This window comes from Grampus griseus (genome assembly GCF_964374135.1).
Source record: "Grampus griseus genome assembly, chromosome: 19".
Classification (NCBI taxonomy): Eukaryota; Metazoa; Chordata; class Mammalia; order Artiodactyla; family Delphinidae; genus Grampus; species Grampus griseus.
In genome coordinates, this window is record NC_139013.1 from 2,706,256 (window position 1) to 2,849,925 (window position 143,670).

Genomic DNA, 143,670 nt, shown 5'->3' on the forward strand with positions numbered 1-143,670 from the left:
GCTTCGTGCCTTGGCACTGGGAGGTGGGGCCCCTCAGAGGTAATTAGGTCATGAGGGTGGTGCCCTCAGATGTGGGGATCAGTGCTTTTATAAAAGCGACCCCAGAGAGCTTGCTAGCCCCTTACACCGTGTGAGGCCACATCGAGAAGGTGCTGGCTATAAACCAGGAAGAGCGGGGCCCTCACCAAGAGGCAATCATGCTGCGGCCTTGATCTTGGACTTGTAGCTTTCAGAACTGTGAACAATAAATTTCTGTTGTTGATAAGCCACCCAGTCTGCTGTGTTCTGTGATAGCAGGCGGAATGTACTGAAACAAGAGTGATACATTTATGTGTGGGTCCATATCTCTGTTTATCTTCCACGTCTAGCACCCGCTTCGTGGGATTATTGTGAGGATTAGTTGAGATCACGTAAGTGAAGAGCACACCAGTGTCCCCCTGGATAAATTTTAGTTGATGTTGTCAACTCCTTGTGTTACCAACCAGGGTTCTAGGCCTACTTAATCAATAGAAACTGATCAGAGGCCAGACAAGAAATTCAGGCAAGGCTTTATTGGGGCCCCTGCTGCAGCAAGGGGGAGCGACAACAAACAACAGGTTCCCTTGCTGGCTGGCTTGCTGGGGGGGGAATGGTGGAAGCTTGTTCCTTATCTGGGGTGAGGGTACGGGCGTGTCCAGGGGTCAGGCCAGAGGAGTGACTTAGGTGGTTTGCCCACCCCTCTGGTAGTGTTGTGTACAGGGGGCATGCTCAATACCTGCTTTGGGTCCCAACACCCTGTTTTTGCTCCTGGCTCTTCAGAAATTGCAGTTGGGTTTTTCGGTCTCTGTATCTTTTGTCCATAATTCTATCCCAACTGCACTTTCTTGCAGTTATTTTTAGTCCCATACAGTTTGATGTTTGTCCAGGTGTAAGCATTGCAGCACTGCAGCAAAGGGTCCCGGGTCCCAGCCTGTCTCACTTGCACAGTGATGAAGGTAACACGAGGAAATGCCTGTAAAGTACCCAGCACGCCCACCTGTTGCCAGCCCGGACCCTTCCTTGAGACCATCTTTATTCTCCTGGTACCCACTCCGTTGTCTCTGATAACTGCACCCAGTTTTCCTGGGGAGTCGAGTGGGCCATTTCTCCCCCACTCCCCTTCCCCCTGGTTTTGGGGAAGCTGGCTCCATTACCAGCTCTAGGAGTGATCATGTGACTCACCCCCTCCCCGGCCACTGTGATTGGTTCAGGCCACCCAGTCAGATTCAACAAAACAGAATGGAACGTTTGCCAGAACAAGTGAGAGAAAGGCAGGCACCAACTTTCCCACCTAACTTTTAGGGAAGTAAGTGTAGCTTGGAAACTGCTGGAGGCTACCTTGCCACCATGTGGATGCCTAGAGTGAAACAAAAGGGAGGGTAGCAGAGCCAAAAGTTAGATGGCAAGAGACTAGGCCTTGGTGACACTCTTTGAGCTCCTGGATCAAACCATACCTGAAGGTGTCTATATATATGGTTTGTTTTTTTTTTTTTTGTGGTTCACGGGACTCTCACTGTTGTGGCCTCTCCCATTGCGGAGCACAGGCTCTGGACGCGCAGGCTCAGTGGCCATGGCTCACGGGCCCAGCCGCTCCACGTCATGTGGGATCTTCCCAGACCGGGGCACGAACCCGTGTCCCCTGCATCGGCAGGCGGACTCTCAACCACTGCGCCACCAGGGAAGCCCCTATATGGGTTTTTTTTGATGTTATACAAGCCAACACAATTTTCTCCTTTTTTTTGCCTTAAATCTGTTTGAACTGTGTTTCAATTTCATGCAACCTGAGCCCTAACTGTCATAGTCCTCCTAGTTTATGATCCGATTCCTGGGGATTGGAATCCTTGAGATCTGTGCAGATTGCATGGAGCAGCCACACATCTGGATCATAGAATTCTAAAGTGTTAGGGCCACAAGGGGCCTTCAAGGAAACCCCAAGCAATGACCAGAGTTTCAGAGCCTGATGGGTGTGGGATCGAATCTCAGTTCTGCCCTTGCTCACTGTGGGTTCTGGACAAAAAGGGGTCATTGTAATAATGGGGATGGCACAGGGAGGTGGTGGCGGGTGGCACAGGGGAGGTACCTAACCTGGTTGAGTCGTGAAGGACAAGAAGGAATCATCGAGACAAAATGAGGGAGGGCAACAGAGGTAGAGGGAACAGCTAGAACAAACATGTAGAAGTGGAGAGATGGCAGCACAGCTGGGAAATTTTCCAGTAGCTCTCTGTGGCTATAGTTTACTGTTCCCTTGGGGGTTGGGGGCGGCTGTCAGATGTGACTCTGGACGAGTGGGCCAGAGCCACACAATGAAGGGTCTTGGAGCTCAGCCAGCTCTGACTTCCTCCGGAGGGCGTTGGGGAGCTGTAGGAGGGCTTCAGACAGGGAAGAAATCGTCATTTCGGGGTGATAGAAAGCTGTTTCTGAGGCTGATATGGGGAGAGGCCGGAGGCAGGGAGGACAGGACAGAGCCAGGGGTGGGATTGTCCCCTCCCTCCCATGCACCCCTCAGCACCTGGGATGCACGGAGTAGGTGTGGAAATCTGGGGACGGCAGTGAAGCAAAGAGGGTAGATGGATGTTGTAGGAGCACCCACCGTGTCCCCTACATGGGGCTGTCAGATTTAGCAAATAAAATTAAAGCATGCACAGTTCCATTTGCATTTCAAATAAATGACAAATAATTTTTTAGAAGTATCAAGACATTTTCTACTAAAACATTTCTCATCCAAATCTGACCGGGCACCCTGTAGTTTATGTGGCACTGGCCCGTTTCAGATTTTCACGTGGGTGAGAATCACTTGAGGATCAGGTTAAAAGGCTGATTCTGCCTCGGTAGGTCAGAGTGGGGCCTGGGATCCTGCACTTCTCAAAGGCTCCCGGGTGGGGCCGATGCTGCAGGTTGGAGACCCGCACTTTGAGGAAGTGTCCACACTACCTTGTGGGGGTGGAGAAGAGGATGACAATGTTAATCGAAACAAAGCCCTCAGCACTGTGTCCAGCCCATGACGAAACCCCAAGAGATGGTTCTCCTCAGCATGATAATTTGAATAGTGTGTGTGTGTCTCTGTGTGTGGTCTTTCTCTGTATCTCAGGGGACTTCTCAGCAGCTGTGCTGCAAACTCTCCACCTCCGGTCTGCCCAGGGCAGCTGCTCCTGTCACTTGGAGGAGAAGATATAATCAGGAGGACGTAGGAAGGGGGTTTGTAAAGGGCTCCAGCATGGGAGTGTTCCTTGAGCCCCTGCACCCAGGAATCCCTCTGGGTACAGCCCTGGGGGTTTACGTATCACTTCATTCAACACTGACCGATGCTTGCAATGCACAGAGTGCTGTGGGGGACTCGGGGCTCTTTTGGTTACAGTGACAGACACTCGAGTGGAATTTGCGAAGGTGACAAAGGGGATTTCCTGGGAGAAACTCACTGGAGGGAAGGCAGAGCTGAACAAACCAACCTCAGGAAGGTTAGGGGGTGTTGGGGGGGCACCTGAACTCAGCTGAGTCATCCTCTCTCTCCCCTCTTGCTTCTCCGTGCAGCTTCATTTTCTCCTCCTGCAGCCTGGCTTCCTGCACACGATGACAAGGCTGCCATCAGCTCCCAAGTCTCCCATACCCCACAGAGATAGACAAAAGCTTTTCTCAATTCCAAAGGGGAAAAATCCCAGGGAAGGCTGCTGATTGGCTGGCCTTGGGTCAGGTGACCACTGCTTGCTTCTTTCTTCGATCTCAGACTCCATTCTCTTCCCAGCCCCCGTGATCTTATCTGGTCCCACGGCTTTCATTTCCATCTAGATGCTGACGAATCCCTGAAGGGGAGCATTGGAACTGTTTTTTGAGCCTAGCATCCAAAAACCCTGAATTAGTTAGGGTACGGGAAGCTTCCATAACTAGGAAACCCACACTTCTTAATCCATTAGGGCTGCTATACTAAAATACCACAGACTGGGAGGTTTATGAACAACAGAAGTTTATTTCTCACGGTTCCGGAAGCTGGAAGTCCAAGATTAAGGTGCCAGCATGGTTGTGTTCTGGTGAATGCAGTCTTCAGGGGTGTAAATGGTGGGCTTCTTGCTGTGTCCTCACATGGTGGAAGGGGCAAGGGAGCTCTCTGGGTCTCTTTTATAAGGGCACTAGTTACAATTATGAGGGCTCCACCCTCTTGACCAAAGACCCTCACCTTGTCTTGTTCCAAAGACCCTCACCTTCTAATACTATCACCTTAGGGGCTAGGTTTCAACACATGAATTTTGTGGGGACACATATGCAGACCACAACACCATACATTATAATGGTAAATCACAAGCTTTTTTCTCTTAAAACTTTTAATGATTGTAAATACACATAACATAAAACTTACCACCTTAACCATTTTAAAGTGTGCAGTTCAGTAGCATTAAGTACATTCACATTGTTGTGTGACCATCACCACCATCCATCTCCAGAGCTGTTTTCATCTTGCAAAACTGAAACTCTGTCCCCATTAAACTTTAACTCTCCATTCCCCCTCCCCTAACTCCTGGAAATCTCCATTCTACTTGACCTGTGAACTTGTCTCTGTGAATGTGACTACTCTAAGTACCTCATATAAGTGGAATCATACAGTATTTGTCTTTTTGTGGCTTATTTCACTGAGTATAATATCCTCAAGGCTCATCCATGCCATAGCATGTGTCAGAATAGTCTTCCTTTTTTTAAGGCTGAATAGGGACTTCCCTGGTGGTCCAGCGGTTAAGACTCCTCGCTTTCAGTGCAGGGGGCGTGGATTTGATCCCTGGTCAGGGAACGAAGGTCCCACATGCCACGTGGCAAAAAAAAAAAGGCTGAATAATATTTCATTATATGTATATACCACATTTTGTTTATTCATTCATCAATGGACACTTAAGTGGTTTCCATCTTTTGGACTAATGCTGCTGTAACATGGGTGTACAAATTAGAGATTTATTTATTGATTGATCATGTAACAATTTGGATGGATATTGGGTATTGGGTGATGGAGATTGTCTCCATGAGATGGTTGTTAAAGGACCCTGAGTTTTGGGGCTACACCATTGCCTAGGGTTTTGTTATCCTCTCTATCCAGCTAACAAGAGGGGAAAGAATATGGAGCAGGCATGCTTGTTTTTTTTTTTTTTGTCTTGTTTTGTTTTTGCCGTACGCGGGCCTCTCACTGTTGGGGCCCCTCCCGTTGCGGAGCACAGGCTCCGGACGCGCAGGCTCAGCGGCCATGGCTCACGGGCCCAGCCAGCCGCTCCGCGGCATGTGGGATCTTCCCGAACCGGGGCACGAAGTCGTGTCCCCTGCATCAACAGGCGGATTCTCAACCACTGCGCCACCAGGGAAGCCCGGGATGCTTGTTTTTAAGCACCTTGGTGTGCAAATGGCCACTGTCACTTCCATTCCAGTCCTATTGGTGGTAACCGCTCACAAGTCCACACTTAGATGCCAAGAGGACTAGTAAATATAGTCCCTGTATGGGAAGGCATTCCAGGAATAATTCCATACATTGGAAGGGAAGAGCAGGTTTTGTGGTGAATTAGCCATCTCTACTGCAACTCCATCCTGTGTTTGGGAAATAGCTCAATACTATTGCTTTGGCTGTCTTAAGAGAGACTCATAATTACCAATAGTTTAAATCAGATAGAAAGCAATTTCTCTCCTGTAACATCTCAGCCAGCACAGAGCTTCTTTTCCACAAAGCCATCAAGTGTCTATCTTACCCGTTCTAGATTGTTGCTCCACTATCCTCCATTTATGGCTTCCATCTGGTGATGCAAAAGAGCTGCTCTGGATCTTGCCATTGGGTCCTTAATTTAGTCAGCTGTTTCCCCCACCAACCAGAGAAGTTCCGAATGATCTGATTCAGAGGAGCACAAACGTGTGACCTGTCTTATACACAGGTATCGTGGGGGTGAAGTTCATACCCATATAAATAATTTGTATTATTGTTAATGTCATAGCCCTTTCCCTCCATTCTAAGATGCATTCAAAATTTTACCTATGTAGTATTTCTGAAGGTGAGACACAGGCATACCTTACTATTTACACTTAATACAGGACTTTTTTTTGTTTTTTCCTGAAAGGATATTATTAAATCAACAATGCACATTTTATGATTGATGCTGGCTGAGCCTTGAAGGCATACAGCAACCACAGTAGTAGAAATAATACTACTAGTAAGTAATATTAATCACTACCATTTCCATTGAGAGCTTACTATGAGCCAGGTATTGAATTAAGCAAATGTACACAGATCATCTCGTTAAATTGAGGCTGTGAAAGGTGTTATTCAACAAGCTAATGACTTCCAAGCTTATGACTGTTTTGGTGATGACGATAAGAAAATAATTATAAATAACATCGATAAATCATCTGTTGCTTAGGTGACAGCCAGCCAACTACAGACCCGGGAAAGGACGAGAGGGTCCCAGCCTGCAAGGACACTGTGGTGTAAAGAGGAATTTAAAAAGCATATATTTACTAACAGAAACAGCTAACTAAGCTTACAAAGCACCCTCCTCACAAGAGGGGAGGTGGATCCCTACCTGCTATGATCAATATTCTGTGACAGATACACTATTGATACTATGTATAAAATAGATAACTAATGAGAACCTACTGTATAGCTCAGGGAACTCTACTCAATGCTCTGTGGTGACCTAAATGGGAAGGAAATCCAAAAAAGAGGGGATATATCTATACGTATAGCTGATTTACTTTGCGGTACAGCAGAAACTAACACAACATTGTAAAGCAACTATACTCCAGCAAAAATTAATTAAAAAAAAATTGTTACAGGAGGTAGTTTGCACAGGCACGGGTCAATGCAAGAATTTGGAGCCAGACTCCACGGGTTCGAGCCCAGGCTCTGCATTCTCGGTTGTGTGACTTTCGCCAAGAGCCTTAATCTCTCTGTTCCTCGTATCTGCAAAACTGGACTGGGTACTCAATAGGACTTAATGTATCTAAAAGCCCTTGGAGGCAGGCGTGCAATGTTACTTTAGAAAGGAGGACACAGGCTCAAGAGATGGACGTCGACGCCGGGCGGCGCCTGAAGTGCTCAGTCCAGTAAAGAAAGGACCAGCGTGGCAGACGAGGGACCGCTCCGGGCACGCGGGCTCCAACCGCTGAGAGCGGCGTCGGCAGGGAAAGGGTTACAACGATAGAGACGACAGGAGGACCATGGGTGGCATGTGCCGCCCTAGCTGCCGTCCGCACGAACGCCTCCCGTCCCGGGCTAGCGCCGGGAGCCGAATGCGCAGGCGCGAGAGCCCGGCGTGGGGGCGGGGGGCACCTCCCTAGACACCCGGAAGTCTCCGCCTAACGGGCCGAGCCCGGGCCTCCTGTCCTGGAAGGGGGCGGGGCCCGAAGCCCCTCAGAGCGCGGCGCCATAGAGCGTGGACGGAGGACCCTTGTCCTAGACGCATCCGGAAGTGGCTCCCTGGGGCGCCCGCTTCGCACCATTTAGCTGGGGGGGGGGTCGGCAGCTAGGGGTTGCCGGGCTCGCCTTCCTAGAGCGGCGAGGACGGGGTGGAGGCTGGAGGTGGGGTGGGAAGGGGAGGGGGGAGCGGCGCGGGCGGAAGCGGCCAGGAAGGTCACTTCCGGCCTGGGCGCCCGTCCCCCTGACCCCAGGGTCTGAGTCGCCGCTGCCGCCGCTGCCACCATCCGCGAGGGAGGAGAGAGGAGGAGGAGTGCGGCGCGGCGGCCCCGGGACCGAGGAGGTGAGGGGAGGGCGCGGGGGCGGGGGGCATGCGCCGGGGGCCGGGTGGGCGCGCGCCTCAGGGCGCCGGGCTGCGGCCGGGGGGGCGGGCGGGGAGGCGGGAGGCGAGCGCGACTGGGCGGGCGAGTGCGCGTGCGCGCCGCTGGGGGGGCGTGAGTGGGCGCGCGGCCGGTGACGCGGGGCGGGGCGGGGGCACCGGGAGGGGCTGCGGGGAACGCGCTTGGGGAGTGCGCGTGCGCCGCTCCCAGGAGCGCGCCCGAGGCGGGAGCGCGCGCCGGGCCGGAGGCTCGGGCGAACGCGTCCTCCCTGGCTTCCCTGGCCGGTCGTGGCCGGAAGCGGTGGCGACTCCCGGGGGAAGTTGAGGCCCCGGTGGGGGAGGAGGCCGCGCGGGCCCAGCCTGCCTGACCGGAAACGGCGGCCCCGGGGGGCCCGTCGTGGCCCCGGGCCTGCCCCCATTCCTTCCCCCTTTCAAAGGAACTCGGTCCCGCTGTCGTCCCGGGCGGGCTGCGTGCGGCCTTTGATCCGGCCGATAATTACGGATTTTCCGGCCGGCGGGAGGCTCATTCATTCGCCCCTGCGCGGGCGGCGGGCAGGAAGCGCGTGCGCCAGAGGGGAAGTGATGGGCCAAGGTCAGGCACCGCGTGGCCCGCGGGGCAGGGCAAGGACGGTGGCCAGGCCCGATGGCCATCCCGAGGCCTCCCGGGCGCCGAACCGCGCCCCTGAACCCCAGCTCCCAGTCTCCGCCGTAAAGGGGGACACCCCAGTTCGTGGAAATGAGTGCCCTTCGGTCCCGCGGGGTCGGGCAAGCTTGGGATGGCGTGATCAGTCGGAAAAGTGAGCCACAGCGAGTGTGGACAGAGGCTGTTACAGAGCCGTTACCAATGCTTGGTACCAAGGACAGGGAGATGAACAAGGTCCCTGAGGGAGCGGGTAGAGACCTGGACAGAGGTCCGTGCCCCTCTCCCCTCTCCACCCCCGTCCTCATCCAGGGGGCCGAGGGAGCCAGGGAAGACACCCCACCCAGCCCAATCCAGAGGGGCAGTCAGCGTTTTAGGAAAGGACTGACTTGGTTTGGGTTTTACGTGTGGTTCCTGGTGCCCGGCCCTGCGTTGGGCAATGCTGAGGATCCAGCTAGGAGCTGGGTCTGGCCTCGCTTCTGGGGAAGCACAGTTGCTGTTGATCCTGGCTTATCTCCTAAGACTGTAAGCCTCTTTGGCTAAATGCAGCTGGCATTCACCTACCTGTCTCTGCTGTAGTCTCCTTTGTCCTCCTGCCTCAGCCACAGAGAACATTGAGATCAGATTCCTTCTAATGTTATCTCTTGTATTAGCCCTTTTCCTCCTGGAAGTCATCCAGGTCTGACCACCACCCAGCAGAGCTAGAGAACTGGGAGGGCTTAGCACCATGCTGGGCCCAGGAGCAGCACTGTAGTGTGTTAGCCCGGGGCTCTGGGGTCAGACTGACTTGCTTTCAAGTCCTAACTTCACCGTTCATCACCTTTGTGACCTTGCGGCACAAGTAATTTCTCAGTTTCTACTTGAGTGAAACAGGGATAATAATAATAGTATTGATCTTGGCAGGAAGATTCTTAACGCTTTCCTCTTAGAGCCAAAGCAAATCTCATAAAAGTGGGTGTAAAGCATGTGGACAGGCCTCTGGGGCCAGGCATTCCTAGGCCAGGCTCTGGCTCCGTCTCTTCCAGCCCTGTGACCTTGGACATGCCACTTCCCCTTTCCCAGGCTCAGTTTCCTCCTCAGTCCCTTAAGATGGAGAGCACAGTCGACCGTTCGCTGGATAAGACTGGTCCATCAAAGCTGCTGCCCAGGCCCCGCCCTGTGCTGGGCCCTTGGACACAGCGGTGGTCCTGGTGCAGTGCTCTGCGGTGGGGTGGGAGAGGAGGGTCACTCGGCTGGGCAGCACTTCCTGTCCTGGAGCAGCTCAGAGCCCTGGCGGGGAGGCACGTGCATGGAAGCCCAAGGCTCGGGAATTTGCCAGGATGGCCCTGGGAGCTAGAGGAACCCAGAGGGAGGGCATTCTGGTCAGGGAAGGATGTCTGGGGAGATGGCGTGTTCCGAGTCTTGAAAGACAGAGGAATTGGCCAAGAGGACTCTGGGACTCCGGGGAGGAGGATGGTGAGTTCTGGGCAGGCAGAGGTAATCTTGCTCCATGGCCTCCAGCGACTGCCTGGCTGCCCTGTGCTCTTTGGTGGTCACTCCTGGGCACACAGATCTCTGGGCACCTGTGCTCAGATGAGGCCCATAGCCCCCTAACCCTGGCTGGCTGTCCCACAGTGCTGCTTGAGATCTCCTGCCTGCCGAGGCACGTGCCGGGCACTGCCCCCAGGGACTCAGCTCTGGCGCTGGCCTCCTGGTGGAGACAGACTGCAGATCTGACGACACTCTGGCTGAGCCCTAGGCAGGCGGCTGGCCCTGTGCCCGGTACTCAGTGTCCTGAGCCCTCGGAGGCCCTGGGATGGGGTGGTCACCCCACTCTGGGGGGGACTGAGTCCCAGGCGCCACGGCAGCACCGGAGCATGGGTCTGTGTGAATCCAGAGCCTGGCCCTTTCCCATGATGCCACCGCCTGCGTCAGCTTCTTTTGGCCAGGCTTGGGGCCTGGGGGAGACAAAGGCTGTTCTGAAGGAGGTCTCTTAGGTGTCATTAGTTGGTTTGGGGACTCGGGGATCCCCTTCCGGTGGGGCAGCTATCGTGAAGATTCGTACAGGCGGGGCCGCTGGCTCAGGGGATTCTGAGACTCAGCCCCTCATTTCAGGTGTGCCTTTCACAGGTGGTGAGGACACGGGCAGTGTGTGCTGAGATGCAGGTGTCAGGAGGCCTCACTAACCTATGAGGCAGGTAGGGGAGTTCTGTTGTCACGCTAGTAGGGTCAGCAGCCCTGTCGTAGGAGCAGAGAGAGCCGTTGCCTCACCCCACTGTACAGCCAGCCAGCAGAGCTTGGGGTGAGGGGCTGGCGGGGAGGGCCCTGGGCTGCTCCTGGGCCTGCCTTGGCGGACTTTCCCTGGCTCCGTCTGCCTGGTCTCTGGGCTCTCTCATGCCGAATGAGGAGTCCCGTGTGGGCAGCCTGGTAATGAATGTTTCTGGGGACCTAAAGACGCATCAGACGTGGCCCCAGCCTTGAGGCTCAGGGTCAGGCCGGCCAGAAAGTTGTGGCCCCGTGGGGCTCTGTGTGCAGGGTCTGCTGGGAGGTTGCAGTCCCCCAGGGCTGCGTAGGGGACACGCAGGGGTGAGTAAGCCGGGGAGATCCTCCCAGGGACATAGGCTGCATCTGTACTCGTGGAAATAAGGGGAGCAGGTGCCCCTGTCCTCGGTGGAAGGGGAAGAAGTGCCTTGGAGTCTGGCCCACTGGTTTCACCTTGGCCCTTCTGCCCTGTGGCTCTGTGGCGTTGGGTCAGCCAGTGAACTTGTCTGAACTGGGCTTTAGACTCCTGGTTCACACTTACTAGGCAGTACCGGGCACCTGGCTCCTTGTGGAGCGCGTCATCTCGTCTGATCTTGACGCCAAGCCCACGAAGAGGAGACACGGGGTGAAGCAGCTGCCCTAGGCGGTGGGTGGTGAGGCCGATCCCAACCCCGGCAGCCTGCCCTCCTGCCCGGAGAGGACGGCCTCTCGTCTCTTGGTGGTGGTGGGGGATCAAGATTATGTACCTGCTGCACCCTGTGCGCGGTCTGCAGTGTGTAGCCTGTGCTTGATGAGTGCGAGCTGGCCATTTTTTTGAAAAAATTAATTATTTATTTTTGGCTGCATTGGGTCTTTGTTGCTGCGCGCGGGCCTTCTCTAGTTGCGGTGAGCGGAGGTTACTCTTCGTTGTGGTGCGCGGGCTTCTCATTGTGGTGGCTTCTCTTGTTGCAGAGCACAGGCTCTAGGCACACGGGCTTCAGTAGTTGTGCCACGTGGGCTCAATAGTTGTGGCTCACGGGCTCTAGAGTGCAGGCTCAGTAGTTATCGCGCACGGGCTTAGTTGCTCCGCGGCATGTGGGATCTTCCCGGACCAGGGCTTGAACCTGTGTCCCCTGCACTGGCAGGCAGATTCTTAACCACCGCACCACCAGGGAAGTCCTGCGAATGGGTCTTATTTGATAAGAGGGGACAGTTGAGCTGAGGGAAGGGAGAAGTCTGGGAAGGATTTCCGGAGGAGGTGCTGTTTTTGCTGGGCTCTGGTAGCAGATCTACAGGGGGAAGGCGGGTGGGCAAGGTGGAAGGAAGCACCGTGCAGATCGCACAGATTGCCAGGTTGGGAGAGTCCATGCTCACCTGGAGGATGGGGAGTCTGGCCCGTTGGCCTGATTGAGGGGTGACAGAACATGAGATGCCCCATAGGTGCAGTTCTGGTTTTTGTTTTTTGTTTTTTGTTTTTGTCCTGAAGAGTATTTTGTTTGTTTAAACAATTTTCAGTTGCTCACCAACATTTAAGAATCAGGAGTGGTCACAAATGTTTCGGAAGCTCTAGAAGCACTAGGTGGTGGCTGGTGGCTGGGACGGGGCAGAGGCTGCAGTGCTCCCCTCTACTCCTGGGTGGGCCTGCGGCCGTAACAGTAGGTCAGGGTTCTAGGAGTTCCAGAAACTTCTGTCTCTCGTGGAGCAGATGGGGAGTGGTGACTGGGGCTGTGCGTGTCTACCCTGAGCTCACTCTTTTCTGAGCCAGCCCGGCCCTGCTGGGCCCCTGGGAAGGGCTTCAAAGGACCTGAGAGAGGCCAGGTGTGGGAAATAAAGCAGTGTAATAGACTTAGCAGGAGGCAGCCTAATTGAAGGAAAGGGGGAGGAAGCAGAGAGACAGAAGGAAACTGGAGGGGGAGCCTCAGGACCTCGCTCAACCCTGTGTGTCTAAGCATGCTGGAATCCTTCTAGGGAAGAGTGGTCTGCCCAGCTGGCCCCAGACCAGACAGAAAACATCTAAATGGTCAATCCATGGAGGAAACACGGACAGTTGCCACCCAAAAAGGGGTGCAAGATCCTGATGGCATCACAGAGACATTCCCCCAACATTCAAACCACAGGTCTGACGTGGGGAGGGCTCCCGGATCACCTTGGGGGCCCGGGGGGCCCAGACAGATGCAGAGGAGGGAACAGACTGGGTCTTCAGGCCTGGAGTGAGGGGTGAAGAAGCCTACAGAACAGGGAAGTGAGGAAGGAGCTGGATGGGAGATGTAGGGGTGTGCCTGCAGCCCTGGGGGTACTGGGGGGCACCTACCATCCAGGGAGGGCTGAAGAGGGGCTGAGGGTCCGAGGCGGCCCTGTTGAGTCGGTGGTCTGAGAGCTCCAGCCCACTCACCTGCAGGGAGCTGGCGTGCACAGGAGCGGATGCTGGAGATGAGGAGGGCCATCCCAAACAGTGGTGGGTGGTGGCAGCCTTGGAGGGAAGTAGGCCCTGCGCTGGGATGTCGGCGGGGCTTGTTGGGCTAGGGATTTGACATTTGAGCAGACCCTTGAAAGGTGAGAAGGGGCCAGGCAGGTGGAGGACGGGGCCAGGCTCTCTGGCGGGAAAGAGGAGGCCTGGGCGGGAGGTGGGAGTGAGGGGCTGGAGGAGGAAGTGAGTTTGCAAGGGTGACTGGGGCCGATGGGGCCCTGCAGGACCTGCAGAGGAGTCTGGATTTTGGACTGAGTGCAGTGGACACATGTTGGAGGTGGTTCAGGCAGGGGAGTGATGTGAACTGAGCTACCTGAAAAAAAAAAAGTAACAGTTTCATTGTGATGTAATTCCCATGTTGTACAGTTCACTTACTTAAAGTATACAGTTAACGTATTCACAGGGATGTGCAACCATCACCACGCTGATTTTAGGACTTTCTCATCATCCCCTAAAAGGCTGTGTACCCACTCGTGTCCCCCGGCCCGGAGCCTCTGAGAACCACTGGTCTGTGTTCTGACTGGATTTGCCTGTCCTGGACTTTTCACGTGAGTGGAATCACACACCACGTGGTCTGTGTCTGCCGAGGTCCATCTGTGACGCAGCACTGGTCAGTGCTTCCTTTTCCTGGCTGAGTAATACTCAAGCTACAGATGGACCATGTTTGTGCGTCCATTCACCCGGTGATGGGGGTTTGGGTTGTCTCCACTTTCTGGCTGTTGTGATTTATGCTTCTGTGAACACGTGTGTATAAATTTGGGGGCGGACATGTTTTCATTTCTCTTGGGTACGTGGCCAGAAGTGGAGTTGCTGGATTATACTGTAATTCTGTGTTTAACCTTTTGAGGAGCTGCTAATCTCTTTTCCACAGTGGCTGCACCATTTCACAGTCTCAGCAGCAATGCACGAGGGTTCCAACTTCTCCACACCCTCTCCAACACTTGTGTTTTCTGTTTTTATTATGTCCGTCCCAGTGGGTGTACAGTGGGGTCCCTCTGTGGTTTTGATGAGCGTTTCCCTGAGGGCTGATGATGTTGAGCATCTTTTCATGTACTTAACAGCATGCTGTCTTTGGAGAAACCTCTCTTCTGATCCTTTGCCCGTTTTTAGTTGCTTATTTGAACTGAGTGCCTTGAAAAGATGAATTGGTCCGTGGTGTGGGGAATGGACTCTGGAGGGGTGTTTGGCAGGAGTGCGGGGGGTGGGGTGGGGTGGGGGGGTGGGAGTTGGGAGTTGGGAGAGGAGGGTGGTGAGGATGGCAGGCAGGGGAGAGGGAGCGGGGAGGGAGCTCCGGGAAGGGAGGGAGCGTGTGTGCACACGATGGTGCTGCCTACTGCCCCCGGGGTCAAGGCTGAGAAGTAGCCACTGGATTTGGTGACCAGAAGGTTGTGGGAGTGGCGGTTGGAGGATGGCGGGGGAGGAGGTGGGGGTCACAGCTCAGCCCGACAGTGGAGGGAAAGCAGCTGGAGAGGAGAGAGAGGCACGCGGGGTGAGGGGACAAGTGAGTGGGCCCTCGGGAGGGTCTGGGGCGGAGAGCGAGGACAGGGGGAGCAGGGAGCCGCCGGCAAGCAGAGCTGGGGGAGGAGGACAAGGTGAGATTGGCAGCAGAAGAAAGAGCTGGGTAATTGGTGGGCAGGCATCCAGAGGAGGTGGGCGGGATCTAATAACAACAATAATAACGATAATTTGTCTTACACTTAATAGCCAGCGCTAATTGAATCGCTCAAGGCCCCAGCAGCGGCATGCCTTCGTCTCTGCAGAGCGGGGGTCCGAGCAGGGTGAGGCTGGGCCGGTACTGTTGAGCGTTTGGGGGGCCAGGGGAGAGTAGGACCCTCTGCTTTTGGCCTCCGGGGCTATCAGAGTCCACAGTCAGGCTGGCTGCGGGAATTGCCCCTTCTCCCCCAGAGAGCCGCCCGGGTCCTGAGAGCAGCTAGCTTAGGGGCTGCCTGAGGCCCTCAGCTCTGGCCGCTCCCCTCTGAGGTCCTGGGGCAGGACCCCAAGCCCCCCGGATCAGGACAAGAGGGCCCAACAGCTGCGTGAGTGGATGAGCGCATGAGTGACTGGCTGGACGGGGGAGGGAGGGACCTGGGTAGGATGGTTTAGTGAACGCCCTCGGCTCTTCACCAGGATTGCGGTTGGCCCCCCAGCACGCGCTTCCTGACCTCTCACTCAGCTCCAGGGGTACCTGCTGGTCCCTGTTGCACGGGGGCGGCAGCCGAGGCCCAGAGAGGCTGAGCCGCATGTGCAGGGTCACAGAGTGGAGTGGCCGAGGCACCAGGCTCCAGCCTTCGTGCCAGAAGCCAGGGCAGCACCGCCACCGGGGCCTTTTCCGTGGAGACAGAGGAGATGCCGGGGTGTTCTCACCTCGTGGCTGGTTTTCAGTCTCCCTGGTGGGTGGTGTAACCTCCCTCTGCTCAGGGCTGAAACCGAAATGCAGAGCGGACTGTCCCCGAGTCCCCAGGTGTGCCCTGCGCCAGGCACCCCTGACCAGCAGCGCCAGTGGGTGCCCCTGCCGAACCCCCAGAAGTCAGCGAGAGAAGCTGCCTCTTTCTAGGGCCTCGTAGTAGCGTTCTGCCTAGTCAGGGCTTCCTGCCGTGTCTGGAGTACCATGCAGACGCCTGGCTGGGCCTGCACGGCCCTGCTCTGGCCCCTCTGCCTCTAGTGCCTCATCTACTACCCCAGGGCAGGGCTGGCTCCGTCGTTTTCAGGGCCTGGCATGAAATGAAGAGGTGAGCCCCTTGGGCAAAAAGCAAGAAAAAAGCTTTTCCCTTTCTTCCGAGGTCTCTCAGCCTGTCAGGGTGTTTTTAACTTGGTATTTCGTGTCGCACTCCCCCAGGTACAGGGTTGCCCTCGGGCAGGCCTGGCTCCTGCCCGGGCCCCCGTAGGACCTCCTGTGCAAAACGCGGATCCCGAGATAAGATTAGCAGTAGTCTCAGGGCGGCGACCACAGAGTATGGACCCCCATGCGCTGGGCTCCCTCACCACTGGTGGCCCTGCTGTGGCCCCTGCAGGCACCCCACCTGCCCCTTCCCGCCCTCCATTCCACCATCCAGGACTCAGCCTCCCTCAGGCCCACCTATCCTGTCCCCGCCAGGCCTTTCCTGTGTGTCTGCTTGGCCTGGGACGCTTTCCCCTAAATCCTGGCATCCGTCATTCCTTCGCATCTGGGTCGGCAAACTCTCCTTAATGAGCCAGAGAGTAAACGTTTGAGGGCTTACAGACCAAGAGGCCATGGTGAGGGTGTATGTTGACACCTACATACCAGTTAACATGTGACCATTTAAACCCCGTGAGAACCGTTCTTGGTTGGAGGGCAGCTCCCAGGAGGGTCATTGTGTACAGACCCTCCCTTACGTTATCCTGTCTTGGCTCCAGTCTGGCCCATGGAGGGGCCTTTGGCAGTCTGTAGGGGGTGTAGGATTTTCCTCTGCCCTCCTAGGGCTTCCGGCTGGACTGACTAAGGCGGATTAACAGGAGAAAAGCATACGAATTTTATTTCCGTGAGCTTGGGAGCCCTCAGGAGAAAATCGCCGGAGTGCTCCTTATACACCAGGGTGAGCAGGTGCCATGGTGGGGAGTAACCGCGGGACCCGGGGGGATGCAGGAAGGAAGGTCATTTTAGCAGGTCTCTCTCGGGATGTTTCTTCTTCCTGGAGCCGGGAGGGCACTTTCACGTGCCCCCTGCTTTCAGGGGAGAAGGTGCGTTCAGAGCGTCCTTGTTGCACCTGCTGTTTTCCGACTGCCCTGAATTCGGGGTCATCAGTGTGGTAAAGCAGCCTATCAAGGTGGAAGTTCTGCATCTCACGTCCTGGTTCAAGAGCAGCCCCTTCCCCTCCATGCCCAGCCTCACTTGCCTGCTGGCTCTTCCCACCATGGAAATCGGGGTGTTGGTTCCCTCACTGCCTTGTTCTGGGCAGCGTGGCTCCCGGTGCTCAGTAAGCACCTCTGGGTGCAGGGAAATCTCTGGTGCAGGGCTGGCCGCTGTCACCTCCCTGTCCTCCGTCCCTTCCCCCAGAGCCTGTGGGTTCCCTGGAAGGAGGATGGAGGCCAGCCCAGGCCTTGTCGCTGCAGGAAGCTGGCCTGAGGTGGACGCTCGAGGCCGGGAAGTCCCTGCTTTATTGACTTATATGTGATTGTTCCAGTGGCAGCACATGATAACCGCCTGGCAAACGAGTTTCAACCCAGAAGCCACAGAGGAGCGGCCTCTGTCCGTCCCACCTCCTCAGCCCCCGAGCCCTTGGCCTCTCTTCCTTTTCTTTCTCTTGTGTGTTTCTGTTGTTGCTGGGGTTTGAATAAGAGGGCCCCGTACGAATTCTTAGGTCTTTTTACTTTTTAATTGAGATATAAGTCACACATTGCAAAGTTCGCCCTCGTAAAGTGTACAGTCTAGTGGTTTTTTAATATAGTCACAGAGTTGTGCAACCATCACCACTGATTCCAGAACATTTTCATCGCTCCAAAAAACCCCGTGCCAGTGCGCGATCCCTCCCCATCCCACCCCCAGGCTGGCAGCTGCTTATCTCGGCCTGGACGGTTCACATCCCGGAGCCGCGCTCTGAGTGGCCTTGTGTGCTGGCGGCTTCCCGGGGCGTTGGAGTTGTCACCCCGTGTTGGCTGTCACGCACAGCACTGCTGTGAATAGCACTTAGGAGTGGGGTCCTGGGGTCACACAGTGACTTCGTCATTATCAGGACGTGCCAGGCTCTCTTCACAGCGGCTGCCCTACTGGCACACCCGCCCGCCGTGCAGTTTTCACGTTTACCTGTGATCTGAGGGCCCGCACAGTTCTCTCTCCCCAACACCCCGATTTCCCTGTTGTGATACATAGGCCTTGTCACCAGAAAGAAGCCAACCTTTAGTCTTTTCCCCTCGTTACACAAGTAATTATCCATTAATGTAAAAAAAATTGAGAAGGTGAAGGTAAAGGAGAAGAAAACGTTAAGATGGCTCTTCCTGTTATTGGCTGGGGGGGTGGGGGCGGGGCGGCCACTTTACAGCGTTGTTTCAGAGGCTGTGAGATGTCCGTAGACCCGCTTCCCATGGTCTGTGATCTTATTACACTTTCTCCCACCACGGGGCTGGCGGGTTCTTTCCGGTTCTTACCCTGTTCTAAATCTTGCTGTGGCAGACCCTGCAGGAAGCATTTTCCGAGGTTTGGGTTTTCCCCGCAGATTAGCTTATGAAGTGGGCTTCCCCGGGCAGGGGCCGTGAGCTCCACAGCGGCGTTACCTGACTGGGCCCTCGTCACCCGATGGGTCCAAGGGCCGGTCTGTCCTTCCGGTATGGGTCTCACCACTTCCTGCAGTGGGTCCTAGAAGGGGGGTGGTCATGGGGGTCGGATTTGGGGTGCACTGCGTTCCGTCCCTCGAGCCTCTGCTCTGTTAGTTGGCCTGTCACCCACCCGTTGGCAGCACATGTCTGTGCCTGGCGCTGTCGTGGGGCCCCCGGAGGGTCTCGGCAGGGCCCTGGAGGCCGGGTACATCCCCTGCCCCGTGACCTTCAGCGAGGCCGTGGGCCCGGGAGGGAGGCAGGGCAGCGTCCTCCTTTGTCCCCTGGCTGCCAGGGTCCTGGGAGTCGTCTCAGCCCTGAGTCCCGCACCACCAGCGATGAGTAACTCCTGGCTGCTGTCCAGGTGCTCCCTGCTGTTGCTGCAGGGGACCCGGGATCTGGCCCCGCTGCGTCCCAGATACAGTGACGGGAAGCTGCCTTGGTTTTGTCATCAACCCTGCCGTGGCCTCCAACCAGAGCTTGTCCGCCTCACCACCGGCCTCACTTCTCGCCACTGGCTCCATTCCCGTGAGCTGCCTGGTTCAGGCTCCCACCTTCTCGTCAGATTTCGGCAATTCTTGCGTGCTTGGTGGGGGTGTCTCCCTCTTCGTGTCCCGACGGTCTGCTCACTGCCGGGTCCAGGGGGTGCTTGGGCAGCTCCGCCCGGAGGTGGCCCAGGCCCCGACAGGCCTCTTTGAGGGGCGTCTCCCTCCCTGGCCTCCTGGCTTGTCTTGCCCTTGGATTGTGCCCCTGCTCTTAGAGTCCTTGTGACCATTTGTTGAGCGTCAGGATGGTGGAGCGGGTGAGCCACGCGGCCTGTGTCCCTCCTCTGCTCCTGGGCGCTTCCACCTCTGTGCCCTGACCCGGGGGGTGGTGGTGGTGGTCACGTGGGGCACTTGGGCGCAGGTTAATGTAGGGCTGCGTCTGACTGTGGGACCTGGGCCCGCCTTCCCTCCTGGCCCGCGAGCTCTGCGGCAGGCCTGGCCTCTCCGGTTACTGCCCGTCTGCTGGTCTCAGGACTCCGTGAGTGAGCGCTCGGGAGAGCCAGGCCCAGACCCTGAGCGGCAGCTCTGCTGGTTCTGGGCACAGACTTGGAGCCGGGACGGTCTGCCTTCACGTCCCGGCTCTGCCGCCCCTGCCTCAGAATCCTCACGGCTGGGGGTGAGGGTCGCATCTGCCCAGAGGGTTGCATCAACCACTGAGAACAGTACCTGGGGGCTTGTGAGCGACTTGCTCGGCACAGCCGCGTGTGTTTATTACTTAACTAAACAGGCCGGTTAAACAGGCCAGTTCTCTGAGCTTCTGGCAGATGTCAGCAGAGGTTACTGAGGGGCGGGCCATGGAACGGGCTCCTTTCCGTGCCTGGATGGTGGTGAGCCCCTTGTTACTGGGGGATTCAAGAGAAATGGGTCAGGCTTGTTGTGCCAGGGTGTGTGATGCTTGGGGCTGGATGGCCTCGTTCCCAGATGCCAGTTCCCCCAACTGGAGTGGGGGACAGAAGGACTGTGTGGGGAGAGGTTCTCTGAGCTGTGTGCATGCAGACAGACGGGCCTTGGTTTGCACCTGAAGGGGCCTGAACACGAGAGGAGGAACCGAGGCGCCGCCCCGGGTCCCAGTCGGTGTGCCCCTTCTTGTCAGAAGGCCTGCCTGCCTGCCAGCGTCCTGCTGGAGAGGGATGTCACACCAAGGAGCAGGGCCCAGAGGGGACCAGAATGCCGTGGCCCCAGTACCAGGCTCCGCTGCCGGGGCTGGGTGCCTGCCCACACCTCCCCGCCCTGCACACTGAGTCCAAGACGCAGGCAGACCCCTGCCGGCTCCGCACCTCTGCGCAGCCAGGAGCCCAGGCCTGGCAGCTCCTGCCCTGCCCACCCTGCAGGGGCCAGAGCGTGAAGGGGAGGAAGGCTGAGCTGTGCACTCCAAGGGCCAGATTCTGCTGTGGCGTTGCCCCGGGCAGCGGCGGGGAGTGGAAGTGTGGGCTCTGGAGGCAGGCCACACAGTATGTGAGGGACGTGCACGCCAATGTCCACAGCAGCCGTGCTCACTTTAGCCAAAGGGGAAACACCCAGGCTCTGTCTGTCACCCAAAGAACAGAGAAACAAACAACACGTGGTCTGTCCCTGCAGGGGAGCATTACTCAGCCATGAAAAGGAAGGAAATCTTGACACGCTGCTCCGTGGGTGAGCCTTGAGAGCGTGCCACTCAGCGAGAGAAGCCAGACGCCAGAGGCCACGTGCTGTGTGATGCCATTCATAAGAAACGTCCAGGGTTAGGGCGAGTGGTGGCCAGGGGCTGGGACCAGAGCAGCCGGCGCTCCTCCCGTGCAGGTCCCCGGAGGGTCCATCGTCGCTGTGTCCAGGCCTGGTGTGGAGTTTTGCTTGGCTGGCCCATGTCTGGAAGCAGACCTCAGACTGTGAGCTGCTCAGACGCTCAGTGCCCGCGTCACCTGTCTCCCTGTCACACACTGTCACGTCTCAGTGGGGTTTGCCTCATCCTGGTCCAGGGAGAGGCCTTAGGACGGGCCTGGCAGGGGAGCCCTTCTGGCCTTGATTGGTGGGATGAGTCCTGGCCTGGAGTGGATTTAGGGTTCCCTTGCTTGGGGTGAGAGCACCGTCTGTACTTGTCTCGCGTAGACTTCACGACCCATGTGTCGGGCTGCCCTCCATCTTCCTGGTGAGGAAACCGAGTGGGGGGGTGGAGGGGGTCTCTTGCCCCGGCCCCAGCTGGGCAGCAGTGGAGCTGGGATGCTAGCCCCGGCCAGGTGGCCGCAGCCGGAGCACTTCCTCCTCGCCCAGGTTGCGTGTGGCCTCGGGCTGGACCCCTGTCCAGTGGGGGAGCAGAGGGCCATCTCTCCCTTGGCCCTTAAGTCCCCGCTGCCATGCACCTCCTGTCTGCTGGGCCTGAGCCGGGCGCCTGGAGCCCACATAGCACCTGTCCCCCCACCCCGGGGCCCTCCGTCCAGTCTGGCGTCCTGTAAACTCTGTCCTCTGTCTCGTCCCCTTCTAACAGGGACCCAGACATGGAGCTGCGGGAAGAGGCGTGGTCTCCGGGGCCGTTGGATTCTGAGGACCAGCAGATGGCCAGCCATGAGAACCCAGGTGAGGCGGCCTTGAGGAGTTCTTCCCAGCTGGTCCCTCACCCTTCCCTGGACCCTCGCTTCCTTTGTCTCCCCTTCCCCTCCCGTGGCTCGGGGCTCACCATCCTTCCTCTGGGGGCTCAGCCAGGCTGCCTCCCGGGCCTGTGTGGAGTCTCTGAGTTCCCTCCCAGCTGGGAGCCCCTGGGGGCTGCCCCCTCCCCTCGCTGGGTGCTCGGCACCGTTTCTAGGTGGCCCCTTGGACCTCCTGGGCGGGATGCTCTTTAGACCAGGGTGGCAGGCCCACATACCAGTGGGCCAGGACGTGGAGAGCTGGGGACAGACTGTGATGTGTGGGGAGCGGCAGGCTCACAGAGCAGGGCCAGTGACCATCCTGAGGGACAGCTGGGTGTCTGGGCTTTTATGGGGCTTGTATCTTTCTGGGGTTTAATCTGTCACTCTTTAAATATTGGCCACATGTTTTGTTTGACAAAGTGTTATTTGGGTTGAATAAAACTCATCTTTGAGCCCTTGGGGACTAGGCTTTGCTTGCTGAGACCCCATCTGGCCCCGCTGGTCCCTTCACGGCCTCACCCCTTGCCCTCTTGTGAAGATGTGCTCCCCGTTTCCGGGGGTTTTCATGCAGGGCACCTGAGAAATAAAGTATGAGCTCTTTTTCATGCTGCTTTTGATGCGTCTTCGTGCGGGCATCCCGTCCTCGTGCGTTTTGGACGGGGTCAGCCAGCATTTCTTGCTGTGAGGGGGCAGAGGGGAGGTGTTTTCGGCATTGTAGGCCTTGTGCCCCTGCAGCGTGGAAGTGAGTGGGCGCGACCACCTTATTTATAGAACAGGCTCTGAGGTCGTGATCCCGGTGCCAGCGTGTCATAGTCGTCCAAGAGAGGTTACGAGGGCCTGGGCGGGCTGGGGATAGATTGCATAAAGCACTCGAGCCCCTTCGCCTGATCTAGTTCTAAGATCCACTGAGGGGGTGAGGGAAGCTCCTTGCGCTGGCTCCGGGCAGCCGTGGTTACACAGGAGGAAACAGATTTCAGGGCACATGGCACGTGGGGCACAGACCCTCCACCACCCAGCAGGAGGGCGCACGGCCCATCCTTCCCCATTTCATGCTGCCGGGCCTGCCCCTTCCTGCTTTCCCTGTCTTTTAGCCTTTTTAAAATTAATTTTACAGTCTGTTTCATGCTGGAAATTGCAAACATCGATAGTGTGGTGATTGCACTTCCCACTGCCTAGCCTTAGCGGTGAGCAGTACTTTGCGGTCTTTTCCCTGGTTGTGCCTGCTTTTTCTTCTGGAGAATTTTAAAGAAAATCCCAGATATTGTATCATTTCACCTACAGATTCTCCAGCAATAACAAACGCTCATCTCACCTGACGAAGCGTTGCCCAGTGTGTGAAGGTGTCCCCAGCTGTCTCCAAAATGCATGTTTGCCTTGAAGTAAGGTGGTTTTAATTTTACACTCCGTCCACTAACTCATTCTCTTGAGGAAACCTCTACAAAGCACAAGTGGGTTCTCATATCCCCTTTGTCCGGCCTGCTGTCCCCAACCCAACCCCCCACCGGAGTCTGTTGCAAGTCTGCTCCGGCCCCTCCCTGCGTGGTACCCCCAACCGCGTGACACCCCTTCGCTCAGCTTGTAAGCCGTGTGGCCCAGATGCCTCCAAGCTGCCGTGTGTCCCCTGGTTCTGGGCCTGCCCTGTTGGGTCCTACCTCTGTGGCAGCCTCCTGTGATGGCACAGGGCCGGACCCCTGCCCTGAGACACCCCCCCCCCCCCCGGCTGATGCCTGGACGCAGGAGCAGGAGGCTTGGGCTGGCGGTAGCCCCTGTAGGCTGTTTCCCTGTTGGGTCGGGACGAGGGGTCCGTGAGCAGGGCTGTGAGCGCTTCCTGTGTGCCCCGAGCTTGAGGCCAGGCGCCTCGGGCAGGCCCTCTCATGGAATCCTCACACCCTTCGAGCTCGGGGTGCTGATCAGAGGGTGCTGGGCAGAGAGAGGCCAGGCCACCGCCCAGGGTGAGGCAGCCGGGAGCCAGTGGAAGGGGCCTGGGGCCTGGACGGTCCGTAGGCTGCAGCCAGAGTCTGTTGCGCTGCCTCACTGGCGCACTGACCCCAGCCCACCGCCCGCAGGTGCGAGAGCTGTCCAGGCTCGGCCTGGGGCCTTAGCTACAGGGTGTTCAGAAAGAGAAGCCATCCAAAAATGAATAATAAAGAGACATCCCAATTCTGAGGTGGGAAAGAGTCTTCAGCTGGTGTGTTGGAAATCACCCACCAGGGACAGGGTCCCGGCCTCCCGCTCTCACGCCCGCCTCTCACGTCTCAGTGCCCTCCAGAATGACCCCGCAGAGTTCACCGCAAATGGCACGTCTGAGCCGGATGACAGCAGACCCACGTAAAAACACAGCAACTGCCTGTGGGCAAAACCCATGTTCCCGGGTCACACTGGCAGCACACCTTAGGTGCAAAGCCCCAAAATACAGCTGGATGAGGACAAGCCAGCAGCCGGGGCAGTGTGGTGTTAGCAGGGGCAGGAGGGGAGGACGCCCCAGGTAGCCCTCGGGGGTTCACCGGAGGACTTGGGGCTGGTCACGCTGCGGCCAGCAACTGAAGCTGGAGGGGTTCTGTCCAGACCAGGAGCAGGGAGCGCGGGGCTGCTGGGGCCCATGGCTTCCTTTACCCAGGTAAAGTGCCCTGCCCTGGCAGGACCCACGCAGAGCAGAGCCCGTCAGGAGGGGGTTCAGGATCGAGTGGGACCCCTGTCATTGGCCACAAGGGAGAAGGGAAGGTCCAGATAAAATCAGGGGTGGCCGCAGAGCAGGCAGCCCTGCACTCGGAAGAGGGAGCCCTGAGGAGCCAGAAACGCTGTCCAGAGTGTAGCCTCCCAGAAGTTCAGGGAGACTGACCACAGAAATGAGCGAAACTGGAAAATGGTGAGTTCAGTCCTCTTGCTTCCACCCCCCAGGAAGCTATTAGAATAAAAAAGAAGAGGGGCAAATAGTATCTCCACAGACGGGGAGGGTGGTCAGAGATACACCTGCAGACAGGTCAGGATTGTTCAGAGTGGCCAGGAGATGACGGCCCCTGGAAGTGCAAGATCAGAACAGCTCAGCCCAGGGGGCAGAACTCAGCAGAGAATTAGAAACAGAGTCAAATTAATTTCAAAGTGAAGTAGGAGGAATTCGAGACTGAATAAAAATAACACATTGTTCCTTAAGAAAAATCGAAGGTGAAAAAGAGGGCCATTTTAAAATCAAAAAGAAATGAGTAAAGATTAAGGCAGAGTAAAAAAAAAAAAACAGGTACTGAAGTTAGGTAAAGAAAGCCCTTTGAAGAAGAAATCCAAAGGAATATAATGGTAAAAACTACGAGTCCAGAAAACATTCCTGAAATGTCAGAGTTAGGTATTGAAGGAGCAAATCACAGATCTGAGAATATCAGCTCGGATGAACAAGACATATTCTATTCAAGTCACGGGGCTTTAAAGGAAGAAGCAAATCCTTTGGGGCATCTAGGCAAAAAGAGCAGATGACTTACAAGGCAAAGTAGATGGGATTGCTGTCAGACTTTGCCAGCAATGCTTTATGCCAGGAGAAAATGGAGTCATATTTATGATTCTCAGGGGAAGAAAAGGTAGAGCTAAGGATCGTATTCAGGAAGACTGCCTTCCACGTTGGAAGGGCGCAGATGACCTCAGCCAGCAGGAGCTGAGCAAACAGCGTTGTCGTGGGGCCTTCCCGAGGAGTCTGCAGGCAAGTGAGCCTTGCGCAGCCCCCGTGGCCAGAGAGATGGGCGCTGAGCCGGGGCAGGCTCCACGAGGGCTCAGGCGGTGGAGGTCTGGCAGTGAAATCAGTGAGGGGAACAGGAATAGTTCACCTGATTTCTCAGGAATGGTACTTGGCAGTGGTGGGGGTGATTCTAACCGTTCAAGTTAGAATGCTTATCGTGAAGCTGTGTGATGTGGGTTCAGCAAATAAGCAGTTATGGGCTAGTCAAGTCCTCTCCTCCCCTAGTGAGGAACAGAGATGCAGATGTCCTAGAAAAGACCGCATAAAAGCCTTTTGGCCTGAATTTGTATGGGAAGTATCAGAAGTCACAGGAATTTTATCTTTTAAAAAAAAAAAAGTGAAGATCATTTCCACATTTTGGTTTTGAAATTGTTTCCCACGAAAAGAAACCAGAGTCCCTTGGAGAAACGGCCAGTTGCAGGTTTGGGGTGGGAAGTATGGATGAACCTGTAGCCCCTTGTTAGGCGGGATGGCAGAGAATCTGTCAAAGACCACCTGGGTCCCGTCCAGAGGACTCGGAGCTCACTTGAGGCTCCCACGCGCTGAAGATGGCAGGCAGTGCAGCCTACCGGATATATTTAAATCCGTGATCTCCTAATGATGTTAAGAAAGGAAAGACTATGTGGTTACCTTGGAGGGTGGTAGGGAACCAGTTCGTAACCTGGAAAACTGGGCAGGTAAGGGGAAATGAGATTCATCCTGCCATAACCACATGAAATTTACCACTGGATACCAACCAACAGATGATGTAGAGTCTCTAAAAGCTATTCCAGCTCCTAAACGCAGGAGAAACCACAGAGCAGCCCCATTTTGCACCCCTCGACGAATCAGCAGACCTAAGCGTTGAGCATCGGTGGCCCTTGATATCACAAAAAGAGAAACACGAGATATCGGGTGCCTTCAGTGAAAGAACAGGATTGCACCTTCAGAATGACTTCAGGGGCCGGCGGGGCTGGGTGAGCCAGCTGCTAACCGGCAGCAGATGCAGGGCACCAGGAGCATGCAGTCAGCAAGGGTCCAACTGGCCTTAGGGCTCCGCTTCTTAAAAGGAAAATCGTAAGGAAAAGCAAGAGATGGAGGAAGTCGTGTCTTACAGGAGACTTAAAGACATACTGAAGTAGGGCTTCCCTGGTGGCGCAGTGGTTGAGAGTCCGCCTGCCGATGCAGGGGACATGGGTTCATGCCCCGGTCCGGGAGGATCCCACATGCCGCGGAGCGGCTGGGCCCGTGAGCCATGGCCGCTGAGCCTGCGCGTCCGGAGCCTGTGCTCCGCGCAACGAGAGAGGCCGCGGCGGTGAGAGGCCCGCATACCGCAAAAAAAAAAAAAAAAAAAAAGACATACTGAAAAAGTAACGGACCGAACTGTAATGTCTGGGATGTTGCACTTGGGTGACAACCGTACAGAGATGCAAGGGAACGATTACTGCACAGGTCAGGATGGTGGTTATATTTGGGGTTGAGAGGGGGTGAGCTTGGGAAGGGCACGGAGGGACTCCCGGTGGGTGGCCAAGACCTGTATCTTGACGGGGCATTTGTCTTTCTGCATTGATTGTGGTCAGCTCTGCATTCCGGGCTCTCTGCATGTCGTGTGTTTTAGGGGAAAAAGGTTAACATCCGGTAAAGCCGCAGGTCCTGCCCTTCCCCAGAAGTCTGCTTGGGAGGATCCACCCTGGGGCGGGAAGCTGCGTGGGCGGCAGGACCCTGCCTGGGCCCAGAGCGCAGGAGCCGGAGCTGAGCCCTCCTTCAGCGAGAGAAGGACAATGACAGTTGCTGTGGGATGAGGGGACCTGGAGCCTGGGACACCCCTCCCCTTGCCTTCGGGAATGGCGATCACTCGTCATTTCTGTGCTTTTGATTGAGTGAGCCCATTGTGCTGGTCGCTGTCCTCTCCGCTTTCCGGGAATTCTTGCATCCTTTTAAAGATGACGTTTGTGCGGCAGTGAAGTTGCCCCCATGAGGAAGGCGGCCCAGAGGGAAGCCGCTGACTTCCAGCCTGACCTGGAGGGGTGCAGACTCAGACTCTGGTGTGCGTGAGAGCCGCCCGCTGCTTGGAGAGCGCCGGTCCCTGCACCCACTCGCAGGGGGAGCCAGGAATCCGAAGGTTGAGAGAGAACCCCGCCTCCCGAAATGATTAGACCCTTTTCCATTCAACAGCTTAACACCTGCTTAAAAAGTAGTGAGTGGGGGAAACAGAACGCAGCAGCGGAGAGAAGAGTCAGGTAGCCCAAGGCTACAGAGGAAGCCTGCACCCGCTGCACGCACCTCACTGCCCAGCCGGCTCCTCGGGCCTTCTCTCCCTGTTTCTGGACCTGGACGGGTGGTCGGCCCCTCGCCAACCGCCCCCCCCACCCGCATCCAGGGCCCCGGATTGAGTTACAGGTGTTTCACAAGTTCAGATGGGCTGTGTTCAGTTCCTGTCATCATGATTGTAAATACTCTTCATCGCTCAGTCAGGCGGCATATTGTTAAACTTTCTTGACAACTTTGAAAACAAGACGTTTATTTCAAAGGAGTGCAGAATACTTGCTATGGGTCAGGTGGTGCGGCTCATTTCCCGCAAAGAGCAAGTCTCCTTTCCAGCCCAGCCCAGTCCACCCCTGCTGCCCGGACACACTGCTCAGAGGCAGACAGCTCCCCAAGGTTCAGTTTTTTATTCTTGAATATCTCCACATAATGTGCTTATGACTCTATTGCTTTTTCTTTCTTTTGGCTGTGCCTGGTGGCTTGCGGGATCTTAGTTCCCTAACCAGGGATCGAACTGGGGCCCGTGGCAGTGGACGCCTGGAGTCCTAACCACTGGACGGCCAGGGAATCCCCATGATGCCACTTCTTGATTTATGTTGACACCAAAGTGGGCCCTGTGTCATCTCTTGAAAAGCGGCCCCCACCCGGCCCAGACTTCCTACCTGGATTTTTTTTTTTCCTGCTCCATATATGATTCTATATCCCATTACCCTTTCCAGTACAGGCGGTCTTGGGACCCAGACCACCCGTGCAGATACTGCTTTGCTGCTCCCAGGCCGTGTAGCCTTGGGCGGTGTTTCATCTTCCTGGTGCCTTGGTGTTCTCACCTGTAAAGACCCGAGTTCCATGGAGCCCACCTTACAAGACTTAAACGCATGGATGCTTATGAAGTGCATGGGACCACTGTCTCAGGACAGTTGGAGCACTTTGTTCCCGGCCAGGTGCTGGAACACAGGGATCGGGCCGCTGTCCTTGTGGGCTTGCAGGCTAGTGAGAGGGAGAGGGAAAACAATGTTTGGTAGGTTATAATAGGATTCACCTTTGAAAGACACCTTCGCGGTGCACCTAGGGGCGGGGCCAGGGGCGGGAGGGCGGGGCTGTGATCAGGGGGCGGGGCCGGAACCCAGGCACGAGTCCGCGCTCGAGCACGTGCCCCACCTCCATTCTGTAACTCAGGCCCAAGCCGAACAGGGAAAGCAAATGTCGCCAAGGGTGCACACAGAGCAGGCCAAGCGTGCACACAGAACAGTCTCGGAGAGCTGGGCAGGCTGCGGGGAGGGGGCAGGCTCTCGTCTCTCCCGGGAGGCCGGCTGCTCAGGCCAGGCGCGGCGTAATTGTGTTAGAGGCTTTGTTGGGCAGATGGCCCGTGGTGGTGTCCTCAGTTTGCAGACGCCAGGACCAAGGCCCCACGCTCCTTTATTGTTTGCACTGGGCATACAGTACCTACAAACCCAGGGACCAGGGTGAGGAAGTCTGTAATAGAGGCTGCGGTGTTTGGAGGTTGCACTCCCAGTTAATGGAGGGTCAGGACTTCCATGCGGCCTGTGATCCCATTAACCAGTCCGGTGACCCCTTGCTCTTCTCTCTTCTCCACCCGCAGCTAGGATTATCTTCCGAGAGCCCAGATGTGACACCATCGTTTCCCGCTTGTACACCCACAGGGTGCTGCAAGCCCTTGTCCCTGGGCAAAGGTGGAAACCGCGCTGCGGCTGCCTTCCGGTCTGGCGGGGACGCACTCTGCTGGCCCCCAGCCTGGGGCCTGGGCTTCGGGAGGCATTCTTTACTAGGAGCCTTCCCTAGACCTCCATCCCGTACCCCCGTTGGTTTCTGTTGTTTCCTTTAGCAGACATTTCTGGCGTCCCTACTAAGTCCCGGGCATTGTTCTAGATGCTGGGGAAACGGCCGTGAAGGAAGGAAGAGTCCTAAGGGATGGATAATGAATGTTTAGTAAAATGCCGGGGCGTGTTCGATGCCCTGAGGACAGACACTAGGAGGGGTGAGGGGAAGGGGACCGATGGGAGGGACGTCTGACCAGGGCCAGGTCCGTGAGGAGGGCTCCGCACTGGCAGGGCCCAATTGCCCTCTGAGGGAGGTTCTGCCACCGCCCCCGTTATAGGGAAGCCTGGGAGGGCGCACAGGTGAGCGAGGTTCCCGGGGGCACGCAGAGCAGCAGGTGGAGGGGCCCCAGGCCGCCCTCGCACGTAGGCTCTCTGACTCCCTCCTCTCCCCTCTTGCCTTCCAGTGGACATCCTCATCATGGATGACGACGACGTCCCCAGCTGGCCCCCAACCAAGCTGTCCCCGCCCCAGTCGGCGCCCCCGGCTGGTCCCCCGCCCCGGCCGCGGCCGCCCGCCCCCTACATCTGCAACGAATGCGGCAAGAGCTTCAGCCACTGGTCCAAGCTGACGCGGCACCAGCGCACACACACGGGCGAGCGGCCCAACGCCTGCAGCGACTGCGGCAAGACCTTCTCGCAGAGCTCGCACCTGGTGCAGCACCGGCGCATCCACACGGGCGAGAAGCCCTACGCCTGCTCCGAGTGCGGCAAGCGCTTCAGCTGGAGCTCCAACCTCATGCAGCACCAGCGCATCCACACGGGGGAGAAGCCCTACGCCTGCCCCGACTGCGGCCGCAGCTTCACGCAGAGCAAGAGCCTGGCCAAGCACCGGCGCTCGCACAGCGGCCTCAAGCCCTTCGTGTGCCCGCGCTGCGGCCGCGGCTTCAGCCAGCCCAAGAGCTTGGCGCGCCACCTGCGGCTGCACCCGGAGCTGTCGGGGCCTGGCGTGGCGGCCAAGGTGCTGGCGGCCAGCGTGCGCCGGGCCAAGGCACCCGAGGAGGCGGCGGCGGCGGACGGCGAGATCGCCATCCCGGTGGGCGACGGCGAGGGGATCATCGTGGTGGGCGCGCCGGGCGAGGGGGCCGCGGCGGCCGCAGCCATGGCGGGCACGGGGACCAAGGCGCCGGGACCCCGCTCGCGGCGCGCCCCGGCCCCCAAGCCGTACGTGTGCGTGGAGTGCGGGAAGGGCTTCGGGCACGGGGCCGGGCTCCTGGCCCACCAGCGCGCCCAGCACGGGGACGGGCTCGGGGCGGCGGGGGGCGAGGAGCCCGCGCACATCTGCGTGGAGTGCGGCGAGGGCTTCGTGCAGGGCGCGGCGCTGCGGAGACACAAGAAGGTCCACGCCGTGGGCGCGCCCTCCGTCTGCAGCCGCTGCGGACAGAGCTACTACCGGGCAGGCGGGGAGGACGACGACGACGACGACGAGGAGGCGGCGGGCGGGCGGTGCAGCGAGTGCCGTGGCGGGGAGGGCCGGTAGGGGCGGGGGCCCGGGGGGGCAGGGCCCCTCGGGCTTGGCGGGGACGACGGCGCAGGACCCAGAGACCCGGGGAGAAACGGACAGAGGGCTGCCCCGGACCGGCGGCGCGCTCTACCCCCTCCCCTCCCGCGGCCTGTGCGGCCTGAGAGGTGCGGCGGGCCTGGGGCGGGACACTGGGGACGCTCACCGGGCCGCCCGGCCCCTCCCCGCGCCCGGCCCTCGGCCTGGCCTGACCCTTGTAGGTTCTCGGCCGAGCCCGAATCAAGACGTGTGAGAACTAGAGAGACCAAGATACGACAAAACCCACGAGCGAAAGACCATTTTCCCTCTTTCTCTTCCCCACCAACGGGGGGTGTTGAGAAGATGCCGAACATTGGGACCTTTCCACTCGGAGGGGCCCCAGAGAGGGAAGGGAAAGAGGGGTCCTTTTCCCTTTTAGAATTTTCTTTATAATCATATCCCCTTCCTGACCCCGCCTACCTATTATTTTCTCTCTTCTTCGCGGGTCCCATCCTTTTTCCTCGCCCTAGTCCTTCCTCCCCCTCCTGGATCTGGGGTAGCAGAGAAGTGCTGGAGCGGAACTAGCCCTGTCCCAGGCGCACCCCGCAGAAAACGGGTTCCCGTCTCATCCCAGGCCTGGGCACGGTTGGAGGAGGGGTGCGGGGGGCAATAAATCGCACTATCCAATTGTCCCTGCTGTGCGTGTTTCTTGAGTTCGGGTAAACGAAGGGCTCTGCACCGGGCAGTTGCTGCTGAGGGGGTACTGACCACGGGCCAGGCCCGTGGAGAGAGGCTGCCGGCTCGGCCCGCACTCGCGCCCGGGTGCAGACTGGGCGGTTGTCCTGGAAGAGTGACCGGCCAGGTCACCGGCAGCGGGTTCTGGGCCCCAGCGGAGTGGCCGTCAAGTATCCAGGCTGGAGGATGGGCAGGCCTGTGAGGAACTGGGGCGGTTGTTCAGAGTAAGGCCCACCCACTGCTGCTTTTGAAAGGAATCTCACCGTCTGGAGCTGCAGGTGGGAGTTGCACAGGCCGTGCCTCACCTCACAGTGGAGGGCAGCCTCCCCCCACGCAGTAAATGAGCCCATGCTCCCATCTGGGCGTCCTCCCCCAGCCCCTGCAGCCCCTTCCTGCATCCAGCTTCTTGGAAGACTTGGCCTGGACGTTGCACCTGTGTCCCCCTGCTCAGATCCCATCGGGGGAGCAGGGGACAGTCACGGGGTCACATGTCACTGCAGAGGAGGCTGGAAGTGTCCCTGGCCTGCCACTGCTTCCTAGCAACAAAACTATCCTAGAGGCGGGAGATGGACTCTGGTGGGTGGGTGGATACCTGCCTGCCCCCAGGGCCCCACTGGAGGAGCCAGCCAGGGGTCTGGCGGGAAGACAAGGCTGGGCAGTTGCTTTCTGGTGTTTCTTGTGTTCTAGGCGCTGTGCTACTTGCCAGATGGACCTGGTCCTGCAGCATCATCGCAGCAGTCCTGGGACGTTGAGGACTGCTAGCAGGTCAGTCCTCAGGGTGGGGCCCAATGATGCCAATTCCAGTGTCCTGGGACCCTCAGCTGGAGTCCTGGGGACCACGTCCCCGGGATCTTCAGGGGTTATTTCCAGCCTGGCCAAATGCCGTGGCTGGACTCAACGTTCCTTTTACCTCTGCAGAAAGAGAGAGGAGTTTACCAGCAGAAGGGGAGCTAAAGGAGGAAGGGGGGTTTCTACCTTGAGCCCTGAATCTCCCCCTGGTGCTTTGCTGCCCTTGAGCAGATCCTGCCCCCACCCACCTCAGGGCCCCAGGTTCTCACCTGGTGAACCAGGGGCTCAAAACCAAGGTCACGCATGGCCATCTGGTGGGCAGAGACGTGACTCCCCAGGAGGATATATTAGAACATCTTGGGTGCGATCGTAGGTCAGAGAACCCTGTTCTCAAGTGGCCATCGCCTCGCTTGGAAGTTGGTTGAGGCGGTTCAGTTTGAGATCTCAGACCCCTCCAAAGGAGGGAGGGGTGACGCTGTTGTTTGTCCAGAGCGGGCTTGGGTAAACAAAGGCTGAGAACACATTGCCCATTGCCCGCAGTCCCTTCCCTCTCATCCAGCGCTGCCCTTGGGCGCTTCCGGAGGTGGGGGAGGGAGGGAGGGAGGAGTCGTGCCTGGTGGGTGGAAGGGACGTGCCCCGTCACTTGGGTTGAAGTAAGGGCTTGGGTTGAGTCATTCTCTCCCTACCCCTGGGGCAAGAAAGATTCTGGGCCAGTTTCCACGGTGTCGCATATAGGCTGTGTGACTCTGGGCAAGTGAGCTAGTCCCTCTCACCCTCGGCTTCCTCCTCTGTGCAGAGAAGATCTTGCCTGTCTCGACTGTCTCAAGGGATCCCTGGGAGTGTCTGTAAGTGCCTGGTCCTTGGTCACTGACAGCTAATTCCTGTCCCGGGAAGGCACCTAATGCAGGGGTGAGGAACCAGGGTTCAAATCCCTGTTCTGCCAACAGGTGCCGCTTACCCTCTCCAGGCCTTGTATGCACTCACCTCCTGAAGGACATCTTGGTTGCTTCCAAGTTTTGGCAGCTATACCTTTGGGTCTACGAAACAGCTGTCCTCCTACGAGGGAAACGAGAAGTGGCCACACCCTCAGCATTACACGCCGATGTGGGCTTGCCAGGGAAGCAGTTCTGTCCCGCGGGGTGTGGCGGTGCTTCCGAGGGAGGTTTCTCTGTTTAACGTAGAGTGGCAGTTCTCGGGTGGTGGTGAGTGTGCCCCAAAGGTAGCGTCTGGTGATGTCTGGAGCCGTTTTTAGTTCTCAGGACCGGGGGTGGGTTGCACCTGGCATCTAGTTGGTAAACGCCAGGGATGCTGCTCGATGCCCTACCGTGCACAGGACAGCCCCCTTGCCCACCACAAAGGATTATCCTGCCCCAAAGTTCGACAGTGCTGAGGATGAAACACCTGCCCTGGGGACGTGTGAGCCTCCTTTCTGGGTGACGCTCTACCGCCACCTAGTGAGCTCCAGGGGAGGTTCAAGGGAATGGCAGGGAGGTGGGTTGAGATCCTGCCCTCCCGGTGCTGCTGAATTCACTAAACTCACCAGTTGGGGAACTTCTACTCAGTGACCTCAGGTCAGAAATTCTGTGACTTGTAGCTTAGAGGATCAAACCTGACATGGCTTCACACCACACACACCCCCAACATTACCCACCTGCAGAGTGTGAGGAGTGGGTAGAAGGGAGTGCTCCATCACATGACACGGGGAAAGGATCCAACTGGAGAAAATGACAACGGAAGAGCCCAGAGTCATCCAGGAGGCAGCATGTGCCCACCCTGGGTCCCCACCCCGTGGCCAGACGTACTAGGTCAGGGCGATGTCCCTGGATTTGCCAACGGTCGCCTTCCAGGAGATGCTCCCTGTCCTCTTGCTCTGCCTTCCGGGGGGCGCAAATATAAAAAGAAATGTGCATGCAACTATGCATCATACTTTAGATCCCACATATAAGTGATGCCACATGGTATTTGTCTTTCTCCTGATTTACTTCATTTAGTATGATCACCCATGTAGCTGCAAATGACATTATTTCATTCTTTCTTATGGCTGAGTAATACTCCAGTGTATACGTGTACCACATCTTTATCCTCTCCTCTGTTGATGGACATTTAGATTGTTTCCCTGTCTTGGCTATTGTTAATAGTGCTGCTGTGAACATTGGGGTGCACATGTCTTTTCCAATTAGAGTTTTCTCTGGATTACTAATTGACTTTGTGACACCAGACAGACAAATGTCAACATCCATCGGCCTCTGTTTCCTTATCTGTAAAATAGGGAAACTATTACCTACCTCTTGGGGTTGGTTTGAGGGAGAGACTTTGGTAGACCAATTGTTCTTTACTACACTAAGCAATAAATTCAGCTTTGTGTTTATATCTCAGATGTTGAATGATAGTCACATCCTACTTTGAAATTCAGATATGTGCTTTAAAAAACCAGCAGATCTGTGTTATCAAAATTTGGGGGCACTTTTAAGGACCTAAGTCCTCCCTCCTCTGCTCTGGAATCACACCCACATTGATCAAGAAGGCCACCAGAGGGACTTCCCTGGCGATGCAGTATTTAAGAATCCGCCTGTCAACGCAGGGGACATGGGTTCGATCTGTGGTCCAGGAATATCCCACATGCCGTGGAGCAACTAAGCCCGTGTGCCACAACTACTGAGCCCATGTGCCACAACTACTGAAGCCTGCACGCCTAGAGCCCGTGCTCTGCAGCAAGAGAAGCCACCACAATGAGAAGCCCACACACCACAATGAAGAGTAGCCCCCGCTCGCCACAAGAGAAACCCCACATGCAGCAACGAAGACCCAACGCAGCCAAAAAAAAAAAAGAAGGCCACTGGATGCTTTTTCCAAATGCTCAGTGTTTATTTGATTCTCTCTCCATGCCCTCTGGACAGACATTTCACAGATACTGAGGTCCTATAACATGAAGTTCACAAGCACACCTCAGGCAAATGCAATGACCAAGTTAAAGTGGACACACAAGAATCACTACCTATGAGGGCTTTATGAGAATCAGAAATCATTATCCATCTTTGAAAAGGAACCCCTGGGCACAGCTGGACCCTAGAAGTTTCCTCCATCAGAGTGAGTGTGGGTGGGGAGGGTTTTTACGTCTTCAGTTTTTCCACCAGTACCGGTCATCTTCCGCAAAAGAATACCAACCGTCACCAATTACAATGTGCGGCTTGAGTCGCTCTAGCTCCTCCAGAAGCCTTCTTATTCGAGCAGGGTATTGCCATTTCCACAGCCTGGGGAGCAAAAAGGGGACTTACTACTCTGAGAATTTGCTTCTGACGCTTCTCCCTTCCTCAGAATTCCTGGACACCCCACCAAGGGGCTGAAACCTCCTCTTGCACTTTTTTTTTTAATTTTTGGCCACACCACACGGCATGTGGGATATTAGGTCCCTGGCCAGATATCAAACCCCCATCCCCAGCACTGGAAGCACGGAGTCTTAACCACTGGATCGCCAGGGAAGTCCCTCCTCTTGTATTCTTGAGGAGAAACTGTGTGTTCCCCATAGAATGAAAGTCAGTCCCTCCTTGTAAAGGAACTCTTTACCAGGCAGACACTACACTGAGTTTTTACAGGCACCTGTCCCTCATAGCTATCTGAAGAGACAGACATGGTTATTCATCCATTCACGAACTCCTTCCTGAGAACTGACTTTGTGCCAGGTCCTGTTACAGGGTTTAGAGGCACAGTGATGAACAAGGCAAAATCCCCACCATCATGAAGCTTATATTCTGGGAGAGAGAAACAGGTATTCAGATAGACACATGGTATTGTCCCCATTTGACAGATAAGGAAACAGCCTCCTGAAAGGTCCATTAGTAAAATCTAGGTCTGCCTCTTCTCATCTTTACCTGCTAAGTCCCCTAAGTCACAAGCTTATCTCATCAAAGGCTCCATTGCCTCGTGAGTCACCGACACAAATATGCCCCTTTTCAACACAGCCTTCTGCCTTTTCAGCTCACTCGCTGAAGTGATCGCTGAAACCGTTCTCTTTGGCTGCATCAAGATCTCCAAATCCACTGAGCCATGCTTTCCAATCCACCCTCCCCCTCGGATTTCACACCACAACCATCGTGTTCTTTCTGGTGACGTCCATCAGTCAAAACTTGACCCCTGGATAAATCCACCTGCTGTACGCTGGACCATACAGGAGAAACCAGTTAGTCAACCGGGAAGTTTGCTACTGATATAAATACATCACAATCGACCACAAGGGGCCTTCTGTGCTGCCACAAGTTTTATGTTTCTCCAGTCAGGTCTTTACTTCCCTCAATCACAGCTGTACTTCTTCACCTCCAGGGGTGCCCTGAGCTTCTATTTTGTCTACAAACATGAGGTGCTAAGCAGCAAATACTTTTTCTATCGTCAAAATTAATTCCACACCCGGTCACTCTCTCTTACTCTTTTGTTTCCTTCTTGGTGTTTACCACCTGCAGTAATCCTGAACATTAAAAACATTTAATGGTGGGAAAATACACATAACCTTTACCATCTGAACCATTTTTCATCGTACAGGTCAGTGGCACTCAGTCCATCCACACTATTGAGCAACCATCAGCACTGTCCATCCTTATAACTCTTTTCATCTCCACCAGCTGAAACTCTGTCCCCGTTAAACGCTAACTCCCCGTCTCCCGCTCCCCAGGCCCCCACCATTCCACTTTCTGTCTCTGTGGATCTGATGAGTCTAGGGACCTCACCTAAGTAGTATCATGTAGTATTTGTCTTTCTGTTACTGGCTTATTTCACCAAGCATAATGTCCTCAAGGTTCTTCCACGTTGTAGCATGTGTCAATTTCCTTCCTTTTTAGGCCGAATAATATTTTATGGTATGGACAGAACACACGTCATTTATCCATTCACCCATCAGTAGATACCTGGGTTGCTTCCACCTCTTGGCTATTGTGAATAATGCTGCTACGGACACAGATGTGCAAATATCTCTTCGAAAACCTGCTTTCAATTTTGTTGGGTGTATACCCACAAGTGGGATGGCTGGATCCTATGGTAATTCCAGTTTTAGGGGTTTTTTTGAAGATAAACATTTTATTTGTATGTCATCCCTCCACGCTCCCCAAACCCATCCCCAGAGGAAACCCCATGGTACCAGGCACTGTACCCACCCTGTATCCACAGCACCCCAGGCGGTGCCTGGAACACGGTGGGCACTTGGCGGTTGGATAAAGATCTGGTTGATGAGACAAGGTCTCAACTTCTCAGATCCACTGCTTCTCCACCAATTAGTGTGCCTTAGCAGAAGGAGGTTCGTATTTCAGAAGACATCGCCGGGGACTTACCCGATGGTTTGTAGATTAGATGTGGGTTGTGCAAAGGCCAAACACAGCTTTGTCATCCCTCTGGGACCGAAATTGTTCTGCATCAGGTTTAGGCTGGTCAGGTGCTGATTGCAGGAGAGGGCAGAGGAGAGGGCCTCACAGCCATTGGAGGTCAGTCCACATGTCTCCAACCTTTAGAGAGCACAGCACAGCCAAGGAATGACCCCAAGATCCGGATCCCTCCTTCAACACATGTTTGACTTCCACCACAACTTTAAAATCACAGCGGGGGGCTTCCCTGGTGGCACAGTGGTTGAGAATCCGCCAGCCAATACAGGGGACATGGGTTCGAGCCCTAGTCCAGGAAGATCCCACGTGCCATGGAGCAACTAAGCCCGTGCACCACAACTACTGAGCCTGTGCTCTAGAGCCCGCGAGCCACAACTACTGAAACCCGCAAGCCACAACTACTGAAACCCGCGAGCCACAACTACTGAGCCTACGTGCCTAGAGCCCATGCTCCGCAACAAAAGAAGCCACTGCAATGAGAAGCCTGCACACCACAACGAAGAGTAGCCCCCACTTGCCACAACTAGAGAAAACCTGCACACAGCAACAAAGACCCAATGCAGCCAAAAATAAATACCACAACAGAATACTACTCAGCCATGAAAAAGAACAAAATCTTGCCACTTGCAGCAACGTGGGTGGACCTGGAGTGTATTATGCATAGTGAAGTAAGTCAGACAGAGAAAGACAAACACTGTGTGTTTTCACTTAAATGTGGAATCTAAAAAATAAAATGAATGAATGAAGAAAACAGAAATAGAGTCATAGACACAGAGAAAAAAACCAGTGGTGGGGGAGGGGCAATAGAGAAGTAGGGGATTAAGAGGTACAAACAACTAGGTATAAAATAAATCAGCAGCAGGACTTCCCTGGTGGTCCCCTGGTTAAGAATCTACCTTCCCAATTTTTTCAGATTCCACATATATGCATTAATATATGATATTTGGTTTTCTCTTTATGACTTACTTCAGTCTGTAGGACAGTCTCTAGGTCCATCCACATCTCTACAAATGACCCAATTTCATTTCTTTTTATGGCTGAGTAATATTCCATTGTATATATGTGCCACGTCTTCTTTATCCATTCATCTGTTGATGGACACTTAGGTTGCTTACACGTCCTGGCTATTGTAAATAGTGCTGCAATGAACATTGGGATGCATGTGTCTTTGAATTACAGTTTTCTCTGGGTATATGCCCGGGAGTGGGATTGCTGGGTCATATGGTAGCTCTATTTTTAGTTTTTTAAGGAACCTCCATACTGTTCTCCATACTGGCTGTATCAATTTACATTCCCATCAGAAGTGCAAGAGGGTTCATTTTACTCCACACCCTCTCCAGCATTTATTGTTTGTAGAAACAATGTAGTTTTTAAAAAATATTTATTTATTTATTTATTTTTGGCTGCATTGTGTCTTCGTTGCTATGCGTGGGCTTCCTTTAGTTGCGGTGAGCGGGGGCTGCTCTTTGTTGCTGTGCGTGTGCTTCTCATTGTGGTGGCTTCTCTTGTTGCAGAGCATGGGCTCTAGGTGCGCGGGCTTCAGTAGTTGTGGCATGCAGGCTTAGGTGCTCCACGGCATGTGGGATCTTCCCGGACCAGGGATTGAACCCATGTCTCCTGCGTTGGCAGGCAGATTCTTAACCACTGCACCACCAGGGAAGTCCCAAAACAGTGTACTTTAATTAAAAAATACTTTATTGCTAAAAAATGTTAATCTTCTGAGCCTTCATCAAGTCATCAAAGTTCACCAATCTGGAATTAACAGATACAAGCTACTGTATATAAAATAGGTAACCAACAAGGACCTACTGTATAGCGCAGGGAATATGCTCAATATCCTGTAATAACCTATAAGGGAAAAGAATCTGAAAAATAATATATGTATAATGTATAACTGACTCACTTTGCTGTATACCTGAAACTAACACAACATTGTAAATGAACTATATTTCAGTTAAAAAAAATTAGAAAGTAAAGAAAAGCTCATTGCTCACAGATCACCATCACAAATATAATAAAAATGAAAAAGTTTGAAACATTGGGAGAATCACCAAAATGTGACAGAGACACAAAGTGAGAAAATGTTGGAAGAATGGCACTGATAGACTTGCCTGATGCAGGGTTGCCACAAACCTTCCATTTGTGAAAAACACAGTATCTGGGAAGAACAATAAACTGAGGTCTGCCTGTAATCTACTTTCTGTCTTTATGGATTTGCCCATTCTGGATATTTCATAGAAATGGCATCATACAACACGTGACCTTTTGTATTTGGCTTATTTCACTTTAGCCTAATGTCTTCAACGTTCATCCACATTGTAGCATGTGTCGGTGCTTCAGTTCTTTTTTTAAAAAATTTTTATTTTACATTATATTGTTGATTTATTGACACAATGTTGTGTTAGTTTCAGGTGTACAGCAGTGATTCAATTGTGTATATATATATATATAATATATATATATCCATTCTTTTTCAGATTCTTTTCCCATATAGGTTATTACAGAATATTGAGTAGCATTCCCTGTGCTGTACAGTAGGTCCTTGTTGGTTATTTTATATATATATTATATATATATATATATATATTAGTGTATATATGTTAATCCCAAACTTGTAATTTATCCCTGCCCGCCATGTTTCCCCTTTAGTAACGATGTTTGTTTTCTATGTGAGTCTGTTTCTTTTTCATAAGTTCATTTGTATCCTTTTTTTTTAGATTCCACATATAAGCCATATCATATGGTATTTGTCTGTCTCTGTCTGAATTCCTTCACTTAGTATGACCATCTCTAGGTCCATCCATGTTGCAGCAAATGGCACTATTTCGTTCTTGTTTTATGGCTGAGTAATATTCCATTGTATGTACTGGCACACTGTTTTAAACAAGCCTCTGGGGTGATTCTGATGCTTACTAGGGTTTGAGAACCAGCCATGTCATCATTTGCTCTTTGGTCCACCTTTCTCACTAGACCATAAATGCACCACTCCATGGTCCATATATGTCCATACCTCCACCATTTGGCACTGTGCTCAGCACACATGGGTTTTCCAGTAAACATGCATCTATTTAGTTCTCACTACCTCCAGACCCTGTTCTCAAGCGTTGGCTATTTAATTCATCCACATAAAGGAGCCCAGTTGGAATTTGTGCCTCAGTCTGTTACTCTGCCATGGTTGTATGCTGTCTAATTTGATGGAATTGTGAAAATCAGAACACGGTCTTTGTTCAAGCAACTTAACGTTTGGGTCCCCTTCACTCTGTGCCCAGCCCTCAAAGAGGTGATCCCAGGAACGTACCCAAGTCTCCTCAGAGAATTCTTCTGTTTCAATCCCTCACACAGCGCTGCAATCCCGTGGTCACCCAGGGCATTGGCGGCTAGATCCAGGCTCTTCAGGTGTTGATTTCTTGTGATGACATAGGACAGATTCTTGCAGCAAGCGGCAGTGAGACGGCACTTTACCAATCTGCAAGAGGAGGGAAGTGGGGGTCGGTGGGGGAGAGAGAGCGTGAGAGAGAGAGAGATGGAGAGAGAGAGAGAGAGAGAGATGAAGAGAGAGAGATGAAGACAGAAAGAGAGATGAATAGATATAGAGAGATGGAGAGAGAGAGGGAGAGAGAGAGAGGTTGAGATGAAGAGGAGAGAGATGGAGATTATTGAGCGAGATTTAGAGAGAGAGACAATATCTGTACCTTTTGAGGAGAGCGCCACAGTGGGATAAGGTTCAGAAACGTTAGTAGAGATTCCCCTTGTTCCTTCCTAACTGGGGATCTTTCTGTCCATCCCTGTGAACAGCTTAGGACAGTTTATCATCTCAAGAGACAGATAATAGCAGAGGGTGGGGAAAGTTTTTGAAGAGACTGGAGGTGTCTTCAGACAAAGAAATGAGCTATCAGAGCATTCTTTTCACCTGAAAATGAGATAAACATTCTCCCTGGTGGAGGGCAGGGAGAGAGACGGAAAAAAACACCAGTAGAAATTGGTAGAGCCTCTGACAAAGGGACAGAGTCCTGAGAGGGACAGAAAAGATGATAGAAGTCACTGAAACACTAGGTAGGGTTTGGGATCCAAAAGGAGAAGGGGTCTTGTGTGTCTGTTCCCAGGAGGAGTGGGAGAGGGTGGAAATGGCCCCTTCAGTAGTGACTATATGAGTCATCTGAGTAGACATGACAGAAACAGCTCCGGAGTCTCACATCATCAACTTAGTGTGCTCAGCACAGAATGATCCCACTGGGTCCATCTCCATGAGGCATTCACATCAAGAACGAGGAAGGAGGGCTTCCCTGGTGGTGCAAGTGGTTAAGAATCCACCTGTCAATGCAGGGGACACGGGTTTGATCCCTGGTCTGGGAGGATCCCACATGCCGTGGAGCAACTAATCCTATGAGCCACAACTACTGAAGCCTGCACGCCACAACTACTGAAGCACGTGCACCACAACTACTGAAGCCCATGTACCTAGAGCCTGTGTTCCGCAACAAGAGAAGCCACCGCAATGAGAAGCCTGCACAAAGCAAAGAAGAGTAGCCCCCACTCGCAACAACTAGAGGAAGCCCGCATGCGGCAACGAAGACCCAACGCAGCCAAAAATAAATTTAAAAAAAGAAAAAGAAAAAAGAACGAGGAAGGACTCACTTGTGAAGACCAGGTGGGAATGAACAAGTCTTAGAGGCCAGTATGGATCAATGGTGATGGTGAGGACCAGAAAATCTCCTAGCACTTAAGTGCAACCCCAAAGAAATGGCATCTCCAATGGACTAAGCTGAATTTTCTATACCATGCAGCATTAGGGCTCAAAATGCCAATTCCATGAAAAGAAATAGAAGAATTAATACTTGGGGGCTACTCAGAGGTTTGTGTACTATGATCTCTATCCAATTCCTTTCGTTTACTTATTTTTGGGGAGGGAGAGCTCTCAAAGTGGTCCCACGTTTTGGTCCACTAACTCTACCTTTGTAATCGATCATAAGAAAAGGCTATCAAGCACACAGAGTTTGATAAGGGACACATGACTAAAACACTGGACATAAGCCCAGTGTCCAGCTTTTGGGGATTTTATTTATTAAAATTTTATTTTTTGGCCACACCACTTGGCATGTGGGATCCTAGTTCCCTGACCAGGGATTGAACCCGTACCCCCTGCAGTGGAAGCACAAAGTCGTAACCACTGGATCGCCAGGGAAGTCCCAGCTCTGGGGGGTTTTAAAAGTTATTATGCACCATTAAATGGAATACCATATCGTGCTTCATTTATTATTATGATTTGCTTATCCTCAAGGACAGAACGTGAGACCCAAGCAAGGTTTATGGTCCTTGGGAGTTTTAGTTCCCCCTGGTGTATGATTGGTGGGGGAACTGCAGAAATATTGAGAACCACATGCCTGCCACATGGTAAGAATACCTGAAGTGGAAACTGCTAGGATCCTTTCTTTGTGACACATTCAATACTGCTTATGCATCCGGGAGACATTAACTGAAATATTGAGTGATTATTGCTTGGTTTCAAGCTTAGAGATTTATTTCTGTTCGTTGAGGTCCTTTAATTTTTTCTAGTTGGTTTAGTGATGGAATACTCCTAGTATATAAAAATGTTCCAATAGGGGTGAAGAAATTTGAGCCCCAGAGAGAAAAGGGATTGAGAGATAGACAGCTGCCCCCCTCCCCCTCCACCCCACAAACAGAATGAATAGCTGAAGATTATAACCTGGTGCAAGATGTTCTGAAAAGTAAAGAGGTTTTAGAGATCAAGCATGTCCTAGAATCCCACAGATCCTTCCACGGGGCTCCCATTCAGAATACTTTCTCTTTCCTTCCCATACTCACTGCAGTGTCAACACATCAACTTACGCAGAGTGTCCACTGGAAAGAATGAGCCTCAGTCGACCCTAGAACTCATTTGTGGTACCATCGCTCTTGACATTCTAGAACCTCAGGCCCCCCCATGGTAGAGTTGATCCCCAACAACCAGGGAAACTTACTCAAGGTCCTGGAGGAGACAAGACGGCTCCATCATGACCTCACACAGAAGGTTCATCCCGTCATCTTCCAAGGGGTTCATGCTCAGGCTCAGATGCGTCAGATGTCTGTTGCCCATGAGTGCAAACGCAAGAAAGCCACAGCCAGCCACATCCAGGTTGCACGCGTTTAATCTGCAGGGCACACACAGGGAAAGAGGACGGTCATACATGTTCCTCAGTGTGACCTCACGTGAGCAACTCCCCTCGGCCTCAGTTTTCTCCTCCTGTGGGTGTCAGGGATGGGATGACCTTGGAACACCTGGCACAGTGCACGTGCTGGATGCTACTCAAAATCCATCTTTTTAAAATTTTCCTCCATACTCAATGCATTCGCTTCCTGTGGCTGCTGTAACAAGTGGCCACAAACTTAGTGTTTTAAAAACACACCTATGTTATCTCACGGTTTTGGAGGTCAGGGTCTCACTGGTCTGGAAATCAAGGTGTCAGCAGGGCTGTGTTCCTTCTGGGGAGAATCTGTTCCCTTGCCTTTTCCAGCTGTTAGAAGCTGCCCCCATGCCTTAGATCTCGATCTCCAGCCAGCAACTGTATCACTCTGTTATCACCCCTCCACCTGTGAGTCTCCTACCTCCTTCTTTCCTCTGAAGGACATGTGTGATTACATGGGGACCACCCAGATAATCTAGGAGAATCTTCCCATCTCAAGATTATTTTTAAAACTTTTTTCTTTTGCTCTTTTATTCTATTCTATTTTATTTTTACTTTGGCTGCACCGCACGTCTTGAGGGATCTTAGTTCCCTGACCGGGGATCAAACCTCCGCCCCCTGCAGTGGAAGCATGGAGTCCTGACCACTGGACCGCCAGGGAAGTCCCTCAGGATTCTTAACTTAATCACACTGCAAAGTCCTTTTTACCACGTAAGGTAACATATTCATAGGTTCCGGGGATTAGGACACGGACATCTTGGCGAGGGGGTGGTGCCCACTAGTCTCTCTACACTGCTATCTCCCCATACTTACTCACTGGGGAACCTTAGAACTCGTCGTAAGGTAGACATATGAATGAAAGTTATATGCTTCAACAGAATTTCTGGCTACAGGTACACCATTAATGCACGAATATTTTCCCCTCACGTGACGTTGTTGGTGGACTAATGGGTCAAAGAGGTGAAACGGCAGAGCTGGTTGTCGGCCCTGAGCAGGGCTGACAGTCTCACATTCTTACCGTCAAACCAAAGATTTCTGATGGAAGAGTCTGGCAACACGAGGGGGCAGTATTTAAAACAGTGACAGGGACACCTACACCTACTGTAAAATAGCTAGGGTACGCAGCACCCCCAGATATGTGTGGGTGTCACACACACTTTCTGGCTAATAATCCTACATCACCAGTACCCTCGTCTAAAAATCTCATCTCTCTCTTTTTTTTTTTTGGCCACACGTCACGTGGGATCTTAGTTCCTTGACTGGGGATCAAACCAGTGCACCCTGCATCGGAAGTACAGAGTCTTAACCACTGGACCGCCAGGGAAGTACTGAAAAATCTCATTATTCATGGACTCTGCATTCCTGAATCCGCCTCCTTGCGAACACTGGTGTCCCCAAAAACCGATATTTTCAAATCAATAATGTGCAGAGCAGAGAAAAATTTGAGTTGTCGGTTGCACATGCTCCTAGCTGAGGTTGGAATTTTTCAGCTGTCCCACCATAAACAGGCATCCTTTTCACGGTCCAGTTAACGCCATGATTTTTTGCATTTTTGTGTTTTTTTTGGTTGTTGGTGGTGACTTCATTGTTTAAAATGGCCCCCAAGGGTAGTGCTAAGGTGCTGTCTAGTGTCCTAAGGGTAAGAAGGCTGGGATGTGCTTTATGGAGAAAACATATGTATCACATAAGCTTCCTTCAGGGAGGAGATCTAGTGCTGTGGGCTGTGAGTTCAATGTTAATGAATCAATAACATGCATTAAATAAAGTGTCTTTAAAAAGAAACACACAAAACAAGGTTATGTATTGATTGGTTGAAGAAAATGTGACACAAGTGAACTTACCTATGAAACAGAGACAGACACACAGACATAGAAAACAGACTTGTGCTTGCCAAGGGGGAGGGAGGCTGGGGAAGGGATGGATTGGGAGCCTGGGATTAGCAGATGTAAGCTATTATCTGTAGGATGGATAAACAACAAGGTCCTACTGTATAGCACAGGGAACTATATTCAGTATCCTGTGATAAACCATAATGAAAAAGAATATATATATGTATAAATGAATCACTTTGCTATACAGCAGATATTAACACAACAATATAAATCAACTATACTTGAATAAAATAAATTTAAAAAAATGTAACCAGCGGCTCCCAGGAACCTAACCCTGTATTCCCCCCAGGAGCAATGGTTCAGTATTCGCTAATTCAGCATTTGCTAATTCAGTATTCACGGCAACTTTACAGAACACAACTGCCACCAGTAATGAGAATCGGCTGTATTTGGATAAATGAGGACTTCCCACTGTAAGAGAACACAGAGGCAGAGGTGGAATTTTCCACGGAAGGATGAAATATAGACGCTCTCAGGAGGAGCAGGATGTGGCACTTATCAGGTCCCTTCGTCCTGACAATTTCCACGTTCCCCACTGCTTTCTGCTCTTTGTAATAAAGCTACGAATCCTCGCAGCGCAGCGAGTTGGACTCACATCAGCCTCTGTAGACCACAGTTGGGAAGTTTCACGGCTCGACACAGCAGATTCATGCCTTCACTCCCCAGGCTGTTTCCTGACAGGTACAGGTGTGTCAAGCTCTGGTTCTTGGTGAGAGCCGAGGCCAGATGCTGGCAGTCAGTGGCTGTGAGGCCGCAGTTCCCCAGTCTGCAAGGAGAGAGTCCCAGAAAGGCAATGATATCTATTCTTAGATTTCCATCTCTCCCTCCCTTGCAAGGAAGGGAGAGAAAGGTCACCCCCATAGGCGACACGCCCTGGCAGATATCTGGTGATGTCACATCATGTCCGTGTTTAACTTGCAAGCTCAACTCCAGTGATTCAGTCCCCAAATTGCACTCTGAAAGAATGAAATAATGCCATTTGCAGCAACAAGGATGGACCTAGAGATGGTCATACTGAGTGAAGTAAGACAGAGAGAGACAAATATCATATGATATTGCTTATATGTGGAATCTTAAAAGAAAAGATACAAATGAATTTACAAAACAGAAATATGACTCACAGACATAGAAAACAAACTTATGGTTACCAAAGGGGAAAGGTGGCGGAGAGGGATAAATTAGGAGTTTGGGATTAACAGATACGGACTACTGTATATAAAATAGATAACAAATAAGGACCTACTGTACAGCACAGGGAACTCTACTCAATGTCTTGTAATAATCTACAAGGGAAAAGAATCTGAAAAAGAATATATATATGTGTATATACATATGTATATATACCTACACATATATATACATATATACATGTACATTTTTATCTGAATCACTTTGTTGTACACCCAAAACTAACACAACATTGTAAATCAACTATACTTCAAATCAAAACAAAACAGAACAAAGTAAAACAAAAATACTACTCTAAATATCGTGGGTGATTAAATCTTCCATCAACCACCATGGGCAGCGCCTGGGCAAAGCAAATCTCTCTATCTGGCTGTTTTACTGTGGTGTGAGGTTTTGCAGAGATGGGTGACTTCCCTATTTAGAAGGACTTAACATTTAATACACCATGACCCATAGATACAAACTAGATAGTCCACCACTTTAGCAAAGCTTAAGAAGCAACAGTACTTGAAAATGAGAGTTTAATAGTACTTCTCTCATGGGATTGTGACAAAATTAGATGAATTGACACATCTGACGTGCTTAGAGCAGTGCAATGCCCATAGCAAGCACTTCCGCTGTATTATTGGTGGTGGTTCCTTTCGATGAAGGAAGAAATGCTTGCTGGGTTGGACTTGAAAGGGATCAGGACAGGCCACCTCAAAAATATGCTACTTTGACTTAAACAGTATTTTGAGCTGGAGGCAATTAAGAAAAACCAGACACAGGAGGAGCTCTCTGCCCTCCACCTATCTGCCTGAAAGCAGCCTGAAAGCATTTCCCCCACTTCCTGTACCAGGGAAAGAACAACCTTTATCACAGAGATAGAGGTGGCACTGAGGCAAGTCTTCCTAGAACCCTTATTTTCTATTAGTTTCCCCCATTTACTTCCTAGTCACCTTCCCATAATTTATCAGCCCATAGAAGCCCCAAACCCCTTTCCTTTGTCTAGTCACTTCTCCGCAATTCATTACCTTTTGTTAAAATGGTATATAAGCTCCTGAGTCTAACTGCTTCTTCGGGTTTTTCACTTTCTTTCCGTGAAGGCCCCACGCGCGTTAAAAAAAAATTAACATCAATAAAATTTGTATGCCTTTTCTCCTGCAAATCTGTCCATTGTCTGTTTAATTTGCAGGCCCCAGATACTGATCATAAGAGTGCAGAATAAAGTTTTTCTCCCCCACCCCTCCACAGGTTGATGGCTAGAAGGTATGTTGGCTTCCACTGTGATTTTTTTTCCCCCTTCTGGGCTTGAAAGGGTAATTAGTGCCACTTGGTTTTCAACTTTTGCTCGGATTCAGAACCAAACTCCCACTGAAGGAGGATGCTCCTGCCATGGCACGCTTTGGGAATGGTGGGGAGAAACAACCTTGTCCGAATTGTGGGATGTCAAGGAGGAAATTCCCAGGTAACAGAGCAGTTCCCTAGGTATCAAACGGGAGCTCAGAGTTTAGTTGTGCCTTTTATTCCCTGTGTGACCTGAGACAAGAGACTTCCCTTCTTCTGGATTCTGTTTTCCTTACCAGCAAGTGGGAGGAAAAAATTCCCAGCTGGTAGGTTTCTTGTGAAAATGATGTTAACGGGAGAGAACACTTAGCACAGAGCCTGGCGCTTAAGGATGCCATAGATGGCAGCTGAACCACAATCCTACGTCTCTTTGGGATTTGGGCATTGGAGAAAGTTTCAAGTATATAGTACAGTGTTGTTAACTGTAATCTGAATGCTGTATGTTAGATCCCCAGAACTTATTCCTCTTATAACTGGAAGTTTATACCCTTTGACACATAGCTCCCCATTTCCCCACTCCCAGCCTCTGGCAACCTCCATTCTACTCTGTCTCTGCAAGTTCAGCTTCTGCTCTGGTCTTTTATATCCGTTTGGAGTCAGTAGCAAAGACACAGATGTTAGTTTTTGGGTCTTTCTCCAACCTCCACATTGGGCTCTCCCACGAGGTCCCATCTCCCATTCTAACCCTCGGCTTACTCAGCCAATTCCCCTCCCTTTTCCCACAGACTTGGATGATCTCAAGAGAAGATAACTCTGGTGAACAGAGTTCAACTCACATAAGCTTCTGCAGGGTGCACTGTGTGACCTTCAAGGCATCACAGAGAGACTTTATGCTCTGGTCCGTCACCTTATTTCCTGCCAGGCTCAGGGATTTCAGGCTGATGGACGTAACAAGCATTTGGGCGATCACCTGACAACAGGTGTGGGTTAATTCACAGTGATCCAACCTGCAGAGACAGGCAACGGGAGACACATCCTCACCTCTTCCCAGAAGCAAGCCATTTCCCCTCCTTCCCTGCACGGCAGCCACTCTGTCCATTTGGCTGGTTCCTGGATGCTGTTTGCTCCGGCCTGAGGGTCTGAGCATTTGCTGTTTCTGTTTGCAACACCCCTTCTCAGCCCAGCCCCAGGTCTTTTTGTGGTTCAATTTTCCATTCACTCTCCGGAGTGTCATTTCTTCTGAGTAAGCGAGTCTCACTACCTTCCTTAACTATGCCTGCCCTTCCCTACCCAACCCCATCCTCTTGCTTCAGTATTATTTTATTCATAGCAATTATCAAAAGCTGACATCTCATATATTTATCTGACATATAACATTGTGTATCAGGTGTAACTTGATATATTTATACGTTGCAATATGTATACATTGATTTGATACATTCCTATATTGCAATATGATTGCCAATGTAGCAGTAGCTATAACCTTTATCACATCACGCGTTATCATTTCTTTTTTTTTTGTTTTTGGTGGGAATAATTAAGATCTAGTCTCCTGGCAATTTTGATGTTTATAATACAATACTGGGGCATCTATAATCATTATACTGTGCATTAGATCTCCAGGACCTATCTATCTATTGGCAAGTTGGTACCCTTAAATAGTATATCCTCTAGGCCTGATGTGTCACGTAATCTGCCGTTTTGCAAGTAGCTTTACCGTCTGAAACATGGAGATAACCGCTACCAATCACAGTGGCGCTCGTGAGGATTAAAAGAGTAAATACCGCAGCCAGGCATTGCTCTAATTGTGCAAACCTGTTCTTGCTTTTACCTGGATGCAGAGTTGGACTACCTTTCACAGCCTGCCTTGCAGTGAGTATGATCACACAACTGAGTTCCTGCTAAGAGAAATATGAGGGGAAGTGATTTGAACCACTTCTGGGTCAGGTCCATAAGACCTCCAGGTTTCCCCAAGCTCCCTCTGCTTCTATAAGCAGACTGCCTGTGCCCAGCAGGGTCTTGGAAGCTGCGTGTTAACAGTAGGACCTGGGCTTCCCTGGTGGAGCAGTGGTTAGGAATCCGCCTGCCAATGCAGGGGACACAGGTTTGAGCCCTGGTCCACGAAGATCCCACATGCCGCAGAGCAACTAAGCCCGTGCACCACAACTACTGAGCCTGCGCTCTAGAGCCCGAGAGCCACAACTATTGAGCCCGTGTGCCACAACTACTGAAGCTTGCACGCCTAGAGCCCGTGCTCCACAACAAGAGAAGCCACCTCAAGAAGCCTATGCACCGCAGCAAAGAGTAGCCCCTGCTCACCGCAACTAGAGAAAGCCCATGCGCAGCAAAGAGGACCCAACACAGCCAAAAATTAATTAATTAATTAATTAATCAAAAAGAAATATAATGTTATATAAGTTTCATATATACAAGTCAATGTACCACAATAAAAAAATGTTTTAACAGCCTAAATAAAATTGGTTTTTGCCAGAAAAAAAAAATTGAAAGTTACTTTTTTCTTGTGGTGAAATATACATAACACAAAATTTACCATCTTAACTTTTCAGTGTACAGTTCAGTGGCATTAATTATATACACACTATTGTGCAGCCATCGCCACCAACTTTATCCAGACTCCTGATTCTCTATAATATTTTAGCAGCTTTCTGTGAATGATTATTTCAAAATAAAAAGTAAAAACAATAAAGCCCTGAAATCCGCCAAGCAAAAACCATACCCAGGACTTACCTCAGAGACTCCAGCAAACAGTTTGGGTGCTTTACTGCTTCACATGCCATCATAACATCTCTATCCTTCAGGTGAGTGCTTTCCAAGTCCAGGTACTTAATATTTCTGTTGATAAGCGTTAGCCAGAGGTGACGGAGACCAGGGGTAATCTGGGCACCTGTAAATCTACAGAAGAGGAAAGAAAACACTAGTTAGACATTTGGGTGACATTTGGTTGTATCCTAATGTTTCCTTCTTGCTCTTTCTTCCATTTCAACTCTGATCTCTCATTATTTGCATTTACAATTGCCCCTCAAATAACATGGATTTAAACTGCACAAGTCCACTTATACATGGATTTTTTTCAATAAAAATATATATGTAGAACATTGTGTGCAAAACTTGTATTGAAGTGGATAGCCTATCATTACACAGGAATAAGGTGAGTGATATTCAGTATAAAATTAATGTGTTTGTTTTCTCACTGTTTTAAAACTTTGCTTTCAAAGAATTGCATTACTGTACAGTCTGCCTTTCTCTCTCATAATTGTAGACACTGTATCAGCTGATCGTCACAGGTAAGTGTTTTTTTTTAAAAATGTAACAATGTTTCCAATACTGTATTATGAGTATGACTGTAATATGGATGCCATAAAAACTTTATAATGGGGCTTCCCTGGTGGCGCAGTGGTTGAGAGTCCGCCTGCCGATGCAGGGGACACGGGTTCGTGCCCCGGTCCGGGAAGATCCCACGTGCTGCGGAGCGGCTGGGCCCGTGAGCCATGGCCGCTGAGCCTGCGTGTCCGGAGCCTGTGCTCCACAACGGGAGAGGCCACAACAGTGAGAGGCCTGCATACCGCAAAAAAAAAAAAAAAAAATTTATAATGATTCATTCATTAGTGTACAGGCTAGGCTACCATAAAGCAATCTTATTGCTGCTTCCTCATTATCTATGCATGAATCATTACACCTGTAAATAAATATGAATTTCTTTCACATTATATTTTCATTTTTGATGTCCACTGTAACACGTATGTATCTACACATATGTATGTTATACATATAACATCTAAAGTATTTTGTATCATATAATATTGATGGAGATACTGACAAATGATTCCCCTTATAAACAGACAACATCAATTTATGGTATCAATACAGTACTGTAAAAATGTACTTTCTCTTCCTTATGATTTTCTTAATAACATCTTTTCTCTAGCTTACTTTATTGTAAGACTAAGTATATAATACATATATAAATATGTATTAATTGACTATGTTATTGGTAAGGCCTCTGGTCAACAGTAGACTATTAGTGGTTAAGTTTTTGGGGAGTCAAAAGTTATGTTTGGATTTTTGACTGCATGGGGCCAGGGCTTGGCATTGTTCAAGGGTCAAAACAATTCCTGCATTGTTCAAAGGTCAAAAGTATTTTATTTTAAAGCAGCAAACACTTGAGTACCTATGATGCATCAGGCACTGGGAAGAGTGTATTAAACAAATGCTAATATTCTGTGCCTTATGGAGCTTAACCTATCAGGGAAGACATTCAACAGAGGCAAAAGAGTTATGCATAAGAAAGCTAAAAATAGAGCTACTATAGGATCCAGCAATCCCACTCCTGGGCATATATCCAGAGAAAGCCATAATTCAAAAAGATACATGTACCCCGATGTTCACTGCAGCACTACTTACAATAGCCAGGACATGGAAGCAACCTAAGTGTCCATCAACAGATGAATGGATAAAGAAGACATGGTACATATATACAATGGAATACTACTCGGCCATATAAAGAACAAACGAATGCCATTTTCAGCAATATGGATGGACCTAGAGATTATCATCCTAAGTGAAGTAAGTCAGACAGAGAAAGACAAATATATGATATCACTATGTGGAATCTAAAAAAAAATGGTACAAATGAACCTATCTACAAAACAGAAATAGAATCACAGACGTAGAAAACAAACTTATGATGACCAAGGGGGAAAGGGTGCGGGAGGGCTAAATTGGGAGATTGGGATTGACATATACACACTACTATATATAAAATAGATAACTAACAAGGACCTACTGTATAGCACAGAGAACTCTACTCAATACTCTTTAATGACCTATATGGGAATAGAATCTAAAAAAGAATGGATATATGTATATGTATAGCTAATTCACTTTGCTATGCAGCAGAAACTAACACAACATTGTACATCAACTATATTCCAAAAAAATTATAAAAAAAGAATGAAATATGTTATAGTTCATTAAGAATAGAGCTACAGATAGCTAGCCAAGTTCAAGTGGAAGAAAAAAGTCACATGTCAGACTGTGCAATGTGATATCATTTGGATTAAAAACTTCATATGCCACTAAATATTTATAATTGCATGGAAAATTTATGAGAATACGTGAAAGTAATTAGGCAAACAGGAAGCTGAAGAGGCATCAGGGGACTTACTGAAAATCCTCTGTACTTCCTGAATCTCTTTACGATTATCATGTATTAGGGTTGAATGACAAATAGTGATGACATGGATTTTTTTTTTTTAGAGTTACTGTTTTTTCTTTTAACATCTTTATTGGAGTATAATTGCTCTACAATGGTGTGTTAGTTTTTGCTGTATAACAAAGTGAATCATCCATACCTATACATATATCCCCATATCTCCTCCCTCTTGCGTCTCCCTCCCACCCTCCCTATGCCACCCCTCTAGGTGGTCACAAAGCACCGAGCTGACCTCCCTGTGCTATGCGGCTGCTTCCCACTAGCTATCTATTTTACACTTGGTAGTGTATATATGGATGACACGGATTAAAGCAAGTGACAGGGTGTAACAAGAGCTTAACATAGGGGTGGCTAGTGGGGAGGGATTCCCAAGGGAAAAACAGTTAAGATAACAGCTGACAGAGCAATCAAGTTTGGTGTAGGACTTAAGGTGAACAAGGCATTATTCCTTATTCTGGGATCACCAAGTTCCTTGGCTCAGCCCAGTTTAAGGAAACTAATTAGGGAAGAGATAGAAGTGGCCACAGGAGAGGAAAATGTTTGCAGCCAAGAACTTGACTTGGTCTAGTCTTGAGTGTCACATGTGCTTCACTTGGTCCTGGAGGGAAAAGTAGAAACAGAACCTTTGTTGAAGTAGAACAAGCCCTTCATTTCCTGTTCTAGGTATCTGGTAAGTACCCTGGCATCTCCAACAGACCCAGGAACTTATTGGGTTGGCCCAAAAAGTTCATTTGGGTTTTTCCGTAAGATGTTATGGAAAAACCCAAATGAACTTTTTGGGCCAACCCAATATATTGGATATTTAAATATTTGTTACCTTATTAGCCTAAAAGCATTAAGGACTGAGTTAAAGGCTCTCACAGATCATGCACTTTGATCTTGCTATTGCCTCATGCTCTACCATTTATTGAAATGAGCCTCCCTCACTTTTCCCTCACTAACAAACTCCTATTCATCCTTCAAGACCCCGAGTAAATGAACCCACCTTAGTAATCCCTTCACAAGGTCTTTAGTCATTCCCCATTCTGTGCTTTTGGGAACTTGGTTCCTATACCTTCCATGGCACTTATTCCCTCCAAATACATTTTATAGATTGGTCTTCCTCAGTAGGTGGGAGAGGAGAGCCATGACACAGCCAGGCAAAGGGGCATGTACAAGGGCTGGGAAGCCTTACATCAGATTCTGTATTTTACAGGTTGGCTGCCTCAGCTTGATGCAGAGGGTCTTCATGGCCTCTTCACTCAAGATGCTGCCACTCAGGTCGAGCTGTCGTAGGTTTGGGTGGGTGCTGAGCACAGAGCAGAGGTGTTCCCAATGCTCATCATGGGTCTTGATCTGCAGGCTATGTTGGAGAAGGAAATAAGCATTTGCTTCCACAGGATGGATTTTGACATGAACAACTGCCCCAGAAATGCCCGGGGGAGAAACCAGTGTATTAGGGCGGGACAGGGATGGTTTTAGAGACTCTGAGGCTAGTGTAGCAGATCTCGCCTCATGCTCTGGAGAAGTGCTCTCATAACCACCTGCCTCCTGAATATTTCGACACCCACGGGGCACACCTCCAGCTCTCGAGTAAGATTTGTGCTTAAATTCTAGCTCCCCCTTGAATGTCAGAGGGTGCAGCCACTACTGAAAACAGTATGGAGTTTCCCCCCCAGATTAAAAATAGAACTACCACATGATCCAGCAATCCCACTTCTGGGGGTATATCAGAGAATTGAAATCAGGATCCCAAAGAGATATTTGTACTCTATTATTCACAATAGCCAAGACATGGAAACAACCTAAGTGTCCGTCAGTGGATAAGTGGATAAAGAAAATGTGGTATACACACAAAATGGAATATCATTCAGCCTTAAAAGAGAAGGAAGTCCTGCCATTTGCAACAACTGGGATGAAGCTAGAGGGTATTATGCTAAGGGAAAAAAGCAGTAACAGAGAGACATGCATGATCTCACTTACATGGAGATTCTAAAAGAGTCGAATTCATAGAAGCAGAATGTAGAGAGGTGGTTGCCTGGGGCTGGGGGAAATGGGGAGATGTTGGCCAAAGGGTACAAAGTTTCAGTTATGCAGGATAAATACATGCTGGAGAGCTAATGCACAACGATGTGCCTAGGGATAGTAGGTAGTCTTAACGTGTTTTCACCACACACACACTCTCTCTCACACACACACACACAAAGAAAATGATAACTATAAGAGGTAATGGGTACGTTAATTCGCTTGATGGTGATGATTATTTCAGGTATATCAAAACACCAAGGCATGCATCTTAAATATATGCAATTTTCATTTGTCAATGATAGCCCCCCTCCCAAAGATGGAAAGAAAAAAACGAATTGCAGAGATAAGGTACTCACCCTTGGGGAATGCTGGGCCATGACTCAGCAAATTCATGCTTTGGGACCTCTCTGACATCCAACCGAATTTTCCGTAAATACTGGCAATGCCGGAAACAGAAAGAAGACACTATTAAGTCCATTGGCTGGTTCAGCGGAAGCCACACTTCTTGGAAGCTGTTCAATGCCGAGCGAACAAACTCGTCATCCTGTGTCTCAAAAAGACAGTAGAAGGCGTCAAGGAAGTCTAGCGGGGCAGTGGTGTTGGTGTGTTGACCCAACAAAGAGATCCAGTGCAGAAGCCTCTGCTTTGCCACCAGGGGGACAGGAGATCCCAGGAGGGCTCCCAGCGCCCCCATCACCTCTTTGCTCATGAGGCCAAACAAGAACCTCTTCATCTGGACCAAGTGGACGTTGAAGTCGATTTGCTTGAGTTCCATCAAACTCTTTACATTCTCAGTGAACAGAGGGTAGGGGTCCCCCTCTCCTTCCCATCCTTCCAGGACATAGTACAAGGCAGCAAAGAACTCCTGGAGGCTGAGGTGTAAGAACATGTAACACTCTTCAGAGCGGCTGCCTTGGAGAAGGATGCTTGTGTGAAACAGAGCGGAGAGCTCAGGTTCCTTCAGTCCGTGAATGCCCAGGTCATCGCTGTGAAACACGAACTTTGTATTCCACACGCCTTCCACAGCCATCTGGCACAAGCCCTTCAAGGTGACTCTCTCCTCCTGACGCAGACAGCTCCTGACTGCATCTTTTGGAGCGAGCTGATGGAACACGAATGAGGCATACAAGCCCGTGAGAGTCTGGCAAGTGATGGAAAGGCTCTTTCCTGGTGCCTCTTGCAGGTTGAGAGCCTCACAGACCAGGGAGCACACGACGGACACCTGGCACTTGTCAAACACCTCATGGTTGCCCACTACCGAACGCAAGGTTTGCATCTTTTGATGTTCATGCTTCATATGCTCAAGAAGCAACTGCATCCTTTTTTCCACTGAGAGTCCCCCCACCAACAGGTAATGGGGAGACAGGAGCACGGACTGGAGCTTTTCTATGCCCGAGTCTCGGACGGTGATGATCAGGGAAGACTCGGGAAGTAAGACTTTCTTCAGAAGACTGTGCATCAAGACAGACACGGGCTGCTTCTCCGCCCAGTCTCCAGAGAGATTTGAGTCATCGTCTTTGAAGGCGAGGTCCAGGTCCTCAAATCCGTCAACCACAAACAAGAGCCTTTCTGGTTGGGACAGGATCTCCTCCACCTGGACCTGGGTGTCTGGCCACTGCCTGGAGATTAACTCTGCAAAGCTGCACTCCCTCGTCCGCTGTACCTCTCTGGCGTGGAGGAAAAAGACATAGGAGAACATGCCCTGGTAGAGCTCACCTTGTGCCCAGAACAGCAGGATCCTTCTGGCCAGAGCTGATTTCCCGATCCCCGCCTTTCCGTGTAGAACCACAGTGAGAGGCCGGAAGCCCCCCTGGTCTGGATTAAAAGCCCCCAACAACACGTGCACATCTGGACAGTCAGAGGCAAATTTTTCAAAGCTGTGGTGTGCATCCAGCTTCGTGGAGAATTTCCTCATCACGTGACTCTTATAGTCTTGTTGGTCATCTCTGTGGCCTGAGTCGGACAGGAGAGAAGAAGAACGAGATAGAGAGTTTGAAGAAAGTCTGGATTTCAGTAAAAAAAACTAGCAGAAAAGCAAAACAAAAACCGCAGACCGAGTGGATCCTAAGTCACACAGCCTACAGCTGTGGGTCTTTTGTTTCTTCCTAGCAACGTACATATAACAAGCTCTGTCCCTGTATGAAGATCACTTCCTCAAAGTTTACTGATGCTCTGCAAAATAGCTCTGTGTCCCTTTAACCTGATTTCTCTTTCCAGGACTTCATACCTGATAGGTTACATTTTTGTTTGCTTATTGTCTGTCTCCGGCAATGGATTCTGTGCAGGGACTTTGCTACTTGCTACTGTTTCTTCAGTATTGTAACAGCGCCTGGTGCCCTGTGGACACACAACTACGTATTCACTGAATAATCTACATTGAACATGCCTATGTGGTCTCTGAAAGACAGAGAAGCTTGGGGGAGCTGAGGATGCGTGCCTGGCCCTGCGTTCCAGACCTCGGGGTGGGCGTGCACATTCAGTTCCAGCCCAGGAATCCCGGGCTGCTGTGGAGAAACAGCTCCACGTGACGGGATACTGCTGTTTACGGGGAGGTAAGCACAGCCTTTGAAGTTAGACCGGTACTGCCTGCAACTCGAAGCCCTATAGTGTCTGTGATTTGGAACAAGTTGCCTCATTTTCTGGACCTCCATTTCCTCACCCATAAGATGAGATGGACATCCTCTTCAAGGGCTGCGACAAATATTTAAGGAACAGAAAGTGCATTCGATATTTATCGGCACGGGGCTTGGCAAAGATGAGCAATGGCCAGTATTAGCATTAAAAAGTGTAATTCTTTCAACCTTGCCCTCTTTATTTTATTCCCAACACTTGTCATAAATGGCAATTCTTTTATGTGTTTAATCATCTAGCTCCCAGCTTCCAAGGTGAGCTCCATGAGAAAAATACCTTGTCATTTTACCTCCATCCCTGTAGCCTCTTTAACCGTCTCTGACATCCAATAGGTATGCACTAACATAAAAAATTAGATGATCATACTACGTGAAGTAAGTGGGACAGAGAAAGACAAGTATCATAGATATCACTTATAAGTGGAATCGAAGAATGGATACAAATGAACTTCCTTACAAAACAGGAGACTCACAGACCTAGAAAAGAAACTTATGGTTACCAAAATGGGAAATGGCGGGGGCGGGGAGGGAGAAAAGTATACACACTACTATATATAAAATAGGTAACCGACAAGGACCTACTGTATAGCACAGGGAACACAATATTCTGTGTTGGGAAAAGAATATGAAAAAGAAGAGATATATATGTGTTACTGAATCACTTTGCTCTAAACCTGAAACGAACACAACACTGTAAATCGACCATACACCAATATAAAATAAAAATAAAAAAAATTTAAAAATTCCTATCCGGTCCTTTACATTTGCTGGTACTACCATTATCTTTAAAAAAAAGAGAGAGAGAGTAAGACTCTCTCTATACAAGTGCATGAGACAGTGACTAGCCCTACATAAAATCTCTACACAAAAGTTCCAAATCTTAAACTTCATTGTTCTGCATCAGGAAGGTCATGAACAGATCTGTATTGAACCCACAAGCAGCAGACCCTCTGAGATCTGAACAAGGTCCATTTGCTGAGGTCACACTGATGTATTATCTTCCGTCAAAAGGACAGACCGTGCTCCTGGGTTGTAGGTTTTTGCAGAGGTAGAGGAACCCCAGAAAGAGAGGCTGCAGTTGAATTCAACCCTTCTTTGCCTCTTCCTCAGCCGCTTTTTCTTTTTCTTCTTTTTTTTTTAAATTGAAGTACAGTTAATTTACAATGTTGTGTTATTTTCAACTATATAGCAATGTGATTCAGTTTATATATATTTATATTAATATTTGTATATATATTTATTTATATATATTTATGAGTATATATAAACACATATTCTTTTTCAGATTATTTTCCATTATGGTTTATTATAAGATATTGAATATAGTTCCCTGTGCTATACAGTAGGTACCTGTTTTATATATGTTTTAAATATACCTATTTTATATACAGTGTTGTGTATATATACAATGGAATATTACTCAGCCATAAAAAATGAAATAATGCCATTTGCAGCAACATGAATGGACCTAGAGTTTATCATATTAAGTGAGGTAAGTCAAAGACAAATATCATATGATATCACTTATATGTGGGATCTAAAAAATGATACAAATGAACTTATTTACAAAACGAACAGACTCACAGACATAGACAACAAACTTAGGGTTACCAAAGGGGATACTAGGGGTCGGGGGGAGACACCTTTTCTTCTTCCATGGATTTAGTGATCATGTCTGTACTTAAGAGTTCCAAATATTGCTCTCTAGTGCTGATTTCTTCCCTAAAAATCCAGGATCATATGTCTAACTCACTACCTTAAAGGGACCTCAAATTCAATGCACCAAAAACTCATTTCAGCTTTTACCTCTAACCAAAAACTTACTCCTTCTGGTAAGTGTCCCGTAAATGATAATTAGAAAGAAGCTTCTCTTTCTGAACTTACCTTGGAACAGATATTTGGCTCATTCCCTTATACAGAAATCTAATTTTAGCCCCACACCATCACTCTATGGTAGTTTTTCATCAATAAAATGGGGATATTAATACCTCCCTTATGAGACAGGTGTAGGATCCCACAACATAATCCCAAAATGTGAGAACAGCGCCCGGCCCACGGCAAGTATTCTAGAAATGTCGTCATTGTTGGTATTTGTTACTACCCATTCCAACTGAAAACGGACAATACTGGCCGCTATTAGGTTTTCAAGTATTTGTCCAAGGAATGATTAAAGTAACCCACACCTGCCAACATACGTTATGTTGTACAGATGGAATAAAAGCCCAGCTTCAAGTGATTTCAGAGTTTGAAATTTACTTCATGGACTTTCGGGACTTCCCTGGTGGTCCAATGGCTGAGACTCCGCGCTCCCAAATGCAGGGGGCCCAGGTTCAATCCCTGGTCCGGGAACTAAGATGCCACATGCCATGCCACAATGAAGAGTTCACAGGCTGCAACTAAGATCCTGAATGTGGCAACGAAGATCCCGTGTGCCACAACTAAGACCCTGTGCAGCCAAATCGGTCAATCCATCAATCAATATTTTTGAAAAAAATCATTGACTTTCCACATCACCATCCACCAGGTTGTCTGAACAGAAAGGTGGGAGCAATTTCTGAACCTCTGTTTTTCTGAAACCCTCAACGCCAAATTCTACTAGATATATCTACCCCATATCTTACTGAGATATTACTATCTTAGATCGCAATAAATATTTTTCTGTGATAATTTCCTTATACATAAATGTTAATAGCAGCATCATTCATACACATCCATTTTCCACCCCCCTCTCCCCCACTAACTTGGTACTTCTTCCATGCTTAGACCTTGGTCCGTCTTTGTTGGTGTAGAATGTTCTGGTATTTCAGCCAGTAAATATTCTGCAATAGAGAGTAGATGAGATAATGTCTCAATAAAGTCATGGCAATTCCCCAAATCAGGGATGAGCACATCCTCTGCCCAAATTACTGAGGGCAACAAAGACTAGTCTCAGGATCTCACAGTTTATTCCATGACTAGTCTGAAATGAGAAAAATGGAGACAGACCCTCAAATACCACCAGCACGGTGAAGCAGCAGAGATTTATAGTAAAGACTGTCTAATTTTGAGCACGTAAATGTACATTTCAGTCCCATTTTTGCTGTGTGATACTGGGTAGGTCATATAATAAGACAGTATATTATGGTTATTAAGAGTTAATTGTCAAGGGCTTCCCTGGTGGCTCAGTGGTTAAGAATCCGCCTGCCAATGCAGGGACACGGGTTCGAGCCCTGGTCCAGGAAAATCCCACATGCCGCGGAGCAACTAAGCCCATGTGCCACAACTACTGAGCCTGCGCTCTAGAGCCTGCGAGCCACAACTACTGAGCCCACGTGCCACAACTACTGAAGCCCACGTGCCTAGAGCCCGTGCTCTGCAACAAGAGAAGCCACTGTGATGAGAAGCCCGCACACCACAACGAAGAGTGGCCCCCACTCGCTGAAACTAGAGAAAGCCCGCGTGCAGCAATGAAAACCCAAGGCAGCCAAAATAAATTAACTAATTAATTAATTTTAAAAAAGAGTTAATCGTCAAGAGTCATCTTAAACACCTCTCTCGAACATCAGAATAGTTCGTTAACTACTCAGATGCCTGTGAGTTCTCCAAATAGAGGTACCTTCAACTCATAAGCTCTAACATTGACCAATCCTCCCTCCCCCTCCCCCTCCCCCATCTACTTGCTGCAAAAATCTCTTCCAGTATTTCCTGGGATGAGGCAATGGAACCCCATCCACCCCGTAACTCATGCCAGAAACTTGGGTACCATGCTTGATTCCATATTCTCCATCTGCATTTAGTCCTCAAAAACTGTTGTGTCTGTTTCCAAAATATCTTCCAATTCCATTTCTACTTTTTCTTTAACTGCCATCATCACCCTAGTCCAAGCCGCCTTTATTTCTCCCATGGGATGCTAGAATGGACCCCTAACTGGTCTCCCCATATCCACTCATGACTCTTTCCAGACCACTCATGACTTCAGCAACAATGGTGAAATGCCAGTTTGATTATTTCTACCCCTACCCCTTTAAAACTATTTAATTGCTTGTGCTTTGCTATTAAAATTATTTTCAAGATGCTGTCTGACTTCTAGACCATCTTTTTTTTTTTTGCGGTACGCAGGCCTCTCACCGTTGTGGCCTCTCCCGTTGCGGAGCACAGGCTCCGGACGTGCAGGCTCAACGGCCATGGCTCACGGGCCCAGCCGCTCCGTGGCATGTGGGATCCTCCCAGACCAGGGCATGAACCCGTGTCCCCTGCATCGGCAGGCGGACCCTCAACCACTGCGCCGCCAGGGAAGCCCCTAGACCATCTTTTTATCTTCATCTCCTGCCATATTCTCTCCAATGCTTCATGGTCTATCCAACCTCTTTCTTTGTTAAAGACTTCATAATGTTGCTCTCTTTTGCTCAGAATGTTCTCCTCTACCCAATTAGCTCGGCTAATTCCTTTTCTTCATTTTTGTCTCAGTCTAAACCTTACTTCTTCTAGGAAGTGATTCTAGTCTTCACATATTTTTCTACACCATCCATTTAAAAAATTGCCCATTTATCCCTCTTCCCTATTGCATTGCAAGCTATAAACCTCTGGCACACGATACACGAGAGTATGCAAAATGAATGTTAAAGATACGCAAAATGAATGTTAAGTAATTTTTGTCACATATTAGGTCATGAACTTGGTCAGCTTACACGAGAATTTAAAGATACGCAAAATGAATGTTAAGTAATTTTTGTCACATATTAGGTCATGAACCTGGTCAACTTGTGTAACTTGGTAGAATCAATATTTTAGCTTCTGTCATGGGGAACCTATTTTTTGGGTGAGTTTGAAAATCAATAGCAGAGCACATGACAACTTCAACATGGTATTTAGACTGGGGTACTGACTGGTAAACACCAACCATTATTTTAATTTTATAACCCTTATTTCCTGTGAATAATACTAATATGTTTTCCACCCAGGGCTTTTTTGAGGCTCCGAAGGAATAGCTTCTGTTCAAGTCCTTTGCAGCTACAGCTGATGAGCTACATATAGGCATGTAATACCTGTAAGTCTTTAGGGCCAATCTGATTGCTTACACTTGGGGCTCTTCGTTAAGTTTTTGTCCACAGTTGAGGAGACAATTCCTCCTGATGAAGGAGAGCTATTATTTTTTTCTACTACCTTTCTCCTAAATACCTTAAGATAACTACACAATTTGATCTAAGTACGTTGCTATAATATGGGCACCAACATTCTGAGGAAGGTCAATCCTTAGAGAAGTTCCTTGAACCTTAGTCCCTCAGTCTGGGGCAAGAAATAAGGGAGATGCCCATTGTACAGCCATTAGTGTTCTCAAAAAATGAGTGAAGCTTTGTTAAGCACTCTCTATACATTATCTTATGGAATTTCTGCAACAGCACAGATAAGCATCACAGTTACTGTTCCCAGTTGTCGAATCCAAGGGTCAGAGTAGGAGAAAATTTGCCATAAGTCATACTTGTGGTGGCACCAGAGCTATGCACTTCTGACTACAAATCCCATCTACTAACTTTGACCAAATTCTGTCCAGATAGAGGGTTAATCTACCCCTGTCTTCTCCTTCATTGTTTCACAGGCTGGAGATGACTCTAGCTTCCAGCCAGGGAGGTTGACCAATGAGTGAGTTAGCTCTCCTAGTTCAGACTCATGCTGTAGAGGTGGACTCCCTGAGAGAACAATGATACCTTTCCCATTCCCACGGGAACTTGAGGTCACCTCCCTTTTCTCCTACCCCTAGATCTGCCCCAAATCTGTCCTACTCACTTTTCATCTCATCCCTGGCCATCTCTGAGAGGGCCGACAGGCTCATCTTTTCAAAGATGTCAATGGATATCTTCCAGGCAAAAGGTTCTTTATAATGCTCATGCAAGAGGGAGGTGAGCTGTTCCGAATCGGCATTATCCACTTCAACCAGTGGAAAAGAGCAGGCTGCTGGTTCCGAAGCGCTTTCCTTTAGTAATGCCTTAAATATCTGAAACTCTTCTTTGTGTAGCTGCTTGAAACACCATTGCAGTCCATAGCTGGAAAAGGAGGATAATTTGGCTTCTCCCATCTTAACGCAAGGCTGAGAGCTCAGGTTTTGTTGGAGAAGTAGATTCTTTGGTAAACGAAGCAAATGGGACCTGTTGGAAAAGTGACACGATTCAAAAGAGAACCTTGCACCCAATTCTCAAGTTTGTACAACCAGCCTCAGTGGACTCACCAGATGGAATGACATTCTCTATTCCTTTTGTGAAAGATACTGAGAGAAGCCCCATTAACAGGTAACAACTCTTCATAGACTTAGAATTACTTGACGCCGTATCTATCTTGTTACCAGAATCTAAGCTCTGGGAATATTTTACTGCCTGTATCCCTAGTTCCTGAAATAGCATCTGGCACAGAGTAAGACTGAAAACACTTGCCAGTGAATGATCTTGGCTCACAGGCCAGACTCAGGGAATTGGCACATAGGTTCCCACCACTTACTGAAAATCAGTCACACAGTTTTTAGATCAGTTGATTCCGGTTGTGCCTGTTAATATAACATTCAGTTATACAAACACAGTAAAGATTTTTGGTATAAAAGTATACTGATAGGGCTTCCCTGGTGGCACAGTGGTTAAGAATCCACCTGGCAATGCAGGGGACACGGGTTCAAGCCCTGGTCCGGGAAGATCCCACATGCTGCAGAGCAACTGAGTCCATGTGCCACAACCACTGAGCCTGCGCTCTAGAGCCAGCGAGCCACAACTACTGAGCCCACGTGCTGCAACTACTGAAGCCTGCGTGCCTAGAGCCCCTGCTCCACAACAAGAGAAGCCACCGCAATGAGAAGCCCGTGCACCGCAACAAAGAGTAGCCCCTGTTCATCGCAACTAGAGAAAGCCCACGTGCAGCAACAAAGACCCAACACAGCCAAAAATAAATAAAATAAATAAATTTAAAGGTAGATGAAGGAAGGTACTACTTAAAAAAAAAGTATACTAATAAGTATCTGAAAATATCTGATCTGGAACTTGTATCTAGAAAATATAAAACTGCTCTCAAGTCCAAGCTCGCTCTGCTCGCCAAACGACAGGCCAATAAATTGGAGACGAGGTGTTCAGAAAGCCAGCAGACTGAGAAGGTGGCAAACTAAAGTCTCCAAATAACCATCTTATCAGGGTTTGGATGCCCCCTTCTTTTATAGAACAGAGAGGGGGAGGAGATGAGGAAGTAATGTAAAAAAGGCCGTAAGATTTGCAAATATCTCCTGGAATGGCCAGCCTCCGGGAGGGGATGTGTTAATTTCTTCTTTCTTGCAGCCATTCACAGGTCGAACAGGGTCGGGATGTTTCCCTGAACAAAGGCACTTTGGTTTAACCTTCAGGCAGAGGGCAGGTTTCCCCAAGGCAGGCCATTATGTATAGACAGTATCCTTTTAGTGAACAAAGGCAACAGGAAGCAAAGGTTAAAGTAAAAGAAACAGATCCAACACGTAGTCAGTTTTGGCTCTTCCCTGTAAAAAAAACCTCCTAATAAAAGGATAAATAGGGCTTCCCTGGTGGCGTAGTGGTTGGGAGTCCGCCTGCCGATGCGGGGGACGCGGGTTCGTGCCCCGGTCTGGGAGGATCCCACATTCCGCGGAGTGGCTGGGCCCGTGAGCCATGGCCACTGAGCCTGCGCGTCCGGGGCCTGCGCGTCCGGAGCCTGTGCTCCGCAATGGGAGAGGCCACAACAGTGAGAGGCCCGTGTACCGCAAAAAAACAAAAATTAAATGAGTACTTATCTAAATCCCTTCTTAGGAGATTTGCAGCATCTCAGGTAAACTTTCTGTAAACAGTATCAATATATAACGATTACTGTATTATTACTATAATAATAATATTATTATTGTCCTCACTTTACAGAGTTGAAATCAGAGGTTCTGTAAAGTGGAAGAGCTTGCTCTCTTTTAGAAAAGAGCATTGTCCTGTGCATCTGATTCTAACACTCCACCTCTTCCAATACATCCCAGACTGGGAACTGAAACATCAAACACAAAAGACAGGTGAGTTGATGGGAGGAGAGCCCAGGTGGAAGGATTAACGTGGGATAGGCTGACGGACACCTTCTGCTGTAAAATCGAGGCAGGATTGGTGAGAAGGCAAAGACATTATTCCAATAGAAGCAGGACTGTAGGTTGTAGGGATGTAAGTTAAGACTGGTGGTCAGGGACTTCCCTGGTGGCGCAGTGATTAAGAATCTGCCTGCCAATGCAGGGGACATGGGTTCGAGCCCTGTCTGGGAAGATCCCACATGCTGCAGAGCAACTTTAAGTCTGTGCACCACAACTACTGAAGCCTGTGCGCCCCGTGCTCTGCAACAAGAGAAGCCACTGCAGTGAGAAACCCACACACCTCAACGAAGAGTAGCCCCTGCTCACCACAACTAGAGAAAGCCCGTGCACGCACAGCAACAAAGACCCAACACAGCCAAAAAGAAAAAAAGACTGGTGGTCAAAGCTATTTTCTGGGAACAAATGACTCACCAAAACTGTGTTTGTCTCTATCCTTTATCTATACTCTTTCCTGAAACACCTTTCTGCACAGGTATCTTAAAAAATTTTTTTTATTGAAGTATAGTTGATTCACAATGTTGTGTTAATTTCTGCTGTACAGCAAAGTGATTCAGCTATACACATATATACTTTTTTTATATTGTTTCCCATTGTGGTTTGTCCCAGGGTGTAGACTATAGTTCCCTGAGCTATACAGTAGGACCTTGTTGTTTATCCATTCTATATGTAATAGTTTGTACCTGCTAACCCCAAACTCCCAACCCACCCCTTCCCCTTCCCCCTCAGCAACTGCAAGTCTGTGAGTTTGCTTCTGTTTTGTAGTAGATAGGTTCATTTGCTGCACAGGTGTCTTGAATGATTCCACAGAAGCAGTTAAGATTACAGGGCTTGACATAAGTTAGACCCCGTTTCAAATATTGAGTCACCTCTTAGCACCCCAGGCAAACACATTTAACTCACCTGTAACTCAGTTTCCTCCCTTGACAAACACCCTCAGGACCATATAGCACTTTGATGGCTGTAAGCCATAGTGAACATATTATTAGCAGAATTAAAAAAGGAGTCTTGTAAGATGTGGACCAGACATCAGCTGGTCTCGACCCTTTGAGTCAGAGCACCCCAATTCTGTCCTGCACTTTAGACCTAGAGATTAGGAAGCATTGAGAGCTGTACCGAAACACCCCAAACAGATATGTTTTGTGGGTAGATCTTTTCAGCAAAGCGGGGAAATGGGACACTTCCTTCTGTCTAAGGGTATCTTTGGTCTCTGGGCTCTGACTAGTCTAAATGGAGAGAGAGGGAGCACAGAGCAGGGCGCAACAAACAGTTCCAACCAGGAATGTAGAAAAACGGGGAGAGAAAGGTACCAGGAACAAGACAGGAGAAACTACTCACCAAGTTCACTCCTCGCCTCCAAGACCAGATCCCAACTGGCAACCACGTGGTGATGGGTCTTTGGGGAATCTTGGGCCGGTGACGTTGTTGCCGTCCATTGGCTGCCACGGCTCTAAACGGCCAGACCCAGGGTAGATGTGGAGCCGCTGCTTTCTGCACCTGCATGCCCCGCCCCCTTCCCACCTAACAGGTGAGGATGCTGCAGTACCCTTAGCACACCTGTGCCCAGGACCTCTACAGCCCTCACCTGGTTGTCCCAGAGCAATGATGTGTGTGTGTGTCCTCATTTTACCAGACCTGGCATTTACTGACCGCTCTCTAATGATGCTGCTGTTTGTTCAATTGACTTTCTCCATAAAACTCTCTCACCTGGAGTCCTGTGAACTCATAATATATATACCTGTTTGTTATCAAATGAATCTTTTCCAACATTCTAAAGTGCCCCTCTTCTCACCATTGCTAATCACCAGGGAAATGCAAATTAAAAATGCAATGAGCTATCCCCTCACATCTGCCAAAATGGCCATCACCAGAAAGACCACAAGTAACAACTGCTGGACAGGGTGTGGAGGAAAGGGAACCCTCATTCACTGTTGTGGGAATGTAAATTGGGGCAGCCCCTATGGAGAACAGTATGCAAGTTTCTCAAAAAACTAAAAATAAAACTACCATATGACCCAACAAGTCCACTCCTGGGTATATATCTGGAAAAAAACAAAAACTTTAATTCGAAAAGATACCTGCACCTCAACGGTCATAGCAGCACTATTCACGATAACCAAGATATGGAGGCAACATAAGTGTCCACCAACAGAGGAATGGATAAAGAAGATGTGGTACGTACATACAATGGAATATTACTCAGCCATAAAAGGAACATTTTGCCAGTTGCAGCAACATGAATGGACTTGGAGGCATTATGCTAAGTGAAATAAGTCAGAGAAAGACAAATACTGTATTTTATCACTTATATGCAGAATCTTAAAAAAATGCAACAAACGAGTGAATATAACAAAAAAGAAGCAGACTCACAGATATAGGCAACAAGCCACTGGTTACCGGTGGGGAGGGGGAGGGGTAATAGAGTGGTGGGGGAGTAGGAGGTACAAACTATTGGGTGTAAGACAGGCTACAAGGAGGTAGTGCACAGCATGGGGGAATTTAGCCAATATTTTGTAATAAGTGAAAGTGGAAAGTAACCTTTGAAAATTGTGTAAAAAATAAAAAGTGCCCATCTCGGTTAATAGCAACACCAGCTACCTTGTGCCTCGAGCCTCCACATTAATGGTTACCTCCCAAAGCAGTTCTTTCTTTTTTTCTGGCTTTATTGAGGGAATCATCAACGCTGTGTAGGCTTAAGGTGTATAACATGTTGATTTCATAGACATATATTGCAAAATGGTTACCACAGTAACAATATCTCCTACTTCAGTGGTTCCCAAACTTCACTGCAGGTTGGAATCACCTGGGGGAACTTTTTTTTTTACATCTTTATTGGAGTATAATTGCTTTACAATGGTGTGTTAGTTTCTGCTTTATAACAAAGTGAATGAGTTATACATATACATTTGTTCCCATATCTCTTCCCTCTGGGGGAACTTTTAAAATCCCTCATACTCAGGCTGCACCCATTCCAATTAAGTCAGGATGTCTGGAGCTGGGAGCTAGGCTACAGCATCTTTAAGGATTCCGTGTTAATAAAGTGTGCCACGAAGATGGGAAACCTTGATCATACTTTCAGCCTTGCTCATCTCAAGGCATATTCCCTCCTTGCTTTAGCAAAGTGGGGGTCTCCTAGGTCCTTCTGGGGAACGTGTCAGTTGGGGAGGTCTCTGGCTTTACATTGCCCACCTCCGAGCCCGCCCACCCCCGGCAAAGCATTTTGGGCAGCCTCACCTCAGTCACTGTGAATCCTTTTAGCAATGACATGTGAAATTCTGGGCTCTGGAGAACAAATTAAAGCAAATTTTCACTTTAGAGTCCGACTTTGGATGGACATTTATTTCGTCCACCCCTGAAGAATGGACTGGGGGTAGGGTTGAGGGTCTCAACTGCTCTGACTTTTGCAACAAAACCCCTTTAGAGAGCTGAGAAACCAGTGTAGGTAATACCCGGTCATCACTTTGTGTAGAATAAGAGGACTGTTTCAAAAGAAAATACTTGTATGACTGCTTTCTAGATCTTTGAGTTCTACATGCTGCCCTAATACTTTAATCCTGTGCTAGATAGCGAGGACCTGAAAAACTGCAGTCTGGGGAATTCCCTGCTGGTCCAGAGGGCCTGGGTTCGATCCCTGGTTGGGGAAATAAATCCCACAAGCCACATGGTGCGGCCAAAAGAAAAAAAAAGTGCAGCGTCTGCCCTGTGATGTGCAGTTTATTCCACGACGTTGCACAGGACTAAAGCTTCTCAAGGTCCTGCGATGGTCACTAGGGAGACAGAATTCAGGAAACCACCCTCTAGACCTTCCAAACTGGGTCCAGGTTCAGCCTAGTACCCATCCAAGAGAAATTCGCTTTAATTTGTTTATTAATGGACTAAACTCCTTCAAAAAAAAAGTTGAGTCATACTTCACTTTTTATTTTTATTTATTTATTTTTAATTAGTTAATTTATTTTTGGCTGCATGGGGTCTTCATTGCTGTACGCGGGCTTTCTCTAGTTGCAGAGACCTGGGGCTACTCTTTGTTGCGGTGCGCGGGCTTCTAATTGTGGTGGCTTCTCTTGTTGCAGAGCATGGGCTCTAGGTGCACGGGCTTCAGTAGCTGTGGCACACGGGCTCAGTTGTTCCGTGGCATGTGGGATCTTCCCGGAGCAGGGCTCGAACCCGTGTCCCCTGCATTGGCAGGCAGATTCCCAACCACTGCGCCACCAGGGAAGTCCCACACTTCACTTTTTAAAAAAGAGTTCCTTAAACATGAGGTGATTTCCCTGTTCCATCACTTGCTATATTATCTCCCTCAGAAATTTTCTCTGGACACTGTTTTTTTCCTATTTTTTATTATTATTTTAAAAACTTTTTATTTTGTATTGGATTGGAGTATAGCCAATTAACAATGTTGTGATAGTTTCAGGTGCACAGCAAAAGGACTCAGCCCTACATATACATGTATCCATTCTCCCCCAAAGTCTCCTCCCATCCAGCCTGCCACATAACATTGAGCAGAGTTCCCTGTGCTATACAATAGTGGACGCTCTTTCGAGGCAAGATGTTTTCCTTCGTAACAGTTGATGTACAAGTCTATTTGTAAATAAACAACACTTGACAAGTTTTTGAATTGCATTCATGCACATTTTTAATTCAATTCTCACAATACTCCAGTAGGTGAGTCAGATATTTCCCAGAGACAATGTTAACATGACATATTCAATGACTTCCAGAAGCCAGGAGTAGAAGTGAGTTGGAACGCTGCTTACCGTGGTGCCCCCAATTCCGTGACTAATCTATGTCTGACATGTGACCTTCAGTATCTCCGAGGGAGCTATTTGGAGGTCACGCGTTACACCATTTCCCAGAACTAACTGAGCCATTGTAGACTCAGAAGGGCCCACAGAATAGGAAACCATTGCCCAATTTTTCACCAGGAAAAAGTTATCCAGGGCGTCACCGGATCAATTCGTCCACTCTGCCTTATCACAGCACTCATCTTTCCAATCCTGAACTATCTTCAGGATTTTGTTGTTCACTACTGGGCCCTCCAGTCTTCTCATCATATCCACTCCATCGCTCTGTTTCTTCTCCCTGAGAAGGATAAGAATCAGGTTTGGTTCTCCTGTGCTCAGTTTTCTTTTGCAGTGCTGGAAAATATGTAAGACCTCTAGGACAGAAATTTACCACCCATGAGATTGATATAGTAAGTCCCCTACATATGAACACATTCCATTCTGAGAGCACGTTTGTCAGTCCAATTTGTTCATAAGTCCAACAAAGTTAGCCTAGGTACCCAACTAACACAATCAGCTATATAGTACTGTACTATAATAGGTTTATAATACTTTTCACGCAAATAATACATAAAAGCAAAGAAAACATTTTTAATCTTACAGAACAGTACCTTGAAAAGTACAGTAGTACAGTATAACAGCTAGCATACAGGGGCTGCACTGAGTGAACAGGCAAGAAGAGTTACTGACTGGAGGAGGGAGAGGAGGTGGGAGATGGCAGAGCTGAAGGATCCTCAGCCATAGGAGACAGAGGGCAAGATGCACAACCAGTAGAGGACGCACGCACGAGACAATGTATGCCAGACAGGCATACACAGATGTGAATGCATGTTCACATCTCTGAAAGCTCGCAACTTGAAGGTTCATACGTAGGGGACTTAATGTAAATGGAATATTGCCTGCCGTATCAGTAAACAAAGGATGTCACAGTCATCAGTGATTGCAACCCAGTGGTGAGCTGGTGAGCACCGAGGGAACTCAGGAAGGAAACAAAGAACACCTGCCATCTAGCAGCCATCAGACTGCAGCCACTCCCCACGGTGAGCCCTGAGGGAACTCAGGATGAGAAAACACAGGATACTAGCCCCAAGTAGCTGAGATACATAGCAAAGGAATGATTTCAGTGAGCCCAGACTCTTGCATCTTCCCATACATAGAAAAGTGCTATATGCCTTAACTCGAGGTATCTCCTTTTCTTTTATTAAGAGTAATCTTTTGTTCCTACCACCTGCCCTTTGTTGCAAAACTCCTATATATCCTAGCTCTCCCCTCACCTCCTCAGAGCAGTTTCCTCAGGGTTACTTGAGACTCTGACTCCTGGGCTTGAAGTCCTAAAAATTCCTACTGAATAAAACCTACCTCTCAACTTTTAGGCTGTGAATATATTTTTCAAGTCAACAAGCTCAAGATCAATGGTGCAGCTCTCAAGAGCTCAGGGATGAAGCCCAGGTGCCTTGGATCCACCAATTACAAGGTGTGGCAGGTGACTCCAAGTGGCCCCAAAGATCCTTCTTCCTGTTATTCACACTATCATGTAGCCCCCTCTCTCACTGGGCTATAGTGGGTCTGTGTGACCGTTAGAGTAAAGCAGAAGGGATGGGTCTTTCAAGATTCAGTAATAAAGGACTGTGGCTCTGTTTTGGGCACTTTTGCCCCCCCTCTTCCCCCTTCTTCCCTCTCCCATCACTTGTTCAGGAGGGAGCTAGCTGCAACATTAGGAGCAGCCTTGCAGAGGGCAACTGAGGCCTCCTGCCAACAGCCACATGGGTGAGCTTGGAGGTTGGTCCTCCAGCCTCATCACCTTCCAGTCAACACCTTAACTCAGCTCGTAAAAGAGCCTGAGTAGAACCATCCAGTTAAACTGCTCCTGTATTTCTGACCTTCAGAAATTTTACAACAGATGTGTGTTGCCTTATTAAGCATTGAGATAATTTGTTCCAGGGCAATAGATAATGAATACACCAGCTGTTTCCTATGACCTATACCCAGAATCCATCGATAATTGAGATCATGATGGTCTCAGGCACTGAACTTAGTGCCTTATAGATGCACTTTCTTCCAATCCTCATAGTATCTCCTGGAGGAGGATGCCAACCCAAAATTACAGATGGAGAAACAGAAAGATCCACTAAGCCCTTCACAGCCGCAGATCTGGTAAGTGATGATAACACATTCATTTGTTTAAGACAGGAGAGAAGATGAAGAAACAAACAGTTTAAGAGCAGATGGCTACGTTTTTACTTTTTTCTTTTTTTACAGTTGGCCAAGAGGCACATGAAAAGATGCTCAACATCGCTAATTATTAGAGAAATGCAAAGCAAAACTACAATGAGGGGACCTCCCTGGCGGTCCAGTGGTTAAGACTCTGCACTTCCAATGCAGGGGGCGCGGATTTGACCCTTGGTCGGGGAGCTAAGATCCCACAAGCTGTGAGGCATAGCCAAAAATAAATAAATAAAAAATTTAAAAAAAACTGCAATGAGCTACCATCTCATACCAGTCAGAACGGCCATCATCAAAAAATCTAGAAACAATAAAGGCTGGAGAGGGTGTGGAGAAAAGGGAACCCTCCTACATTGTTGGTGGGAGTATAAATTGGTACAGCCACTATGGAGAACAGTGTGGAGTTTCCTTAAGAAACTAAAAATAGAGCTACCATAAGATCCAGCAATCCCATTCCTGGGCATATATCCAGAGAAAACCATAACCTGAAAGAAAACATGCCCCCCAGTGTTCACTGTAGCACTGTTTCTGATAGCCAAGACATGAAGCAACTTAAATGTCCATCAACAGAGGAATGGGTAAAGAAGATGTGCTACATATATACAATGGAATATTAATTACTCAGCCATAAAAAAGAACGAAATAATGCAATTTGCAGCAACATGCATGGGCTGGAGATTATCATACTGAGTGAAGTAAGTCAGACAGAGAAAGACAAATACCATATGATATTGCTTATATGCGGAATCTAAAAGAAATGATACAAATGAACTGATTTACAAAACAGAAACAGACTCACAGACTTAGAGAATGAACTTATGGTTACGGAGTTGGGGGGAAGAGTGGGGAGGAGGGGTAGATTGGGAGTCTGGGATTGATATGTACACACTATACTTAAAATAGATAACCAACAAAGACCTACTGTAAAAAACAAACAAATATTTTTAAAATGCAAAAAAAAAAAAAAAAAAAGAGCAGACAGTAGAATCCAGGTTTATTTTCTCATTTCACACGCAGGAGTTGTGGTTTGTCAGCCACATGAAGGAAACTATAAATCCCCAGGAGGGCTTCCCTGGTGGCGCAGTGGTTAAGAAGCCACCTGCCAATGCAAGGGACACGGGTTCGAGCCCTGGTCCGGGAAGATCCCACATGCCGCAGAGCAACTAAGCCCGTGCGCCACAACTACTGAGCCTGCGCTCTAGAGCCCGCGAGCCACAACTACCGAAGCCCACGCACCTAGAGCCCGTGCTCCGCAACAAGAGAAGCCACTGCAATGAGAAGCCCACGTACCGCAACGAAGAGTAGCCCCCACTCGATGCAACTAGAGAAAGCCCATGCGCAGCAACGAAGACCCAATGCCACCAAAAATAAATAAATAAAATAAAAAATTTATTAAAATAAAAATCCCCAGGAAAGGAACAAAGGTCGTTAGCAACATCTACCAACAGCATTTGGGGTCCAGAATCTCACTGCTGCTGAGGAGGTTTCCTAGGGCTATGCATCCTGCACAGGGAACCCAGCGGAGACTTACAGAGAGACCTCAGATCCCCACTTCCTCTTCCTGACGGCCTCACGCAGGTGGAGGATGCCCCCGAACCCGATGTCGTTCTTGCTCAAGTCCAGGTATCTCAGAGTTTGGTTGTTGAGGAGCACAGAAGCCATGGCCTGGCAGCAGCCGGAGGTGAACAGGCACTTGTCCAGCCTGTGGGAGAGAAACAGGCAGCAGAAAAGTCACCACATCCCTCCCCTGAGAGCTGAGCCAGCCTAGCTGCTCACAGCCTGGAAATCACACTCTGACCGGAATGAGTCATTTCATTCCAAGGAGCTTATTTTTCTTTTCAAAAATGTTATTTTAGGGCTTCCCTGGTGGCGCAGTGGTTGAGAATCTGCCTGCTAATGCAGGGGACACGGGTTCGAGCCCTGGTCTGGGAAGATGCCACATGCCACGGAGCAACTGTGCCCGTGAGCCACAACTACTGAGCCTGCGCGTCTGGAGCCTGTGCTCCGCAACAAGAGAGGCCGTGATAGCGAGAGGCCCGCGCACCGCGATGAAGAGTGGCCCCCGCTTGCCACAACTAGAGACAGCCCTCGCACAGAAACGAAGACCCAACACAGCCAGAAAAATAAATAAACAAACAAATGTGGGGTTTAAAAAAAAAAGAAAAGAAAAGAATTAAAAAAAAATGTTATTTTATTTTGGAGTATAGTTGATTAACAATGTTGTGTTAGTTTCAGACATACAGCAAAGGGATTCAGTTGTAAATATATATGTACCTATTCTTTTTCAAATTCTTTTCCCATTTAGGTTATTACAGAATATTAAGCAGAGTTCTCTGTACTAAGTCCTTGTTGATTATTTTAAATATAGTAGTAGGACTTCCCTGGTGGCACAGTGGTTAAGAACCCACCTGCCAATGCAGGGGACAGGGGTTCGATCCCTGGTCAGGGAAGATCCCACATGCTGTGGAGCAACTAAGCCCGTGCGCCACAACTACTGAGCCTGTGCTCTAGAGCCCATGAGCCACAACTACTGAAGCCATGCACCTAAAGCCCGTGCTCTGCAACAAGAGAAGCCACCGCAATGAGAAGCCTGCACACCGCAACAAAGAGTAGCCACTGCTCGCCGCAACTAGAGAAAGCCCGCGAGCAGCAATGAAGACCCAACGCAGCCAAAATAAAATAAATTAAAAAATAATTTTAAAAAAAACCCAACCCAAGACTAACTTTCTGGAGTAAAAGAATTGTGACCTCCAGAACTCCCTTCGAGTAATTATCAACAAAAATGAAATCCATTATCAGGACTAATCTTAGAAATTAAGGATGTAACCTACTGTGATTTAAATGCTCTAGAGTTATGTGATATCACTTATATGTGCAATATTAAAAAGAACACAAATGAGTATATATGCGAAATAAAAGGGAGGCAGGAGATAGATGGGCTCCAGGCTAGCCATTTACAACTGGCCTCCTGTTCACACTTCCTTGGGTGAGAAGAAGGTGGGCTCCAGGCCAGACATTCATTATCAGCCCCCTGTTTACATTTCCTGAAGCAAGAGACAAAAGGACTCCAGGACTACATATTTATGACCGGATTCCTGTCTATATTTCAAGATCTGCACCTCGATATAAAAACCAATAACAGAAACAGGGTAAATAACTAGACACTGGACATTTTTATGGCAGGGACAGAGTGGGACAAGCCCTGTTGAAAGATCAAGAGGTTACGTATTTCCCATCCTTGGGGCAAGGGAGACATTGCACATGTGCAGAAAGGCTCCTTGGGGGTCAAAAAGGAGGGGCACCACCCCACAACACGTGATGCTAAGGCCCTCCCATAGGCCTCTGGGCTGAAATCCATCTTGGAAAAAAGTTGCACACGCAAGTTGGGGAAGGTCCTAGGGAAGGTCAGGTGTGGGAAAAGAAATCAGATAACTGGCCAAAGGTAAACAGAGACCCGGAAGAACTGCCGTATATGAATGACTTAACGGCCTCTTTACAGCTCTCCTCCTCATTAGGGAGGACACCCACACCCTTGCTCTCCGGGTGTGCGTCTCTGCCCTGCTTCTATCTTAACTAAGCAAACTGTTTCTGTGTGCTCTCCCACTTGTTGTTGTGCTATGTCTCTAATAATAAACTTTGTACCTGTTTTACAGGTTTCTTTTTTTGCCTCCGTGAGAAATGCATTTTTCACTGGGGCAAGAGCCAGCGGGTGTGGTGGCTGGGATTCCTGGTTTTCATCCAGGCTCCCCAGGTTTAATCCCTGGGCAGGGAATTAAGATCTCGCTTCACGCCACCGCTCACTGCTGCCTCTCCTAGATCAGAAGCAGTCTCAGAGACATAGAAAACAAACTGGTGGTTACCAAAGGGGAGAGGGAAGACAGGAGGGACAAATTAGGTATACTGGATTAAGAGATACAAACTATTATGTATAAAATAGATAAGCAACAAGAACATTTTGTACAGCATAGGGGATTGTAACCATTATCTTATAATAATGTTTAATGGGGGTATAATGTATCAAAATACAGAATCACTATGCTGTACACCTAAAACTAATATAATATTATAAATCAACTATACTTCAATAAAAAATAAAAGCTAACATTTCTGAAAGAAAAAAGTGATCTAGACTTAGAACCCAGATCATACCAATAGTGAACAGAAAATGCAGGTAGGAAAGAGGCAAAAAAAAGTTGTATATGTATAACTGAATCACTTTGCTGTACATCTGAAACTAACACAACATTGTTAATCAACTATACGCCAATAAAAAAAAATAACTCAAAAAAAAGTTTCAACCTTTGTCATCAGAGATGTCTATAAATCTTTTCTAAATATTTAGGGTAACCACTAAAACAATTAAAAATAGGATGAATTCTTTCGAATCACTTGGCTAGTATGCATGTTAGCATAGAGACCTTTAGGAGAAGGAAAAAATATACACACAAAAAAGATTCCCTAAGCATAAACATTGATTTTGGAAGACTCGCCATCTAAGGTATTAGTCTAAGATTAACAAATTCTTCTTTATCTTTCATTGAATGGAAGAATTTAACAATGGTCCTTAAACTCTAACATTCACAGGAATCATGGGAGGTGTTTGTGAAGCACAGACTGGGGTGTCCCCCACCCTCAGGGCACCACAAGATCCAGCAACCCCACTTCTGGGAATGGACCCAAAGGAATCGAAACCAGGGTATGGAAGAGATGCCTGCACCCTCATGTTCATAGCAGCACTATTCACAATAGCCAAGACACGGAAGCAACCTCTATTCCCATCGACAGATGAATGGGTAAAGAAGATGTGGCATATATGTACAATGGAATACTACTCAGCCGATAAAAAGAATGAAATTCTGTTTGTGACAACATGGGTGGACCTTGAGGGCATTATGCCCAGTGACATAAACCAGACACAGAGAGACAAATGATGCAAGAATTTGCCTTTCTAACAACTTCCCTGATGAAAAGGTTCCTAGTCTGAGGACTGTACTTTGAGAACCACTGCTCTGAAGTTTCCAAGTCCTCCAACCAAATGGAGGGAACACCCCAGAAGTGCAAAACACACTCCCACATTCTACCCCAAGAGAATTTTACAGACACTCGGTCTCAAAGAAGGAAACGGGGACAACTTACTCAAGAATCTGTAGGCCAGAGTCAGGGTTCATCAGGGCCTGACAGAGCAGGATAAGCCCGTCGTCCTTCAGGCTGTTAAAACCAAGGTCCAGACTTCTCAGGTTTTTATTTTTATCAAGAGCAGAAGCCATATCCGGACAGCACTCAGAGGTCAAGGCACAATTTCTCAGCCTGCAGAGAAACACCAACCAAAACACCCTTAGCTTTCTTTCCCGCCTTTTTTTTTTTTTGGTATAACAGCTTTATCAAGATATAATTAACGTGCCATAGAGTTCACCCATTGGGAGTGTACACACCATTGGTTTTCAGTATATTTACAGAGTTGCACAACATTTACCATGATTCTAGACCATTTTCATCACCCCAAAAAGGAAAACGGTGTACCTTTTAGCAGTCATTCCCAATTTCTTCCCCCACCCACCCCAGCTCTAGCAACCACTAATCTGATTTCTCTTCCTGTCAATTTGCCTCTTCTAGACATTTAATATAAATAGAATCATACTATATGTGGTCTTTTGTGACTGGCTTCTTTCATTTAGCATAATATTTTCAAGATTCATCCACTTGGCATGCATTAATATATAGTTTGTTGCTTTTTATGGTTGAATAATATTCCATCATATGGAGAGACCACACTTCATCCATTCATCAGCTTTTGGACACTTGGATTGTTTCCCACTTTTTTGTTACTACAAATAATGCTGCTATGGAAATCCGTGTACAATTTTTTGTGCAGATTTTGTTTTTATTTCTCTTGCATGTATACCAAGGAGTAGAATTGCTGACTCATGTTACGTTTCTGTTTAACCTTTTGAGGAGATACCCGTCTGTCTTCCGAAGCAGCTGCACAATTTCCTGCTTCTTTTTGGGATCCTGAAAGCTTCAATGGGTTCAGGGGGTATTGCGTGTCAGTTCGGCATTTCTGGTTTTACCAGCCAGCAAATTTCTTTACGGTTTAAGACAGTCTGAGTTTAATTTCTGTCAATGACAGCCAATGTGCCCTGATACCTAGGGGAAGTCATTTAAAGAATTCAGGATAGAGTGAGACAAACACCAAACAGGATATCACTTAGTATGTATGCTGGTCCATATCACTGAGGTTGATACACGACTCACTTCTGAGCAGAAAGCCAGGTCACATTACATTATTCTGATCTCAGAGGTATAACACTCACTCCCAAACTCTGGGAGTTAGAGGAATGCATTGGATCAGAGGTTCCCAAACTTTCTCCATTTATGCCCTCCTTAGCATCTCACTTTTTTCACATCACCCCTGTACTTCATTAAATTTTGCTCTGTGGAATTCCCTGGGGGTCCACGGGTTAGGACTCCAGGCTTTCACTGCCGCGGGCCTGGGGTTCAATCCCTGGTCAGGGAACTAAGATCCCACAAGCCGTACGGCATGGCCAAAAAAAAAAAACATTCTTGCAATGCACTTGCTCTCGTGACCGCAATTGCTAAAGACAGAGCTTTGCAAAGATATGACATCACTGAAAGGAAAGTAGCACAACCTGATGTTAGAACAGAACTACCTCAAGCTAATAGTTCTTGCGGCGATGATGTCAGTATCTCTTACATTTAAAATATCCTGCAGCGCCTCTGTGAGTTCACCCCTGGGTACCTCGGCACACAGTTTGAGAACTCTGCCGCTAGATAATTTATCTCTGAGACTGAAATCATAACCACCTTCCTCTTCATTATGCTTTCTTCCAGTATCAGCACAATGCCTAATATGCAGTAGGCGCTTAAAAAGTATGTTGCATAAATGGACACACATATCACAGTTGCTCTCCATTGCCCTATTCTACCCCAGGGAGTTCCAAAAAGAGGACATTTGGAGACTTACACCAGCCTCTGCAGAGGATACTGAGAGCACTGCAAGGCATTCCAAAGCTGTTTCGCCCCATCGTCCTTCAAGGCATTTTTTGCCAAGCTCAAATGGGTCAGATTCTTGTTACTCGCAAGAGAAGAGATAAGACTTTTGCAGGAAAGTGACGTGAGGTCACAATTCTCCAACCTGTGGGACAGACACACACAGACAGGGTGCAATTTAAGTCATGCCTGTGACAGGATTTTCCTTGTCTTGTGCTGAGAGATGAAGATTTCAATCAGGGCTTTCCTTCTAAATGCAAACGCCTCATCCTACTTCTGTTACCAGCCCTTAGGGCTTCTCAGATCTAAGGGGGAGGATAGAACTTTGATGTGAGAAGCAATTGGGGATCAGGAAAACAGTTACAGAGCGGGATGAAGAGGGAAGAGAAAGGGACCAGCAATGACTAAACAGTAAATAACATATATGGAGGTGACCTGGGAAGAGACACCATCTCACAAGGTAAAGAAAGATAGAAACACGCACTGAAGACAGAAGCGGGCACTCGTATTAGAGAAACTAAGATGTATAGGAAGGTCCTGCAAACGTTTTCATGTGTGGTGAGGGAAGTGCAAACGTAAACAAGAAAGTATCTAATGTTGTAATAACTTTGTATGGTGACAGATGATAACTAGACTGATCATGGAGATCATTTTGTAACGTAGAAAAATATCAGGTCGTACACCTGAAACTCATATAATATTGTAAGTCAATTATACTTCAATTAAAAAATAATAAAGTGGTACTTGAGTCATAAATAAACAATAACATGTTATTTTCTGCTCAACAGATTGGCAAAAGCAGTAACAGTAACAAGAGTCGGATGAGAATTTGGAGTTGGGGGAACTTTCATACACACCGTTGGTGGGACTGCAAATTGGTACCAACTGTCTGGAAACAAGCCTGGTAGAACTGAAGATGAATGCTCTCCATGACGTGGCAACTCTACTAGCGTGTCTCGGGGTGTGTGTGTGTGTGTGTGTGTGTGTGTGTGTGTGTGTGTGTGTGTGTGTGTGTGTGTGTGTGTGTGTGTGTGTGTTAATAGCTCAACCCTCGGTGGCAAGTAAGATGGACACCTAAATTGTTGCACATTTATACAAATGTTATCATTCAGCACCAAAGAGGAACAGCCTATAGAAACTACAAAACACTGATGAAGACTAAAATGTCAGTTGATTGGAAAAAGCACACATGCTCAATGAGGCCACTTACGTGAAATTCAAAGCACTGCAAAACTGTGCTCTGTTTAAGGATCCATGTACAGTATTATCAGTGTAAATACAAATAAGGAGCCTGATCAACCCAATTCAAGATGGCTATGGGGGCGTGGGGGTCATGGACTTGGGGATCGATATGATCAGTGGGGAAGGAAAATAGTACGGTTAAGGTTCTATTTCAAAAACTGGATGATGGATACATCAGGCTCACTATAGTTATATATTCTAGGATATTAGGTGCAAATATGTACTTTTATGTAGTTCTGTCTCTCTGTCTCTGTCTCTCTGTCTGTCTGTCTCTCTCTCAGCTCAAGCCTTCATTGCCCCATCTATGTCATTAACAATCACGACTTAATTTTGCTCCATTATACACACATTCCCCCATTTCTGTTTTTCTCCTAGAAACACTCAATCTACCAAACAACTGGGCAACAGCAGGACAACCACAAAAAGACTTACGACAGCTTCTCCAGTTGGGCCACTGGCAGGTGGTGACATGGCTCAAACCTCTCCAGGGAGCTACGTTTCAGCATTAGAGTCTTCAGGTGAACATTGTTTTTGAGATTCCTGGCGAGATCAGCCCAATTTCTCGGGCTGAAAGGGCAATCTTCCAACCTACAGAAGCCACGCAAAAACACTGAACCTTAGCTCCTGGGGAAAATGGTACCCACATAGCCACCTAGACCTCACCTACTATCTCACATCCTTGTTCTTCACCCAAGAGTGACTGGAGGGGTGATTTCCATCTTGCCTGAGTGAACCTGCATCAAATTCAGCGTCTGAATTGCAAATAATCAATAGAAAATAATACACACTCAGGGCCATGACAAATTGGCATGGGCTGTCAGGCTTTACTTCCAAACCAGGGACTTGATTCTGCCCCTGAAACACAACTTCTTTTAAACATTTATTGGCCAAACCATTTTCAGGATAAAGAATGAGATTCAGTTAAACTATGGCCCGTGGACCAAATTTGCATTACCACCTGGTCCTGTACAGCCTGTGAACTGAGTAATCTAAAATTTTTCTAAAATTTGGGCTTCCCTGGTGGTGCAGTGGTTGGGAGTCTGCCTGCTGATGCAGGGGACGCGGGTTCGTGCCCCGGTCTGGGAAGATCCCACATGCCGCGGAGCGGCTGGGTCCGTGAGCCATGGCCGCTGAGCCTGCGCATCCGGAGCCTGTGCTCCGCAACGGGAGAGGCCACAACAGTGAGAGGCCCGCGTACCGCAAAAAAAAAAAATTCAAATTCATTTTTGGCTGTGTTGGGTCTTTGTTGCTGCACATGGGCTTTCTCTAGCCGCAGCGAGAGGGGGTTACTCTTTGTTGCAGTGCGCGGGCTTCTCATTGCGGTGGCTTCTCTTGTTGTGGAGCATAGGTTCTAAGGCGCACAGGCTCAGTAGTTGTGGCTCGCGGGCTCTAGAGCGCAGGCTCAGTAGTTGTGGCGCACGGGCTTAGTTGCTCCGTGACATGTGGGATCTTCCCGGACCAGGGCTCGAACTCATGGCCCCTGCATTGGCAGGCGGATTCTTAAGCACTGCACCACCAGGGAAATCCCTAAAATTTTTTTTAATAGTTAAAGAATATTTTGTGACACATGAAAATTAAATGAAATTCAAATTGCAGTGTTCATACATAAATAAAATCACTAGTAAATTATATAATTATTAGTTATTAATAACACAATTGATACTTAATAAATCATTAAAGTTATTGATGAACTCTATGAATACATAATTATTAATCATAATAAAGTTTTATTGGAACACGACCATGCCTATTCATTTGCATATTGGCAATGGATATTTTAGCACTCTGTCACCACTATTTAATTCAGATGTTATAGCAGAGTTGAACAGTCGTGACAGAGACTGTACGTCTTGCAAAGTTGAAAATATTCCTTACCCGGCCCTTCATAGAGAAGGTTTGCTGAACACTGACACCGATAATAATATAGTAAGAAAAATTAGGAAGTAATGAGTTTTAACTATTGCCTTTGTTTTTTAATACAATTTATTCGATACTAAGTTTATGTGAGTTAGTTTTTTAATAATGCTGTCTAACAACCTTCACCAAATTCCTGAATGTTTAACGATCAGCTCTTGCAAGCCAGGGTGGGCTGGCCCAAGCTCACCCCTAAGGCTATGGTTTCTCTATCTCAGACACACCTGGGACATCAAATTGTAGTTTTCAAGCTGAGTGAAACTTAGAACCAGAGGGTAGAATGGTGGTTGCAGGGGCTGGGGTGGGGGAAATGATGGTCAAAGGGCACACACTTCCAGTTATAAGATGAATAACTTCTGGAGACCTAATGTACATCATGGTGACGATGGTTAACAAGACTGTAGTGTATACTTGACGTTTGCTAAGAGAGTTGATCTCAAGTGTTCAGATGGTGGCTTTGTGAGGTGGCACATGGGTTATGTAGCCTGACTGTGGCAATCATTTCACAGTGCATACATATATGAAATTGTCACCTTAAAAAATATCTGAGTGAACAGCCATAAAAAATAATGAAATATTGTCATTCGCGGCAACATGGATAGACCCAGAGATTATCATACTGAGTGAAGTGATTTAACGACAAATATTTTGATATCACTTATATTGGAATCTAAAACATAATATAAATAAATGTATTTATGAAAGAGAAACAAACTCACAGACATAGAAAATAAACTTATGGTTACCAAAGGGGAAAGGGGTGGGGAGAGGGATAAATTAGGAGTTTGGGATTAACAGATATACACCACTATATATAAAATATATAAACAATAAGGGTTTACTGTATAGCACAGGAAACTATGTTCAATATCTCACAATAACCTATAATGGATGAGCATCCGCAAAAATATATGTATAACACAACAATGTAAAGCAATTATACTCCAATAAAGATGTTAAAAAAATATATATGTAGGGCTTCCCTGGTGGCCCAGCGCTTAAGAATCCTACCTGCCAATGCAGGGGACACGGGTTAGAGCCCTGGTCCGGGAAGATCCCACATGCCGCAGAGCAACTAAGCCCGTATGCCACAACTACTAAGCCGGCGCTCTAGAGCCTGCGAGCCACAACTACTGAAGTTGTAGGCCCGCACGCCTAGAGCCCGTGCTCTGCAACAAGAGCAGTCACCGCAATGAGAAGCCCGCTCACTGCAACAAACACCCAACTCAGCCAAAAATAAATAAAAAAATATATTAAAAAATATATATATATGTATAACTGAATCACTTTGCTGTACACCCGAAACTAACACAATATTGTAAATCAACTATACTTTGATAAAAGAAAAAAGCTGAGTGAAACTGACAACTGATTACAGTAAGATGTCAGGCAGGCTGAGCATGTAACCCCCCACCTCTGAACGGACTGCCTGGGTACCAGGGTTCTCTCTCCATCCCTCCCAGTCTCACCTCAGACACTGTAGAAAACACTGGGGGTGTTTCAAGGCATTGCACAGAAACTCCATGACCTGGCATCTCACTTCCGTGTCTTGTATTTCCAAGTATCTCAGGTACTGGTTTTCCACCAAAACCCTGATTAAGTCTTCATTCAACACGAGGGGGCTCACGTGCCTAAAGCTGCAGAGGTAAGCAGTGTCCGGTTATCATAGGCTCGCATCAGCCCATCAGCTCTTTTTTCTTGAACAGCTTTATTGAGGTATAATCGACACACCAAAAAAAGTGCATCTATCATATACCTAATGCACCCAACTTCATGAGTTTGGATGTGTTCATACACCCATGAAACCATCACCACAATCAAGGTGGCTAATGAGTTTTTTTTCCCCTCCAGCTTTGTTGAGATGATACAGATAACAATGTATCGCTTTAGTGTACATCGCTTGTTGATTTGATGCACTTACATATTGCAAAATGACTACCACTTGAGCATCAGCTAACTGCCTCCATCTGGCCACATACTTACCATTTCTTTTTTGGGGTGAGAACATTGAAGATCTATTTTCTTAGCAACTTTCAAGTATACCATACAGTATTGTTAACTATAGTCACCATGCTGTGCATTAGATCCCCAGAAAGTATTCAATGTTTAACTGGGAGTTTGTAGTACTTTTTTTTTTTTTTTTTTTTTTTTTGCGGTACGCAGGCCTGTCACTGCTGTGGCCTCTCCCGTCGCGGAGCACAGGCCCCTGACGCGCAGGCTCAGAGGCCATGGTTCACGGGCCCAGCCGCTTTGCGGAATGTGGGATCTTCCTGGACCGGGGCACGAACCTGTGTCCCCTGCATCGGCAGGCGGACTCCCAACCACTGCGCCACCAGGGAAGCCCTATAGTACATTTTGACCAACATTTCCCCATTTGCTAATTAGTTCTTCTTCGTTCAATCAGTCCATAAATGCGTGAGGCCCCTTTCTGTGCAGCCCAAGGCTCCAAACTGGATTCTCTTCTCAGCTCAGCCTCCTAGTTGGACGACCTTACGTGAGTCACTTAATCTCCCCAAGATTCGTTTCACATCCTCGAGAGAGCTCATGACATTTTCCACTTAGGATGGTCGTGAGAATTAACACTAGTGATGCCTGTAAGAGGTTCTGCATAGGACTTGATGTAGAAAGGAAGGCATTCAAAAAAGCGGAGCTAGGGACTTCCCGGGTGGTCCAGGGGTTAAGACTGCGCCTTCCAATGCAGGGGGTGTGGGTTCGACCTCTGGTCCGGGAGCTAAGATTCCCACATGACTTGTGGCCAGAAAAGCAAAACATAAAACAAAAGCAATAGTGTAACAAATTGAATAAAGATTTTTTAAAAATTGGTCCACATCAAAATAAATCTTTTTAAAACAATGGGAGTTAATGATAATCTTTATAATAACAGGAGAGAAAATAGGTCAGATACTGGTCAAGTGGGCTATTTCAAGGAATTTTGATGAAGTATTGAGTTTCTGGGTTTTAAAAACCATAGGGAGAGGGTGTATAAGGTAATAGCTAAGAGAACTGATTCTGGAGTTTAAATCTGTATTCCGATTACATACCAGCTGTGTAACCTCATGCCCTAGCTTCCTCATGAAATACCTACTTCTTTAGGATGGCTGTGAGTTTTAAGAGCACTGAAATGTAATGCTGGACCTAAGACAGCCCAGCAGAGGGTGAGTGCTACATAAATGTCTGTACATTTTTTGGTATTGAAGGTAATGTTGCAGTGATGTTCTCAACCATTCCTCCGAGTACGTGCATATGTATTTACCTTGGGTGGATTTAAAAAAGTGGACCTTGGGGTCAAGGTGTACATGCATTTTTCATTTCGTAGAGCCTGCCAAACGGCAGCTGGATCTGGCTCACCTTCTTCCCTCTTTCATGGAAATCTTGACCTGTGACACGCAGGGGCCTGCTAAGCGTGTGTGGTGTGGTGATGGAGGAGGCGAGCCTCAGACCACCTGAGATGGGGAGCGTTCCCCAAAGCTTACCAGCTGTGTGATCTCAGACAAGTCACTTAACCTCTCTGGTTCTCCCTTTAAAAAAAATCAGGATAACAGTACTTACCCCAAAGGAATGCAGTGGTACACCACACTAAGTACCTGCTTAGCACATCACCACTCAGGCAGTAAAAACAACTAGGAGTTTTCGTTTTTTGAGGAACCTCCATGCCGTTTTCCACAGTGGCCGTCAATTCATGTTCTCACCAACAGTGCACTGGGGTTCTCTTTTCTCTGCATCCTCACCAACACTTATTATCTCTCGTGTTTTTGATGACAGGTGTGAGGTGATATGTCATGGTGGTTTTCATCTGCATTCCTCTAATGTTTAGTGATGTTGAGCCTCTTTTCATGAGCCTGTTGGCCATCTGTATGTCTTCTTTAGAAAAACGACCTCACTTACACGTGGAATCTAAAAAATAACGAAACTCATAGAAAAAGAGATCAGATTTATGGTTGTCAGAGGCGGGGGTGGGGGAATTGAGCAAAGGCGGTCAGAAGGTACAAGCTTCCAATTATAAGACAAATAAGTGCTGGGGTGACTGTAGTTAACCATGCTGTGTGGTAGATTTGAAAGATGCTAAGAGAGTAGACCATTCAATCACTAGGAAAGAACATTTTGGTAACTGTACGAGGTGATGGATGGTAACTAAACTTACTGTGCTCGTCATTTTGCAATATATGTATGTCAAGTCATCAGGCTGTAACACTTAAACCTACAGTGTTATAGGTCAGTTGTATCTCAGTAAGACTAGGAAAAAAACCTATGGACGTGGATGCCTTGAGCACGTCTAGCGTGAGCAGAGAGGGAAACAGACTGTTTCCATGGAATGCCTTCCAACTAGGATTTGTTTTATACTCACATCAGTTTTTGGAGTTTACAGTGTGGGTGTTTCAGTGCTGTAGAAAGGACCTTCACTGAATCAGGGTCCATAGTACTGTTTGTCACAGCCAGGACTTCCAAACTCTCATGTGTCCTAAACACAGAGCAGAAGTCTTGCCACCAGAGATAACACCTATCACCGCCCTCTGGTCTGTGTGGGAGAAAAAGAGAAAAGGGCTCATCGTTAGAGATTAAGCTTGAGAAAACCTACTAGCAAACCCAGGGCTTCCTTATGATCACAGACCCCTTTGTGACTTTCAAAAGATGCCCTCATTTAAGAAGATGCCCAGCAGAACTGTTACAGGATTTTTCATTTCATTCCAGGAAGACTCGTGGCCTCACTTATATGGTCCTATGACTTAGGGAAAAAAAGAGTTGCTTTTTAATCACTTAGGATTTATATGAGGGCAGAGATTAGGATGCAAAATATAATCCATATTCTTACTCTGTGCTTATGAAATTGTTACTAAAAAGAAAAAACTCTATATAGGAACAGAATAAGGGAAAATTATTCTTTCTTTTGGGGGGGTGGGGGAGGGGCACGGTGAACCAGAATCCAAAATCCAGAGAAAGATCTGCACGTAGTGTCTTTGGCTCTGGGAACACCTCGAATTTTCTCCTTCATTCTTCCCCATCATAGGAAGTCTCGTTGGACAGCACTTCCTTACAGACTAAAAGGCTTATGATATACAGAATTGGGGTGATAGATGAAACAGAGTCCCCACATACATGGGAAGGAGGGTGTGCAGCATAGAGGCAAGGTAGGTGAACCACTCGTCTTGTTTTTTTCCAGGATTCTCCCAGTTTTAGCATGGAAATCGGCACCCCAGGAACACCTTCTGTTTGTTTTTGTTTTTAACATCTTTATTGGAGTATAATTGCTTTACAGTGGTGTGTTAGCTGCTGCTGTATAACAAAGTGAATCAGCTATGCATATACATATATCCCCATATCTCCTCCCTCTTGCGTCCCCCTCCCATTCTCCCTATCCCACCCCTCTAGGTGGTCACAAAGCACCGAGCTGATCTCTCTGTGCTATGCGGCTGCGTCCTACTTGCTACCTATTTTACGTTGCGTTCTGTTTTTAAGACCGAAAGTCCCATGTGCAAGGGATCCCCTCAAGACGGAGGTGGTCGCCTTGGATGCCCAGGAGATGGTAGGCAAGGTCCCCGATAGGACCGTGAATCTACCAAGGGAGAGATGGGCGCACTTACCCAGAGGCAGGAAGGGGATCCGGGCAGAGCCTGCTCGCTCTGGTGATGATCAGGGTGATCGTCAGCTCTAACTCCTGCAAACGTCGACAGAACTTGAGGCAAAAGGCAGACACTTGCACATCTTTACTTCTGCTGATGACCAAAGTAGCTTTACGATAGCTGTTTAGGATCTGACTCACAAATACCTCCTCCCGGATTTCATGCAGACAGTGGAACAGCTGTGGGACCCCGTGGTGCGGGGTTGGTGGGTCACATTCATGAGGCTCGGCTGCGACTTTCAGCAATTTCTTCTTGTTGCCCAAGGACACCTTGCATCTGAACACCCGCTCCACGGCTAGAGCGCACGCGTCATTTAAAAGGCCAAATAAAAAAAGAGCCATCTGGGCGAGATGGTTCCTCTTTCTTCCGGGATGTGCTATCAGACGTAGGACGTGGAACCGGTCCAACACATGGAAATTTCTGAGTCTTCGTGGGAAGCAGAGAACATACAACAAGGCAGCAAAAAACTCCTGGAAGCTCAAGTGGGCAAAGGCGTAAAGGTCTCTGTTGCCCACCACCCTTCGAAAGATATTCGCGCTGAGAAAAGTCTCGACGTCTGTTTCATCCAGTCTGGCCAGATTGAGATCTCTCTTATTAAACACCCATCTCCTTTCCCACATACCCTCTGCGGCCAAGGAGCACAGACCTTTCAATTGCTCTTGGTGAGTCGTATTGAAAAGGTCTCTAACCCTGGTTGGAAACAAGCTGGAAAGAAAGTGGACGAATACAGCTGTGGCATTTGGAAATGTGTGCGGGAGATTTGCTCCTCTCTCCATCTGCTGTTTCAGACAAGAACATACCATCCAGCAGATGACAGGGACCTGGCACATGGAGAAGAGAATCGTGTTTCCCATGACAAAACTCAAGGCTTCATCGGCTTGGCTCTTGTTTCTGAAGTACGTCCTGAAATACCTGGATCTCTCAGGCACGCTAAACCCTGTAAGGGTTATCAGAGACGGGCATTTCAGAAAGGGATTCAAGTTCTTCCAAGAGGTGAACCTCAGGAAGATGATTAGCGTGGCCCCGGGGAGCATTCTTTTGCTCAGCAAACTGGTCAGGAGGACAGACCAGGGCACCTTCTGGCTCCAGTCTTCACTCAGGTCCTCCGGTCTATCTATGAGGGTTGAGGTTAGTTCCTCAAAACCATCAAAGAAGAGCAGAAGCTGGTCTGCTTTGGATATGATCTTGGACGCCAGAGCCCGAGACCCGGACAACTTGCGTGCGATAAGCTCAGCGAAGCTCTGCTCGTCCAACTGGTCCATCTCCTGGCAATGGAAGTAGAAAGCGTTCCAGAGCTTGTGGGCATAGAACTTGTTTTCTGCCCATTCTAACATCACTTTTTTGGCCAGGCTTGTTTTTCCAACCCCGGCGACCCCCTGAAGAACCACAGTCTTGGGCTGTCTTCCTTGAGGTTTTCTGGGAAGAAGTAGACAGGGTAAGAATGTCTCTTCTCTGTGTAGGTCTTGGTAAAAGAAGTCCATGTGGTTCCCAGGCCAAACGGTGCTGTTCCGTAGGGTCGAATATTCATTCATCAAGTGTAGTCTGTACTCCCGTAATTTATCTGGATGAATGAGAAGGGAGAGATGCAGGGTACAGCATCAGTTGTTTGTGAGAACTGACTGAACAACCAGAAAACGAGGCTTGACGTCTACATCCAGCTCCAGGACACAGTGCATCAATCACGCACGTTTCCGGAGAGCAGTGCATCAATTAAGAAGCTGCAAGGAACAGAACAGACAACTTGAAGTGGCTTAGACAAAGCAAGAGCTGCTCTTTACATAAGAAGTGGGGGGCGGTTATAAAGTTCTTGAAATTGGTTCAGTGACCCCATAGCTCCTATTGGCACCGCAGTTCTTTTGGTCCCTTCTTCCTATTTCTTAATTCTCAGCAGATGGCTGGGGTAGCTTTACCTATGTTATTTGTATTTTTTAAATTAAAAAATATATTTTTAAAATTTTATTTTGGCTGCATCACACGGCTTGTGGGATCTTAGCTTCCCCAACCAGGGATGGAACCTGGGCCCTCAGCAGTGAAAGCGCTGAGTCCTAATCCCTGGACCCCCAGGGAGTTCCCTAGAATCCTACTTTGATGGTCCAGGATAACGGAGTAGGGGAAGGAGGGATGGATTAAGATAGCTGCTGTGTTTGCCTATCTACTGACCATTCCTAGCCTGGCAACAGCACCCTAAATTTTTTGGAGAACTGCCCCCTTCGCACTCTCCGACCGTTACTTTGGACTGTGGCTGGACTTACCATCAAGCTGTCTCATAAGCACATAAGCCAGTGTCCACCCGCCAGAGCATTTCACCACATTATTCATCGAGGAGCTCATGGTCTCAGTTCATTCAGGGGAGTGAGCTCCAGGACTTGTGTTGGAAAAATGAGAAATAAGCACTCTGTTTTCCTGCTGGTGTTGCTAAGGGCAGCTGGTGGCAGAAACGGCCAGTGTGCAGAGGAGGGACCACTCAAGACTGAATCCAATGGAAGGAGGGAGAGAAGTGATGTCTCAAGGATGTAGCCTGAGCCCCTGCATCCAGCTGGGTCAGTGGCTGGACTTCCCGCTTAGGTGAGTGCACAGCTGCTCTCTTTTTTGAAGTTCTGATTCACAGAAGGGACACTAGACATATGCATTTACAACCTGCCTTGCCTTGGGGACTGGGCTTCTCATCCCCACCCATAGCCTGTTTTCCACCAGAATCTGCACAGGGCCAGCACGTACCAGCCTCATCTTCCTCCAAGTTCATTTGTGTTTCTCTTGGGTTCAAGGCCTCTGGTTCCAAGTTAGGTAAAATGTCTGGAACAGACAAACAAAGAGCCCCTCATTGGAATGACAAGGTGGACAGAACAGGGAGAGCACCACGGAGGTAACGGGACCTTTTAGGATAGCGGCAGCCACGTCATTCACGAGTCTCATTCTCTCACCACCTTAGTTCAGGGAGAAGAAGATGACCTAGACCTCCCATCTCGGTGTTAGGAAGTGTGAAAAGGGTGGTGTGTCAGAAGGTCCTGAGGAGGGTGTTTAATAACATATAAATGTACAGCCCAGCCAAACACTGCGCTCACACACACACACACACACACATGTAAAACACATAAACACTTTAATACACACGTATGTGCATTTAGGAAGCAACCTAAATGTCCATCGACAGATGAATGGGTAAAAAAGATGTGGTGCATGCATGCAATGGAATAGTACTCAGCTCCAAGAAAGAACGAAATAATGCCCTTTGCAGCAACATGGATGGAATTAGAGATATGTGGAATCCAGAAAATGATACAAATGAACTTATTTACAAAACAGGAATAGACCCCCCACACACAGAAAGCAAACTTATGGTTACCAAAGGGAAAAGGTATGAGGAGGGATAAATTGGGAGATTGGGATCACATACACACACTACTATATATAAAATAGATAACTAATAAGGACCTACTGTATAGCACAGGGAACTCTACTCAGTACTCTGTAATGGTCTATATGGGAAAAGAATCTAAAAGAGAGTGGATATATGTGTATGTATAACTGATTCACTTTGCTGTACTAACACCTGAAACTGAAACTAACACAACACGGTAAATCAACTATACTCCAATAAAAATTTAAAAAATAATAAAATAAACAACAATATCCTACTGTATAGCACAGGGAACTCTACTCAATATTTTGTAATAAGCTATAATGGAAAAGAATCTGAAAAAGAATATATATATATACATATATATATATACATATATACGAATCACTGTGCTGTACACCTGAAACTAACCCAACAGTGTAAATCAACTATACTTCAATGAAAAAGGGAGCCAATTTCCAAATTAAAAAATAAAACCAAATTAAAAAATAAACGCTTTAATATCCATGTATGTATTGCTATATGTGTATATAGCTATGTATGTGCATAGTTAGATGTATAAGAAAATAGAGTGTACCTACATAGGAGAGGCTAGTGAAGCGCTTAGGTCTGCAGCACCCAAGCCCAACCGCATCGTGTATACCAGATTCTCACTCACCATTCAGCTCCATCTGTACCCGAAGGCACAGTTCTGCCTGGTCCATCTTGGCGAAGATGTCGTGAGTCACCTCCCAAGCGAGGCGTCCAGGGAAGGACTCGATTAGGAGGTGAACCACCTCCGCCCACCGGGCTGTCTTCAGCTGGTCCCAGCTGATCTGGAGAGAGCCAGGTCTGGGGCTCTCTTCCACTAAAAGCTGCTTGAACCTCTGGAGATTCTCCTTGCTTAAATAGACCATGTACAGCATGACTCCGTCTTTGAAAGGGAAGGCGGAGGAGGAAGAGGATGGGAAGAAAGAAGGCGAGTGAGCGGAGGAAGGAGGGGGGGAAGGAGGTGAGGAAGAGCGGGGGGAAGAGTCAGAATCCCAGCTCACGTCACTCATCTTTACCCGAGGCCGAGAGCCTCAGCGCCAGCGATAAAGAGGACCAGTTGGAAGAGAGAAGAGACGCGACCTGGGGAGACATGAAGTTATAGGAACGTGAGAACACCACCCCAGGGGACAGATTTATGTAATCCATACCTGATGGAGCATACCATGTGCTGGATATCCTCTTCCCCTCCCTTCCTCCAAGATTCTCTGGCCTGCGGAAAGACCTGGGAGCCCCTCCACTATTGGGGCTCAGTGTTTAGACTCAAAACCACTTTGTAGTTTTTAATTCTCTATGCCACTTATTAGCAAGGTGACTTTGGGGAAATTGCAGAGCCTCTTTGCGCCTCTTTTCTCATCTCTGGTACCAGGATCTTATCATATGTGCTCTGGGGGTTGTGAGGATTCTCAAAGAGATACACCCACAAGTACATTTAAGACAGTGCCTGGTTCATCATAGCTAACAATGACTCGGGGCTTCCTTCTATTGTGTGTAAAAAGTGGAATGTGGAGGAGAAAAGAATGAATTCACTAGGGGGAGTGGGGCTTTCGCCTTGGTCTACCTACTACTCCTATCCTATTGCTTCTCTGAGTTATCTTTTTTATTATTATCATCTGTTAATTCTCATCTCCATCACCCGAGAACTTCCTGGATACTTAAGTCATCATGTATTGGGCACTGACTCAAAGTTTTATCTCCTTCAATTCACTGCAGTGAATTTGGAGAATTGCAAGCTCCCCGTGGATGACGACCACCTCTGAAGTAGCCTCGCTACTTAACCTTCACCTCCACTCTTGATTCTGTTATTCTGATATTGGAGCAAAAAGAAAAAGTCTACCTTAAGAGAAAAGAAAGGTCTCAAATAACCTAACTTTACACCTCAAAGAACTGGAAAAAGAACGAATTTAGCTCAACTGGACCTGGTGAACTCAAGTATCTGGTGTAGTAACTGTAAGAAAGTGATGTGGAAAAATAGGAGGTAGAAGAGAGGAAAACAACACCACCACTCACCGCTGAAGGGAATGAGGCTTCCTGTCTCCTTCCTGTCACAAACATCTCCCAAGGCAGAAAGAAAAAGCACTGGGTCTGCCCCACTTTCCACCCTAATAGGCTCTGGGGTTCTGGGCAACGTGCATCCTCCCTTCCCATTGGCTGGGGCTGGTGCGTTATCGTTCTTCTTCATGGCACAGATTTGAAAGCATTTAGCATCCTCGGTCAGAGGAATTGGGCTACAAGGCTTATTCTCACAGGTGCTTCCAGTTTGTGAAGGAGCTGGTCTCCTACCTCTTAGATTCAGAAGAACAAACAACTTTAGAAAATTACAGGATTGGAGTGTTCCCCAAACTCACAGAGGGCTAACACTGCTGTCAGCCCAAAGGTGCTGCATCCAACGGAAAACATCTAGAGCAATTAATTGGATGATCTCGTTCACATGAGCATCTTCCCTATTTGGAATGTAATCTTACTAAGCAAAAGGAGGGTTTCTGTATCACGGGGACCTAATGTGGGTCCCAAAGCAATAGACCCTGTCGAAGGAGACTCAGAGACAGAGCAGGTAGGAAAATGACACACACACACACACACACACACACACACAGACCTATATATAAACACATATATTGGTAGTAGATTTCCTTGCCGTCTTTTGGGTTTTCTGAAATGTAATCAAGTCATCTGCACATATAGTTTTACCTGTTCCTTTCCAATTCTTATGCCTTTCTCTAATTGCTGATTTAAATTTAAAATTAGTTACAATTGTCAACTTCCTGGATACCCAGAGCTTATTAAGTTGGAAGGTGGGGCAGACCAAGTGCATTTTCCTTCTGCTTTGGGAGATGTTTCTGACAGGAGCCAGGAAGCCTAATTCCCTCCAGGGGTGAGTTAAATTAGTTAAAATTGTAGTTAAAATTGCTAATTTAATTGGCTAAAACCTCCAACAGGACGTTAGTTAGTGGTGGCCATGAGACCATCTGTCTCGTTCCTGACTTCAGTATAAAAGCCTCCGTGTTATGATGGAACGGTTTCACAGGTGGTTTTCCTGGCATTGGGAGAAGAAATGGTCCCTAGATGCGGTTGCCTCTGTGGTTTTCAGGCCTCAAGGACACTTTTTAAAATTTTTATTGTAGTTGATGTACAATGCTGTGTTAATTTCCACTGTATGGCAAAGTGATTCAGTTATACATATATATACATTCTTTTTAATATTCTTTTCCATGATGGTTTATCCCAGGAAATTGAATATAGTTCCCTGTGCTATACAGTAGGACCTTGTTGTATATCCATTCAATATATAATAGTCTGCATCTGCTAACCCCAAACGCCCAATCCTTCCCTCCCCCACCTCACCTCCCCCTTGGCAACCACTAGTCTGTTCTCTGTATCTGAGGCCTCAGGCACTCTTGATTCCTCTAGTCGTTCATTGTTCTACAAGATGGTAGGAGAGGTATTCACATCCGTGGCCTTTGGCTGAAGTGGAAGATTCCATTTACATCAGATGGGTTTTTAATTAGAAACCCATCGCTGCCTCTCCTCTCCCAGGTGGGGATGATTGACACCTAAAAGAGAAGGACTCAGCAATTACCTGTAGCAGCTGAGTTTTGACCTATGCGGGGATAGGCTGCAATGGAGGGGGCGGGACGCCCAGAGACAGATCTGATAGGAGCTGAAGGGACCCGAGGGCCAATCACAGGCTGGGGAGGGCGTGGAGTTGACTTCATCTTTGAGGTTCCCTGCAAAGGGCATCTGGAAACTTGTATGAGATTAGAGGTCTGATGGGTAAGTGATGTCTCCTTTCTCTGGGGCTTCAAACTTTCCTGTCCTTTGGGTTTTTTTTCTTTTTTAAAAGAACAGCTTTATTGTGATTGATTTAAAGTAGTGGGGTGGGTAGAAACAACCAGCTTTTTTGAGGTATAATTAATATATGAAAAAAACACTGCTCGTATTTAACACACGTAACTTGATGAGTTTGGACACAGGCATACACCACAATCAAGGAAATAGACATAGCCAGCACCTCCAAAATTTCTTTGTGTCGTGTGTGTGTGTGTGTGTGTGTAGCAGGAACATTTAACATGACACCCATCCTCTTAAAATTTTCAGGGTACAATAGAGTATTGATGACTATGGGCACTTTGCTGTAGGGCAGATCCCCAGAACTGATTCATCTTGCATAACTGACACTTTACACCGTGGGAGATACGTACAATAGGACTTTATTCAGCCTTAAAAAAGAAGGAAATTCTGCCATTTGTGTGATGACCTGGAGAACATTATCCTAGGTGAAGTAAACCAGCGCCGGAAGGAAAATACAGCAAGATTCCACATCTGTGAGGTACCGAAAAGACTCCAACTTTTAGAAGCAGAGACTAAAACGGTGGTTACCAGGAGCTTGGGGTGGGGGAGCGGAAAATGGGGAGTTGTTGCTGGCGTTTTCTTAATCAGCAGGAATCTGTTGCACCTCTGTCCTCTCATTTGAAGCTTCCTGCTTTCTAGACCCAGGAGATTCTACACAGGTCTTTGAGAAATCGCAGGTGAATTTCTCCCTTCTTGTTTTTTCTCCCTCCCACCTGTCTTCACTGACCACTGCTCTGTAAGCCTTTCCACCCTCCTTGCCTCAAGATGATGCGTCCTTCGAGTCTCTTATAATTCCCTTTCCTAGGCTCGCTTGTTCTACACGGTATCATCTCATGGCTCCTGTCGGGGGGGAAAATCCCGTCTCACACTCAACACACGTGATACTAATTACAGTCGATCTCCTTATTGTTGGAGTCCATGTTTGTGAATTCAGCTGCTTGCTAAAATTTATTAGTAACTCCCCAAATCAATACTTGGGGTACTCTCCCTGGTCATTCTTGGGCACGCACAGAAAGATGAAAAATTTGAGTGCCCTGACACACGCTCCCAGCTGACGTTGGACCAGGCAGTTCTTTGCCTTCTTGGTTAAGTTCAGCTCTCATCCTCTATACGAGTGTCGTTTATGTGGATCTATTTGGTGCCAATTTTTGGGTGTGACATTGCTGTTTAACAAACCCAAGTATAGTCCTGAAGTGTGGTCTAATGTTCCTGAGCACCTGAAGGCTGTCATGTGTCTTCCGGAGAAACAGGCGTGTTATATAAGGTTCCTTCGGGCATGAGTTACAGTGCTGTAGGCTGTGAGTTCAACATTAGTGAATCAACAGTATATTTTGAGTAAGGTGTCTTTAAACAGACACACACATAAAATAAGGTTACGTATTGATTTGTTGACCAAAATGTTGTAACCAGAGGCTCGAAGGTACTTAATCCTGTATTTCACATAGAAGCAGTGGTTCTGTTATCATGTGCACCTCGTGTACCTGAGAATGGAGGATTGAACGAGGCAGACAAGGATTTCCTAAACATGATCTTCATCACCAACACGTAAGCTTGTGAGATCTGCTCACTCACATCCGTGTCACCAGTTCCTAGTGTAGCTCTGAGGAACTAATGTAAAACGTGCAGACTCTAGCTGCTAACACTGTCTTATATAATGGAAATTTGATCAGGGAGCAGAACTTCAATTTTCTCACCCCAAAATATGTGTATATATATGTTATCACATATAGTGATGGATGTATTAACCAGATGGGGACAGTCCTTTTACAATGTGTACATACATCGAATCACTACAATGCACACTTTATCCTACAATTTTGTCAATTACACCCCAATAAAACTGATTTTTTTAAAAAGGGGGGAAGAGGAAAGTCTCTGTGCCTGTTTACATGAGTGAGAATTAAAGTTAAAAAATGTTGACTTGTATTTGTGCTCACAATGGCTTAATGCTTTTTTTTTTTTTTTTTTTTTGTGGTACGCGGGCCTCTCACTATTGTGGCCTCTCCCGCTGCGGAGCACAGGCTCCGGACGCGCAGGCTCAGCGGCCATGGCTCACGGGCCCAGCCGCTCCGCGGCATGTGGGATCTTCCCGGACCGGGGCACGAACCCGCGTCCCCTGCATCGGCAGGCGGACTCTCAACCACTGCGCCACCAGGGAAGCCCGCTTAATGTATTTTATGTCGACACCCACAGGCCATCTCCCTGCTCAAGCTACAGAACATTTCTGGTGCCCGAGAATGCCTCCAAATGCCCCCCTCAGCACTGACCACTCTTCTCAACACATGGTAGAGTTGGTTCCTTTTTGCCCATTTTTGAACTCAGAAAGGTATTATGCAGCGGGAGCCTTTGGTTATCTTTTCTGCTCAACATAATTGTGAGGGTCACGTGTCCTGTTGCCTGTATCAATTAGTTATTTGTATTACTCTAGAATTCCATCATACGAAGGTAACACGTTCTCCTTGGTGGACATTTTATTTGTTCCAAATGTTTATCGTTGAGTAGAGCTGCTGGAAACATCCTTGCACATGTCTTTGGAGGGGAATTACAGGGTGCATGTACATATATGCTGCAAACAATGTTAGAAATTGGACGTATCTTTTAAAATTCTCACAAGTAACGTATGGGCATTCCAGTTGCTGTGCATTTTTGATAACAGTTGGTGATGTCAACTCTTATCGTTTTAGTCACATGGAGGGCAATATTATTTCCTTGGGGTTTTAATGGAAATTTTCTGAGGCATGCTTATTGGTCATTTGGTTAACCTCATTTGTGAGGTTCCTGTTGAAGTGTTCTGACCCCCTAAATATTTTTATTGCAGTTGTTGGGTGTAGTTGTATCTATATCAATTAGGTCAGGTTGATTAATGATGTGATTCAAATAATCTAGATCCTTACATGATTTTCCTGCTTGTTCACTTTGCTATTGAGATGTATTTAAATCTCCCATGTATTGTCCTTTTAGTTCTGTTTTTGCTTTCTATATTTTGAAGTTATACTATCTGGTACATAAAACTTTAGACTTGCTATATCTTCCTGCTGTACTCAACAATATATAGTGTGCTATGTATTTAGTAGTAATTTTGCTTTAAAATCTACATGACAATGATATAGCTATGCACATTTATTTCTGGTTAGGGTGTACATACTGCATTACTCCCCATTAATTTAAATGGTTTATGCTCTGAATGGTTTATACTTGAAGTGTATCTTCTTTATCTTTATTTTTTTAACATCTTTATTGGAGTATAATTGCTTTACAATGGTGTGTTAGTTTCTGCTGTATAACTAAGTGAACCTGCTATACATATACATATATCCCCATATCCCTCCCTCTTGCATCTCCTTCCCACCCTCCCTATCCCATCCCTCTAGATGGACACAAAGCACCGAGCTGACCTCCCTGTTCTATGCAGCTGCTTCTCACTAGCTATCTAGTTTACATTTGGTAGTGTATATATGTCCATGCCACTCTCTCACTTCATCCCAGCTTACCCTTCCCTCCCCGTGTCCTCAAGTCCATTCTCTATGTCTGTGTCTTTATTCCTGTCCTGCCCCTAGGTTCATCTGGACCATTTTTTTTTAAGATTCCATATATATGTGTTAGCATACAGTATTTGTTTTTCTGACTTACTGACTTACTTCACTCTGTATGACAGACTCTAGGTCCATCCACCTCACTACAAATAACTCAATTTTGTTTTGTTTTGTTTTGTTTTTGCGGTGCGCGGGCCTCTCACTGCTGTGGCCTCTCGCGCTGCGGAGCAACAGGCTCTGGACGTGCAAGCCCAGCGGCCATGGCCCACGGGCCCAGCCGCTCCGCGGCATGTGGGATCCTCCCGGACCGGGGCACGAACCCACGTCCCCTGCATCGGCAGGCGGACTCCCAACCACTGCGCCACCAGAGAAGCCCCAAATAACTCAATTTTGTTTCTTTTTATGACTGAGTAATATTCCATTGTATATATGTGCCACATCTTCTTTATCCATTCATCTGTTGATGGACACTTAGGTTGCTTCCATGTCCTGGCTATTGTAAATAGAGCTGCAAAGAACATTGTGGTACATGACTCTTTTTGAATTATGGTTTTCTCAGGGTATATGCCCAGTAGTGGGATTGCTGGGTCGTATGGTAGTTCTGTTTTTAGTTTTTTAAGGAATCTCCATACTGTTCTCCATAGCGGCTGTATCAATTTACATTCCCACCAACAGTGCAAGAGGGTTCCCTTTTCTCCACACCCTCTCCAGCATTTATTGTTTGTAGATTTTTTGATGAGGGCCACCCTGACTGGTGTGAGGTGATACCTCATTGTAATTTTGATTTTCATTTCTCTAATGATTAGTAATGTTTAGCATTCTTTCATGTGTTTGTTGGCAGTCTGTATACCTTCTTTGGAGAAATGTCTATTTAGGTCTTCTGCCCATTTTTGGATTGGGTTGTTTGTTTTTTTGATATTGAGCTGCATGAGCTGCTTGTATATTTTGGACATTAGTCCTTTGTCAGTTGCTTCATTTACAAATATTTTCTCCCATTCTGAGGGTTGTCTTTTTGTTTTGTTTATGGTTTCCTTTGCTGTGCAAAAGCTTTTAAGTTTCATTAGGTCCCATTTATTTATTTGTATTTCAATTTCTCTAGGAAGTGGGTCAAAAAGGATCTTGCTGTGATTTATGTCATAGAGTGTTCTGCCTATGTTTTCCTCAAAGAGTTTTATAGTGTCTGGCCTTAAGTTTAGGTCTTTAATCCATTTTGAGTTTATTTTTGTGTATGGTGTTAGGAAGTGTTCTACTTTCATTCTTTTACATGTACCTGTCCAGTTTTCCCAGCACCACTTACTGAAGAGGCTATCTTTTCTCCATTGTATATTCTTGCCTCCTTTATCAAAGACAGGTGACCATATGTGCATGGGTTTATCTCTGGGCTTTCTATCCTGTTCCATTGATCTATATTTCTGTTTTTGTGCCAGTACCATACTGTCTTTTTTTTTTTTTTTTTTTTGCGGTACACGGGCCTCTCACTGTTGTGGCCTCTCCCGTTGCGGAGCACAGGCTGTGGACGCGCAGGCTCAGCGGCCATGGCTCACGGGCCCAGCCGCTCCGCGGCATGTGGGATCTTCCCAGACCGGGGCACGAACCCATGTCCCCTGCATTGGCAGGTGGACTCTCAACCACTGCACTACCAGGGAAGCCCTGTGAAGTTTTTTTATTCTAGTTCTGTGAAAACTGCCATTTGATAGGGATTGAATTGAATCTGTAGATTGCTTTGGGTAGTATAGTCATTTTCACAATGTTGATTCTTCCGATCCAAGAACATGGTATATCTCTCCATCTGTTTGTATCATCTTTAATTTCATTAATCAATGTCTTACAGTTTTCTGCATACAGGTAGGTCTTTTGTCTCCTTAGGTAGGTTTATTCCTAGGTATTTTATTCTTTTTGTTGCAGTGGTAAATGGGAGTGTTTCTTTCATTTCTCTTTCAGATATTTCATCATTAGTGTATAGGAATGCAAGAGATTTCTGTGCATTAATTTTGTGCCCTGTTACTTTAACATATTCATTGATTAGCTCTAGTAGTTTTCTGGTAGCATCTTTAGGATTCTCTATGTATAGTATCATGTCATCTGCAAACAATGACAGCTTTACTTCTTCTTTTCCAATTTGGATTCCTTTTATTTATTTCTCTTCTCTGATTGCTGTGGCTAAAAGTTCCAAAACTATGTTGAATAATATTGGTGAGAGTGGGCAACCTTGTCCTGTTCCTGATTTTAGAGGAAATGGTTTCAGCTTTTCACCATTGAGAACGATGTTGGCATATATGGCCTTTATTATGTTGAGGCAAGTTCCCTCTATGCCTACTTTCAGCAAGGTTTTTATCATAAATGGGTGTTGAACTTTGTCAAAAGCTTTTTCTGCATCTATTGAGATGATCATATGGTTTTTCTCCTTCAATTTGTTAATATGGTGTATCACATTGATTGATTTGCATATATTGAAGAATCCTTGCATTCCTGGGATAAACCCCACTTGATCATGGTGTATGATCCTTTTAATGTGCTGTTGGATTCTGTTTGCTAGTATTTTGTTTAGGATTTTTGCATCTATGTTCATCAGTGATATTGGTCTGTGGTTTTCTTTTTTTGTGACATCTTTGTCTGGCTTTGGTATCAGGGTGATCGTGGCCTCATAGAATGCGTTTGGAAGTGTTCCTCCCTCTGCTATGTTTTGGAAGAGTTTGAGAAGGATAGGTGTTAGCTTTTCTCTAAGTGCCTTGATGAGTCTGGCTAATGGTTTATCAATTTTGTTTACCTTCTCACACAACCAGCTTTTAGTTTTATTGATCTTTGCTATTGTTTCCTTCATTTCTTTTTCATTTATTTCTGATCTGATCTTTATGATTTCTTTCCTTCTGCTCACTTTGGGTTTTTTTTTGTTCTTTCTCTAATTGCTTTAGGTGTAAGGTTAGGTTGTTTATTTGAGATATTTCTTGTTTCTTGAGGTAGGATTGTTTTGCTATAAAGTTCCTTCTTAGAACTGCTTTTGCTGCAGCCCATAGATTTTGGGTCGTCGTGTTTTCATTGTCATTTGTTTCTATGTATTTTTGAGTTCCTCTTTAATTTCCTCAGTGATCTCTTGGTTATTTAGTAGCGTATTGTTTAGCCTCCATGTGTTTGTATTTTTTACAGTTTTTTTCCTGTAATTGATATGTAGTCTCATAGTGTTGTGGTTGGAAAAGATACTTGATACAATTTCAATTTTCTTAAATTTACCAAGGCTTGATTTGTGACCCAAGATATGATCTATCCTGGAGAATGTTCCATGAACACTTGAGAAGAAAGTGTATTCTGTTGTTTTTGGATGGATTGTCCTATAAATATCAATTAAGTCCATCTTGTTTAATGTGTCGTTTAAAGCTTGTGTTTCGTTATTTATTTTCATTTTGGATGATCCATCCATTGGTGAAAGTGGGGTGTTAAAGTCCCCTACTATTGTGTTAGTGTCGAGTTCCCCCTCTTAGCTGTTTGCATTTGCCTTATGTATTGAAGGTGCTCCTATGTTGGGTGCATAAATATTTACAATTGTTATATCTTCTTCTTGGGTTGATCCCTTGATCATTATGTAGTGTTCTTCTTTGTCTCCTGTAATAGTCTTTATTTTAAAGTCTATTTTGTCTGATATGAGAATTGCTACTCCAGCTTTCTTTTGATTTCCATTTGCATGGGATATCTTTTTCTGTCCCCTCATTTCAGTCTGTATGTGTCCCTAGGTCTGAAGTCAGTCTCTTGTAGACAGCATATATACAGGTCTTGTTTTTGTATCCATTCAAGCCGGTCTGTGTCTTTTGGTTGGAGCATTTAATCCATTTACACTTAAGGTAATTATCAATATGTATGTTCCTATTACCATTTTCTTAATTGTTTTCGGTTTGTTTTTGTAGGTCTTTTCCTTCTCTTGTGCTTCCTGCCTAGAGAAGTTCCTTTAGCACTTGTTGTAAAGCTGGTTAGGTGGTGCTGAATTCTCTTAACTTTTGCTCGTCTGTGAAGGTTTTAATTTCTCCATCAAATCTGAATGAGATCCTTGCTGGGTAGAGTAATCTTGGTTGTAGGTTTTCCCCTTTCATCACTTTAAATATGTCCTGCCACTCCCTTCTGGCTTGCAGAGTTTCTGCTGAAAGATCAGCTGTTACCCTTATGGGGATTCCCTTCTATGTTATTTGTTGCTTTTCCCTTGCCGCTTTTAATATTTTTTCTTTGTATTTAATTTTTGATAGTTTGACTAGTATGTGTCTTGGCATGTTTCTCCTTGGATTTATCCTGTATGGGACTCTCTGCACTTCCTGGATGTGACTGTTTCCTTTCCCTTATTAGGGAAGTTTTCAAGTATAATCTCTTCAGATATTTTCTCAGTCCCTTTTTTTTCTCTTCTTCTTCTGGGACCCCTATAATTCTAATGTTGGGGCATTTAATGTCCCAAAGTTCTCTGAGACTGTCCTCAATTCTTTTTCTTTATTCTGCTCTGTGGTAGTTATTTCCACTATTTTATATTCCAGGTCACTTATCCGTTCTTCTGCCTCAGTTATTCTCCTCTTGATTCCTTCTAGAGAATTTTTAATTTCATTTATTGTGTCGTTCATCATTGTTTGCTCTTTAGTTCTTCTAGGTCCTTGTTAAACGTTTCGTGTATTTTCTCCGTTCTGTTTCCAAGATTTTGGATCATCTTTATTATCATTACTCTGAATTCTTTTTCAGGTAGACTGCCTATTCCCTCTTCATTTGTTTGGTCTGGTGGGTTTTTACCTTGCTCTTTCATCTGCTGTGTATTTCTCTGTGTTCTCATTTTGCTTAACTTACTGTGTTGGGGGTCTCCTTTTTGCAGGCTGAAGGTTCATAGTTACCATTGTTTTTGGTGTCTGCCCCCAGTGGGTAAGGTTGCTTCAGTGGCTTGTGTAGGCTTCCTGGTGGAGGGGACTGGTGCCTGTGTTCTGGTGGCTGAGGCTGGATCTTGTCTTTCTGGTGGGCAGGGCTGTGTCTGGTGGTGTGTTTTGGGGTGTCTGTGAACTTAGTATGATTTTAGGCAGCCTCTCTGCTAATGGGTGGGGTTGTGCTCCTCTCTTGCTAGTTGTTTGGCATGAGGTGTCCAGCCCTGGAGCTTGCTGGCCATTGGGTGCAGCTGGGTCTTAGCATTGAGACGGAGATATCTGGGAGAACTCTCGCCGATTGATATTACATGGGGTCGGGAGGTCTCTGCTGGTCCAATGTCCTGAACTCGGCTCTCCCACTTCAGAGGCTCAGGCCTGACACCCAGCCGGAGCACCAAGACCCTGCCAGCTGCACGGCTCAGAAGAAAAGGGAGAAGAAAAGAAAGAAAAATAATAAAATAAACAAAATAAAATAATTAAAATGAAAAAGTAATTTAAAAAGAAAAGAGCAACCAAACCAATAAACAAATCCACCAATGATAACAAGCACTAAAAACTATACTAAGATAAGCATAAAAATCAGAAACAAGTCAGTTGCAGACAGCAAACCCCAAGTCTACAGTTGCTCCCAAAGTCCACCACCTCAGTTTTGGGATGATTCGTTGTCTATTCAGATATTCCAGAGATGCAGGTACATCAAGTTGATTGTGGAGATTTAATCCGCTGCTCCTGAGGCTGCTGAGAGAGATTTCCCTTTCTCTTCTTTGTTCACATAGTTCCTGGGGTTCATCTTTGGATTTGGCCCCACCTCTGCGTGTAGGCCGTCTGAGGGCGTCTGTTCTTTGGTCAGACAGGACGGGGTTAAAGGAGCCGCTGATTGGGGGCTGTGGCTCACTCAGGCTGGGGGGAGGGAGGGGTACGGAATGTGGGGCAAGCCTCCGGCTGCAGAGGCCAGCGTGACGTTGCACCAGCCTGATGCACGCTGTGCGTCCTCCTGGGGAAGTTGTCCCTGGATCCCGGGACCCTGGCAGTGGCGGGCTGCACAGGCTCCCAGCAGGGGAGGTGTGGAGAGTGACCTGTGCTCGCACACAGGCTTCTTGGTGGCTGCAGAAGCAGCCTTAGCATCTCATGCCTGTCTCTGGGGTCTGCGCTGTTAGCCGCGGCTCGCGCCCATCTCTGGAGCTCATTTAGGGGGTGCTCTGAATACCCTCTCCTCGTGCACCCAAAACAATGGTCTCTTGCCTCTTAGGCAGGTCCAGACTTCTTCCTGGACTCCCTCCTGGCTAGCTGTGGTGCACTAACCCCCTGCAGGCTGTGTTCACACCGCCAGCCCCAGTCCTCTCCCTGTGCTCCCACCGAAGCCCGAGCCTCAGCTCCCAGCCCCGCCCGGCCTGGCGGGTGAGCAGACAAGCCTCTCGGGCTGGTGAGTGCGGGTCGGCACCGATCCTCTGTGCGGGAATCTCTCCGCTTTGTCCTCCGCACCCCTGTTGCTGCGCTCTCCACTGAGGCTCCGAAGCTCCCACCTCCGCCACCCGCAGTCTCTGCCCACGAAGGGGCTTCCTAGTGTGTGGAAACTTTTCCTCCTTCACAGCTCCCTCCCGGAGGTGCAGGTCCCATCCCTACTCTTTTGTCTCTGTTTTTTCTCTTTTCTTTTGCCCTACCCAAGTACGTGGGGAGTTTCTTGCCTTTTGGGAAGTCTTAGGTCTTCTGCCAGCATTCAGAGGTATTCTGTAGGAGCTGTTCCACATGTAGATGTAATTCTGATGTATTTGTGCGGAGAAAGGTGATCTCCACATCTTACTCCTCTGCCATCTTGAAGGTTGATCTTTTTTATTTTTAATCTAGTTTTCCAGATAGTCTTTAAATAGTGTTCAGTCCACTTATGTTTATTAATTTATTTTTTGAGGTCAAAAGTTTTTATTGAAGCAGAGCTGATTTACAGTGTGTTAATTTCTACTGTACAGCAAAGTGATTTTTATACATATATATGCATTCTTTTTAATTAATTAATTAATTTATTTATGGCTGTGTTGGGTCTTTGTTTCTGTGCGAGGGCTTTCTCTAGTTGTGGTAAGCGGGGGCCACTCTTCATTGCGGTGCACGGGCCTCTCACTATCGCGGCCCCTCTTGTTGCGGAGCACAGGCTCCAGACGCACAGGCTCAGTAATTGTGGCTCACGGGCCCAGTTGCTCCGTGGCATGTGGGATCTTACCAGACCAGGGCTCGAACCCGTGTCCCCTGCGTTGGCAGGCAGATTCTCAACCACAGCGCCACCAGGGAAGCCCTGCATTCTTTTTAAATACCCTTTTTATTATGGTTTATCCCAAGATGTTAAATATAGTTCCCTGTGCTATACAGTAGGACTTGTTGATCCATTTGATATATAATAGTTTGCTTCTGCTAAAACGCAAACTCCCAGCCCTTCACCCTACCCACCCACCCACCCACCTACCTACCTACCTACCTACCTCACCTCCCCCTTGGCAGTCAGTAGTCTGTTCTCTGTATCGAGGCCTCACAGATTCTTGATTCCTATCATCTTTCATTGTCCTACAAGACCCTACAGATGGTAGGATACTATCAGTGGCCTTTGGCTGAAGTGGAAGATTCCATTTACATCAGATGGGTTTTTAATTAGAAACCCATCTCTGCGTCCCCTCTCCCAGGTGGGGATGATTAACACCTAAAAGAGGAGGACTCAGTGATTACCTGTAGCAGCTGGGTCTTGGTGGCTTCTTGCCCTATCCCGAGACACGCTGCAACAAACGGGGTGGGATGCCCGGAGACAGACCTAATAGGAGCTAGAGGGACCCAAGGGACAATCACAGGCTGCGGTCCACCATCCTTTGGGTGCACTAGTCTTGCTTTAGCTGTAGGGCCCCCCCCGGATCTGAAGATTGTGGGCCCATGCAGAGGGGACCAGGCACTCCAGGTCAAAGGGCGTCCTTTGCTGTCACATCGTCCCCAGCTCCCACCCCTCTGCACAGTCCAGCCTTGGGACCCACGCTGCTTAGGTTCCAGGGATGTGACACCAGCCCAGATCACTGAGGCATGAAGGGAATAGAGTCAGCATTTCTTTTATTCTCTTATTTTAATTTTTATTATGTATTGGTGTATAGGTAATTGACAGTGTTGGGGTATTTTGTTGTTTGTTTTTGCGGGGAGTAGAGCAACTTGATTCAATTGTACATAGAGGTATAGTTGTTCCTTTCTGGGCTCCTTTCACATTTAAGTTATTACAGTGTAGAGTTCCTTGTGCTATCCAGTGGGTCCTTGTTCATTATCTACTTTACAAATATTTCTGTGTATATGTCAACTTCAAATTGCTAATTTCCCTACATGCTGCTTTCCCCTGTGGTAACCATTAGTTTGTTTTCTAAGTCTGTGAGCCTGTTTCTATTTTGGAAACAGGTTCATCTGTTTCCATTTTTACATTCCGCCTGTAAGTGATATCATCTTACTTGTCTTCCTAGGTCTGAGTTACTTAACTTACTATAATCATCTCTGCTTCCATGCCTGTTACTGCAAGTGGAATTCACTCGTCCTTTTTTATGGCTTAATAATATTCCATTGGGTACAGGGGCCACACCTTCTTCATCCATTCATCAGTCATTATACAATTTGTTTCCATGTCTTCGCTATTGTAAGCAGTGCTGCCATGAAAGGTAAGGAGGAGGTGTCTCTCCAAATTTAGGGTTTCTCCAGATCTCGGCAGTGTGCAGTGATACCTGATTGTAGTTTTACTCTGCATTTCTCTAAAAATGAGTGATGCTCAGCGTCTTTCCATGTGCTTTTCTTTTTTCTACAGTGTGAGTTAAATGACATCTTCAAATTGCCTTCTTGAACGGCTGCCCTGCTTTGCATTCATTTTCGATGAACTAGTCCCGGGTTTTTCTGGAGGGCAGCTGTTATTTATTCACAGCCCCACAGGCCTTGGGATTGTTCAGGGCACACCAGCAACGTTTTCCACGTTGTTGTTACAGGAAACGTCCACAAGGCGGCAGCATTTCTTCAGGCCCAACTGTGGTTACTTGGGGAAGCCGAGCCTGAGGGAAAGTCCTGTCCCTGGGTCCTCAGTGTGAGTGGAATGTGCCAGAAGAAACACCGAAGGGGTTGTGTCTCATCGCTTCCTCACCCTTGCCCTTCACCACCGAGAGAAATCCCAGTGCCTGGGAAACTGCTCTGATGATGGAACTGTCGTCCTTAGGTGGGGCGACTCCATGGAAAGAGGCGGGAGGAGGGAACCCCACCCCCAGGAGACATGGGCAGCCAGGGATCTTTGAAATCTCTCCTTCCCGCCCAGAATGCAGCATCGTTTCTGGTGCCGGAGGCTTGGTGTAGCTGTAGGGGAGCCCCCCTTGATGTGGAGATTGTGGGCCCATGAAGAAGGGACCAGGCACTCCAGGTCCAAGGGGTTCCTTTGCTGTCACATCGTCCCCAGCTCGCTCAGCACCGCGACGGTCCAGCTTTGGGCCCCAAGCCTGCTCCGCGTCCATGGATGAGACGCCAGCCCAGGTCCCAGAGGAGGTAGGGGAATGGGGTCGGCATTATTTTTTAATTGCAATGTGTATTTTGTACTGGAGTATAGTTGATATAGTCAGGTGAGTGGGTTTTTTTTTTTTTTTTTGGTGTACAGCTAGTGATTCAGTTATACATAGATGTATATATGTTCCTTTTCGGGTTCTCTTCCAGTATAGGTTATTACACAATGTCGAGTCGTTCCTTGTCCTATCCAATGGGTCCTTCTGGATTACCTGTGTGTTAAATATTAGCCTGTATACATGCATCTGAACTTGTCAATGTCTCCCTCACCCCACCTCTCCCGTTTGGTAAGCATTACTTGGTTTTCCCTATCTGTGAGGCCTTCTCTGTTGTGCAAATTAATTCCTCCCGATTCTTATTTAGAGCCCACCTCTAAGTGATATCATATGACACTTGTTTTTGTGTGTCTCCCTCGTTGACTAAGTATGATCATCTCTCCTTCCATCCCTGTGGGTGGAAATGGAATGATTTCATCCCTTGTTTATGGCTGAGTACTATTCCATTGGGAACCGGGGCCGCACCTGCTGGACCCATTCTTCTGTCCTTCTACACTTTGGTGGCTTCCGCTTGCCAGTTGTAAGCAGTCCTGCCGTGAACGCTGGGGTGCAGGTGTATGTTGAAATTTTGGTTTCCCTGGTTCTCTGCTCAGGAGAGGGATTGCTGGGTCTCGTGGTATTTATAGTTTTAGTTTTTACCAGGAGCCTTCCTATCGTTCTCCACAGTGGATGTAGCGATTTACATTCCCACCAAGAGTGTAGGAGGGTTCCATTTTCCGCACACCCTGTGCAGCAATTATTGTTTGTAGATATCATGATGATGGCCCTTTTGAACTCTGTGAGGTGATACGTCGTGGTGCTTTTGATTTGCATTTTTCTGAGAATTATTGATCCTGAGCACCTCTTCCTGTGCTTTTCAGCCACCTGTAAGTCTTCTTTAAAGAACTGTCTGTTTCCTACTTTTGTCTATTTAGTGTGGTTTTTTTTAATGTTGTTCAGCTGCATGAGCTGCCTGTATGTTTTGGACAGTAATTTCGTGCAGGTAGCTTTGATTGCAAGCCTGTTTTTCCATTCTGCATGCTGTCTTTCTGTGTTGTTACGGTTCCCTTAGCTGTGCAAATGCCGTTAGGTTTAATCAGGTCCCATTTGCACATTATTATTTTTCATTTCTTTGCGTCGTAGTTCAGAAAAACCCTTGCTGTGATTTATGATGAACGTTTTCAAAAGCGTACATTTTCCTCAAGGGTTTTATAGTATCCGTCCTTACCTTTAAGTCTTCCCTCGAGTTGCGGTTTATTTTTCTGTAAGGATTTGGGAAGCGTTCCATTATCATTCTCTATTGTGTAAGGCACCCCCTAAGTGCTCTCCATAGAGGCTTCTACCGTTTTACGCTCCCACCCACAGTGTAGGAGGGTTACCTCTGCCCCACGCCCTCTCCAGCATTTCTTATTTCTAGACTAAGTTGACAATGGCCATGTGACTGGTGGCAGGAGGTATCTTGTTGTAGTTCTGATTTGTAGCTCTCTAACGTTCAGCGAGGTTGAAACATGTCAGGTCCTGTTATTAAATCTTGTTTCGATCATAGTGTGAGCAAAGTAACCTGTTGAATTTGGCTTCTTGAACCTCTGCCCTGTTGCGAGTTCCTTTTCAGTCGCCCACCTCAGCACGTTCTTGAGGGCAGGCGTGCTTGTCCGCCCCGCAGGGGTTGTGCATATGAAGCGCCCAGCAGCACCGGTTTCAGTAACGTTTAGTGAAGGGAAACGGCCCCAAGGCACGTGTCGTTCCGAATTATGATCATATCGGGATGCAAGGCCAGGAGTGCGATGGCCAGGTCACCTATGGTTCTCTGTTTAGCTATGTTACAGGAAGGCCCATACAGATCTCCATAGTGGCTGCAACAGTTGACATTCCCAGGAAGAGTGTAGGACAGTTCCCTTGTCCCACGTGCTCTGCAGCCTTTGTTCCCTGTAGATTTTTTTAAGGGGGCCAGTGTGAGTGGTGTGCGGTGATACCTGATTGTAGTTTTACTCTGCATTTCTCTAATAATGAGTGATGTTGAGCGCCTTTGCATGGGGTTTTTTTTCCCTACAGTGTGAGTAAAATTGACATCTTCAACTCGGCCTCTTGAATGGCTGCCCTGTTTTGCATTCTTTTTCCAGGAAGTAGCCCCGGGTTTTTCTGGAGGGCAGGTGTTACTGAATTACAGCCTCACAGGCCTTGCGATTATTCAGGGCCCCTCAGCAGCGTTTTCCACGTTGTAATTACAGGAACGGTCCACAAGGCGGCAGCATTTCCTCTTGCCCGGGTTTCTCTGTCTGTCTTTTTTTTCTTTTCTTTTTTCCGTTTCAACTTAATTTTTATGTTATATGGGAGTAGAGTTCATTTGCCCTGACGTATCTCGGGTTTACCTTTTCAGCAACGTCATTCCCTCGTACAGAGAGGTCTATCTAGTCTTTTTCGGGTTGGTTTTCCACAAGGTGATTGTAGTGTGTTGAGTAGAGCTCCTTGAGCTATTCACAAGGTCCATTTGGATGATCTACGATCCATAATATTGGCTTATACGCCAATCCCAACCTCAAAATATATCCCTCACCCGACCTTTCCTGTATGGTCATCGTAAGTTTTTTGTCTGCCTCTGAGAGTCTGTTTCTGTTTTCTCAATTAGATCATTTGCATGAATTCATAGGTTTCACCTATAAGGGCTCTCTTATGCTATTTATCTTTCTCTGACCTCATTCGCCTAGTATGATCATATGTTAGTCCATCCTTGCTGCTGCAGATGGTATGTTTTCATTCTTGTCCGCTGAGTAGTATTTCTTTGTACGTATCTGCCCCATAATGTTCATTTTTCTGTTGATGGACATTTGGGTGGAATGTATGTCTGCACTGGTCCTAATCATGCTGCTGTGAAAATACAGGTGGCACGTGTTCCGAATTATGATTATATCGGGATGCAAGGCCAAGAGTGGGATTGACGCATCACATATGGTTGTCTCTTTCGTTTTATTACTACAGGAAGCTCCATACATTTCTCCATAGTGGCTCCACCAGTTGATTTTCACAGTAAGTGTGTAGCACGACTCGATTTTGCACGCATCTTTTGCAGCCTTGATTCCCTGTAGATTTTTTTGGAGATGGCCAGTCTGAGTGATCTGCGGTGATACCTGATGGTAGTTTTACTCTGCATTTCTGTGATAATGAGTGATGCTGACTGTCTTTCCATGTGCTTTTTTTTCTACAGTGTGAGTAAAATTGACATCTTCGAATTGGCTTGTTGAATGGCTGCCCTGTTTTGCATTCTTTTTCCAGGAAGTAGCCCCGGGTTTTTCTGGAGGGCAGGTGTTATTGAATAACAGCCTCACAGGCCTTGCGATGATTCAGTGCAGTCAGCAGCGTCTTCCACGTTGTAGTTACAGGAAAAGGCCACGAGGCGGCAGCATTTCTTCTTGCCCAGGTTTGTCCGTCTTTTTTTTTTCTTTACTTTTTTCCGTTTCAACTTAATTTTTATATTGTATGGGAGTAGAGTTGATTTGCACTGACGTATTTTGGGTTTACCTGTTCAGCAACGTCATTCCCTCGTACAGAGAGGTCTATCGAGTCTTTTTTGGGTTGGTTTTCCAGAAGGTGATTGTAGTGTGTTGAGTAGAGCTCCTTGAGCTATTCACAAGGTCTTTTTCGATGATCTATGATCCATTTTAGTGTTTATACCCAGCAAATTCCAACCTCCAAATGTATCCCTCACCCCACCTTTCCTGTATGGTCATCGTAAGTTTTTTGTCTGCCTCGGAGAGTCTGTTTCTGTTTTGTCAATTAGATCATTTGAATGAATTGATAGGTTTCACCTATAAGGGCTCCCTTATGCTATTTGTCTTTCTCTCTCTGACCTGATTCACCTAGTATGATCATAGGTTAGTCCATCCTTGCTGCTGCAGATGGTATGTTTTCATTCTTCTTGTCGGCTGAGTAGTATTTCTTTGTATGTATGTAGCCCATAATGTTCATTTTTCTGTTGATGGACATTTGGGTGGAATGTATGTCTGCACTGGTCCTAATCGTGCTGCTGTGAAAATACAGGTGGCACGTGTTCTGAATTATGATTATATCGGGATGCAAGGCCAGGAGTGGGATTGACGCATCACATACGGTTCTCTGTTTAGTTACATTACAGGAAGCTCCATACATTTCTCCATACTGACTGCACCAGTTGATATTCCCAGGAAGTGTGTAGGACGAATCCCTTTTGCACACGTCCTCTGCAGCCTTGATTCCTTGTACACTTTTTTGTAGATGGCCAGTGTGAGTGGTGTGAGGTCATACCTGATTGTAGTTTTACTCTGCATTTCTCTAATAATGAGTGATGCTGACCGTCTTTTCATGTCCTTTTGTTTTCCTACAGTGTTAGTAAAATTGACACTTTAAATTGGCTTCGTGAACGGCTGCCCTGCTTTGCATTCATTTTCGAGGAAGTAGCCCTGGGTTTTTCTGGAGGGCAGGTGTTGTTTATTCACAGCCCCACAGTCCTTGCGATTATTCAGGGCCCGGCAGCAGCGTTTTCCACGTTGTTGTTACAGGAACCGTCCACAAGACGGCAGCATTTCTTCAAGCCCAACTGTGGTTACTCGGGGAAGCCGAGCCTGAGGGCAAGTCCTGTGCCTGGGTCCTCAGTTTGACTGGAATGTGGCAAAAGAAACACCGAAGGGGTTGTGTCTCATTGCTTCTTGACCCTTGCCCTTCACCCCCAAGGGAAATTCCAATGCCTGGGAAACTGCTCTGATGACGAACCTGTCGTCCTTATGTGGGGCGACTACATGGAAAGAGGCTGGAGGAGGGAACCCCACCTCCAGGAGACGTGGGCCCCCGGGGATCTTTGAAAGCTCTCCTTCCCGCCCAGAATGCAGCATCGTTTCTGGTGCCCGAGACTTGGTGCGGCTGTAGGGGAGCCCCCCTTGATGTGGAGATTGTGGGCCCATGCAGATGGGACCAGGCACTCCAGGTCCAAGGGGGTCCTTTGCTGTCACATCGTCCCCAGCTCGCTCAGCACCACGACGGTCCAGCCTTGGGACCCAAGCCTGCTCCGCGTCCATGGATGAGACTCCAGCCCAGGTCCCAGAGGCCGTAGGGGAATGGGGTCGGCATTATTTTTTTAATTGCAATGTGTATTTTGTACTGGAGTATAGTTGATATAGTCAGGAGAGTGCTTTTTTGTGTTTTTTTTTTTTTTTTGGTGTACAGCAAGTGATTCAGTTATACATACATGTATATATGTTCCTTTTTGGGTTCTCTTCCAGTATAGGTTATTACAGATGGTTGAGTCGAGTTCCTTGTCCTATCCAGTGTGTCCTTCTGGGTTACCTGTGTGTTAAATATTAGCCTGTATACATTAATCTGAACCTGTCAATGTCTCCCTCACCCCACCTTTCCCGTTTGGTCAGCATTGCTTGCAATCTGTGAGGCCGTCTCTGTTGTGCAAATTAATTCCTCTCGATCCATATTTAGATGCCACCTCTACGTGATATCATATGATATTTGCTTTTGTGTGTCTCACTTGTTGACTAAGTATGAACATCTCTCGTTCCATCCCTGTGGCTGGAAATGGAATGATTTCATCCTTTGTTTATGGCTGAGTAATTCCATTGGGAACAGGGGCCGCACCTGCTGGGCCGATTCATCTGTCCTTCTACACTTTGGTGACTTCCGTGTCTTGTCGGTTGTTAGCAGTGCTGCCGTGAATGCCGGGGTGCAGGCCTATGTCGAAATTTTGGTTTTCCCTTGATCTCTGCCTGCCGTGCACCAGCCGGAGAAAGAGTATCTCACCGCCCAGGGTCAGAAGGGAAGGGGTAAAGAACTGAAGTAGCACCGACGAATGGGGTCAGAGGACCAAGACAACGGACGGTTGCAAGGCCAATTTTATTATGCTCCAGTTGCAGATTATACAGACTAGAAAAAGGGAGGTTGCCAGATGGTGGTTTACATCATCTACAACTGTCTCGGCTTCAAGGTTAACTTCCCTGGGAGAAAACCCATAAACCCAGAATCATCAAAAATAACCTGCCCGTGCAGGGGGGAGATAGCTTTGCTTGTCTCATTTTACATTCTTTCTGATCTCTGGGCCCTGGTGATTTATCTCCCATGGAATGGAACAAGGAGGGGAACAAGTAGGCACAGTCCCTTCGAGCAGCGGCGGAATGCCTGGCATGTCCGCAGCTTGTTCTCAAAGCCGACCTTTTCCCACATCTGCCCATGAGGGATTGCTGGGTCCCGTGGTATTTATACTTTTAGTTTTTACAGGAGCCTTCTTATGGTTCTCCGCAGTGGATGTACCGATTTACATTCCCACCAAGAGTGTAGGAGGGTTCCATTTTCCACACACCCTGTGCAGCAATTATTGTTTGTAGATATCATGATGATGGCCCTTTTGAACTCTGTGAGGTGATACGTCGTGGTGCTTTTGATTTGCATTTTTCTGAGAAGTATTGATCCTGAGCAGCTCTTCCTGTGCTTTTGGCCATCTGTAAGTCGTCTTTAAAGAACTGACTTTTTTGTACTTTCACATATTTAGTGGAGTTTTTTAAATGTTGTTCAGCTGCATGAGCTGCTTGTATGTTTTGGACATTAATTTCTTGTGGGTAGCTTCGATTGCAAGCCTGTTTTTCCATTCTGCAGGTCATCTGTGTTGTTACGGTTTCCTTTGCTGTGCAAATGCCGTTAGGTTTAATCAGGTCCCATTTGCACATTGTTATTTTTCATTTCTTTGTGTCGTGGTTCAGAAAAACCCTTGCTGTGATTTATGTTGAAGGTTTGCAAAAGCGTACATTTTCCTCAAGGGTTTTATAGTGTCCGTCCTTACCTTGAAGTCTTTGATCGAGTTGGAGTTTATTTTTGTGTAAGGATTTAGGGAGCGTTCCATTATCATTCTCTATTTTGTAAGGCACCCCCTCAGTGCTCTCCATAGAGACTTCTACCGTTTTACGTTCCCACCCACAGTGTAGGAGGGTTACCTCTGCCCCACGCCCTCTACAGCATTTCTTATTTGTACATTAAGTTGACAATGGCCATGTGACTGGTGGCAGGAGGTATCTTGTTGTAGTTCTGATTTGTAGCTCTCTAACGTTCAGCGAGGTTGAAACATGTCGGGTCCTGTTATTAAATCTTGTTTCGATCATAGTGTGAGCAAAGTAACCTGTTGAATTTGGCTTCTTGAACCTCTGCCCTGTCGCGAGTTCCTTTTCAGTCGCCCACCTCAGCACGTTTCTTGAGGGCAGGCGTGCTTTTCCGCCCCGCAGGGGTTGTGCATTTGAAGCGCCCAGCAGCACCGGTTTCAGTAACGTTTAGTGAAGGGAAACGGCCCCAAGGCACGTGTCGTTCCGAATTATGATCATATCGGGATGCAAGGCCAGGAGTGCGATGGCCAGGTCACCTATGGTTCTCTGTTTAGCTATGTTACAGGAAGGTCCGTACAGATCTCCATACTGGCTGCAGCAGTTGACATTCCCAGGAAGAGTGTAGGACAGTTCCCTTGTCCCACGTGCTCTTCAGCCTTTGTTCCCTGTAGATTTTTTTAAGGTGGCCAGTGTGAGTGGTGTGCGGTGATACCTGATTGTAGTTTTACTCTGCATTTCTCTAATGATGAGTGATGTTGAGCGCCTTTGCATGGGCTTTTTTTCCCTACAGTGTGAGTAAAATCGACATCTTCAACTCGGCCTGTTGAATGGCTGCCCTGTTTTGCATTGTTTTTCCAGGAAGTAGCCCCGGGTTTTTCTGGAGGGCAGGTGTTACTGAATTACAGCCTCACAGGCCTTGCGATTATTCAGGGCCCGTCAGCAGCGTTTTCCACGTTGTAATTACAGGAACCGTCCACAAGGCGGCAGCATTTCCTCTTGCCCAGGTTTTTCTGTTTTTTTTTTTCCTTTGCTGTTTTCCGTTTCAACTTAATTTTTATATTATATGGGAGTAGAGTGATTTGCACTGACGTATTTTGGGTTTACCTGTTCAGCAACGTCATTCCCTCGTACAGAGAGGTCTATCTAGTCTTTTTCGGGTTGGTTTTCCACAAGGTGATTGTGGTGTGTTGAGTAGAGCTCCTTGAGCTATTCCCAAGGTCCTTTTGGATGATCTACGATCCATAATAGTGCTTATACGCCAATCCCAACCTCCAAATATATCCCTCACCCCACCGTTCCTGTATGGTCATCGTAAGTTACTTGTCTACCTGTGAGAGTCTGTTTCTGTTTATTCAATTAGATCATTTGCATGAATTGATAGCTTTCACCTATAAGGGCTCTCTTGTGCTATTTGTCCTTCTTTCTCTGACCTCATTCGCCTAGTATGATCATAGGTTAGTCCATCCTTGCTGCTGCAGATGGTATGTTTTCATTCTTCTTGTCGGCTGAGTAGTATTTCTTTGTATGTATGTAGCCCATAATGTTCATTTATCTGTTGATGGACATTTGGGTGGAATGTATGTCTGCACTGGTCCTAATCGTGCTGCTGTGAAAATACAGGTGGCACGTGTTCCGAATTATGATTCTATCGGGATGCAAGGCCAGGAGTGGGATTGACGGATCACATGTGGTTCTCTGTTTAGTTTTGTTACAGGAAGCTCCATACATTTCTCCATAGTGGCTGCACCAGTTGATATTCCCAGCAAGTGTGTAGGACGATTCCCTTTTGCACGCGTCCTCTGTAGCCTTGATTCCCTGTAGATTTTTTTGGAGATGGCCAGTGTGAGTGGTGTGAGGTGATACCTGACTGTAGTTTTACTCTGCATTTCTCTAATAATGAGTGATGCTGAGCGTCTTTCCATGTGCTTTTTTTTTTCTACAGTGTTACTAAAATTGACACTTTAAATTGGCTTCGTGAACGGCTGCCCTGTTTTGCATTCATTTTCGAGGAACTAGCCCCGGGTTTTTCTGAAGGGCAGGTGTTGTTTATTCACAGCCCCACAGGCCTTGCGATTATTCAGGGCCCGGCAGCAGCGTTTTCCACGTTGTTGTTACAGGAAACGTCCACAAGACGGCAGCATTTCTTCAGACCCAACTGCGGTTACTCGGGGAAACCGAGCCTGAGGGAAAGTCCTGTACCTGGGTCCTCAGTTTGACTGGAACGTAGCAAAAGAAACACCGAAGGGGTTGTGTCTCGTTGCTTCCTGACCCTTGCCCTTCACCCCCGAGGGAAATCCCAATGCCTGGAAACTGCTCTGATGACGGAGCTGTCGTCCGTAGGTGGGGCGAGTCCATGGAAAGAGGCTGGAGGAGGGAACCCCACCCTCAGGAGACGTGGGGCCCCGGGGATCCTTGAAAGCTTTCCTTCCCGCCCAGAATGCAGCATCGTTTCTGGTGCCCGAGGCTTGGTGTAGCTGTAGGGGAGCCCCCCTTGATGTGGAGATTGTAGGCCAATTAAGACGGGACCAGGCACTGCAAGTCCAAGGGGGTCCTTTTCTGTCACATCGTCCCCAGCTCGCTCAGCACCGCGACAGTCCATCCTTGGGACCCAAGCGTGCTCCGCGTCCATGGATGAGACTCCAGCCCAGGTCCCAGAGGCCGTAGGGGAATGGGGTCTGCAATATTTCTTTAATTGCAATGTGTATTTTGTGCTTCAGTGTAGTTGATATAGTCAGGAGTGTGGTTTTGTGTTGTTTTTGGTGTACAGCAAGTGATTCAGTTATACATACATGTATATATGTTCCTTTTCGGGTTCTCTTCCAGTATAGGTTATTACAGAGGGTTGAGTCGAGTTCCTTGTCCTACCCAGTGGGTCCTTCTGGATTACCTGTGTGTTAAATATTAGCCTGTATACATGCATCTGAACCTGTCAATGTGTCCCTCACCCCACCTTTCCCGTTTGGTCAGCATTACTTGGTTTTCTCTATCTGTGAGGCCGTCTCTGTTGTGCAAATTAATTCCTCTTGCTCCGTATTTAAATGCCACCTCTAAGTGATATCATATGATACTTGCTTTTGTGTGTTTCACTTGTTGACTAAGTATGATCATCTCTCGTTCCATCCCTGTGGCTGGAAATGGAATGATTTCATCCTTTGTTTATGGCTGAGTAATTCCATTGGGAACCGGGGCTGCACGTGCTGGGCCGATTCATCTGTCCTTCTACACTTTGGTGACTTCCGTGTCTTGTCGGTTGTTAGCAGTGCTGCCGTGAATGCCGGGGTGCAGGCCTATGTCAAAATTTTGGTTTTCCCTTGATCTCTGCCTGCCGTGGACAGCCGGAGAAAGGATTTCACCGCCCAGGGTCAGAAGGGAAGGGGTAAAGAACTGAAGTAGCACCGACGAATGGGGTCAGAGGACCAAGACAACGGACGGTTGCAAGGCCAATTTTATTATGCTCCAGTTGCAGATTATATAGACTAGAAAAAGGGAGGTTGCCAGATGGTGGTTTACATCATCTACAACTGTCTCGGCTTCAAGGTTAACTTCCCTGGGAGAAAACCCATAAACCCAGAATCATCAAAAATAACCTGCACGTACAGGGGGGAGACAGCTTTGCTTGTCTCATTTTACATTCTTTCTGATCTCTGGGCCCTGGTGATTTATCTCCCATGGAATGGAACAAGGAGGGGAACAAGTAGGCACAGTCCCTTCGAGCAGCGGCGGAATGCCTGGCACGTCCGCAACTTGCTGTCAAGGCTGACCCTTTCCCACATCTGCCCATGAGGGATTGCTGGGTCCCGTGGTATTTATACTTTTAGTGTTTACAGGAGCCTTCTTATGGTTCTCCGCAGTGGATGTACCGATTTACATTCCCACCAAGAGTGTAGGAGGGTTCCATTTTCCGCACACCCTGTGCAGCAATTATTGTTTGTAGATATCATGATGATGGCCCTTTTGAACTCTGTGAGGTGATACGTCGTGGTGCTTTTGATTTGCATTTTTCTGAGAAGTATTGATCCTGAGCAGCTCTTCCTGTGCTTTTGGCCATCTGTAAGTCGTCTTTAAAGAACTGACTTTTTTGTACTTTCACATATTTAGTGGAGTTTTTTAAATGTTGTTCAGCTGCATGAGCTGCTTGTATGTTTTGGACATTAATTTCTTGTGGGTAGCTTCGATTGCAAGCCTGTTTTTCCATTCTGCAGGTCATCTGTGTTGTTACGGTTTCCTTTGCTGTGCAAATGCCGTCAGGTTTATTCAGGTCCCATTTGCACGTTGTTGTTTTTCATTTCTTTTCGTCGTGGTTCAAAAAAACCTTGCTGTGATTTACGTTGAACGTTTTCAAAAGCGTACATTTTCCTCAAGGGTTTTATAGTATCCGTCCTTACCTTTAAGTCTTTCTTCGAGTTGGAGTTTATTTTTGTGTAAGGATTTAGGGAGCGTTCCATTATCATTCTCTATTGTGTAAGGCACCCCCTCAGTGCTCTCCATAGAGGCTTCTACCGTTTTACGTTCCCACCAACAGTGTAGGAGGGTTACCTCTGCCCCACGCCCTCTCCAGCATTTCTCATTTGTAGATTAACTTGACAATGGCCATGTGACTGGTGGCAGGAGGTATCTTGTTGTAGTTCTGATTCGTAGCTCTCTAACGTTCAGCGAGGTTGAAACATGTCAGGTCCTGTTATTAAATCTTGTTTCGATCATAGTGTGAGCAAAGTAACCTGTTGAATTTGGCCTCTTGAACCTCTGCCCTGTCGCGAGTTCCTTTTCAGTCGCCCACCTCAGCACGTTTCTTGAGGGCAGGCGTGCTTGTCCGCCCCGCAGGGGTTGTGCATATGAAGCGCCCAGCAGCACCGGTTTCAGTAACGTTTAGTGAAGGGAAACGGCCCCAAGGCACGTGTCGTTCCGAATTATGATCATATCGGGATGCAAGGCCAGGAGTGCGATGGCCAGGTCACCTATGGTTCTCTGTTTAGCTATGTTACAGGAAGGCCCGTACAGATCTCCATAGTGGCTGCAACAGTTGACATTCCCAGGAAGAGTGTAGGACAGTTGCCTTTTCCCTCGTGCTCTGCAGCCTTTGTTCCCTGTAGATTTTTTTAAGGTGGCCAGTGTGAGTGGTGTGCGGTGATACCTGATTGTAGTTTTACTCTGCATTTCTCTAATAATGAGTGATGTTGAGCGCCTTTGCATGGGCTTTTTTTTTCTACAGTGTGAGTAAAATTGACGTCTTCGAATTGTCTTCTTGAATGGCTGCCCTGTTTTGCATTCTTTTTCCAGGAAGTAGCCCCGGGTTTTTCTGGAGGGCAGGTGTTATTGAATAACAGCCTCACAGGCATTGCGATGATTCAGGGCCCCTCCACGTTGTAATTACAGGAAGTGTCCACAAGGCAGCAGCATTTCCTCTTGCCCAGGTTTCTCTGTCTGTTTTTTTTTTCTTTGCTGTTTTCCGTTTCAACTTAATTTTTATATTATATGGGAGTAGAGTTGATTTGCACTGACGTATTTTGGGTTTACCTGTTCAGCAACGTCATTCCCTCGTACAGAGAGGTCTATCTAGTCTTTTTCGGGTTGGTTTTCCACAAGGTGATTGTAGTGTGTTGAGTAGAGCTCCTTGAGCTATTCACAAGGTCCATTTGGATGATCTACGATCCATAATATTGGCTTATACGCCAATCCCAACCTCAAAATATATCCCTCACCCACGTTTCCTGTATGGTCATCGTAAGTTACTTGTCTATCTGTGAGAGTCTCTTTCTGTTTTCTCAATTAGATCATTTGCATGAATTCATAGGTTTCACCTATAAGGGCTCTCTTATGCTATTTATCTTTCTCTGACCTCATTCGCCTAGTATGATCATATGTTAGTCCATCCTTGCTGCTGCAGATGGTATGTTTTCATTCTTGTCCGCTGAGTAGTATTTCTTTGTACGTATGTGCCCCATAATGTTCATTTTTCTGTTGATGGACATTTGGGTGGAATGTATGTCTGCACTGGTCCTAATCATGCTGCTGTGAAAATACAGGTGGCACGTGTTCCAAATTATGATTATATCGGGATGCAAGGCCAAGAGTGGGATTGACGCATCACATATGGTTGTCTCTTTCGTTTTGTTACAGGAAGCTCCATACATTTCTCCATAGTGGCTCCACCAGTTGATTTTCACAGTAAGTGTGTAGCACGACTCGATTTTGCACGCATCTTTTGCAGCCTTGATTCCCTGTAGATTTTTTTGGAGATGGCCAGTCTGAGTGATCTGCGGTGATACCTGATGGTAGTTTTACTCTGCATTTCTGTGATAATGAGTGATGCTGACTGTCTTTCCATGTGCTTTTTTTTTCTACAGTGTGAGTAAAATTGACATCTTCGAATTGGCTTGTTGAATGGCTGCCCTGTTTTGCATTCTTTTTCCAGGAAGTAGCCCCGGGTTTTTCTGGAGGGCAGGTGTTATTGAATAACAGCCTCACAGGCCTTGCGATGATTCAGTGCAGTCAGCAGCGTCTTCCACGTTGTAGTTACAGGAAAAGGCCACGAGGCGGCAGCATTTCTTCTTGCCCAGGTTTGTCCGTCTTTTTTTTTTTCTTTACTTTTTTCCGTTTCAACTTAATTTTTATATTGTATGGGAGTAGAGTTGATTTGCACTGACGTATTTTGGGTTTACCTGTTCAGCAACGTCATTCCCTCGTACAGAGAGGTCTATCGAGTCTTTTTTGGGTTGGTTTTCCAGAAGGTGATTGTAGTGTGTTGAGTAGAGCTCCTTGAGCTATTCACAAGGTCTTTTTCGATGATCTATGATCCATTTTAGTGTTTATACCCAGCAAATTCCAACCTCCAAATGTATCCCTCACCCCACCTTTCCTGTATGGTCATCGTAAGTTTTTTGTCTGCCTCTGAGAGTCTGTTTCTGTTTTGTCAATTAGATCATTTGAATGAATTGATAGGTTTCACCTATAAGGGCTCCCTTATGCTATTTGTCTTTCTCTCTCTGACCTGATTCACCTAGTATGATCATAGGTTAGTCCATCCTTGCTGCAGATGGTATGTTTTCATTCGTCTTGTTGGCTGACTAGTATTTTTTGGAAGTATGTGCCCCATAATGTTCATTTTTCTGTTGATGGACATTTGGGTGGAATGTATGTCTGCACTTGTCCTAATCGTGCTGCTGTGAAAATACAGGTGGCACGTGTTCTGAATTATGATTATATCGGGATGCAAGGCCAGGAGTGGGATTGACGCATCACATACGGTTCTCTGTTTAGTTATGTTACAGGAAGCTCCATACATTTCTCCATAGTGGCTGCACCAGTTGATATTCCCAGGAAGTGTGTAGGACGAATCCCTTTTGCACACGTCCTCTGCAGCCTTGATTCCTTGTACACTTTTTTGTAGATGGCCAGTGTGAGTGGTGTGAGGTCATACCTGATTGTAGTTTTACTCTGCATTTCTCTAATAATGAGTGATGCTGACCGTCTTTTCATGTCCTTTTGTTTTCCTACAGTGTTAGTAAAATTGACACTTTAAATTGGCTTCGTGAACGGCTGCCCTGCTTTGCATTCATTTTCGAGGAAGTAGCCCTGGGTTTTTCTGGAGGGCAGGTGTTGTTTATTCACAGCCCCACAGTCCTTGCGATTATTCAGGGCCCGGCAGCAGCGTTTTCCACGTTGTTGTAACAGGAAACGTCCACAAGACGGCAGCATTTCTTCAAGCCCAACTGTGGTTACTCGGGGAAGCCGAGCCTGAGGGCAAGTCCTGTGCCTGGGTCCTCAGTTTGACTGGAATGTGGCAAAAGAAACACCGAAGGGGTTGTGTCTCATTGCTTCTTGACCCTTGCCCTTCACCCCCGAGGGAAATTCCAATGCCTGGGAAACTGCTCTGATGACGAACCTGTCGTCCTTAGGTGGGGCGACTACATGGAAAGAGGCTGGAGGAGGGAACCCCACCCCCAGGAGACGTGGGCCCCCGGGGATCTTTGAAAGCTCTCCTTCCCGCCCAGAATGCAGCATCGTTTCTGGTGCCCGAGGCTTGGTGCGGCTGTAGGGGAGCCCCCCTTGATGTGGAGATTGTGGGCCCATGCAGATGGGACCAGGCACTCCAGGTCCAAGGGGGTCCTTTGCTGTCACATCGTCCCCAGCTCGCTCAGCACCACGACGGTCCAGCCTTGGGACCCAAGCCTGCTCCGCGTCCATGGATGAGACTCCAGCCCAGGTCCCAGAGGCCGTAGGGGAATGGGGTCGGCATTATTTTTTTAATTGCAATGTGTATTTTGTACTGGAGTATAGTTGATATAGTCAGGAGAGTGCTTTTTTGTGTTTTTTTTTTTTTTTGGTGTACAGCAAGTGATTCAGTTATACATACATGTATATATGTTCCTTTTTGAGTTCTCTTCCAGTATAGGTTATTACAGATGGTTGAGTCGAGTTCCTTGTCCTATCCAGTGTGTCCTTCTGGGTTACCTGTGTGTTAAATATTAGCCTGTATACATTAATCTGAACCTGTCAATGTCTCCCTCACCCCACCTTTCCCGTTTGGTCAGCATTGCTTGCAATCTGTGAGGCCGTCTCTGTTGTGCAAATTAATTCCTCTCGATCCATATTTAGATGCCACCTCTACGTGATATCATACGATATTTGCTTTTGTGTGTCTCACTTGTTGACTAAGTATGAACATCTCTCCTTCCATCCCTGTGGCTGGAAATGGAATGATTTCATCCTTTGTTTATGGCTGAGTAATTCCATTGGGAACAGGGGCTGCACGTGCTGGGCCGATTCATCTGTCCTTCTACACTTTGGTGACTTCCGTGTCTTGTCGGTTGTTAGCAGTGCTGCCGTGAATGCCGGGGTGCAGGCCTATGTCAAAATTTTGGTTTTCCCTTGATCTCTGCCTGCCGTGGACAGCCGGAGAAAGGATTTCACCGCCCAGGGTCAGAAGGGAAGGGGTAAAGAACTGAAGTAGCACCGACGAATGGGGTCAGAGGACCAAGACAACGGACGGTTGCAAGGCCAATTTTATTATGCTCCAGTTGCAGATTATACAGACTAGAAAAAGGGAGGTTGCCAGATGGCGGTTTACATTATCTACAGCTGTCTCGGCTTCAAGGTTAACTTCCCTGGGAGAAAATCCATAAACCCAGAATCATCAAAAATAACCTGCACGTACAGGGGGGAGACAGCTTTGCTTGTCTCATTTTACATTCTTTCTGATCTCTGGGCCCTGGTGATTTATCTCCCATGGCATGGAACAAGGAGGGGAACAAGTAGGCACAGTCCCTTCGAGCAGCGGCAGAATGCCTGGCACGTCCGCAACTTGCTGTCAAGGCTGACCTTTTCCCACATCTGCCCATGAGGGATTGCTGGGTCCCGTGGTATTTATACTTTTAGTGTTTACAGGAGCCTTCTTATGGTTCTCCGCAGTGGATGTACCGACTTACATTCCCACCAAGAGGTAGGAGGGTTCCATTTTCCGCACACCCTGTGCAGCAATTATTGTTTGTAGATATCATGATGATGGCCCTTTTGAACTCTGTGAGGTGATACGTCGTGGTGCTTTTGATTTGCATTTTTCTGAGAATTATTGATCCTGAGCACCTCTTCCTGTGCTTTTCAGCCATCTGTAAGTCGTCTTTAAAGAACTGTCTTTTTTGTACTTTCACATATTTTTTGCAGTTTTTTAACGTTGTTCAGCTGCATGAGCTGCTTGTATGTTTTGGACATGAATTTCTTGTGGGTAGCTTCGATTGCAAGCCTGTTTTTCCATTCTGCAGGTCATCTGTGTTGTTACGGTTTCCTTTGCTGTGCAAATGCCGTTAGGTTTAATCAGGTCCCATTTGCACATTGTTATTTTTCATTTCTTTGTGTCGTGGTTCAGAAAAACCCTTGCTGTGATTTATGTTGAAGGTTTGCAAAAGCATACATTTTCCTCAAGGGTTTTATAGTGTCCGTCCTTACCTTGAAGTCTTTGATCGAGTTGGAGTTTATTTTTGTGTAAGGATTTAGGGAGCGTTCCATTATCATTCTCTATTGTGTAAGGCACCCCCTCAGTGCTCTCCATAGAGGCTTCTACCGTTTTACGCTCCCACCAACAGTGTAGGAGGGTTACCTCTGCCCCACGCCCTCTCCAGCATTTCTTATTTCTAGACTAAGTTGACAATGGCCATGTGACTGGTGGCAGGAGGTATCTTGTTGTAGTTCTGATTTGTAGCTCTCTAACGTTCAGCGAGGTTGAAACATGTCGGGTCCTGTTATTAAATCTTGTTTCGATCATAGTGTGAGCAAAGTAACCTGTTGAATTTGGCCTCTTGAACCTCTGCCCTGTCGCGAGTTCCTTTTCAGTCGCCCACCTCAGCACGTTTCTTGAGGGCAGGCGTGCTTTTCCGCCCCGCAGGGGTTGTGCATATGAAGCGCCCAGCAGCACCGGTTTCAGTAACGTTTAGTGAAGGGAAACGGCCCCAAGGCACGTGTCGTTCCGAATTATGATCATATCGGGATGCAAGGCCAGGAGTGCGATGGCCAGGTCACCTATGGTTCTCTGTTTAGCTATGTTACAGGAAGGTCCGTACAGATCTCCATAGTGGCTGCAGCAGTTGACATTCCCAGGAAGAGTGTAGGACAATTGCCTTTTCCCTCGTGCTCTGCAGCCTTTGTTCCTTGTAGATTTTTTTAAGGTGGCCAGTGTGAGTGGTGTGCGGTGATACCTGATTGTAGTTTTACTCTGCATTTTTCTAATAATGAGTGATGTTGAGCGCCTTTGCATGGGGTTTTTTTTCCCTACAGTGTGAGTAAAATTGACATCTTCAACTCGGCCTCTTGAATGGCTGCCCTGTTTTGCATTCTTTTTCCAGGAAGTAGCCCCGGGTTTTTCTGGAGGGCAGGTGTTACTGAATTACAGCCTCACAGGCCTTGCGATGATTCAGGGCCCCTCAGCAGCGTTTTCCACGTTGTAATTACAGGAACGGTCCACAAGGCGGCAGCATTTCCTCTTGCCCGGGTTTCTCTGTCTGTCTTTTTTTTCTTTTCTTTTTTCCGTTTCAACTTAATTTTTATGTTATATGGGAGTAGAGTTCATTTGCCCTGACGTATCTCGGGTTTACCTTTTCAGCAACGTCATTCCCTCGTACAGAGAGGTCTATCTAGTCTTTTTCAGGTTGGTTTTCCAGAAGGTGATTGTAGTGTGTTGAGTAGAGCTCCTTGAGCTATTCACAAGGTCCTTTTGGATGATCTACGATCCATAATAGTGCTTATACGCCAATCCCAACCTCAAAATATATCCCTCACCCGACCTTTCCTGTATGGTCATCGTAAGTTTTTTGTCTGCCTCTGAGAGTCTGTTTCTGTTTTGTCAATTAGATCATTTGAATGAATTGATAGGTTTCACCTATAAGGGCTCCCTTATGCTATTTGTCTTTCTCTGACCTCATTCGCCTAGTATGATCATATGTTAGTCCATCCTTGCTGCTGCAGATGGTATGTTTTCATTCTTGTCCGCTGAGTAGTATTTCTTTGTACGTATCTGCCCCATAATGTTCATTTTTCTGTTGATGGACATTTGGGTGGAATGTATGTCTGCACTGGTCCTAATCATGCTGCTGTGAAAATACAGGTGGCACGTGTTCCAAATTATGATTATATCGGGATGCAAGGCCAGGAGTGGGATTGACGCATCACATATGGTTGTCTCTTTCGTTTTGTTACAGGAAGCTCCATACATTTCTCCATAGTGGCTCCACCAGTTGATTTTCACAGTAAGTGTGTAGCACGACTCGATTTTGCACGCATCTTTTGCAGCCTTGATTCCCTGTAGATTTTTTTGGAGATGGCCAGTCTGAGTGATCTGCGGTGATACCTGATGGTAGTTTTACTCTGCATTTCTGTGATAATGAGTGATGCTGACTGTCTTTCCATGTGCTTTTTTTTCTACAGTGTGAGTAAAATTGACATCTTCGAATTGGCTTGTTGAATGGCTGCCCTGTTTTGCATTCTTTTTCCAGGAAGTAGCCCCGGGTTTTTCTGGAGGGCAGGTGTTATTGAATAACAACCTCACAGGCCTTGCGTTGATTCAGTGCAGTCAGCAGCGTCTTCCACGTTGTAGTTACAGGAAAAGGCCACGAGGCGGCAGCATTTCTTCTTGCCCAGGTTTGTCCGTCTTTTTTTTTTTTCTTTACTTTTTTCCGTTTCAACTTAATTTTTATATTGTATGGGAGTAGAGTTGATTTGCACTGACGTATTTTCGGTTTACCTGTTCAGCAACGTCTTTCCCTCGTACAGAGAGGTCTATCGAGTCTTTTTCGGGTTGGTTTTCCAGAAGGTGATTGTAGTGTGTTGAGTAGAGCTCCTTGAGCTATTCACAAGGTCTTTTTCGATGATCTATGATCCATTTTAGTGTTTATACCCAGCAAATTCCAACCTCCAAATGTATCCCTCACCCCACCTTTCCTGTATGGTCATCGTAAGTTTTTTGTCTGCCTCTGAGAGTCTGTTTCTGTTTTGTCAATTAGATCATTTGAATGAATTGATAGGTTTCACCTATAAGGGCTCCCTTATGCTATTTGTCTTTCTCTCTCTGACCTCACTCACCTAGTATGATCATAGGTTAGTCCATCCTTGCTGCTGCAGATGGTATGTTTTCATTCTTCTTGTCCGCTGAGTAGTATTTCTTTGTACATATGTGCCCCATAATGTTCATTTTTCTGTTGATGGACATTTGGGTGGAATGTATGTCTGCACTGGTCCTAATCGTGCTGCTGTGAAAATACAGGTGGCACGTGTTCCGAATTATGATTATATCGGGATGCAAGGCCAGGAGTGGGATTGACGCATCACATACGGTTCTCTGTTTAGTTACGTTACAGGAAGCTCCATACATTTCTCTATAGTGGCTGCACCAGTTGATATTCCCAGCAAGTGTGTAGGACGATTCCCTTTTGCACACGTCCTCTGCAGCCTTGATTCCCTGTAGATTTTTTGGAGATGGCCAGTGTGAGTGGTGTGAGGTGATACCTGACTGTAGTTTTACTCTGTGTTTCTCTAATAATGAGTGATGCTGAGCGTCTTTCCATGTGCTTGTTTTTCTGCAGTGTGAGTAAAATTGACACCTTCAAGTTGGCTTATGAACGGCTGCCCTGTTTTGCATTCATTTTCGAGGAACTAGCCCCGGGTTTTTCTGGAGGGCAGGTGTTATTTATTCACAGCCCCACTGGCCTTGTGATTATTCAGGGCCTGGCAGCAGCATTTTCCACGTTGTTGTTACAGAAAACGTCCACAAGGCGACAGTATTTCCTCAGGCCCAACTGAGGTTTCTTGGGGAAGCCGAGCCTGAGGGAAAGTCCTGTCCCTGGGTCCTCAGTGTGAGTGGAATGTGCCAGAAGAAACACCGAAGGGGTTGTGTCTCATCGCTTCCTCACCCTTGCCCTTCACCCCCGAGGGAAATTCCAATGCCTGGGAAACTGCTCTGATGACGGAACTGTCCTCCTTAGGTTGGGCGACTCCATGGAAAGAGGCTGGAGGAGGGAACCCCACCCCCAGGAGACATGGCCCCCGGGGATCTTTGAAAGCTCTCCTTCCCGCCCAGAATGCAGCATCGTTTCTGGTGCCCGAGGCTTGGTGTAGCTGTAGGGGAGCCCCCTTTGATATGGAGATTGTGGGCCCTTGCAGACAGGACCAGGCACTCCAGGTCCAAGGGGGTCCTTTGCTGTCACATTGTGCCCAGATCTCTCAGCACCGCGACCGTCCAGCCTTGGGCCCCAAGCCTGCTCCGCGTCCATGGATGAGACTCCAGCCCAGGTCCCAGAGGCCGTATGGGAATGGGGTCTGCAATATTTCTTTAATTGCAATGTGTATTTTGTGCTTCAGTGTAGTTGATATAGTCAGGAGTGTGGTTTTGTGTTGTTTTTGGTGCACAGCAAGTGCTTCAGTTATACATAGATGTATATGTGTTCCTTTTCGGGTTCTCTTCCAGTATAGGTTATTACAGCGGGTTGAGTCGAGTTCCTTGTCCTATCCAGTGGGTCCTTCTGGATTACCTGTGTGTTAAATATTAGCCTGTATACATGCATCTGAACCTGTCAATGTGTCCCTAACCCCACCTGTCCCGTTTGGTCAGCATTACTTGGTTCTCCCTATCTGTGAGGCCTTCTCTGTTGTGCAAATTAATTCCTCTTGCTCCGTATTTGGATGCAACCTCTAAGTGATATCATATGACACTTGTTTTTGTGTGTCTCACTTGTTGACTAAGTATGATCATCTCTCGTTCCATCCCTGTGGCTGGAAATGGAATGATTTCATCCTTTGTTTATGGCTGAGTAATTCCATTGGGAACCGGGGCTGCACGTGCTGGGCCGATTCATCTGTCCTTCTACACTTTGGTGACTTCCGTGTCTTGTCGGTTGTTAGCAGTGCTGCCGTGAATGCCGGGGTGTAGGCCTATGTCAAAATTTTGGTTTTCCCTTGATCTCTGCCTGCCGTGGACCAGCCGGAGAAAGGATTTCACCGCCCAGGGTCAGAAGGGAAGGGGTAAAGAACTGAAGTAGCACCGACGAATGGGGTCAGAGGACCAAGACAACGGACGGTTGCAAGGCCAATTTTATTATGCTCCAGTTGCAGATTATACAGACTAGAAAAAGGGAGGTTGCCAGATGGCGGTTTACATTATCTACAACTGTCTCGGCTTCAAGGTTAACTTCCCTGGGAGAAAACCCATAAACCCAGAATCATCAAAAATAACCTGCCCGTGCAGGGGGGAGGCAGCTTTGCTTGTCTCATTTTACATTCTTTCTGATCTCTGGGCCCTGGTGATTTATCTCCCATGGCATGGAACAAGGAGGGGAACAAGTAGGCACAGTCCCTTCGAGCAGCGGCGGAATGCCTGGCACGTCCGCAACTTGCTGTCAAGGCTGACCCTTTCCCACATCTGCCCATGAGGGATTGCTGGGTCCCGTGGTATTTATACTTTTAGTGTTTACAGGAGCCTTCTTATGGTTCTCCGCAGTGGATGTACCGACTTACATTCCCACCAAGAGTGTAGGAGGGTTCCATTTTCCACACACCCTGTGCAGCAATTATTGTTTGTAGATATCATGATGATGGCCCTTTTGAACTCTGTGAGGTGATACGTCGTGGTGCTTTTGATTTGCATTTTTCTGAGAAGTATTGATCCTGAGCACCTCTTCCTGTGCTTTTCAGCCATCTGTAAGTCGTCTTTAAAGAACTGTCTTTTTTGTACTTTCACATATTTTTTGCAGTTTTTTAACGTTGTTCAGCTGCATGAGCTGCTTGTATGTTTTGGACATTAATTTCTTGCGGGTAGCTTCGATTGCAAGCCTGTTTTTCCATTCTGCAGGTCATCTGTGTTGTTACGGTTTCCTTTGCTGTGCAAATGCCGTTAGGTTTAATCAGGTCCCATTTGCACATTGTTATTTTTCATTTCTTTGTGTCGTGGTTCAGAAAAACCCTTGCTGTGATTTATGTTGAAGGTTTGCAAAAGCGTACATTTTCCTCAAGGGTTTTATAGTGTCCGTCCTTACCTTGAAGTCTTTGATCGAGTTGGAGTTTATTTTTGTGTAAGGATTTAGGGAGCGTTCCATTATCATTCTCTATTGTGTAAGGCACCCCCTCAGTGCTCTCCATAGAGGCTTCTACCGTTTTACGCTCCCACCAACGGTGTAGGAGGGTTACCTCTGCCCCACGCCCTCTCCAGCATTTCTTATTTCTAGACTAAGTTGACAATGGCCATGTGACTGGTGGCAGGAGGTATCTTGTTGTAGTTCTGATTTGTAGCTCTCTAACGTTCAGCGAGGTTGAAACATGTCAGGTCCTGTTATTAAATATTGTTTCGATCATAGTGTGAGCAAAGTAACCTGTTGAATTTGGCTTCTTGAACCTCTGCCCTGTCGCGAGTTCCTTTTCAGTCGCCCACCTCAGCACGTTTCTTGAGGGCAGGCGTGCTTGTCCGCCCCGCAGGGGTTGTGCATATGAAGCGCCCAGCAGCACCGGTTTCAGTAACGTTTAGTGAAGGGAAACGGCCCCAAGGCACGTGTCGTTCCGAATTATGATCATATCGGGATGCAAGGCCAGGAGTGCGATGGCCAGGTCACCTATGGTTCTCTGTTTAGCTATGTTACAGGAAGGTCCGTACAGATCTCCATAGTGGCTGCAGCAGTTGACATTCCCAGGAAGAGTGTAGGACAATTGCCTTTTCCCTCGTGCTCTGCAGCCTTTGTTCCCTGTAGATTTTTTTAAGGTGGCCAGTGTGAGTGGTGTGCGGTGATACCTGATTGTAGTTTTACTCTGCATTTCTCTAATAATGAGTGATGTTGAGCGCCTTTGCATGGGCTTTTTTTCCTACAGTGTGAGTAAAATTGACATCTTCAACTCGGCCTCTTGAATGGCTGCCCTGTTTTGCATTGTTTTTCCAGGAAGTAGCCCCGGGTTTTTCTGGAGGGCAGGTGTTACTGAATTACAGCCTCACAGGCCTTGCGGTGATTCAGGGCCCATCAGCAGCGTTTTCCACATTGTAATTACAGGAACGGTCCACAAGGCGGCAGCATTTCCTCTTGCCCAGGTTTCTCTGTTTTTTTTTTTTTTCTTTGCTGTTTTCCGTTTCAACTTAATTTTTATATTATATGGGAGTAGAGTTGATTTGCACTGACGTATTTTGGGTTTACCTGTTCAGCAACGTCATTCCCTCGTACAGAGAGGTCTATCTAGTCTTTTTCAGGTTGGTTTTCCAGAAGGTGATTGTAGTGTGTTGAGTAGAGCTCCTTGAGCTATTCCCAAGGTCCTTTTGTATGATCTACGATCCATAATAGTGCTTATACGCCAATCCCAACCTCAAAATATATCCCTCACCCACCTTTCCTGTATGGTCATCGTAAGTTACTTGTCTATCTGTGAGAGTCTCTTTCTGTTTTCTCAATTAGATCATTTGCATGAATTCATAGGTTTCACCTATAAGGGCTCTCTTATGCTATTTGTCTTTCTCTGACCTCATTCGCCTAGTATGATCATATGTTAGTCCATCCTTGCTGCTGCAGATGGTATGTTTTCATTCTTCTTGTCCGCTGATTAGTATTTCTTTGTACGTATGTGCCCCATAATGTTCATTTTTCTGTTGATGGACATTTGGGTGGAATGTATGTCTGCACTGGTCCTAATCATGCTGCTGTGAAAATACAGGTGGCACGTGTTCCAAATTATGATTATATCGGGATGCAAGGCCAGGAGTGGGATTGACGCATCACATATGGTTGTCTCTTTCGTTTTGTTACAGGAAGCTCCATACATTTCTCCATAGTGGCTCCACCAGTTGATTTTCACAGTAAGTGTGTAGCACGACTCGATTTTGCACGCATCTTTTGCAGCCTTGATTCCCTGTAGATTTTTTTGGAGATGGCCAGTCTGAGTGATCTGCGGTGATACCTGATGGTAGTTTTACTCTGCATTTCTGTGATAATGAGTGATGCTGACTGTCTTTCCATGTGCTTTTTTTTCTACAGTGTGAGTAAAATTGACATCTTCGAATTGGCTTGTTGAATGGCTGCCCTGTTTTGCATTCTTTTTCCAGGAAGTAGCCCCGGGTTTTTCTGGAGGGCAGGTGTTATTGAATAACAGCCTCACAGGCCTTGCGATGATTCAGTGCAGTCAGCAGCGTCTTCCACGTTGTAGTTACAGGAAAAGGCCACGAGGCGGCAGCATTTCTTCTTGCCCAGGTTTGTCCGTCTTTTTTTTTTTTCTTTACTTTTTTCCGTTTCAACTTAATTTTTATATTGTATGGGAGTAGAGTTGATTTGCACTGACGTATTTTGGGTTTACCTGTTCAGCAACGTCATTCCCTCGTACAGAGAGGTCTATCGAGTCTTTTTCGGGTTGGTTTTCCAGAAGGTGATTGTAGTGTGTTGAGTAGAGCTCCTTGAGCTATTCACAAGGTCTTTTTCGATGATCTATGATCCATTTTAGTGTTTATACCCAGCAAATTCCAACCTCCAAATGTATCCCTCACCCCACCTTTCCTGTATGGTCATCGTAAGTTTTTTGTCTGCCTCTGAGAGTCTGTTTCTGTTTTGTCAATTAGATCATTTGAATGAATTGATAGGTTTCACCTATAAGGGCTCCCTTATGCTATTTGTCTTTCTCTCTCTGACCTCACTCACGTAGTATGATCATAGGTTAGTCCATCCTTGCTGCTGCAGATGGTATGTTTTCTTTCTTCTTGTCCGCTGAGTAGTATTTCTTTGTACATATGTGCCCCATAATGTTCATTTTTCTGTTGATGGACATTTGGGTGGAATGTATGTCTGCACTGGTCCTAATCGTGCTGCTGTGAAAATACAGGTGGCACGTGTTCCGAATTATGATTATATCGGGATGCAAGGCCAGGAGTGGGATTGACGCATCACATACGGTTCTCTGTTTAGTTACGTTACAGGAAGCTCCATACATTTCTCTATAGTGGCTGCACCAGTTGATATTCCCAGCAAGTGTGTAGGACGATTCCCTTTTGCACACGTCCTCTGCAGCCTTGATTCCCTGTAGATTTTTTGGAGATGGCCAGTGTGAGTGGTGTGAGGTGATACCTGACTGTAGTTTTACTCTGCATTTCTCTAATAATGAGTGATGCTGAGCGTCTTTCCATGTGCTTGTTTTTCTGCAGTGTGAGTAAAATTGACACCTTCAAGTTGACTTATGAACGGCTGCCCTGTTTTGCATTCATTTTCGAGGAACTAGCCCCGGGTTTTTCTGGAGGGCAGGTGTTATTTATTCACAGCCCCACTGGCCTTGTGATTATTCAGGGCCTGGCAGCAGCATTTTCCACGTTGTTGTTACAGAAAACGTCCACAAGGCGGCAGTATTTCCTCAGGCCCAACTGAGGTTACTTGGGGAAGCCGAACCTGAGGGAAAGTCCCGTCCCTGGGTCCTCAGTGTGAGTGGAATGTGCCAGAAGAAACACCGAAGGGGTTGTGTCTCATCGCTTCCTCACCCTTGCCCTTCACCCCCAAGAGAAATCCCAGTGCCTGGGAAACTGCTCTGATGACGGAACTGTCGTCCTTAGGTTGGGCGACTCCATGGAAAGAGGCTGGAGGAGGGAACCCCACCCCCAGGAGACATGGCCCCCGGGGATCTTTGAAAGCTCTCCTTCCCGCCCAGAATGCAGCATCGTTTCTGTTGCCCGAGGCTTGGTGCAGCTGTAGGGGAGCCCCCCTTTGATATGGAGATTGTGGGCCCATGCAGACGGGATCAGGCACTCCAGGTCCAAGGGGGTCGTTTTCTGTCACATCGTCCCCAGCTCGCTCAGCACCGCGACCGTCCAGCCTTGGGCCCCAAGCCTGCTCTGCGTCCATGGATGAGACTCCAGCCCAGGTCCCAGAGGCCGTATGGGAATGGGGTCTGCAATATTTCTTTAATTGCAATGTGTATTTTGTGCTTCAGTGTAGTTGATATAGTCAGGAGTGTGGTTTTGTGTTGTTTTTGGTGCACAGCAAGTGCTTCAGTTATACATAGATGTATATGTGTTCCTTTTCGGGTTCTCTTCCAGTATAGGTTATTACAGCGGGTTGAGTCGAGTTCCTTGTCCTATCCAGTGGGTCCTCCTGGATTACCTGTGTGTTAAATATTAGCCTGTATACATGCATCTGAACCTGTCAATGTGTCCCTAACCCCACCTGTCCCGTTTGGTCAGCATTACTTGGTTCTCCCTATCTGTGAGGCCTTCTCTGTTGTGCAAATTAATTCCTCTTGCTCCGTATTTGGATGCAACCTCTAAGTGATATCATATGACACTTGTTTTTGTGTGTCTCACTTGTTGACTAAGTATGATCATCTCTCGTTCCATCCCTGTGGCTGGAAATGGAATGATTTCATCCTTTGTTTATGGCTGAGTAATTCCATTGGGAACAGGGGCCGCACCTGCTGGACCGATTCATCTGTCCTTCTACACTTTGGTGACTTCCGTGTCTTGTCGGTTGTGAGCAGTGCTGCCGTGAATGCCGGGGTGCAGGCCTATGTCAAAATTTTGGTTTTCCCTTGATCTCTGCCTGCCGTGGACAGCCGGAGAAAGGATTTCACCGCCCAGGGTCAGAAGGGAAGGGGTAAAGAACTGAAGTAGCACCGACGAATGGGGTCAGAGGACCAAGACAACGGACGGTTGCAAGGCCAATTTTATTATGCTCCAGTTGCAGATTATACAGACTAGAAAAAGGGAGGTTGCCAGATGGCGGTTTACATTATCTACAACTGTCTCGGCTTCAAGGTTAACTTCCCTGGGAGAAAACCCATAAACCCAGAATCATCAAAAATAACCTGCACGTACAGGGGGGAGACAGCTTTGCTTGTCTCATTTTACATTCTTTCTGATCTCTGGGCCCTGGTGATTTATCTCCCATGGCATGGAACAAGGAGGGGAACAAGTAGGCACAGTCCCTTCGAGCAGCGGCGGAATGCCTGGCATGTCCGCAGCTTGTTCTCAAAGCCGACCTTTTCCCACATCTGCCCATGAGGGATTGCTGGGTTCCGTGGTATTTATACTTTTAGTTTTTACAGGAGCCTTCTTACGGTTCCCGCAGTGGATGTACGAATTTACATTCCCACCAAGAGGTAGGAGGGTTCCATTTTCCGCACACCCTGTGCAGCAATTATTGTTTGTAGATATCATGATGATGGCCCTTTTGAACTCTGTGAGGTGATACGTCGTGGTGCTTTTGATTTGCATTTTTCTGAGAAGTATTGATCCTGAGCAGCTCTTCCTGTGCTTTTCAGCCATCTGTAAGTCTTCTTTAAAGAACTGTCTTTTTTGTACTTTCACATATTTTTTGCAGTTTTTTAACGTTGTTCAGCTGCATGAGCTGCTTGTATGTTTTGGACATTAATTTCTTGCGGGTAGCTTCGATTGCAAGCCTGTTTTTCCATTCTGCAGGTCATCTGTGTTGTTACGGTTTCCTTTGCTGTGCAAATGCCGTTAGGTTTAATCAGGTCCCATTTGCACATTGTTATTTTTCATTTCTTTGTGTCGTGGTTCAGAAAAACCCTTGCTGTGATTTATGTTGAAGGTTTGCAAAAGCGTACATTTTCCTCAAGGGTTTTATAGTGTCCGTCCTTACCTTGAAGTCTTTGATCGAGTTGCAGTTTATTTTTGTGTAAGGATTTAGGGAGCGTTCCATTATCATTCTCTATTTTGTAAGGCACCCCCTCAGTGCTCTCCATAGAGGCTTCTACCATTTAACGTTCCCACCCACGGTGTAGGAGGGTTACCTCTGCCCCACGCCCTCTCCAGCATTTCTTATTTCTAGACTAAGTTGACAATGGCCATGTGACTGGTGGCAGGAGGTATCTTGTTGTAGTTCTGATTTGTAGCTCTCTAACGTTCAGCGAGGTTGAAACATGTCAGGTCCTGTTATTAAATCTTGTTTCGATCATAGTGTGAGCAAAGTAACCTGTTGAATTTGGCTTCTTGAACCTCTGCCCTGTCGCGAGTTCCTTTTCAGTCGCCCACCTCAGCACGTTTCTTGAGGGCAGGCGTGCTTTTCCGCCCCGCAGGGGTTGTGCATATGAAGCGCCCAGCAGCACCGGTTTCAGTAACGTTTAGTGAAGGGAAACGGCCCCAAGGCACATGTCGTTCCGAATTATGATCATATCGGGATGCAAGGCCAGGAGTGCGATGGCCAGGTCACCTATGGTTCTCTGTTTAGCTATGTTACAGGAAGGTCCGTACAGATCTCCATAGTGGCTGCAACAGTTGACATTCCCAGGAAGAGTGTAGGACAGTTCCCTTGTCCCACGTGCTCTGCAGCCTTTGTTCCTTGTAGATTATTTTAAGGTGGCCAGTGTGAGTGGTGTGCGGTGATACCTGATTGTAGTTTTACTCTGCATTTCTCTAATAATGAGTGATGTTGAGCGCCTTTGCATGGGCTTTTTTTTTCCTACAGTGTGAGTAAAATTGACATCTTCAACTCGGCCTCTTGAATGGCTGCCCTGTTTTGCATTCTTTTTCCAGGAAGTAGCCCCGGGTTTTTCTGGAGGGCAGGTGTTACTGAATTACAGCCTCACAGGCCTTGCGATGATTCAGGGCCCGTCAGCAGCGTTTTCCACGTTGTAATTACAGAAACGGTCCACAAGGCGGCAGCATTTCCTCTTGCCCAGGTTTCTCTGTCTCTTTTTTTTTTCTTTGCTGTTTTCCGTTTCAACTTAATTTTTATATTATATGGGAGTAGAGTTGATTTGCAGTGACGTATTTTGGGTTTACCTGTTCAGCAACGTCATTCCCTCGTACAGAGAGGTCTATCTAGTCTTTTTCAGGTTGGTTTTCCAGAAGGTGATCGTAGTGTGTTGAGTAGAGCTCCTGGAGCTATTCCCAAGGTCCTTTTGTATGATCTACGATCCATAATAGTGCTTATATGCCAATCCCAACCTCAAAATATATCCCTCACCCACCTTTCCTGTATGGTCATCGTAAGTTACTTGTCTATCTGTGAGAGTCTCTTTCTGTTTTCTCAATTAGATCATTTGCATGAATTCATAGGTTTCACCTATAAGGGCTCTCTTATGCTATTTGTCTTTCTCTGACCTCATTCGCCTAGTATGATCATATGTTAGTCCATCCTTGCTGCTGCAGATGGTATGTTTTCATTCTTCTTGTCGGCTGACTAGTATTTCTTTGTATGTATGTAGCCCATAATGTTCATTTTTCTGTTGATGGACATTTGGGTGGAATGTATGTCTGCACTGGTACTAATCGTGCTGCTGTGAAAATACAGGTGGCACGTGTTGCGAATTATGATTATATCGGGATGCAAGGCCAGGAGTGGGATTGACGCATCACCTATGGTTCTCTGTTTAGTTATGTTACAGGAAGCTCCATACATTTCTCCATAGTGGCTGCACCAGTTGATATTCCCAGCAAGTGTGTAGGACGATTCCCTTTTGCACGCATCCTCTGCAGCCTTGATTCCCTGTAGATTTTTTTGGAGATGGCCAGTGTGAGCGTGTGAGGTGATACCTGACTGTAGTTTTACTCTGCATTTCTCTAATAATGAGTGATGCTGAGCATCTTTCCATGTGCTTTTTTTCTACAGTGTGAGTAAAATTGACACCTTCAAGTTGGCTTATGAACGGCTGCCCTGTTTTGCATTCATTTTCGAGGAACCAGCCCCGGGTTTTTCTGGAGGGCAGGTGTTACTGAATTACAGCCTCACAGGCCTTGCGATTATTCAGGGCCCGTCAGCAGCGTTTTCCACGTTGTAATTACAGGAACGGTCCACAAGGCGGCAGCATTTCCTCTTGCCCAGGTTTCTCTCTCTTTTTTTTTTTTCTTTACTTTTTTCCCTTTCAACTTAATTTTTATATTATATGGGAGTAGAGTTGATTTGCAGTGACGTATTTTGGGTTTACCTGTTCAGCAACGTCATTCCCTCGTACAGAGAGGTCTATCTAGTCTTTTTCGGGTTGGTTTTCCACAAGGTGATTGTGGTGTGTTGAGTAGAGCTCCTTGAGCTATTCCCAAGGTCCTTTTGGATGATCTACGATCCATAATAGTGCTTATACGCCAATCCCAACCTCCAAATATATCCCTCACCCCACCGTTCCTGTATGGTCATCGTAAGTTACTTGTCTACCTGTGAGAGTCTGTTTCTGTTTATTCAATTAGATCATTTGCATGAATTGATAGCTTTCACCTATAAGGGCTCTCTTGTGCTATTTGTCCTTCTTTCTCTGACCTCATTCGCCTAGTATGATCATAGGTTAGTCCATCCTTGCTGCTGCAGATGGTATGTTTTCATTCTTCTTGTCGGCTGAGTAGTATTTCTTTGTATGTATGTAGCCCATAATGTTCATTTTTCTGTTGATGGACATTTGGGTGGAATGTATGTCTGCACTGGTCCTAATCGTGCTGCTGTGAAAATACAGGTGGCACGTGTTTCGAATTATGATTCTATCGGGATGCAAGGCCAGGAGTGGGATTGACGGATCACATGTGGTTCTCTGTTTAGTTTTGTTACAGGAAGCTCCATACATTTCTCCATAGTGGCTGCACCAGTTGATATTCCCAGCAAGTGTGTAGGACGATTCCCTTTTGCACGCGTCCTCTGTAGCCTTGATTCCCTGTAGATTTTTTTGGAGATGGCCAGTGTGAGTGGTGTGAGGTGATACCTGCCTGTAGTTTTACTCTGCATTTCTCTAATAATGAGTGATGCTGAGCGTCATTCCATGTGCTTTTTTTTTTCTACAGTGTTACTAAAATTGACACTTTAAATTGGCTTCGTGAACGGCTGCCCTGTTTTGCATTCATTTTCGAGGAAGTAGCCCCGGGTTTTTCTGAAGGGCAGGTGTTGTTTATTCACAGCCCCACAGGCCTTGCGATTATTCAGGGCCCCGCAGCAGCGTTTTCCACGTTGTTGTTACAGGAAACGTCCACAAGACGGCAGCATTTCTTCAGACCCAACTGCGGTTACTCGGGGAAACCGAGCCTGAGGGAAAGTCCTGTACCTGGGTCCTCAGTTTGACTGGAACATAGCAAAAGAAAAACCGAAGGGGTTGTGTCTCGTTGCTTCCTGACCCTTGCCCTTCACCCCTGAGGGAAATCCCAATGCCTGGAAACTGCTCTGATGACGGAGCTGTCGTCCGTAGGTGGGGCGAGTCCATGGAAAGAGGCTGGAGGAGGGAACCCCACCCTCAGGAGACGTGGGGCCCCGGGGATCCTTGAAAGCTTTCCTTCCCGCCCAGAATGCAGCATGGTTTCTGGTGCCCGAGGCTTGGTGTAGCTGTAGGGGAGCCCCCCTTGATGTGGAGATTGTAGGCCAATTAAGACGGTACCAGGCACTGCAAGTCCAAGGGGGTCCTTTTCTGTCACATCGTCCCCAGCTCGCTCAGCACCGCGACGGTCCAGCCTTGGGACCCAAGCCTGTTTCGCGTCCATGGATGAGACTCCAGCCCAGGTCCCGCAGGCCGTAGGGGAATGGGGTGGGCATTATTTTTTAATTGCAAGGTGTATTTTGTACTGGAGTATAGTTGATATAGTTAGGAGAGTGGGTTGTTTTTTTTTTTCTGGTGCACAGCAAGTGATTCAGTTATTTGGGGAGCGTTCCATTATCATTCTCTATTGTGTAAGGCACCCCCTCAGTGCTCTCCATAGAGGCTTCTACCGTTTTACGCTCCCACCAACGGTGTAGGAGGGTTACCTCTGCCCCACGCCCTCTCCAGCATTTCTTATTTGTACATTAAGTTGACAATGGCCATGTGACTGGTGGCAGGAGGTATCTTGTTGTAGTTCTGATTCGTAGCTCTCTAACGTTCAGCGAGGTTGAAACATGTCGGGTCCTGTTATTAAATCTTGTTTCGATCATAGTGTGAGCAAAGTAACCTGTTGAATTTGGCTTCTTGAACCTCTGCCCTGTCGCGAGTTCCTTTTCAGTCGCCCACCTCAGCACGTTTCTTGAGGGCAGGCGTGCTTGTCCGCCCCGCAGGGGTTGTGCATATGAAGCGCCCAGCAGCACCGGTTTCAGTAACGTTTAGTGAAGGGAAACGGCCCCAAGGCACGTGTCGTTCCGAATTATGATCATATCGGGATGCAAGGCCAGGAGTGCGATGGCCAGGTCACCTATGGTTCTCTGTTTAGCTATGTTACAGGAAGGTCCGTACAGATCTCCATAGTGGCTGCAGCAGTTGACATTCCCAGGAAGAGTGTAGGACAGTTGCCTTTTCCCTCGTGCTCTGCAGCCTTTGTTCCTTGTAGATTTTTTTAAGGTGGCCAGTGTGAGTGGTGTGCGGTGATACCTGATTGTAGTTTTACTCTGCATTTTTCTAATAATGAGTGATGTTGAGCGCCTTTGCATGGGGTTTTTTTTCCCTACAGTGTGAGTAAAATTGACATCTTCAACTTGGCCTCTTGAATGGCTGCCCTGTTTTGCATTCTTTTTCCAGGAAGTAGCCCCGGGTTTTTCTGGAGGGCAGGTGTTACTGAATTACAGCCTCACAGGCCTTGCGATTATTCAGGGCCCCTCAGCAGCGTTTTCCACGTTGTAATTACAGGAACGGTCCACAAGGCGGCAGCATTTCCTCTTGCCCGGGTTTCTCTGTCTGTTTTTTTTTTCTTTTCTTTTTTCCGTTTCAACTTAATTTTTATGTTATATGGGAGTAGAGTTCATTTGCCCTGACGTATCTCGGGTTTACCTTTTCAGCAACGTCATTCCCTCGTACAGAGAGGTCTATCTAGTCTTTTTCAGGTTGGTTTTCCACAAGGTGATTGTAGTGTGTTGAGTAGAGCTCCTTGAGCTATTCACAAGGTCCTTTTGGATGATCTACGATCCATAATAGTGCTTATACGCCAATCCAAACCTCAAAATATATCCCTCACCCGACCTTTCCTGTATGGTCATCGTAAGTTACTTGTCTATCTGTGAGAGTCTCTTTCTGTTTTTTCAATTAGATCATGCATGAATTGATAGGTTTCACCTATAAGGGCTCTCCTGTGCTATTTGTCCTTCTCTCTCTGACCTCATTCACCTAGTATGATCATAGGTTAGTCCATCCTTGCTGCTGCAGATGGTATGTTTTCATTCTTCTTGTCGGCTGACTAGTATTTCTTTGTATGTATGTAGCCCATAATGTTCATTTATCTGTTGATGGACATTTGGGTGGAATGTATGTCTGCACTGGTCCTAATCGTGCTGCTGTGAAAATACAGGTGGCACGTGTTTCGAATTATGATTCTATCGGGATGCAAGGCCAGGAGTGGGATTGACGCATCACCTATGGTTCTCTGTTTAGTTATGTTACAGGAAGCTCCATACATTTCTCCATAGTGGCTGCACCAGTTGATATTCCCAGCAAGTGTGTAGGACGATTCCCTTTTGCACGCGTCCTCTGTAGCCTTGATTCCCTGTAGATTTTTTTGGAGATGGCCAGTGTGAGTGGTGTGAGGTGATACCTGCCTGTAGTTTTACTCTGCATTTCTCTAATAATGAGTGATGCTGAGCGTCTTTCCATGTGCTTTTTTTTTTCTACAGTGTTACTAAAATTGACACTTTAAATTGGCTTCGTGAACGGCTGCCCTGTTTTGCATTCATTTTCGAGGAAGTAGCCCCGGGTTTTTCTGAAGGGCAGGTGTTGTTTATTCACAGCCCCACAGGCCTTGCGATTATTCAGGGCCTGGCAGCAGCGTTTTCCACGTTGTTGTTACAGGAAACGTCCACAAGACGGCAGCATTTCTTCAGACCCAACTGCGGTTACTCGGGGAAACCGAGCCTGAGGGAAAGTCCTGTGCCTGGGTCCTCAGTTTGACTGGAACGTAGCAAAAGAAACACCGAAGGGGTTGTGTCTCGTTGCTTCCTGACCCTTGCCCTTCACCCCCGAGGGAAATCCCAATGCCTGGAAACTGCTCTGATGACGGAGCTGTCGTCCGTAGGTGGGGCGAGTCCATGGAAAGAGGCTGGAGGAGGGAACCCCACCCTCAGGAGACGTGGGGCCCCGGGGATCCTTGAAAGCTTTCCTTCCCGCCCAGAATGCAGCATCGTTTCTGGTGCCCGAGGCTTGGTGTAGCTGTAGGGGAGCCCCCCTTGATGTGGAGATTGTAGGCCAATTAAGACGGGACCAGGCACTGCAAGTCCAAGGGGGTCCTTTTCTGTCACATCGTCCCCAGCTCGCTCAGCACCGCGACAGTCCATCCTTGGGACCCAAGCGTGCTCCGCGTCCATGG

General features: G+C 47.5%; 3 protein-coding genes across 7 annotated transcripts; 1 reads left to right on the forward strand and 2 right to left on the reverse strand.

Annotated features, from left to right (window-relative positions):
• Nucleotides 1–7,417: 7,417 nt before the first annotated feature.
• Nucleotides 7,418–31,716, forward strand: ZNF787 (zinc finger protein 787). 5 transcript variants are annotated; one of them, XM_082676035.1, is made up of 3 exons: nucleotides 7,418–7,730; nucleotides 21,368–21,456; nucleotides 29,714–31,716. In XM_082676035.1, the coding sequence occupies exons 2-3, from the start codon at nucleotides 21,378–21,380 to the stop codon at nucleotides 30,784–30,786; spliced, it is 1,152 nt and encodes a 383-aa protein (XP_082532161.1). In that variant the 5' UTR covers nucleotides 7,418–7,730; nucleotides 21,368–21,377; the 3' UTR covers nucleotides 30,787–31,716. The 5 variants fall into 5 exon arrangements, with proteins under 5 accessions (XP_082532161.1, XP_082532164.1, XP_082532162.1 ...); XM_082676036.1 differs by lacking the exon at nucleotides 7,418–7,730 and adding an exon at nucleotides 14,444–14,582; XM_082676037.1 differs by lacking the exon at nucleotides 7,418–7,730 and adding an exon at nucleotides 22,788–22,885 and having other exon boundaries at nucleotides 21,428–21,456.
• Nucleotides 31,466–64,123, reverse strand: LOC309836638 (NACHT, LRR and PYD domains-containing protein 5-like; the record flags this gene model as incomplete). The annotated part of the gene is made up of 12 exons (XM_082676745.1): nucleotides 31,466–31,628; nucleotides 35,448–35,561; nucleotides 37,626–37,796; nucleotides 40,972–41,139; nucleotides 43,652–43,822; nucleotides 46,343–46,513; nucleotides 49,038–49,208; nucleotides 50,950–51,114; nucleotides 54,609–54,776; nucleotides 55,798–57,394; nucleotides 60,813–60,890; nucleotides 63,835–64,123. 12 exons carry the CDS (start codon nucleotides 64,121–64,123, stop codon nucleotides 31,466–31,468), a joined length of 3,426 nt encoding a protein of 1,141 aa, XP_082532871.1.
• A 10,556-nt stretch (nucleotides 64,124–74,679) lies between these two features.
• NLRP8 (NLR family pyrin domain containing 8) lies at nucleotides 74,680–93,332 on the reverse strand (the record flags this gene model as incomplete). The annotated part of the gene is made up of 7 exons (XM_082676746.1): nucleotides 74,680–74,854; nucleotides 78,289–78,459; nucleotides 80,135–80,305; nucleotides 84,786–84,953; nucleotides 88,896–90,495; nucleotides 91,653–91,727; nucleotides 92,951–93,332. The coding sequence occupies 7 exons, from the start codon at nucleotides 93,330–93,332 to the stop codon at nucleotides 74,680–74,682; spliced, it is 2,742 nt and encodes a 913-aa protein (XP_082532872.1).
• Between the last annotated feature and the right edge of the window lie 50,338 nt (nucleotides 93,333–143,670).

What these genes read in the sequence shown, in the direction of transcription:
- ZNF787 (XM_082676035.1), top strand. Translation starts at nt 21,378, where the DNA reads ATGGAGCTGCGGGAAGAGGCGTGGTCTCCGGGGCCGTTGGATTCTGAG. An exon ending in GGCCAGCCATGAGAACCCAG is followed by an intron (nt 21,457 to 29,713) that starts GTGAGGCGGCCT and finishes CTTGCCTTCCAG; the next exon opens with TGGACATCCTCATCATGGAT.